Genomic DNA, 144,179 nt, shown 5'->3' with positions numbered 1-144,179 from the left:
GCTGTGAATGCGTGTCCTGGAGAGGTGCGCAAAGCTGGGGCGTTCCTGTCTTAGCCGCGCGTTGCTGTCTAGTCTGCTCGGTTGCTGGAAGGATGTTCGCTGGTCCTTTTTCCGGGTGGAAAAGTTTGTTGATGTTGTTCCTTGGTGAGCTTTGCAGGGGTAAACTGATGTAGCGTTTCGCGTACACCAGTTTCCACTCGCTATAGGCCACAAAGTTACCGCAAGGTAACTAGGTGTGTCCGTAGGCCTGGTAGTGCGCTGTGCAGCATTCAGCCTCTGTCCGAGTCTCGGAGCAGATGAGCTGAAGCAAATGGCCAAAATGGGTGCTTCGAGGAAGGGTGGAAGAAGAGGAGAAAGAGAAAAAGAGAAGGATCCCGAGAACATGTCTTGCTCTTATACGGGAAAGTGTATTGCTCCCACCATTACGGGATTGGCTGAACCAAGCTAGACGTCATGCGGGGTGGACGTCGCGGAATTGTCCTGTGGGATTGTGGGAGTTGTAGTTCCTACACATGGCATGGATAATAAAAGTTATATGTTCACATTCTGCTTATTGTGTTCTTGCAAACAATTATATAAAAAGGTAACATAATTTTGAAACCAATCAAATTGTATGTTATCAATAGGCTTAGGTTGTATTAACACAATGCAGATTTGGCTTGTTATCGATTTCTTGGTCTTTGAATTCTTTATTATCTACCAAATTGTTCGTTTTAGTGTCCATGTGTCCACACTTTCACCAGATATGCGCCTATTGATTCACTCCAGTCTTTATTTTTTATGTCCATTAAAACATAACAAGCACAACATGAACATCAGTGTTACTCTTCAGGGAAGGATTATCTGATTCTGACATACTGTGTGGCTAAAGAGGGTAAATAATCCTTATACAGTGGTGTGAAAAAGTCCTGATTTCTTATTTTTTTTGCATGTTTGTCACACTTAAATGTTTCAGATCATCAAACAAATTTAAATATTAGTCAACACGAGAAAACACAAAATGCAGTTTTTAAATGAAGGTTTTTATTGTTAAGGGAGAAAAAAAATCCAAACCTACATGGCCCTGTGTGAAAAAGTGATTGCCCCCCCTGTTAAAACATAACTTAACTATGGTTTATCAAACCTGAGTTCAATTTCTCTAGCCACACCCAGGCCTGATTACTGCCACACCTGTTCTCAATCAAGAAATCACTTAAATAGGACCTGCCTGACAAAGTGAAGTAGACCAAATAATCCTCAAAAGCTAGACATCATGCCGAGATCTAAAGAAATTCAGGAACAAATGAGAAAGAAAGTAATTGAGATCTATCAGTCTGGAAAAGGTTATAAAGCCATTTCTAAAGCTTTGGGACTCCAGCGAACCACAGTGAGAGCCATTATCCACAAATGGCGAAAACATGGAACAGTGGTAAACCTTCCCAGGAGTGGCCGGCCGACCAAAATTACCCCAAGAGCGCAGCGACAACTCATCCAAGAGGTCACAAAAGCCCCACAACAACATCCAAAGAACTGCAGGCCTCACTTGCCTCAGTTAAGGTCAGTGTTCATGACTCCACCATAAGAAAGAGACTGGGCAAAAATGGCCTACATGGCAGAGTTCCAAGACAAAAACCACTGCTGAGCCAAAAGAACATTAAGGCTCGTCTCAATTTTGCCAGAAAACATCTTGATGATCCCCAAGACTTTTGGGAAAATACTCTGTGGTCTGACGAGACAAAAGTTGAACTTTTTGGAAGGTGTGTGTCCCATTACATCTGGCGTAAAAGTAACACCGCATTTCAGAAAAAGAACATCATACCAACAGTAAAATATGGTGGTGATAGTGTGATGGTCTGGGGCTGTTCTGCTGCTTCAGGACCTGGAAGACTTGCTGTGATAAATGGAACCATGAATTCTGCTGTCTACCAAAAAATCCTGAAGGAGAATGTCCGGCAATCTGTTCGTGACCTCAAGCTGAAACGAACTTGGGTTCTGCAGCAGGACAATGATCCAAAACACACCAGCAAGTCCACCTTTGAATGGCTGAAGAAAAACAAAATGAAGACTTTGGAGTGGCCTAGTCAAAGTCCTGACCTGAATCCTATTGAGATGCTGTGGCATGACCTTTAAAATAAGGTTCATGCTCGAAAACCCTCCAATGTGGCTGAATTACAACAATTCTGCAAAGATGAGTAGGCCAAAATTCCTCCACAGCGCTGTAAGAGACTCATTGCAAGTTATCGCAAACGCTTGATTACAGTTGTTGCTGCTAAGGGTGGCCCAACCAGTTATTAGGTTTAGGGGGCAATCACTTTTTCACACAGGGCCATGTAGGTTTAGATTTTTCTCCCTTAATAAAAACCTTCATTTAAAAACTGCATTTTGTGTTTACTTGTGTTGTCTTTGACTAATATTTAAATTTGTTTGATGATCTGAAACATTTAAGTGACAAACTTGCAAAAAAAATAAGAAATCAGGAAGGGGGCAAACACTTTTTCACACCACTGTATATCTGAAAAAATAAAATGAACAGATTGTAAAAATTCTGGGATTGCAACTGTGGTTAGAATGGTTAGAAACCAGCATACTCATGGGGTCCCCAGGAGTGAGGTTGGGACGCAGATAGCAAGTAACTCTGAGCTGGCTGGAGAAGCACTAATTCTGGCCCAAAGTTACTTGCTACCGGAGCTGCATAAATTGAATGGTCAGACCTGGATATGGGTCACTGCAGGGAGGCCTGGTTGTATTTGATTCAATTATGGCTGAAATTCAGTAAGTGTTGAAACTGGTTGTGGTCCAGATTTGGACCAGTTCTGGTGTATTAGGTTCACTCTTGGCCGGTGTATTAGGTACACATATGCCAATCCTATGGCCTGCAGGTGGCCCTATGGCCTGCAGGTGGCCCAATGGCCTGCAGATCTGGCCACCAGGAGCAGACCACCCCTGTGCCATTATTCCATGTGGCAAGTAGACCGGATGTAATTGGTGTGTGCGGGCCAGACTTGGGCCAGAATAATTTTGGTTAATGCCAATTATGCACTATTCTGTGAAGCAGCTGCTCACAGTCACAGAATGCTTTGGCAGGACAAGCCACCCAATAGCATCCTCTTATTTAGGAATGTATCAGACAAACTTTTGATGGGAATAGATGAGGTACATCTCCCAAAACTGACTCGGGTTGGGTTAGAGTTGTCTGAGACATTTTCTTTTGACTATTTTCTTCTCTCAACCAGTTCTGAATGCAGCCTCAAAATTTGTGATATCCCGTAGCCTGTTTGAATGGTGTTTTATCCTGTCTGGTTTCCTGTGTATCAAGCGACATGTATTGTAAGCATACATTTAGCCATGGGTTCAGTGGCATAACTAAACCCTGTCAGACCCCAGTGGAAATTATACTCAGGGCCCCTCCCCTTCATTAACATTACCCACAAGCACCAGCCATTCAGAACAACAGACAGTAGAGAAAGTACAGGGATAAGCACTAGCCAGTCCTCCTAACAGATAGCAGTAATGTTACTGACAGATAGGAGACAACGTCACAATATCGCATTACTATTTCTGACTAACAATGGCGTAACGGTAAAAAGCAAAAATGCAACTCACTCATGTAAAAGGACGCGCAACTTCTGCTCTGGAAAATCATCCACCAAGCTGTACAGGTCCAAATTCCTGGCTCTGTCATTTTTAAGTGAAAGTATGGATAGCCCACCTAGTCTCTCTTGTCCCATTCTGCTCCTAAGTTTTTAGTTTTGAGAATGAGCATTTGGCTGTGGCAGCAGTCACTAGTATGGTTTAAGGCAGTGCACACATGGCCAAATGTGGATCTACATTTGGTAGTTTTGCTGCCTTTTCTCCACTTGTGCTTATATTAAAGCATTCTCTCAATTTTTTTTCAAGCTATTTTTTGCTGACAAAAGAGCAATCACGATAGATCAAGTCCAGTTCAAAGCAGGCCAATTCTGTGATTTGTGATTGTCAAAAACAAACACGTTCCCACAAACCTTTGCAAAGCACAATTACAAACAGATAAATAAACAGAAGCAACCTTTTTTTTATTTGTCAACTTACAATATTAACAGTCATTTGCCCTACTGCCAAACAAAGATTGTCTCTCGGTTAATCTATACAACTCAGCAGTCTTCTTGTAACCAACGCACAAACTCCAGCAGGGGCCCCTCCCCACCCCGGGCCCCAGGGCAATTGCACCGCCAATCCCGCCCTTAGCTCCGCCCTTGCACGGGTTGTCTTCTGTCCTGTAATTGCAAACATGCCAAGTTCACCGAATTTCAGCTCACTGTATGTGTGGATTTTAGAACATCGGTTTTCCAGTGCCATTTTCTCCTTTGTTCAGGCGCTGCTTTAATGAGTAGCTGGGTTCAAAGAGGACGGGGTAGTTGAGAGAGTAGAGGGAGACAGAGGCCAGTCTGTGGAAATGAGAAGCCAATAAATAGATGATTGGCATCGACTGGGGAATTGTCCTCCTCACTACCCATCCGTTTGCCTTGCTCTCTAAGGCCGATGTACACAGCTTGCCCGTTCTGGAACAATCCGTTTTCCAATTCAGCCCGCCCGATTCGGCATTGGAGGGGAAGGGGACTTATTTCAAAGCACAGACTCTCCAAAGGGTCAAATATCATAATAGAAGACACCAACTCCCCATGGGCTGAATATAGACTTTGGAGGAAGCATGGCTTTTTGCAACTTCTTTTGTATGTAGTAGCAATGTTTCATTATTTCTTTATTGTTGATTGTAGTCTTTCTAAACTATGAAAGATTAGGAATTGCAGCATTTACAGGTAATAAAACACAGGTAATATAGGTAACCCAGTTAAATTATAATTAAATAAAAATGGTTCATTGCTTTTCATAATGATGAAAATGTTTCATGCCTTAGTTAAAACAATACACATATTGGAAGACAATGTAAATCAATATGTTATTTCTCCCTCTGGAGTCAGTTAACATGCTTTTGATAATGGTGTTTTTTGCCACACTGAATCACACTGAATTTTTGCCAGTACTAGTACAGAAAGTACAAGTATTTCAATCCAACCCTGCTTGATCAACTATCTTCCATACAAAATATCTGCTGAAACTTTAATTGTCATATTTTCTTTTCACATGTGAATATTTTAATTCACAAAAGTCCAAAGCAGTTGGCCAGACTAAAGTCTAAAGTCCAAAGCATTAAGCATGTCCAAAGCATCGTGGTTTCACTGGGGCTTAAACCACCAACCTTCTGGGTCCCAGTCATGTACCTTAGCCACTATACACTGCCCTATATTTTCAAAAGGGAGCACATTCTCATAATTCATGTACTGTAATTACAGGAAGAACAGTAATATTTTTTTTCAAGCTGAACTGTGATACCCTGTCCAGTAATATAAGGATTTAATACAGTGTATAATGTACATGTATAAACAGCTTAAACCATCTCAAACTAAAATTACTAAAAAAACATACAACATATACTATAGCATGTACATCAACTTCATGGTTATTATACTGCACCATTAGCCAGCTGCAAACATTTAATAATCCAAAAATAAAACTTGTAAAGTTCATACCATGATACTATGTTGGCATACAGTATGGATATAATATTTTTGCTGGGGTTTCAATCCTTGTAACCTTCAGACTGATGACATTAGGGGTTTATCTGAGAATTTAGTGGAAATGTCATTCATGCAATGTATTGATGAATAAACAGCTTGTGAAATGGAAAAATACATCTATCCTCATTGATAATTCAGAGACAGCTTGAGCTCTGAACAAGCTCAAATTAAGCAGTACCAACTGCTTCTCTAAAAAAAAAAAAATTAATTTCAAGTTCACAAAAAACAGAATTCAAACTTCAAGGATGTTACTAAATATTTGGCATTGGCATAAGCCTTTGGACAGGGATTTTTATTTGCCTGTGCGGACGGGAAAACACAACTTGAATTTATGCATTAGTTCAGGGTCTGTTGATCCACCCCTACCTTCGATTTATATCTTTTACTTTTTCATCATGTCTTACTGCTCTCCCAGGTGTTAAGGCTTTCGTAGTAATGAGTTTCTCAGCATCTTACGGAGCATAATTAGGCGAAAGTGACACAGAATCACTGAGGACTGGTCATCTAGAACAGAATCCTTGATTTTAAAGAGCCGTTACCCGCGAAGCAGTCCAGCTCTGCACTGACAGGATTTTTTTCCACATGTTGACACCAAAGACAGCCAGCGCATTTTGTCTCTTTATTTTTTTCCTAAATTTGCCTATTTATTTTAATTGGCTGACTTCATTTGATTTTTTTATCTGCTTTATTGTTTATGTCAAGAAGTACCAGTTCACATTTTTCATTAGAACTCACTGCATTTTAATGAATCCCTTGTACCTAGTTGACTGTGTTAGAATATGCTAAAAAGAGATTTTTCTTTCCATTTTATCATTTGTCTCTGGGTATTTTATTTTCACAGACAATAAAATATTTGAATCCAAGACTTTAAATACAGTATAGACAAAGATATCATGGTAATTCCAATTATAACAACTGTATTCAAAATGAATGCAGGACAATGGCTGTGTTTGAAACTGTATACTAACATACTACATTTAGTACATTTCAGACTGAATTTCTTTTAAATGTATTACGTGAAGTATGATAATTATTTGCTGAACACAGCAAATGCCTTCAGCCTATTTATTTGGTGAATTTGAAGGGCCATTTGAATGAAACAGGATATAATATAACCTTACTGGCTTTCATATCCCAGGTTATATTAATCATTAATAATTACTGTATGTGCATTTGTCATTTTATAATCCATCTTTTTCATCTTACATCATTCAGCACTGATTAAAATCCACTAATTTGTGTTATCATGCTTGAAGGACTGTGATAAGTCTTTTGAACTTTGATATCTCAGACATCTTCACCCCAATGCGTAAGGGGACGTCAACACCCCTACAGTATGTGCTAGGTGGCAGTTAACGATCACCATGGCATTTCATGCATGGTATGTCGCACTTTTCACACCGCACATGTGTTACATAACCTCAGCCACAGAGGCAAAGGGCACTCAATTCGCTAGTGAACAAAACAGCAAATCTGAGTTATGATGTTGCGGCACAATGATGTGCTTATAAAATGTCCATTCTGACAGAGAGAAACGGATTGTTGATGTGTGCCTTCTGAATCATTCTCTCGGGCGGGAGACTGAGGACGGACAGGCTCCCTGTCTGCTCTATCTGAAGCCACACGGAAAACACAGCTCACCGCTGCCCATCCAAGATTGATGGGTACACAAGGTTCATTGCTTTGTCCTTAGTCACTCCCTTCCTCTCTGACTGTACTGCTCATATTGCAGTACGACCATTTTTGGAACAAATGTGTTTTTAAAAAAAGTTGAATAAACCTGTTGCACACAGTGGCTATTATATATCTCTCTCTCTCTCTCTCTCTCTATATATATATATATATTTATATATATATAATGTTCAACCTATTCATCTTTACTCAACGAGCACTTTATTAGGAACTTTTTAGCTTTATTACACCTACCTATTCATGTGATTATCTAAGCAGCCAATTGTGTGGCAGCAGTGCAGTGCACACAATCATGTAGATACAGGTCAGGAGCTTCAGTTAATGTTCATATCAACTATCAGAATGCGGAAAAAATATGAAATGTTGACTCAGAAACTGCTGATCTCCTGGGATTTTCACACACACTATTCTCCAGAGTTTGCAAAAAATGGTGCAAAAAACAAACCAAAAAAACAATGAGCAGCAGTTCTGCAGACAGAAATGCCTGGGAAACAATTATGTCTGACCATTGAACCTTGAGCAGCGAGAACCTCCTACAGCGAGAAGATCAAAACCGATCAATCTAGCTCCCAACAGAATCCACTGACGGAGATTTCAGCAGAGCCACATTCAAATGCTTTTATCGCTATGGCAATCAGGAGCTTGGACCTCTTATCCAATCAGCACAGCCTGTTAGGATGGCTACTTTAAAGAATATACTTTAAAAGTGACACGTAAAAGTCGACGTGACTAGAGCTGCAGCTGGCCCTTTGTGGGCCCTGCTGTAAAATCCAGCTATGCCAGTTCGACCAACTTGAAAATTGGTCATAACCTGATCTGGCTGGCTATGAGCTGGTCAACCAGCATGGCTAAGCTGGCCATAAGTTGAGTATGAGTTGGCCAACCAATTAGTGCTTGTCTGAACTGGTCAAACCATGTCAAGCTGTGAGCCGGTCTGAACTGGTCAACCACTAAACCAGTATTGAGCTGGGAGCTGGTGTGAAGTACCAGCTGTTTCAAAACCTAGCTTGAGCTGGTTTTTTCAGCAGGAGGGAGCTCAATATGACACCTGGTGCTACAGGCCGTACTGTTCTGCAGTAAATTAGGCCGGTGATTGGCTGTCTGTTCAACTTGAAGGCAGGGTTGTCCACCTACTTTTGCAGCAGCCCCGTTGCTAATGGCATCATTTTATGCCAGAGGCAGCCAATGCTGTTCCTAGACAGCAAGTCCTGGAGGGTCCATTTTTCCACTGGAGCACCCACACACTTTCAACTAATTACTGTTTATTTGACAGGATGTAACTGGCCCTCACAATGCTGAGGTAGCCATTTAAAAACAACTGAAACTTTTCTAAACTAGGGACCTGCAACATCGTGGTCTGGCTCTCTGAACCACTCACTGAAAGGGATTATTACTAGTGTCCGGTTCTGTCCACCTTACCTGCCCCTCTGTAGCAGAATGTCAGAATTCCTCCAAGCAGTCAGTGAAATTAAAATCCCTGGTCGAAGCATTCTCGCCTCTGGGCATACTATACAGAATCTCTCAAAAGGATGGACCAGGGATACCTACTTTCCATGGCCATTTCTTCCCACACAGTTTCTCTGGTATGTCCAGTTCAGTACATGCATTCTAACGAGTGGCTTCAGGGTTGTTTTTTCTCCTTAAACTTTCTGCATTTATATGCTTAGAATCTTATTTCAATATTGAACTGGAAGTAAAGCGGATTTTAATTGTGAAATGCTGTGTGTTGCGAAACAAATCAATTCCAGTTTTTATAAGAAGTGGAAATAACCTCAGTGCAGATGGGATCTGAGGGAACTGATTTTTTCTGGATTCAATTAAAGTTCCTATGTCCACCTACAGGGAGGGGGGGACCAGTAGCTGCTGCTGGCATTTTTAATTACTTTCACTGGGACTATGTTCTGCGTGGGCACATTTTACATACTGTCATAGCCTTGCCCGCATATTACAGTACCAAACCTCCTACTACATTCTTCTTGTTTTCTAAACCTGTTAACCTTTAGACATATTTTTCTTCAAAACCAGGGGCCTGGTAAAATGATAGCAAACCAATGTTTTGAGAAAAAAGTTAAATTAGCATTGAGCTCTTTCGAGAGCTCTTCACATTGTAACAGACCACATTGATAATTAACCTTTGCTCCTTAGTACAGTTCCACAGTTCTTTTGTAAAGCCAAAATAAAAGCTACTTGCTAATGTCCAGGGCACTCACTTTGGGAGGCCCGCAGCCCAGCAGAAATAAAAACAAAAAAACAAAAAACAACGCTCGGTGCAAACACTTTGAAATGTCTCATAAAGGCACGGGTCAAAACTGTGATTGAAGAAAACACAGTTCATCCAAGTCCACTTGGTTCAAGCTCAAGCCATTATTCCCCCAGCAAGTGTCTTGCAATCCCAAGCAGTAGATACATGTTTCTTCCTCTCAGCATGGAGTATCATTCCCCGCAGAGCCTTTTAGCCTCCTTCCTCTTTATTCAAGGCTAATTAAAATAAAAGCGGAATTTACGGGCGGGCTCCTTCCTGTCAGTTTGAGTCTCGGTCCTACGTTGTGAGATCCTCCTCCGGGAATCCCTCGACTCTTAGTCACAGCTCCTTCCCAGGCAGTTTCCTCCTTGGGCGGACCCTCGACAGGCTGCAGTTCTCCCCGAGCAGCTGTGGGGGAGCTGGAGGGGAAGATGAGAGGGAGAGAGGGGGGGTGGCAGTCCTCCTTATGCCCCATCCTTTCTGTCCATTACCACCCCCCTCCCCCCAACTATCAACGCTGTGAGAAAGGATGGAAACAAAGCCATGTGCCATCACTGTGTTGACAGGCTACGCAAACAATTTCCGGGAAGGTGGGAAATGGGAGGGTAGTTTTTTATAGGAATAAGGTGGTATGTTAACATTAGGGTTTGTTGAATTAATAATAGCTTTATTTGTATAGCACCTTTCAAACAGAACGCAGCTGTAGCACAACAGTCGATTCTAGGAGTGTGAGATTCGGTCTGTTGGTGATGGTCTGCCTCCTCAGTCTCCCTCCTGCCATAGTATAGTGACCGGGAAAAGGTCTGTGAGAAACCCTGAGCAATTACATTTATAATTGACAATAATAGACAACAGATACAGGATTATCTTTGAAAAATCTATTTACAATTGAAGAGGGTGTGTCTATTTATCCTTGCGTGGGTGTGTGTTTGTGTGTGTGTGTGCTCTCTCTCCATATCATTGTCCTGATCAAAGATATGATCAATAACCTCATAGACAGTGAATCTGTTGCACGTGTTCGAATAGACAGATGCTGCAGCAGAATGGAATTTGGTTTAAGCCCAGGTGTAGTCACAATAACATCAGTGCAGCTGCTGGGCCTCTAACCCCAACATTGGCCCCTGTTTTGTCTAATCAACTGTGAGTCTTGGATAAAAATCATCTGATAAATAAGTGCTTGTCTGCAAGAAAAAGTTCCCGTGTTGCTGTATATGGGCATAATATTATGAAGAGGAGCAGTTGTGATGACAGAGCAAGGGGTATTCTTTTTGAGAGTGTGTGGGAGAGATAGAGAGTAATAGAGAAATAGAGAAAGAAAGAGAGAGGGTGTGTGTGTCCATATCTGCAAGAGAAATATAGTTCCCGATTGGGAGTACCAGTACATAATGCAAGAAAATAATTAGGAAGGGGAGGAGTGGGGTGTCTTGACCCAGAGATGAATCTTGTTTGAGTCAAATTTGATCCACAGAACTACACCCACCTTTTCAGTGCTGCATGCCAAACTATCAACAACCAATATTCTCTGCTAGGTCAAATTTAAACCGTAACACCACAGAAGTAACCTTTTTTTTTAGACTTTCAGAATTGAATAAGATCAATGGACCATTGTTGTGTTCACATAGCTGTTTTTGAGGATGTCATGAGCCAGATTTGACCCTAACACAATATGGGCCAGATTTGACCCTAACACAATAGAAGGGTTAAGATCAATGGCACAACAAATTCAACAAAGTACTGGGAAATCTTGGCAGAAAATCTGGTTGCCTCTGCTAGGAAGCTGAGTCTTGGTAGTAGGTATATTGTGCAGCAGGACAATGATTCCAAACATACATCAAAATCCACACAGAAATAAAAACGATAACCATGTTCTGGAATGGTCATCTCAGTCTCCAGACTTAAATCCCATGAACAACATGTGGCCTGAACTGATGAGGGGGGTATCCCAAGGATATCAATCTGCATGGAGGAATGGTCAAAAATCCATCCAAATGTGTTCTCTAACCTTATCACAAATTATAGGAAAAGACTCTCTGCACAAAGTATTAAACCAGGGGTGCCAATAATTGTGGAACCTGTTTTTTTGGGGAAAATGTAAGACTTTGGTTGGTTGCATTTAATCATTACTAAAGTGCTCTACTTTATGCATGTTGGAAAATAAAGCTGATGTTAATAACATATAATGTATTAGTTTACAGCACTTTTTGTGCATATTTATCAAATAATTGGGCTCCAATAATTCTGGAGCCCACGGTGAAATCATAATCTCATTTAAAGACTACTTTTTTCTAATATCTTGCTTAAAGATGGGATGTGATTTATTACTCTAGGGTTGTTTGTATTATTAGAAATTATTTTTGTCTCTGTCGGCATCATGGACCAGGAGTTTAGCTTTGCACCGTAGTCACCGTAGCAAACTCACAGCTTGGCAGCAGTTCCTTTTCAGCTGGGAAAGTATTGCTGTTTTTCCATGGCACAATTCGACTGCAAAACCATCTTTTCATTTTTACGGGAGCGTCAGGATCTATAGCTTTTCTTAGTTTCATTTCTTAGTGTAGCGCACTCTGGGGGCTTGTGACTGCGCCACCCCTTACTTAAAGATCAGGAGTAAAGGGGAAACTCCAAACACGGAGAAGACCCAGCACAGTTATTAAATGAATGATAGGACAATAAAACTAAGAATTGCAACTTTATTGGATGATGTCCGGTTGAGCAAGAATAATAATAAAAAGACAATTGAAAGAACAAATAAGGCCTTGTCAGGGTCGATGTCAGCACAAAGGGGGAATTCCCAAATGACAAATGATAATTGCAATGAAAATAAAAAAACATACAAGAATGATACACAGCACACAGCAGCCCTCACTGCAATCACCATAAGCTCAGTAAAGTAAAGAGTTATAAACACAGCACACAATAGGGTTCACTGCAATTAATCCAAAAAAAAAAAGAAAACAGAAAACAGAACAAATATAAAAAGTGTTCAGGTTCTATTTATCAAAAGCCCAAACAATAAAACAATAAAACAAAAGAACATTGGTTAGCATCACTTGTGAGATCAAGGGCAAACATAAGATTGTTATTACTTTTTCTGATAAACCTGAACACACGTTCTGCAGTGTTCTGCCTAAGCAGCCCACTTACCTCATCACTAGCCTACACCGTTGAACCGTAAGCACTGACTTCGCTGGCAAGACCAAACACAGGAATCTCTGTGGATGCCCAATCCCCACAATAAATAAACTTCGGTCTGCTTCTAGTGGTGGATTACCCCTCATGAAACCCGCGACATTCGTATTGATTATTGTGATTAATTAATTAATATTTTTATTATGTAGTAGCAATACGAACAACCAGGAACAACAGTAGTAGTGTAGTAGGAGCAGCATTATCAGTGGTAGTATTGCAGTCATTGAATTAGGCAAAAGCAAGTAAAGATAAATAAGTAAAAATTCATGCATTCCCACACAGTAAATGGCAACATTCAAAGAAACAACAGCAATCATGATATCAGTCTAAAAATTTTATTCCATTTTTCAGGACGTGTCAAAACAAAACTCAAAATTCTAAATCACATGAAAGATATGCAGGTACATCTCAATAATGCTGTAGGCCTCGACTGTGTTTGATTGCTATGAATGTCTAAATAAATGTTTTTATACATTTATTGTGCTACATTTATTGGGCCAACTTGAGCATCAATGACAACCCGGCTTCTCTTCATGCTCACGGTTGCCACTTATGCTATTTCATGTTACATCCCCTATTAAATTCCATACTGTGTCCAGTGGTCATGCCCATCCTTATGATGAGTGTTTGCATTAAGACAAAACTATAGCTCCAGGGCAAAGACTACTTTGGGGTCATAGTCTTGTATTATCTCTAACCCAGGTATGTTTCATACTTACTGTTATCATATGTACTATAGCAATCATTATCCAAGTACACTTTGAATCACTGTATTTATGACTAATCTCAGTATTATTGTCCTCACTTGCATTCATATTTGTGTACTGTTGAATATATGAATGAATTGGAGTCTGTTACATGTTGTAACAGAAAATAATAATTATAACAATGCAAAGGATGATGAGGAGCAATGCGATGACAATGATGAATTAATGTCGAAAGTCATCTCCCAATGTGTGTGTGTGTGTGTGTGTGTGTGTGTGCATGCATATGTGTGTATACGTGCGTGCCTGGTTCACTTGGTCATTTTGTTTTTACACAGGATATCTGCAGTCATTCACCACAGTTAACATTTAATGTTCTTTCTGTTTGCAGCAAGTACAGTAAAGAAGTATAGCACAGTGCAATACATTACATGCTGTTTATGATAGCAAACCCATGATTCTTTGTTCCCTGCTTCTTAGAGCAATTAAAGGTCCGTCTGCAGGGAATGGACCTTGAGGAGATATTGTCATGGTAGACATCCATGTGTATTAGGAGGTCCCAAGTGCAACATTTTAACACAACTCACCATCTGCCTTCCACGGATTATTAATCTGTGACAATAGTTTGGGAGGAAACACAGGAATGTGCACAATTAGCGAGAAAACTGCAAGCACTTTCCAATACAAAAGAAAACACTTGACAAGAAACAGATTAAAAAAAAGATTTGTCTGTGCATGATACATTATTTATATGGTGTACCTAATCATGAGAAAATATAATCTTTTTTTCATTGTTGGAGGCAATAGGGAAAATTACCAGCAGTGCATGTGTTCATTTGTGGTTTTCTTCTCCTGTCAGCTTAAATAAGGTCAAAAGCATTATTTAAAACTGTGCCCAAAATGACATCAACTATGGTCGCACTGGGGATAATGCAATTTTATTATTCATTTATTTTCAAAAACGTGCCTCCACATTGACTCAAGGTTACAAGAATCTGCTGGGCTTTCACCAGCCTAATTAATGTAAAGCCCTGTAAGCACTGGTCAGCTCCAGATTTAGAAGGAGAGCCTACAATATTTCCTAAATGGCATTCAGTTTGAATGTAGTCAGAGGTTACATTGTACCTTGGTATATGCTGAGCCTCACTCTCACTGTTTTTAGGAAAATAGGAAGTGAAGGGTGCAGAGACCATCACTCGAATGGACAATAGCCAATAGCCTTTCAACTAAAATCATGTTTTTTCATGGTTTGACAATTGCAGATGGCATAATTTTCAAAGATAATCACTTCTTTGTATAGCTATTTATCCTCTCTTTTATTTTGGGATGCACCTGTGAACAAAGATGTAATGGCCGGTCTTGGGCCTGGTTGTGCCAACACATTTAAGTGCAAAGGGGCAAATGGACAGAGAGCAAGAACATAAATACAAGTGTGAAACTGATAATAATAAATACATAATGTGTATAAAGTCAGTCATGCTGGTACCTTGTATGTCAAAATAATGAAAATGGAAATATTTATACTTTTGACATACATTGGAACTGTTGTAATTGACTCAGTTGAGCTTTTTGCTAAGAAAATGATTTTCAGAGGATGAAGTTCAGGTCAACCAAAACAACCATTGGATTTTCTCTGAAAAACTGCAAACATTAACTATTGATAAATTCTTTTTTGGGGGTTTTAGTTATACATAGTTTGACAACAACCAATACTTTCCTTTGTTTATTTAATGGAGTATCTTGGTTAAGCTGACAGTGTAGTCGCCTCAAATTAGACATTGAAATATACATTTTAAGAATGTTCTGTTGAGCTGAAAATGTGAAGATAATTTTGAAGAATGTTCAAAGGACATTTAACAGTAATCAAAAGTTTCCTTGCAGCTATTTCAATGAAAAATAGAACAATTATGAAATGTAAGAACATAAAATGTAAATTATTTAATTGGCTACTTTTTAATTACATTGCTTTTTTTTTACATTGTGATTACAGAACATAAAATTAACTGTCTGCTTATTTAAATATCACTGTAACTATGTCAAAATTCTGGAAAGAAGAACTAAACCTGAAACTGTGAATAAACAGTTATGTAAATAATATTGGTATCATAAAATGGGGATCCTGAAATGCTAAACAGCAACGTCAAAAACAGGTTGGTACATTTTGTGACCATTTAATTTGATGCAACGTAAGATCTTGTGTCTTTTAGGAAACTACCTATAGTTTTCTTTGAAGAAATATGAGGAATTCCGGGATTTGTAGCTGGGGAGCACACAGGACAGCTTTCACATCCAATTCGAAAACACCTCCACAAGAGTCAGCCATTTTATTGATCTTGTTTTTTTTTCATATCTTTAGGTTTTCAAACAACCCAGGATGATACGTGAAAATCTATAGCAATAGGAAGGGCTATGAGGTGGTCCCACCCTGAAATCCCCCATGCTTCAAAAAGGAACAGTACACACACTGAAAAATTACAGCTTGATACTGCAAGATGCTTGGGGTTTGGAGATGTGGGGTATTTTGTGTGTAGTGTCACAACAGGGATAAGGATGATGAAAATCATAGAAATATTAACAGGCAGGATGGGCAAATTATAGAGAGCAAAGTCCCTTGTAAAGGTAAAAAGCAGCCACAGCTGACATGACAAAAGTGGACCACTTTAGAAACGCTACGTTAACACAATGCACAATAAATTATCCAAAAATGTGAATGGCAGCCTAAGTAGCAGGCAGGATGGATTAAAAATGGATGATAAAATGTCTGTGGCTAACATTTCAACAGTGGCTCATCAAATGTCCATAATTATGATCAGCAGCTGCCTTACCATTCTCCATAAACGAGGATCAATCAGGCCCACTTAAAAATAAAAAACAGCCATGGATCGACAAGCTTCATGAAAGCATAATTGATACTTAAAGGAATAAAGGCACATTAGTCATCATATTTTAGGCGAGTTGGAACAAGCTGTGAAACATTCAACCTTTCTCGACAATATCTTGAAACATTTCTTAGAAAATGTAACCAAATTATAACAGAATCATTCTGTTAATCCAGCAAAATAGATCAGTGACATTACCAGATTCATGGGATTGGATTTAATCAATTTACATAATCAGTATTAATTCAGATTTTAACATAATTAAGAACAGGGGTGACTTAGTATAATGAGGTATCTTGTATACAGTTTTAAACAATCACCTGAGGCTGGTTTTTCTTTGACAAATGTAATTTCTATTTGTCTGGACACAAACAATATTTCATGGCTTTTAAACACCTGCTGTGAGATAAATCTGTCATTTAATTTGTGTTTGTACCAAGCTGGCTGCATTCCACCCATGTTTGTATTGTGAAAGTGGCACGCATGGCTGGATGAGATGCTTAATTTCAAAAGGCCATAAAACTATTCCAATCACAGTTACCCCCCTCAATCCCCCACTCCACACCACACACAATCACATACATACACATATAGCTACACTGGGTTATTCACATTTTGTTTTATTTCCATTTTTGTGGAATTCATATGTCATATGTCCAATTTAGACTGGACGATTGGCAACTTCCCCATTTGAGTGAAATATCCCCCTGGTAATGAAATTACCAGTAAGCTAGTGTTTGGACTTTTCATTGTTTCATAGCAGCTTGAAAATAGGCCCATTAGCGCTAAGCATTGTGCTTGGTCTTACCAGTCTGTGCCTTTGCTTGATAAATTATGTTCATATGTTTTGTGTATTGATGGACTGGCGACCTGTCCAGGGTGTATTCCTGCCTTTCGCCCAATGTATGCTGGGATAGGCTCCAGCCCCCCTGCGACCCTGTTCAGGATAAGCGGGTTCAGATAATGGATGGATGGATGGATGTTTTGTGTATTTGTGTATCTGTGCCCATAAATCATATATAAAACCTTGGGACTACAATAAACTAAAATAAGTCTTAAAAATCATCAATCAGTTTTAATAAATATTTTTTTTATTTTTACACTTTTCAGGGTTTGTTACGGAAGCTTATTACTGCCAATAAAAGACATTTTTTAAATAAAATATTTTGCTGCTAACCGGGCAGAATTTTTTTCTTTTAGTTTTTTGGACTAAATATTTTGCTGCCAGTGGGGAAAAGAAACAGGAATAATGGTCTCTAAACCTGATCTTTTAGAGCTGCTGGATCATATAGCAATCCTTACTGCTTTATCGTTATGGAATCACTATGAAATTATCAACAGATTAATTTCTGGAGAAACCAGCTACAGGAAAAGAGCAGATTCTTTGGACCAGTACCTTCTAAATGGGACCATGTCAGATTTGACCATTTGTAACAGGTTGATGCCATGCAGTATGTCTCAGATCCTGGAACTGATCCTGGAACGAGGGCTGCCTGTAGCGTAGTGGTTAAGGTAAATGACTGGGACCTGCAAGGTCGGTGGTTCGAATCCCGGTGTAGCCACAATAAGATCCGCACAGCCGTTGGGCCCTTGAGCAAGGCCCTTAACCCTCCATTGCTCCAGGGGAAGATTGTCTCCTGCTAATCAATAGTATGTCACTCTGGATAAGAGTGTCCGCCAAAATGCCAATAATGTAATGTAATGGAAGGAATAAGTAGAAGCAGGTAAAATATCCCAGGATAAAACAGGTAGGAATAGGTAAGAACATAAGCATCCCAGGAACTTTATTTTACAGGAATATAATTATATCTTTGAATAAAAATGATAGATTTGGATGCCATTAGCTATGGGGGCAACATTGGCTCAGGCAGTAAGAGCACTTCAAGATGTAAAACTCCACTCTAACCCAACAAGGGAATTTAGCACGGGCCGAAGGAATCGCGTGCTTGTCCTTCTGGTGTTGCTAGAAGAATATTAGTAGGGTTAAATAATAATGACCGCTATGCGGAGAGTCTAGATCAGCCAATAAATAAACCACATTACAAAGACAATAGTACCACTCTGCCTTTCGCTTTCTACTGGTCCGGGCTGACCAAGAATCTCGACAACAGGGCCAATGCATTCACATCTTGCATTATGTGCACGTCTCACGAGCTGGCTAGATATCTGCAGTCATTTCAGAGGTTGCAGGAATAGCTACTTTTGGTTATGTCTGTTTGCAGCTCAGGGACCCAAGAAACCAACATTAGCTACGACTGTTCTCGACATGAATGAACTACCACACGGAGGCGAGTGATTTACCGACAGAGGTCTACGGGTGCAATACGCCGTGATACATTAAGCGTAAATTTACATCCTCCCTAGACCAACTCGAGGGGGTAACCAAGCATTCCCTGTGTAACAGTGAGTGTTCAGTAAGCGAAACCACACAGATCAAGTTTTAACAATTTATTTTACCAGGCAGGTAACGTACTTAATTACATTCAATTACAAATAAAATATACATAAAAGTATTGCAAAGGAAACCAAATTACGGAGTCTTAAAAGTCATACCTGGTAATAAAGACTACATATGGGGGTCTGGCTACAGACACCCTGTACATAGAAGCTATGTGCATGGTGTGTACAGGAGTCTGATTGCATCCTCCCAGATTGCTTGGTTTGGTCTCCTTAAATCCAAAATCAGGCCTTTGATGTTGACCATTCAAATGGGTCCGCAATGAACCATCTGCCATTTATAACCATTTGAAATTTGGAGTCAGGCCTCCCCAGGCAGATCAGGGGGGGTTGAGGCACATGGCTTTCACTGGGGCAGAACTCCACACAGTTTCCCCTTGGTTCCTGGACGGTCCAAGGTATGCTGTTGCAGAAACTAGACCATTGCACCAATCGCACTGACACAATCAGAATAATACCAAACATGAATATTAACTAAACTTACTTTGCCATAAAACATCCAATGCTTTATGCATAATTTCTGAACTGAGGAATGAGGGAGATGTGAGAGGGAGGGAGTAATGAAGGGGGATCCAAGAGAATAATGTCTGGGCCCAGCAGGTGGTGCTTTCTCAAACCTTCCCATGCCGTAAAGGATGACACACCCTGATAGAAATGTGAGAGGAGGGGGATTTACAGGGGGTTCAGGAAGACAGCTGCTTTGGGAACAATGCAGGAGTTTTTTCCCCACAGGCTCCCGTCCGTATGGGTGCTGAGAAGATGGGGGCTAACAGTGTATGCTCCTGGGGTTAAATTACTTTACAGCCACATATTGCCACTGTATCAGAGGAAGCCAGCAAGCTGTCCAGTGCATTGAGCGACAATACCAGATTTTAATCATTTCTGCCTTACAAAGATATAATGATATTCTGCCTATTCCTATCTGTATTATAAGGGTCTGAGACATATGGTGTCATCCTTTTATAAATGGTAAAATCTGACTCTTACCTGTAGTTTGTATCTTTCATATAGCTCTGTGCACACCCAACATATGAGGGCTTATAGTTAAATATAATGAAGATTAATCCACAGCACTCATCTCTTATTGTTATGGAAGTATTATACATAAGTGTTTCAAATCATTGCGATTGGCTCCAAAATGTAAAAACACTGTTCCAGATTCACATCTCCTTTCCAAAGACCACAATCAACATATAACAATCACTGAGACCTGGAGTGAGATACAGCATCATTAAAGAGTAAAGTAACTATGAAAATGGTCCTTTATAAACATGAACACTGCAAGAGATTGTATGGCTAATGAACTCACTCCTGTGTGACATGCAAAGTACACAAAGGCACACAAGCAAGTGATAGATAGAGCTGGCAACTCTTTTTTTTTTGCTACCTAATGCAAATGAGGAATCACTGAGTGTAGGCTAGAAATTCACACTAGCCTAGCTAACTATCTTTCTCACTAGCTGACATATACACATTAGCTTTGAGGGCGACATCTTCTCAGGCGGTAAGAGCAGTGGACTGGCAGTCGGAGCGTTGCCGGTTCGATCCTGGCCCATGGGTGTGTCGAAGTGTCCCTGAGCAAGACACCCAACCCCCAAATGCTCCTGACGAGCTGGTAGGTACCTTGCATGGCAGCCAATTGCCGTTGGTGTGTGATTGTGTGTATGAGAAGCATTAGTTGTGCAGCGTTGGATAAAGGCGTTATATAAATTCCAACCATTTACACAGGAGTAAACAAATGCACAAATTCACAATAGTCCAGCTAACATCTTTATAATTAGAGCCAAGTTCAAAGCAGAAATAGCTGCTCCATGTTTACAGTTCCCCCAGTTTTTCTTCATGATTTGCTGCCAGGAGGAAAATGTTTTAGTTTTTTTTTTTTCTGAAGGATTTGCTGCCAGGAGGATTTTCTTCTTCTTAATGATTTGCTGCCAGGAGGAAAACATTTTTTATGTTAATGATTTGTTTCCAGGAGGAAAAAAAGGCTATGTTTTTTTTGTGTTACTAATTTTAGAAACGTATTCCTTTCCTAGTCAGCTAATGACAGCATACCAGAAGTTTACCAGAAACAATGACAGTTTGTGCCAAAGTAACGGACCTTGATGCAGAGGACCGGGTTTCAATTTCTGGTCCTGCCAAACTGAGTTTGGCCGGCTCACATGGCGTGGCATAATTGGCTCACTGCTCCGAGGGTGGAGGGAGGGGCCAGGCCACAGAGGGACGGGCTGTAGGTAGTGTATCTCTTGTGTATCTCTAGGTAACACACGGGCAATTGGAATAGCTAGTGCACAATTGGCTACTGAATTGGGAGAAAACTGGAAGAACCTGAAACAAAGGTTTTAAACGAGGCTAAAATTGGTTTCTTATTTGCCACTTATTATTTGTAATTCCCAGTCCACCTTACATTTTTTACACCAATATTGTAACTTCTAATGCGCATTTACAAGGAAAAGTTTTTAAACACAGAAATCATCTGGGAATACACATTACACTATATAAACTATATCATACAATGTAGCCAATATAGCCAGCCTCTATTTTTTGTGCTGGTGACAGCTAGTCACTAGCTAAAGGAAAAGTTTGTAGATAATTGAGAGTCGTCCGTGTGTTGTTCTTATTCAGCTATGAATAAAACATCTTATTTGAATCTTCATGCTAGCTTCAGCTAGCTGTTTATTGTTTAACGTGTTCTCCTCTCTCGTTGTTTTCTGGCTTCCTGCTCATCTTACTATGTGTAACTACCTGCTGCCTCTAACAGGTCTCTAGATGTTATCCTGCCACCTATTGGTCACACCTATGTTAGCACTTATCATTACATCCTCTTTCCAAACAGGTGAGAGTAACATAACTCACAAAACCATATCTCTTAAAACACTTTAACTCTGCAAGAATAAACATTCCTGACTAACATTCGAAATGTCTCAACATAGTGCTCATCTTTCCGGTGGTACCAGGAGTGGGGTTAAAAGACAGAAGCAACACTAGAAGATGGATGCATTAAAACTGCCAGGTCCATTGAAACTGACTGGAAATGTGGATGCAAGTTGGAGGGCTTTCAAACAGAAATTTCTGCTGTATATTGCCGCCGTCGGAGTGGATAGGAGGGCAGATGAGAGAAAAATAGCCATGCTGCTCACCATCGCCGGCCCAGAAGCAATAGAAGTCTTCAACACCTTTGTGTTTGCTGAACCCGACGACAAAGACAAGTTGGATGAGGTCATAAAAAAATTTGATGAGCACTGCCTGTCAAAGAAAAATGACACCTACGAGAGGTACGTCTTTCGTTCGCGTTTACAGCAGCGGGGTGAGTCATTCGATAACTTTCTCACCGACCTCAAGATAAAAGTTCAGTCTTGTAATTTTGGTGATCTCAGAGACTCTATGATAAGAGATCAGATAGTGTTTGGGACTAACGAGAATAAAATCCGGGAGAAATTGTTGAGGGAAACAGACCTCACGTTGGAAAGTGCTACGAAAATATGTCAGGCTAGTGAGCTAGCGCGCCAACATTTAATGACGTTCAATGAGCCTGTTCACGGAGCATCGTGCCAGGAAGGTGAGGCAGTGAACGCCTGGTCAGTGAAAGGAGAACCACGAAGCAAATTTAAAGACAATGATAGCAGGACTAAAACCACTGGTAATGAGGTGTTCACTTGCAATTGATGCGGCGACAAACACAGGCCTAGACAATGTCCTGCTTATGGGAAAACATGTGCTAAATGTAAGGGGCAAAATCATTACGCAAGAATGTGTCGCTCCAAGAAAGGTGTGCGAACAGTGCGGGATTCAGGCCAGACTGTAAACACTGTGAGTGATGACAAATGGATTGCACCACTGGTGGTCAATGGGACAATTGTGACATTTAAAATTGACACAGGGGCTGAAGCTAACTTGATAAATGAAAATGACCTCAAAGCACTTAGTGAGAGGCCTAGAAACGTCACAGAAAAAGTAAAAAAACTGAAGGCGTACAATGGTCAGCCAATAAAAAGCATAGGTAGGTGTAGACTTAAGGTGACTGCGAAGGGCAAACAGCACAACCTGTTGTTTACCATTGTGCCTAATGGACACGACTCACTTCTAGGAGGCGATGCGTCTCAGGACCTAGGACTGGTAAAGAGGATCTATCAGATTAACAGTGACAACATAACAATTGACAAACAAGGCAAAGAACCACAGTGTAACCACAGGTGCGAAGTATTTTAGCAAACTGGACGCTTCACATGGATTTTGGCAGCTGAGGCTGGACCCAGAAAGCAGCAGATACACTACCTTCAACACACCATTTGGGCGTTACTGTTTCTTGAGTCTCCCATTTGGCATCAAATCGGCCCCTGAGATCTTCCACAGGGCGATGGAGTCTATAATTGAGGGCCTGGAAGGCACAAGAGTGTACATAGATGACTTGGTGGTCTGGGGAAATACACGGCAAGTGCATGATGAAAGGCTTGAGAAACTCTTACGGAGAGTCAAAAAGAATGGACTAAAATTAAACAGAGAGAAATGCCTTTTCGGTGTCACAGAAATGACTTTCTTGGGAGACAAGCTCTCAGGAGAGGGGGTGGAACCTGACCAGGCAAAAGTACAGGCCATATTGGACATGCCTCCCCCCACTGACAGAAAAGGAGTCTTGCGAGCCATGGGGATGATCAACTTCCTAGGTAAGTTCATACCTAATCTTACATCCAAGACAGCATGCCTCAGAGAGTTGCTGCAGCACAACACGGTGTTTGAGTGGACTCCTCGACATGACAAAGAATGGAAAAAAATAAAAGAGACTATAACTACTGAGCCAGTCCTCACATTCTTTGATCCCTCAAAACCAACAAAACTCTCCACCGATGCCTCAAAAGATGGCTTGGGAGCTGTGCTGCTCCAAATGAATGTAGACAAATGGCAACCTGTGGCATATGCGTCGAGATCAATGACAGAGACTGAACAACGCTATGCACAAATAGAAAAAGAGACTTTGGGCTTAGTGTTTGGGTGTGGAAAGTTTCACAGTTATGTGTATGGCTTGCCAACCTTTACAGCAGAGACTGACCACAAACCGCTCATATCAATCAGGAAAAAGAACCTCAATGACATGTCCCCCAGAATCCAGTGCATGATGATGGCGTTACAGCGTTATGATTTTGAACTAATCTACACGCCAGGTAAATACATCGTGCTAGCGGACGCTCTATCTCGGGCACCAGCACCGAGCAGGGACACGCGGGTCAGTTCTATAGCCGATGATGTTGAAACACACGTCAACATGCTAACTGCATCGCTCCCTGCCTCGGCTGTCATGTTGCAGCAAATTGTACAGGAGACCGCAAAAGACCCTCTGCTGCAGAAAGTGGCCCACCATATCCACAATGCTTGGTCAAAAGGAGTTTGCACACAGTTCTATCCTGTGCGTGAGGATTTTTGTGTGGCTAATGGCCTGGTGATAAGACAAAATAGAATTGTCATTCCTCAATCCATGCGCCAGGACATGCTTCATCGTATCCATGAGGGACATCTAGGCGTGGAAAAATGTAAGAGGAGAGCAAGAGAGGCAGTTTATTGGCCAGGCATCAACGGGGAGATTGAGGATATGATACAGAAATGTTTAACGTGTTCTCCTCTCTCGTTGTTTTCTGGCTTCCTGCTCATCTTACTATGTGTAACCACCTGCTGCCTCTAACAGGTCTCTAGATGTTATACTGCCACCTATTGGTCACACCTATGTTAGCACTTATCATTACAGTCCGTTTACAAACAACAACTTCAAAACGTCATAGAGTAGCTAAAGTTAGCTAACTAGCAACCTAGCAAAACAATAGTGCTTACAGGTATTAATATCTCAATGTAACTTTACTGTACTTTACAAAACCATTTCACAATTTTGTAATACAAATTGCTTTATTGGCATGACAAAGTCGTGGTCAATAAAAAAAAACCCTTTTAACTTGTATCACATTGATGGTTTTGGGTCTCCTTCAGTTGCAGCGAATTGCAGGTAGCGTATTAATTTAGAACGGCAATAAGGCTTGACCGGGACCAGCTTCCAAATGTTGAACGATTATACAAAAATAATCACCACCCAACATCCAATCAGAATCAAGTATTCACCCAGATCATGGTATAATCATTAACACTTAATAATGACAGTAATTGGTCTAATATCTGTTGTGCTTACCTTTTAATTTGATAAAATACCCCAAGCAGATGAGTGGTTGTGTGTTCTGCAGATACTGTTACTGTGAGATACTGTTCTAGTGCAGTTAACTGAGGGTTTGCTAGTAAGGACAAGGATCAGTCATTTTCTGTAATTTTCCATTCTGATAAAGCAACAAGGATTGCCATATGATCCAGCGGCTCTAAAAGATCAGGTTTAGAGACCACTAATCCTGATATTTTTTTCCACCGTTGGCAAGAAAATATATATTTTTTAATAAATAAATAAATGGAAGCAATAAGCTTCAGTAATTTGTCTGCTATTAATATGTCATATCATCTCAGCAGTTACATTAATTGAAATACTAGATATTAGGCTATTGTGCTCAATATAAAACAGCAAATGGCATTCATTAAGATCTGCAATAAAATTGTGCTTGTATAGTTAATTGGGGGGAATGACCTTTAGTGACTTAATGTGGATTGCTTTTCTATGGATTTGTATTCATGGCCAATTCCTGGCAGGAATATGGTGTATTTTAGAGTAAATATGAGCAAAGACACTCCTAATGAGAAAAGGGTTATTACACTTTATTACAACGACGTACGACTCTAAGTACATGTCCATGGCTGCACAGTACTTATCACTGTCCAACCATGATGTTTCCGAACAATATAAGTGAAAGGAACGTAATTCTAGTTAGGTGCCTGCCAGAATATGGCTACATGCCGAGTGTCATGTTATGGATTGTTTTACAAGTTGAGGAGCACAGCTGAGAGTGAACACCCACCTCTCTCTCTGTCCTGCCATCAGCTCCCAGATAATTTACACTGCGTTGTGCACTCTTTTAGTTCCCTGGTTCATCTCCAGATGAGAATGAAGAATGAATCCCAAATGCATATCCTTCCCAATACTATTCCACCGTATGTTATTTCCTTGTGTGACACCTTTAATCATGTCTCTCAAAATCGTGGGGAGCGAAGTTGTTTTGTTGGGGGTTTTTTTCAGTGTGAGGGGGATTGCATGACCAATTTCCTTTTATTATGAAACCATTTTATCATCATTTTATGGCAGTTTTTCCAAGGAACAACGTGGTTTGTGGTGACTATGTGAGGCTCTAGTTTAAATGTATTTAAATGTATGTCTGTAATTATAAGACAATAAAATAGGCAATAGTAATTGCTATATTTCATGAGATGGCATGAGAAACTAACTGGGTCAGGATTGCAAAAAGAAACCCCACATCTAAAAACTAAAGAGCTGAAAGTTTAATCACTAGTAATATTACTTTATTATTCATTTTGCAGACCAGAGAACTACAAACAATGAGATCAACGTGTGAAATAATTTCAATAGGCTCATGCAGCTACAACCTCCCCTGTGCCTTTTATTAATAGCACAACATGATTAAATGTTTGAGGGAATTTTTTAGGTTTTAGGAAGTCAGGATGAAGTTAGTTTCAGTGGACGTGATAAAGCGGCTTATCAGAATTGCACTGGAGCGGTTCAAAGTCACTGGGAGTCCACTTTGCCTCTAAATCACCTGAGAGCTTGGCCTCAGAGAGAGGGGCACTGAGTCAGCACACGGAGAGAGAGCAAGAGAGCCCCACCTACTGCCGTTTTAAATTTCTACAACGCTCAGCGGATTAGAAACACAGAGGGATGTCTGAACAGGAGGCAGAGCAACTTACACAGAGGTAAAGGGAGGGGGGTATATATATATATATATATATATATATATATATATATATATATATATATATATATATATATATATATATATGTCTCAAATTATTTCTGTATGTCTGTTAGTTTCCAAAGAGCTCCCATTGAAGAGGGATTAAGGTCAAAAGGGAAGGATATTGACTCACGCTGCAGAATGAGCGCTGAAAGTTTCTGGGACTTAATAGACCTGATTTCATTGGTGGCAATCGGCGAGAGGCCTTGTTTCACAGGACTGTCACCAGATTGGTATGTGTACCGCCAGGTGATGGCTCTATGGCTGAATGTTTCAAAATCGCCATTGTCATCACTTCACATCACATCTCCTGGAGTAATATGAGTTCACTGTGATTGTCAGAACAGCTGTATTGCACAACATCCTTGCAAAACCTTGCAAAAGTGAAAGAGTGCCAGCATTATGTCAATCTTCTTGGACAACACAAACTCAGGGTCCATGTAAAAAGCTGTAATCATGCACATGGTGATTAACATAGTGTCAGGGTTGGGAAGGAGTACCGGCTGTGGCCACCAGGGGTGTGCTTTATTACCTTCACCTGGTAGTCATTAGTATCAGCCAGGTACCTACCTCTGGAGAGTATTTAAGCTCTCATTCCCCATCAGTCATTGCTTCGGTGTACACTTACGCTCTGTCACCCAAGCTGGTATAAGCACATGGTAGACTCTGGTAATTGAGTCAGGTATTGTGCTGGGTATTGGTTCTTTCTGAGCCTGGTTCTATTTGCCAAAAGAAAATTATTAATATAGGTAAGGAAGGGGTTCTGCTCGCTGGCAGTGTGCCTTACGCGAACACCTTCCTTGGGATTGAGTTTTTGTTTACTTTTATTTTTCGCCTCGTGTGAGTCCGTGGGTACGGGACGGTGTCCCGGGTATGTACTTTTATAAGTTTTGTAAGTTTTTCCGGAGCTGCGACTCCTGGTGTTTTATTTTCGGTGCCTAGTATTTTACACTAGGTTGTACGTTTATTTTGGGTTTCCCCCCGTTTCGGGGGTTGAGTGCACACATTTATGCACTCTGTTTTTTGTTATTTCTTCGCCCTGGTTTTAATGGGTAGCTTCAATTTTTGAGCCGTTATTTGGGGCTCTTATTTGTGCGGAGCTGTTTCTGATTGTACCCCGGTCTCTGCTATTTCCCCGGGGTCTGGGTGGCGGACACGTTTGTGTGTTCACTCACTTAGGATCACCCTTAGTCGCGCTTGGCTCTCCGCACCTCCCCGTCATACATAGTTGGAAATTGAGGCCCCTCTTCTACATTGAAGGAACTTTCTCCATTTCCCCTTGGAAGTTAACTGAATGTTGTCTTTGCCAGAGATTTCAAATGAAGAAACTAATCATGTAACCATGTAAAGAGTATTCTGCAATGCAAAGGAACATTTATTATATAGATAAATTTGAGGTATAAGAAGTTTGAACGTTTGTCGGTAGGCATGTTTTATAGGTTTTTTATAGCATTTGTCATAACACATATCTGCTCAGGAAGGTGACAGTAAAAAATATGTCTAATAAATCTGTAAATAATTGCGTACACAGTGATGTGCTGAGTTTTTGTCTAGTTTTCCAATTCATGAGTATCATTTTCTTGGAAATTGCAGGAGTGACCAAGATGAGTTTTGAGTTGTGACATTGTGGATTAAGAGTTCAGATCACTAAGTAAGCTGAGCTTTGGGGATAGTGGAATGGTGCAGTCCAGAACTGATGAGATTGTGTGGGTGGCTCTATTTCACAATTGATGAACTGGTGGACAGTGCCATGTGTTATGGCTATAGGTGTCTGTGGTATTGAGGGAGCAGTGAGAGCAGATGTCAGAGGGACTGACACCCATTTTGTGCATTTTACGTTGAGTGAGATGTGCTCTGTGCATTACTTTGTTTTGTATTAATTGTAGATTTGCAGATGTGGTCATTGTAAAAGTGTTGGAGCATATTTGTTCCATACAGATGCTTAGATCTTGTTCCCATGTGTTTTTTGATATGGCAATAATTGAATCTATTGTGGATAAGAGTTTATATAGTTTTGACAATAGCTTTATAGTCCTTTTTTACAATTAAAGGCAGTTGTTGAAGATTGTTAAAGGTTCCGTTTTTGATCTATCAGTAAATTCGAAATTGTCTCGACTGATACCATATCTCTGGGTCAACTCTTAAAAGCTGAGGAGAAATTAATGCACATTATTATCAGAAATGTGATCTAGGTTGGTGATTCCAGGGTGTCATATTGAAGTTTGACATTGCTTTCACTTTCCACCAAGCCATCAGAGTTGTTGAGATGACCAGATTTTTATGACAGGGGTGTTTTTTAATGGTTTTGCTCCGGATGGGTAGGTCATTTATGTTGATGTCTCAGCTTCTGATGTTAAATCTCAAGCCATGGGTTTTGGTGTTGGTCTTTGCTGGTCCATTTTGTCATGTAATTGTAAGGTGGCGAGCGGGGCGGAGAGCCAAGGGCGACCAATGCTAGAACCCTTCTAGACTAGTAGACAGAGGTAGGGGTACACAGCCACAGGAGGACTTCTCCCGGAAAAGAAATAAACCACACAAAACTCATAAAGGGGAAACAGAAATAGCCCAAAAACGGTTATGGGAAACAGAAAACAACCCTTAACAAACAGGGCGAACCAATAACTCAGGATGTGTGCCAATAGCTGGGCACACATGGTCACAGACCAAGAAACAAAAATAAAATGCAACCTGGCGAGAAAAAGACCAGGCACGAAAATAAAAACCTCGAGACGCAGCTCGGGACAAAACGCAAACCAAAATACATGTACCGGGGACACCGTCCCTCTACCGCTGACTCACACGAGTCCAAAGAAAAACAAAACCCTTGAGGAAGGCGACAGCACATAAACACTCTCAGCTGAACGCCTTCCTTACCTTTTCTCATAAATTCTGTTTTTTAGCGAATAACCCACCAGCACCGAACCTGACTCGTATTAGTGCAGAGTCTACCAGGTGCTTTTACCGGCTTCGTGTCAAGGGCGAACGGTTAACACAAAAGCACTGAAAGATAGTACCCGCTGGTCTTAAATACTCTCAGGAAGGTAATTCCCCTGGTGCTAACAAGGAACAGGTCGAACCAATGATCCTTGGCCCTCTCGTGGCAACAGCGGGAATAACCTCCCACCATGACAGGACCGCCCTACTAAGGAGCGGCCCCAGACGCTCCTTCAGCCCCTTGCCTGTGAAACTCACAAATTAATTCGGGATCTAAAATATATATATATAATACCAAAGCCCTACCAGTCTATGAGGTATTGTCTCCCTCTGCCCACGCGGCGTTCCGCCAGGATGCGACGTACGGTGTAGACCGGACCCCGTCAACCAATCGCGGAGATGGTGTAGGGACCTCCGCAGGTGCCAGTATGCTCGTCGACACAGGCTTGAGACGGGAGACGTGGAATGTTGGGTGGATGCTCATAGAGCGGGGCAGCTGGAGGGGCACCGTGAAGGGGTTGATCTTCCGAATGATTTTAAAGGGTCCCACGTAACGAGGGGCGAGCTTACGCGAACTCGACCCTCAATGGCAGGTCCCGCGTGGACAGCCATACCCGCTGCCCCACCCTATAGCAGGGCGCTGACCGGCGACGCCTATCGGCCAGCCTTTTCTGGTTAGCCATAGCCTTTAACGGAGTCACTCGCACCTTCCTCCACGTGGCCCGACACCGCCGAACAAAGGCCTCGGCAGAGGGCACCTCGCCCCTTTCTTCTAGCTCCGGGAACAGTGGCGGGGGGTAGCCAAACTGTACCTCGAACGGCGAGAGGCCTGTGGATGCGTTCTGTAAAGTATTGTGGGCGTACTCCGCCCACGTGAGCTGACGGCTCCATGACGTGGGGTTGTCCATGGCCAGACACCTGAGCGTGTTCTCGAGCGTTTGGTTTGTACGCTCTGTCTGCCTGTTAGTCTCTGGGTGGAAACCAGATGACAGGCTCACTGAAGCGCCCAACAGGGAACAGAACGCCCGCCAGAACCGGGAAGCGAACTGGGGTCCGCAATCAGACACCACATCCTGAGGCAGACCGTGAAGCCTGAACACGTGGTCTACCACCAATCTTGCGGTCTCCACTGCTGATGGCAATCTAGGCAGTGCCACAAAATGAGCCGCCTTGGAAAAACGGTCCACCACCACTAGAATGGCCGTTTTACCCTCCGATGGTGGCAGACCCGTGATGAAGTCTAGCGTGACGTGACTCCAGGGGCGCTTAGGAATGGGTAACGGGCGTAGCTGCCCCGATGGTGGTTGGTGAGAGCCCTTGCTGCGTGCACACACTGGACACGCGGCCACGAAACCACGGACATCCTTTTCCATCCCGGGCCACCAGAACCGTTGGGACACCAAATCTTTGGTGCGGTGGACCCCGGGATGCCCCGCCAGCCGTGAGGCATGTCCCCACTGAAGCACTTGGGACCGGACACCAGCCAGCACAAAGAGGCAATTAGGTGGACCCCCCCCCTGGATCCGGCTGTTGGAGCAGTGCTCTCCGCACTGCCGACTCCACCTCCCAAACAATAGGTGCCACAATTTTAACCCCCGACAGAATGGGTTCAGGCTCGTGCTCCCTGTCCGTCCTATCAAAAACCCGTGAAAGCGCGTCTGGCTTGATGTTCTTGGATCCGGGGCGGTACGTTACTGTAAAGCAAAACCGCGCAAAAAACAGTGCCCAGCGGGCCTGGCGCGAGTTGCGGGTTTTAGCGGATTGAATATACTCTAAGTTCTTATGATCCGTCCACACCGTGAACGGATGCTCCGCCCCCTCCAGCCAGTGCCGCCATTCCTCCAAGGCTAGTTTGACTGCTAGCAGCTCCCTGTCTCCCACATCATAGTTTCTCTCGGCTTGGGACAACGACCGCGAGAAAAACGGGGGTGCACCTTTTGGTCTTGAGGAGAGCGTTGAGATAAAGTAGCCCCTACCCCCAGCTCGGAGGCGTCAACCTCTACAATAAATGGTAGAGACGGGTTCGGGGTTATCAGAATCGGTTCCGAACAGAACCTCTTCTTTAGCTCAACGAACGCTGCTTCTGCACAAGCTGTCCATACAAAACGCGCCTGGGCATTCTTTTTAGTGAGCGCATTGATGGGTGCAACTACTGTGCTGAAATTACGGATAAACCGACGATAAAAATTGGCGAAGCCTAGGAATCTCTGCACTTGCTTGACCGATTCCGGAGTAGGCCAGTTCTTAACGGCAGAGATTTTAGTTGGGTCCATTTCCGTTTTACCTGCAGATACGATGAACCCGAGAAATGACACTGAATTGGCGTGAAACACGCACTTCTCAGGCTTAACAAAAAGGCGAGTCTCCAAAAGACGCGACAACACTAGTTTCACGTGACGAATGTGCTCAGAGATAGTGGCGGAGAAGATCAGGATATCGTCCAGGTAGACGAATACAAACCTCTCCAACATCTCCCTGAGCACATCGTTGACTAATGCCTGAAACACCGCGGGAGCGTTGGTCAGGCTGAATGGCATGACTAGATACTCATAATGGCCAGAGTGCGTGTTAAATGCGGTTTTCCATTCGTCGCCCTCCCTTATGCGTACCAAATTGTAGGCATTACGGAGATCTAGCTTCGTGAATACCGACGCCGTCTGCAGGCGCTCGAACGCAGAGTTCATAAGTGGCAATGGATATCTGTTTCTAACCGTGATAGAATTTAATCCCCGGTAATCAATGCATGGCCTGAGACTTCCGTCTTTCTTTTTAACAAAAAAATAAAAAATAAAACTTGCTCCAGCCGGAGACGAAGACGGTCTGATAAAACCATTGGCTAAGGCGTCGCTGATATATTCTTTCATTGCCTTGCTCTCGGGCACTGACAGAGAATAAAGTGCGCCCCGGGGTGGAAGTGTACCTGGGTGTAAATCGATCGCACAATCATAGGGTCGATGCGGAGGTAGCGTGGTCGCGCACTGCTTGCAGAACACCTCTGCCAACTCGCCATATACCCTAGGAACGTTTATAGGTATCGAAAATTCAATCGCCCCTACTATCTGCTCTTCACCCCCACTCCCTGTGGTCATAAAAAGGCTCTCGGTGTCCCAATCCGAGCCCCCGCTGCCCTCCCTCTCGTCAATAGGACGATTCCAGTCATACACAGAGTCCCACTCTAGACTCCCCTCCTGCTCCTCCTCCTCTGGCGTCCTGACACTGGAATCAAGGGGCTCCCGAACCTCCTCTTCGTCCAATTCAGAGCCTATGTCAGTTTCAAAAGGAGGCATCGCGGAGTTGTGTGATCGGAGTGTGCAGCACATTGCGGACCCCACCAGGACACCGGGTTGCTCCGGTTACCCCAGTTTATTTGTGGCTGATGTTTAACTAACTAAATATATACACTCCCGGTGCCCCTGAAATGGGATACGCATAACCACTCGCTCAGTCTTATGACGTACCACCCCGGACCCCAGTGGGCGGCCGTCAAGCACCGTAATGGCCTGAGGCTGCGGAATCGACCGAACCGGCAGATGGTTTCGCTCAGCCCACTGACGGTCAATAAAGTTGTCCACCGCCCCAGAGTCGATAAAAGCGTCTGTCCTAACTGTGGCCCCCTTCCACGTCAATTCAACAGAAAGTACTATGCGAAAGCTAATACCTGCACTCGGTCCCACTAGTGAGTCTCGCTCCACTAGTGGGACTGCTCTTTTGCTTTCCGGTCGGGGCAGTTTCTTATTTAGTGCCCTGGCCGCTTACAAAAGAAGCACAGCCATTCTCTCCCGGGTTGCCCTCTAGGGCGCACTAGAGTGGTAGTATCTAACTGCATAGGTTAATCCTTGCTATGTACCCCCCGTCTCCCCCCAGTCTCTGTACCCTGACCTGGGGAGGGCGGAACCGGCCAATTAAAACCACCTATCCTGCCGGCTCTCTCTCGCTCACGTTCCCGAACCCAGTTGTCGATGCGAATAGCCGTAGATATAAGCAAACCCAAATTCCCCGGTGGCTCCACTGTGGCCAGCGTGTCCCCGACAGGGTCTGACAACGCGCATGTAAATAATGTCATGAGTGGTTCGTCAGCCCACCCAGTCTCCCCTGCCAGAGCCTGAAATGCCACTGAGAACTCGGCCACACTCTGATCTCCCTGCCTCATCCACGTCAAGCGGGCCGCCGCCTCTTTGCCCGTGACGCTGTGGTCAAATACCCGTGTCATCTCCTGCATAAGGAGCTGGGAGTTGCTCATTAACGGGGATTGTGCGGATCCGCCCAGGCCAGCGCGGGCCCGGTCAATAGGGATAAAATAAATGCTGTGCGTGAATCTTCCGTTGAGAACCGTGAGGGTTGGGCTTTAAAAAAAATTAGGCATTGGGAAAGAAACCCCCTACATTTATCCGCCTCTCCATCATACCGTAGCGGCAACTGTAATTTGGGTTCCCTTATTAGTTGTGTAGTGGGCTGGAAAGCGGACCCCGTAGGTGGGGAAGAAGGGAGTGGTTGGGGGTTGTCGGGGGTTGGCGCCTGTGCCTGCGCTGAGCGGAACTCGCTAGCCAGTTGCCGAAAACTATCGGCGAGCCCCATCAGCACATCTTGCTGCCCACCTAGCCTGGCCAGGATTTCATCCTGATGCTGAAATACCACTGTTTGCTGCTCTACTCTAGCAGCCTGCTGTGCGTGTAGCGCCTGTAGCGCCAGTTCCTGCCTTGCTAAAGCAGCCTGTTGAGCAGCTATTACTGCTTCGAGCGAGGAACTTCCTATCTCGACCCCTGAACCGGTCGCTGGTCTCTCCATGGTGGCTTTTGTGTTCTGTAAGGTGGCGAGCGGGGCGGAGAGCCAAGGGCGACCAATGCTAGAACCCTTCTAGACTAGTAGACAGAGGTAGGGGTACACAGCCACAGGAGGACTTCTCCCGGAAAAGAAATAAACCACACAAAACTCATAAAGGGGAAACAGAAATAGCCCAAAAACGGTTATGGGAAACAGAAAACAACCCTTAAACAGGGCGAACCAATAACTCAGGATGTGTGCCAATAGCTGGGCACAAATGGTCACAGACCAAGAAACAAAAATAAAATGCAACCTGGCGAGAAAAAGACCAGGCACGAAAATAAAAACCTCGAGACGCAGCTCGGGACAAAACGCAAACCAAAATACATGTACCGGGGACACCGTCCCTCTACCGCTGACTCACACGAGTCTAAAGAAAAACAAAACCCTTGAGGAAGGCGACAGCACATAAACACTCTCAGCTGAACGCCTTCCTTACCTTTTCTCATAAATTCTGTTTTTTAGCGAATAACCCACCAGCACCGAACCTGACTCGTATTAGTGCAGAGTCTACCAGGTGCTTTTACCGGCTTAGTGTCAAGGGCGAACGGTTAACACAAAAGCACTGAAAGATAGTACCCGCTGGTCTTAAATACTCTCAGGAAGGTAATTCCCCTGGTGCTAACAAGGAACAGGTGGAACCAATGATCCTTGGCCCTCTCGTGGCAACAGCAGGAATAACCTCCCACCATGACAGTAATGTAGGTGGTTTTCTAAATAATAATATAGAAAATTATGGGCTTCTATACCTCTTCTATAGATTTTTCTTTTTGTATGTTGCTCAGTTTTATCCGGAGTGGTTTATTGTTCCAGGAGAATTTTGATGTTTGAATGTAGGATAGAAAACCAATTTGTGTTGGGTTGGACAGGAGTCATTGCAAATAGATAATTCATTTTGGGAAGGATATTCATTTTTACTGTGGAGATTTGACCCATGAGGGAAAGGGGAAGGCTATTCTAGCAGTTAAGGTCACCTTCTATTGTTTTTAATAAGGGAATGAAATTGAGCTGGAATAACGCTGACAGCTTGGAAGAGATGCAAATCCTGAGATATCTGATATTGCCGATGGAGAGGGGTAGTGAGGTTTGGTTCAGGACTGCAGCATTCCACTTAGTTTTGTACAATTGATGGAGTAGACTGATATGTCCAAGAATTAATGAATGAGTTTGAAAACTTATAGTAGTGATTTTGATTGGTTTTGTGTATATAGCAATATGTCATCTGCATAAAGGCTTATTTTTTATTTTAATGTTGGGTTGAGATTCCTGTCATTTTATTGTATGCCAGTAGCTAGAGGCTCTATAAAAATTGCAAAGAGAGAAGGAAAGAGTGGGCATCCTTGTCTGGTTGAGAAGTGATACTGTTAGACTGCGGCCATGGGTGTTTTGTAGAGTGTATTTATCTGGTGAATGGTAGATTTATCCAGTGATTCTACAAAGCCAAATTTTTTGTGAATCACAAAGTGATTGTAGTGTATTTTCTTGTTAAACAATATTCATCAGATTGAACCGGCAGCATGTGTTGTTGCATGATTGTCTACCTTTTATGAAGCCAGTTTGGTCTGGGTGGATTAGTGCTTGAATGATGCCTTCAGTTCTGATAGATAATGCTTTACTGATGATATTTAAATCTGTGTTAATGAGCAATATGGGATGATAACTACAGCTGAGGGTATGGTCTTTGTTGGGTTTATATAGTATGGCCATATGGGGTGGTGTATATGAGGGTTTTGATCTCTTGAATCATACTGATAAAAAGGATTTGGATTATGTCTAGTGGATTTGGATGTCTTTCAGGTGTGTGTAGTTGGGTATAGAAAGTCTGAAATGGGGAATATAAGATGCTAGTTACCCGGTGGATCTTTGATGACTGGGATATTTGTATTTGCTTCTTTTAGGTTGATCAGCGAAGAATTTACTTGATTTATTTATTAAGTTGAAGTTATGTTTATTGATTGTGTCTTCAAGAAGAAATTTTGATCTCTGATCTCATTGTCAATTTGGTTGGAAGGGTTATAGAGTATAGATGTATTAAATGCCTTATTTTTTGTTCCAGTTTCTGTTCAACTGCTTCTTCTTTTTTCTTATTTTGTGTTGAAAATGAAACTGTTTTGCCTCTCAGTACTGCTTTTGCTGTTTGTTTGAGTATGGGTGATATGTCTGGGGAGTAATTTTCTCTAGAAAGGATCCCCACTCTCTCTTGAAATAAGATTCAAAGTTTGAGTCTTTTAGCAAGGATGTATTAAAGCGCCATCTGGAGGTTGTTTTTTTTTTTTAAAGTACCGGTTATGTTTGAACATAGGTTGAAATTTACCCCACAGAGAACCCAGAGCACATGTCTCTCTACATCTCTCTCCACTGAACTTGGCACTCTTTGTCTGGAGAGGCTATGAGTCATTTCAGCCAAAGGTGCAAACTAAAAAAAGGAAACGCTTTCTGAAGCATTGCCTGGCGTTTCAGGCAAAAGAGCTTTGGATGCAGGACTTCAATAGAATTGAATCCAAGCTCTCCGACATGCTTGGAGAGACATTTTCATCGGGAGGAAAGGGTCCTGCAGGGATCTCACTTCAGACCAACCCCAGCACTCATAAATGTTTCTGCAGCAATGAATGTCATTATCAGTGCCACTGCCAGGTCTGTCCCTACCCAGCTGGGCTTGTTCAAGCTAAAATGGCCCCCTTCCATCTCTTCACAGCTCCTAAATTCCCAACCGCTTGATCTTGCATATCACACAACTGCAAGTTGTACATCAACTCCATCTTCATGCTGAACGTACACTCACCAAGCATTTTATTAGGTATTAATTAGACTTATTTTTGAGACTTGGCCTATCCACATAGAGTTATGATGCGTTGTGTGTTCAGAGATGCTCTTCTGCATACCACTGTTGTAATGTGTGATTATTTGCGTTACTGTCACCTTCCTGTCGGCTTTGACCAGTCTGGCCATTCTCCTCTGACGTCTCTCATTAACAGGGCGTTTCTGTCTGCAGAACTGCTGCTCACTGGATTTTTTCGTTTTTTTTGCACCATTCTTTACTCTAGAGACTACTATGTGCGAAATCCCTTGATCAGCAGTTTCTGAGATACTCAAATCACCCTGTCTGCCACCAACAATCATTCCACAGTCAAGTCACTTGGATCACATTTTTCCCCTTTCTGATGGTTCATGTGAACATTAACTGAAGCTCCTGACCCGTATCTACATGATTGTATGCATTGCACTGTTGCCACAAGATTGGCTGATTAGATAATCGCATGAATAAGTGGAATAAAGTAAAAATGTTCCTAATAAAGTGCTTGGTGTGTGCATGTGCAAACCAAGCGTGCTGTGCGAATGAAATTGGGCAACAATCGATACCCTGTCCACTTATTTCAATCAAACAGGAACCAGAGACTGGCTTCTAATGAAGAGGAATTAATTTGGTGGGGGAGTACTTGGAAAGAGGAATCATGTACAGTGTCACAGTAAGCAATGAAGTCCTTTTCATGCATGGGGTAACTGACTGTATTTGATCCTTGTATCAAAAGCCAAATCCATCCTCTATATATAAACACAGTAGATGAACCAAGAGAGGTGAATATGTGGGTGTGTGTGCGTGTGTGTGCGCGTGCGTGTGTGCTTGCATGCGTGCGTGTGTGTGTGTAAAATAAATATATGATTTTCTTCCATATAAAGTACAGTCTAACTCACCCAAAGTCAAAATCATTGGCATGCAGTGCACAGCATGCTCACTTAAGCAATACCGGGTACGAGAATTCAATTTATGCACCTTTTCATATTGTTTTTGCGTATTTGTGTGTTTCCTCACCATTACCTCAGGGATGGAGCTTTACATTCCAGCATTATGGGTGAGTGTCTGTATGAAAGAAGCTGCTCACCTCTGGGCTGGAGAAATGATTGCAGTAGAGTAATGACTGTGTTACCACTTGCCTGCTAATATGGCTCGACTACCTGAATCGTCAAAAAGGTACATTTGTAATGTGCTGTCAATGGAGTGGCCACAGACTAATGATGTACTGAAGGACACTTTTAAAATGCAGCCGGAGAAGGTGAAAAACAAGGGCTTTTTGGGCACTAAGCAGAAAATGGTGGTTCGGTAGAGCCGTAATATAGGAATTATCATCGAGGAACCTAAGGTGTAATGAGCTTAGAGAACGGACTTACGGTATGTTTTGTGAAGTGGATTATTCAGTCGTTCCGTAGGTATTTGGACAGTGATTCAATTTTAAAGGGCTTTAATTCCCACGCTGTATGGATCAAATTAAATATCAAATTAAAATGCAGACTGCCAGCTTTAATTTGAGGGTATGCACATCTATATCGAGGAATTACTGTGCAGAAATGACTGTCCTTTAAAATTATGTCACTGTTCAAATACTTACGGACCTCACTGCATGTAATATATTAGAGCATTTGATTTATGCTGTAATATATTAGGCACAAGTGCAAGGGTAGAGGCATTCAAACGGGTAATTGGGACGAAGCTTTGATTCTGGAAACAGCACATTGGAAGCATCGTTCTCAGTCATCAAGTTAATGTTTCATACAAATTATACAGCACAAGTGAACATATTACAGTCCATATTTGAACAAGAGGAAACACTCAACTATTGCAGCTCTTTGGCTGAAAATACTCTGCTGCGATGGCTGTTTACCTGTTGCCTTTATTGTCCAAATTGATCTTGTTATTCTTAGCTCTGCAGTGACTGCCAGTGGGTCACAATCTTTGTCTCCTTTGAGTCTGTGTTTGAATCTATTCAGTCGACTGAAGTCGGTATTAAATTAATTCAACACCCCAGTTAATGCCCCATCATTGGGCTCTCAGCATGAGTGCATTGACAAATCTCTCACTCTCTGTCTCTCTTTCTCTCTCTGTCTCTCTTTCTCCCTCTGTCTGTCTCTGTCTCTCTCTCTTTCTCTCTATGTGTTTTTAGAGCGCTTTTTTTTGCGTGACTCTTTTTAATGAGACTGGTTCTTCCTCCTCAGGAGCCAACATGGAGCAGTGGCCAGAGACCTCCGGTCCCTTAACAAAAACCTCCCTAATCACCATGGATCCCTCTTCTGTTCAACAGAAGCCCCCAGCCTGATCTCTCGGGGTGGAGATCCTTAGGAGATGACGGTCCCCATTAGGAGACACAGCGAGGAGAGTCAAGAGTGAATTCGACAGGGGCTCGTTACCCTCGTTACCATGATCAAATAAATCACCTTCTCCTGCATTTGCAGACAACAGGGAGCGCTGGCCAGGCAACTTATCAGCAGAGAGAGAGAAGCAGCCAATCAATTTGGGCTTCTCAGCAGCATCATCGGAGGCCATGTTGGAGATGGCAATGATAAAAAATAAAAAGAAACACTATAATCGTTCACAAAGGTGTTAAAGGCCATTGCTCCTTTGGAATTTACTGCCACTGTGATCACACAGATTGGGAATTGTGTGCTTTTAGACTGACCAAGCATTGTTAATGTACAAACAGTGCAGTCTTAGGGCTTGTATCCTTTCATATTATTTTGTTATAATCAATTAGCATTATACTCGGTTTTCCTGACAGCTTTGCAGATAGTTCTAAGATAAGCTTTAAGTTTTTCAGACCCATGTGATAGCATAGTTTTTTTATTACACTAGTGCATGTAAAGTTTAACATACATAAACACAAATTAAAATGGTGTGTTGTCGAAGGGAATAATACAAATATATGATGTTCCTTTACTAACCAAAGGATTCAAAATCAACATGAAAGCATCTGATAGAACCCTTTAAGTGCAAGCCCTGAAAATACTTAAACCTCTCGCTCACACCGAGTTCAAAGCAGGAATTGGCAGCTAGGAACCACCTTGTGAGTGAGACGCATCGAACCGGATGACAAAAATCGGGAGCGGAAAACAAATCGCATCGCAAGAGACCGAAAGGCTGTGACAGACGGCTGGAGCGTTTGAAGAGCGCGATGCCCACGGTAAGCAGCAGGTGAACCAGGTAGGTTCACCACAGGCAGCCCGCGGGTGAAATGCGATCCACCATGTTGCGTCTGAAATGCAGGCAAAGAGGACCTGTTGCCACTTTTCTTCCACAGTAACCCACAGAGAGAGAAGAGACACATGCGTTGGCAGCAGAAATCCCCCAATCCCCCCGCTCCATTTTATCTCACATCCCCATCCCCCCAGCCCCCGATACTGTGTCACATGCGAACATCAGAGGAAACAAAAAATGCGAATGCACCTGCTAATTGCAAATGCCATCCCAGAGGTGCGATCCACAATGCAAATGTTTGCAAATCAGTTAAACTTTTTTTTCTTCCCCTCAGTCAGCTGTGTGCCAGGAGCATCCGCTAACAGAGACAAACAGCTTGGGGAAGTATTTTGATTGATCTGCTAAGTAGTTAGCATGATTTGCCATGAGCATTTGCCTACATTAGCTGAATGCGGTATTCGTATCAACTGCATTTTTAAACTAATATCCAGGAGACACAAGCACTGAAATATGAGAAAAATATTTGTTTAGCTCTCTATAGATTCCACATCCCTCCTAATCGTACTGTCATACCCACCTCTTTTGTAGTATTTTCTGCCTCATCAGAATGCCCCCAAAAACAAAAATAAATGTCATTTTTATGTACAGTACATGAATTGATTGATGTTTGTGAACGATGCTTTCAGAGTGAATTTAGCTGTGGGAGGAAGCTTTGGGTCTGGCAACAACATTCTCAGTCATCAATTTAATGTTTCGTACTATTAAATTATACAGCACAAGCTTTCATATTACATATTTGAACAAGAGTAATCGCTCAACTGGTTGCTTCTGCGGTTTACCTGTTGCCTTGAGCCCAAATTGATCTTGTTATTCTTAGCTTTGCAGTCACTGATTAGCCAGTGGGTCAAAATCTTTGTCTCCTTTGAGTCTGGGTTTGAATCTATTCAGTCGACTGCAGTCCATGGTAAATTAATTCAGCATCCCAGTTAATGCCCCATCATTGAGCTCACGGCATGAGTGCATTAAGAAATCTCTCTCTGTATCTCTCTCTCTCTCTGTATCTCTCTCTCTCTCTCTCTCTCTCTCTCTCTTTCTGTCCCCCCTTTCTCGCTCGCTCTCTGTGTGTTTGTGTGTGTGTGTTTGTTTGCACAGTGCTTTTGTACACTGTTTTTTTCATGGCATTACAAACTGCTATTCCCAAATGGAGCCCCCACATCACAGCTCTGTTCCAGACGAGACCACACAGCATGACGACTGCAATGATTCATCACTGCTGTGGACTGGTGCTTTTCCAACGGTCGCAAGGAAGCATATGTTCCTGCAGACACAGGCAAGAATACAGATTATGAAGAAAACACTTTCCAGTATGCCTGAGCACATCTTTTGTCAGTTCTTTTCATACCTTGAGCAGAGAGTAATATACCAAAGTAGCGATAAGCAACACATAGGCATGACTGGTCACTCAAAAAACAGCTATTTTCCCAGGCTTTCATACCTTGCAGGTTCTAATTATGTAATTCCTTATTGTAGCTAGTCATCGGATCAATCACACTATCCTTGTCTTATTAGCCATTTGCAGCTTTGCCAAAATTGCAGCTTTATTGTGTAGAATATCAGTCTGGTCTAACATCTGAAAGGTGCCGTTCTGGGAGCGATGGTAAGGTAATCTTGTTAATTCTGAATGTGAGGGCTGTGCACAGCTGACCTGGGACCAAAAAAAAAAAAGATGGGATGCTAACAATGCTGAATGCTAACAGAGACGTTAAGAAATAAGTTGTATGGGAGTGAAATGTATGATATCAGAGCTGAATGACCAGCGGATATTTCGCTTCATGCTCCGTGGATGTGTGCTTTGGGCAGTGGGGCTCCTCTGATAGGGACGGAGAAATGTGCAGAGAGCGAGTCCGTGATCTAGAAGTAGGTCAGCGCGTAGCGGGGCGTCGGGACTCCAGAGGACAGTCCAGGTGGATCGCAACCTGGCTCCAGATGTTTGAGCCCTGGATCGTGCTGATGAAACTGAACCTCCCCGAGCGCCTGGCTCGCTTCCAGAACGCCCCGAAATCAACACATCACAGCTAACAATGAGGACTCCCAGCGCGTGGCACACAGCAACGAGCTGGCAGCCTTCCTGGCTCTGGAGTGGCGCCTGCTGAATGGGCACACATCCTTGCAAATTCATGTACTATACACAGGTCCCTGTTTTGTTTTGGTCCTCACTAGGCCCCAAATCCCAGTATACACACACACACACACATACACATTCTATTATTGTATTATATACAAGTTCTTTGGTTCTTGTTTTGTCATTTTTCCAACACCCACACAGACACAGTCTTCTAGACACAAGATGTAAGATAAGATATAGTTTATTGAACCCTGTGTCCTCTGCATTTGACCCATTCTAGTTACTTAGGAGCAGTGGGCAGCAACTATGTAGCGCCCGGGGACTAACTCCAGTTCTGAGCCCAGCCTTGGTCAAGGGCAATGGCAGGAGGACATCTAACCTGACACAGATGTCTTTGAGCGTGGGAGGAAACTGGAGTACCCGGAGGAAAACCACGCGAATGCAGGGAGAACATTTTCTCCACGCAGAGAGGATCTGGCCAGCCAGGAATCAAACCCTTTTGAACCATGCCATGTGCTATTGTACATATTGTATTATGTACTGGATTTGCTTGGCCTTTATCTAGTACTTCATCAATAAAATTTTAATTACTCTGCCGTTTTATGAAACTTAAATATCAAAGGTTTTTCTGGGTAATTAATTTGTGTGAGATTTCTTCCAGAGGTGTCTCATTACATTACTTGTACTCTGACATATACACTCAGTGAGCACTTCATTAGGTATTTATTAGACATATTTTTTCGACATTATCATAGTCGTCTGCTGCTATAGCCTATCCACTTAGAGGTTTGACGTGTTGTGTGTTCAGAGATGCTCTTCTGCATACCACTGTTGTAATGTGTTATTTGCATTACTGTCACTTTCCTGTCAGCTTTGACCAATATGGCCATTCTCCTTGAACCTAGCAGTGCTGCTCACTGGCTGTTTTTTGTTTCTTACACCATTCTCTGCAAACTCTAAAGACTGTTATGCATGAAAATTCCAGGAGATCAGCTGTTTCTGGGATACTCAAAGCCCCCTGTCTGGCAACAACAATCATTCCATGGTCAAAGTCACTTAGATCACATTTTTCTCCTTTCTGACGGTTGATGTGACCATTAACTGAAGCTCCTGACCCATATCTGCATGACTGTATGCATTGCACTGCTGCCACACAATTAGCTGATTAGATAATCGTATGAATAAGTAGGTGTACAGGTGTTCCTAATAAATTGCTCATTGAGTGTATAGTGCAGGGCATTAATGACCGCGGCATTTTAGTCAGGCTATCCCAGGTTAAGGTGTCTTGCTTAAAAGTATTTACCAGTAGTACGCCTGCTGAGATTTGACCAGGAGCCTGTCCAAGCTCAGTCCGAGGCGGAGGTTTGTTTTAAACAGCCGGCGCCTTCCTCGGGCAGAGCTAGGAAGCAGAGTCTCTCAAGCACTGCAGGACTCCGGCAAGCTCTCCCCAGCATAGGAGTCACCTTCACCACGTAATCGCAGTCGGCAGGTGGTCACTGTCATCAACAGAGATAGCCCTCTTTTCTTAGACTTTGGCTCTGACCCCTCACAAAGGCACGGAGAAACATTTTGTTTCAGCAACTGTTTCTGCTTCCCTCTCCGGTGCTCTACTTCACCCCTACCTCTCTCACTCTCTCTCTCTCTCTCTCTCTCTCTCTCTCTCTCTCTAATTCCGTTCCCTCAACAGCCTTCACTCTTTTTTAGTATTTTTTCTGTATTTATCACCTTTCTGTCACTTTAGCCCTGCCTCTCTTGTCTGCCACCTTGACTTTGAACTGAGAAATGTGGAGAAAATGTAATGAACACAAGAGCATAGGGAATGGCATGTAATGTGGAACAGCAGGTAATATATCTAATGTAAATACTGTCATGGAGAGTGATTTTTCTGCCTATTATAGTTTAGGAAGGAGCGTGAACTTCAGGAAATCAAAAGTGTAATACTGACCTCTTGTGGCGATAATGCACCATTGTACAAATGACTGCCAAATTGATGTGGTAAATAACAGTAAGGGCAGGCACTTGGGTTATTGCAGCAGTAATGAAACAGGAGATAAAAACAGTCACATCAGAGAATAATGAGAGTTGTGATCCAGAATGTCCTACAACGCAAATTATTGGTATAAATAGTTTAATATCACAATCAGCCGCAGTCTAAATTTGCAATACATTGGACGGTACATTGAACATTACATAAACGTTACTTGAGCAAAGGGTTAATCTAATTTTAATGTTAGTCGGTAACAAATGTCTGCTGCCTCACTGTCATAAGCAGTCCCAGAGAATGCTGGAGTCGGAGATTTGCACATAAATGAATGGAGTGATTGACAGTCAGATAATCTACATGTGGGCCGCATAGCCTATTACAACTGCTGTCTAGTGTTTCCTCACTTGAAACACCAGTGCGCAGATATATTGCTTTCATGTGGAAATGGTAGCTGTCAGAGTCATTTATCTTTCCACCACTGCCTTAACTATCAGTCATACCCTCTGTCTTGACATTGAACACTTACTGCCCTGAAGCAGAAAAGAATGTGTGCTGTTTTGTCGACGCAATTACGCACAGAATACAGAAAGCAACTACTCGAAGACTTAAATGCAACTTTCCTGTGTAGATCAGATCCTGACTACAGTCAAAATACAGTAGACAATGCTATAACTCAGGGGCGCCAAAGCATGTACAATGGAGAACTGAGAGTATGTAGGGTTTTTGTTCCAACCTATCGCTACACCAGCTGATTTCGCACACACCGTCAACTATCGAGGGGGGAACTAATTAGTGAAATTAGCTGGTGTGTTGATAGGTTGGAACGGGAACCTGCATATTCCCGACCCTCCATGACACAGGATTGGGCACCCCTGCTACACTAAAGCTAATCGCGATCAGCAACTGTTTTAACTGAACTGCATGTACACCTGCCATCAGCAGATTCTGCCTTTCTCTGTGAAGTCAAATAGGAGCTTAGAATAAGGGGCAATCTGGGTTTCCTGACTCCAATTGTTCTGCATTATTATCAACTATGCGGTTTTTACATAAGGAATAAGAAAATTAGCTGACTTTTTCATTATTTTCACATTTTCGCTGCACAACTTTGATGCCATTGCCTTTTTTTATATTCTTATACCGAAAGATGTCTTGATGAATGGAGTGCATTGGCAGGTTGCCAGATTTTGGTTGAGAGCATTGTGCATCTCATCTGGACAAAGTTAATCACAGACAGTTTACATTTGGACAGATAGCAATAGAGGTCAAACTACACAATGAGGCTTACAGTCCATTTAAAAGCATATTTATCAATGTTTGTAAATGATCGGACATATTGCTAATTACCCAAAATGTTCAAAACAGAATGCCCATACTTACAAAACTTTCAACTGTGCTTACAGTATATAAATGGGTCCCTTTGCTTTGTGTATCCATCCCACTGATTATCTGCCATCCTCGAAAATAAAAGTTAAAACAAGGTTTATTTTAATATAGAAACAGATATGCTAATGTATACTTCTTTACAATTTATTTATTAAATGTTATATTATTCTATCTGTTAGTGATCCAGTTATAGGCTTGGTTAAGTGAACGTATGAATTGTGACCAGTTGAAAGAAGCAAATTGGCACTGTCATGTTATTTGACTTAAGACGATTGATAAGTGTGAGAATGGTGAATATGAGATTGTAAATGAAGGATAAAAAACATTGAAGAGAAAAATATGGGATCAGGACATGGTAGTGTAATAACTCTGTCTTGGTGTATCTAGCATAGAAGCTGTCACTATTTGAGAGCATACAGCAAGTTGAGACAGCCACTCATTTCTAGCACTGGAAACCAATCTAGAAACTTCTATGTTCTAATTGAGGATGTAATGTCCCAAGGGTATAGATTCACAAAAGTGTATGAAATTTATCTCATTTTAATTGGACATTTTGACAGCTCCTGAAACTATATAAAGGAGATTCATTCTCTGCAGTGGCTGTTTTATGAGTCAGTAACTGAAAATGAAAGAGCTTCTGCTCTTACCAAATAGCGCTTCATGTATTGTTTGGTGGACATTGTATATTGCCCCTACTCAAGTATGCATTAATTCATGCATTAATTTGACTTTATTTGCCAATACACTGAAATACACAGAAAATGTATTCACACCCTTGATAGCAAAGAAGGCTGCATAAAATAAAGAATAATTAATGCATTAATTTGACTTTATTTGCCAATACACTGAAATACACTGAAATACACAGAAAATGTATTCACACCCTTGATAGCAAAGAAGGCTACATATTGGGGAATAATTTTTCTTTTTTTTCCCCATAAAATGTTGCAGGGATTATACTACTGAGTGTTGTACTACAGTGTTTTATGAGATTAGTAAACATATTTGGGGGAGGGGATGTAGAACAAAAGAAAATTGTCCATATTTTCATAATTTAATATAGTTAATCTTTGTCAACAGTATGAATGACGTTGGTGGGCTCTCTATATATTGTATCTTTCAATAATGTACTGAGATCCTACACTTTATTACAGAATGGTCTCAACAACAACAAACTCACAGATTGGTATTGGTGTTTAGCCCACTAATGTAGAAAGCAACCTCATGGCTTTACAACATCTCTGCCCAAGACAGAGCAATTTCATTCCATTTAGTTTGTGACAGAGTATTTCAATTTTCACTGTGACAAAAAGCTGTTTAGATTTATTGTGAATGCAATGAGTTATTATATTGCACAAAGGAAAGGAAAACACCCTTTCTATAAGTTTTTTGTTTAGTTTTTTTCCTTGTGAATCAATCATACCGTGGCTGTAAGGTACAAATCTGAACAAAAGCTAAATAAATGTGCACTGGGGGTAAAATTGCACTGGAATATTTTTAAACTACTGTAGGCCTATAGCTATTTGGTGCCCAACATGGTGTTTAGTATATCCAATTCCCATCCCAATTTGGAATGGCTAAATAAAAATAGGGTGAATGAAAAATTGCAAGATATTAAAAAAACATCAGTATACAGTAGCCTATATAACACTGTTTCATAAACCCATACTATATGCTGCTCATGTCTGACCTGAAATTCTCAAAGTGACTGTTTACTCATTATTCATAGGGATCATACGGACCTTGCAGGCACCACATGTGCAAAATTTGTCAGCCTTGCAAGTACATTTGTTTCAGTGTTTCAGCCAATTCTGCCCAGTGTGAATTCATGTGGAAACAACCTGTAGGTGCCTGGGAAGACACTTGCCTCACCACATAACTTCACTAGCACCACCCACCTGTGGGCCACTCAGGCTGAAGACTAAGGGAGTTTACATTAAAGGATGTTTCAGACTACCTCTGTGTCTCAGGAACCACCAAACATTTTCTGGTTCTAGAAAGTTGTGTGTATTGAGCCCCTGTTATTGTATAAAACAGCAAAAAGTAATTTCATGCAATCATGAAAAATCCCAGGAGTTCATTCGTTCAACAATGTCGTATTTAACATTGACAATATGTTATCCGATAGATACGATATTTTCGAATTAGAACGAAAATTCTGTCCTGAATTGGTCTTAGATATGCTCTGAGTTCTTACCTGAGAAGACTAGGCTATGGTCGTAACGTTGTCTGTCACAGCATAACAAATAAATCACAGCTAGAAGCTAATAAGTAGTTCTTATTCTTTGGTCTATGCTCTGTGTAACATATACAGTATATGATTGGTGTGTTGTTATGCTGCCTGCTATAAAATCATTCTCAACTGCCTTAATGTAGGATGTAACCTGGCTGCCAGGGTCTGCCAAACACAGCAGTTGCTTATTACCAAGGCAGTTGTGTGTACAGGGCTGTTGGTGTGTGTTTTAGACCATCATAAAGGCCATCATCAGCCTACATAATACACTACTCTGGTCCAAAAGTACAACAAATTAATGCTGGTCTGGATAATGTTCTCTTTCTTATCTGTCTTTATTCTTCTATAAACATAAAACTGTTGTTATGTTTAAAAAAAACAAAAAACATTGGTAAGTTCAAATGGGCTAGATGCCTAGACTGAAGACTGAAGACTGAAGCAGAAGAGAAAAAGTGGCAGCCACAAATAAGTTCAGTCTATGCATTTCTCTGCAGAACATGTTTATTAATCCATGCCTGGGAAGTTAAATAAAAGTGCAACCTGATAACTGAACCAGTGATCCGAAAGCTGTGAGTCTATCATCGGTGTAGGTCCAATTGTTGACTATGAGCATCCCTGATGGTGAGCCAATGTAGTCTCGCCTCCAACATATTACATACTACTGGCAATAAAGTCATTTTAATCAGTCATTCAACAGGCCAAATCGCTTCACCAACTATTTCAACTCCCTTTACTGACAAACAGTTATATAGTGCTCATGAGATATCATACAATCACATCACAGTCAGTCATCAACTATTAATTCAGATTAAGTTGATAACAGAAACATTTAATGAATATCCAAAATTCATATTCATATATTTTGTATAACAGTCATGGTAAATACATTAATAGCTGCACATTTATGAGCATATACTTAATCTGGAAAATTCTTAAGATGTACAGAAGGAGTGAGAAAATATTATGCTGTATACACTGAGCCTATATAACATACACAATCCCTATCCACTGCTAACCACAATTGCGCAGTGTTTCCAGACAAAATACAACAGAAAAATCATTAACCGTTTCAAAGAGTGTGCAAATAAATCATCTATAAATAATGAGTAAGAATGAATCAAATTAGACTTTTTAAGTCAGTAGGGAAATTAGCCTGTTTTTCCCACATAAATGAAAAATGTCTTCAATTATATAATTTTCATCCATATACACAGTTTTCATTTTCCATTGCATTTTCATAAATGTTAATCTAAGAATTTGCACAAATTAAAATGTCATACCTTATTTGAAACATTTACCTTCTGTGTCATTTCCTATGAGAGGGTAATATCACATGTTTGACATTTCTATTGACATTTACGAACATTTTTCTTCATGAACACATGGGTTCAACTTACCAAAGTTTTAATGAAATAAATAACTTAAAACAGAAAAATGTACATTTCCTAAGTGAACATTTTCTTCTGTTTTTCAGCAATCTCCATGGGTGACATCTCTTCTTTCCAGTCCTTTCCCTGGTAGAGCGGCTGTTTTACATGACGCCAGGTCACCAAGGCAACTCGCACGAGGAACAGCGTGCAAGCCACTGCCAGCAGCAGCGCTGAGAAAAACAACACAGCGGTCAGCACAACAGGCCTTGACTCAACATAGCGAGCTACACCTACTCTATGCCATTCATAAATCAATTATTTTTTCGCAAATAATTTACCAATGAGAATTCCGTTCCGACTCGGCGCGGCGCTATCGAAATTCTTGGTCATATTTCCTGCCAGAGCCATAATCACCACTGGATAGATGGTAAGGATGTAGCGAACATGTTTCTCCAGAACAAAGTTTTCCAGAACAAACCTGAGAACACAATTCATTTATTTCCTATTGGAACATTTTTTGGAACATTTTTTAAAATAACACAAAATACCTATCCCCTAATTATACACATATTGACACATTCACGCACACACACACACACACACACACTTTTAATACTCTAACCACTTTTCTGCTGCTCTTACCAAGTGATGACTTCTGTCAGCAGGATGGCAAGGCACACTGTGCCTCCGTCTGATTTGGACACACCCGCTTCATAGGTCAACACGATGTTGAAGTTGATCAATGTGGCTATCGTGGTCCATGTAGTGTACACGCATATACCATTCTGTACCTGTACATTGCAGTACAGACATCAAAGGATAAGCCATTTTCCTTTCCCAGAAACTTTAATCAATACAACAATTGTATTGTCTCTGGGACTGCAACAGTCATTGGAAAGCTGCAGCATGTAGGCCCTCTGAACACTGATGGGTTTAAATCATTCAGTATTTTTCAGACTACCGCTGCCTTGGTTCATCTCAATGTTCAATGAGCTGAAGGTGCCCCGCTCTGACAGTAAAAATGTCTCTCTACAGAATGGCACTAGCTATCCTGCTGGGTTGTCTGCAAGGTGTAAAACAGTCCCTACATGCAGGTGCCTCAGGGGAACACAGGTGCGGAAGCTATAGTGGTGTCCTTTCTTAGGGTATGGGACTCGCAGTGATAAATCAAGAGGCAGAACTACTGATTCCAAAAAGACTTTAAAAAAATGTTATAAAATCTATTTAAAAAAAATAATATCAAAGAACATTTTCCAGAAGAACTCAGACATGTGGGCATGCTGTATTCATGAGTAAATATTTATTTCAGTTGAGTGTGAAATAATGTAATTTTAAGCTTTATATACTCACTGAGCACTATATTGTGTACACCAGCTTGTTAATGCAAATATTTAGTCAGCCAATCATGTTGTAGCAACTAAGTGCATAAAAGCATGCAGGCATGGTCAAGAGGTTCAGCTGTTTTTCAGACCAAATGTCAGAAGGTGGAAGACAAATTATCTAAGTTTGACCGTGGAATGATTATTGGTGCCAGACAGGGCACCACAACTGAAGAGTGTGGCAGTAATCTTACTGGCAAAGTACACTTCATGACATGACAAGTTAAAAAGTTAAAAAGCAGATGTGCATAATCTCACCAGTACACGGAGGCACCACAGGTCCGCTCTGTGATATTTGTTAAGCCAGGCTCCATATGCATGAAGGCCATGACAGGAGAAGAACACCATCAGGTAGTTTGTAAATGCAACCAACGCCAGCACAATTAATCCAGGTATCATCAGTCTTTGAGAGTGAAGGAAGAAAATAGTTATCTTCTGCCATCATGTAATGGAACAATGTCAATATAATATGTTGAATAAAGTGCAAGCTTCACATTCTGTATACTCCCCTTGTCCTAAGCCTTCACTAAACCTCTAGAATCATTTAGGGTTTTTTTTCTGCTGTTAAACATAGTGGCGGAGTTTCAGACCCATAAGGCAACTTCTTGTCTCCAAACTATGACCTATGTAAACAGTGTATAATATTATAATAATATTAATAATTTTATCTGTCAACGTTTAAAAGATGTGAGTTTTTAAATGCTTCTTTCCCTGAAATATTCAGTGTTGCATCTGAGCTCAACCAGCTTGGATGACTCACTCTCTGTCCCACAGGATGAGCCAGATGATGTTTAAAGACATGTTTACGATCCAGGATACAAAGAACCCATAGGGCAGGACAGCAGGAGAACAGTACATCCACCCATAAGCATTCCTGGAACATTAGCAAATCGGAATGTTAAAGTGAAACCTGATCCATACAATGAAACAAAAAATAAAATAACAAATATATTAGCAAAGGCCCAAAGCCCAAAACACAACATTCATTACCTTGTTATTTGTGTCATTTCACTGAGTCAGATGAGAGTTTATCTATACATACCACATACCTTCTGCAAAGAGCAGTGAAGATGTAGATGAGCATGGCGGTTAGAAAGGCGTAAATGATACCCCAGATCGAGAATGTCCAGCCTGAAGGGGTGATTTCTGTGTCATATAGGTCTGACACATTTTTTGTGGTTTGAATAAACGGGCCTAGGGAAAATTCAAACAGGCCGGTTATCTTCAGGACAAACATGACAGTGTTCCTTCCAAAAAATTGTGAACACACAGGGTAACTTGATGTTAAAAAGGCTAATTCGTTAATAGATTCGGACTGCAACTAATTGAATAATTCACTGTCTTTAGCCTTTCCAAACAAAACACAAACACTCAGCATAGCACAAAAAGTAAATCCATTAGTAAAAACGGTGATAGGTGTTTGTTCCCTGTTTAGAGCAGAATTATAAATTGCTTGACAACATGTTTTCTGTGGAGAAAATTTTAAATCACCAGTTACATATAGTAAAAGCAATTGTATTTAGGTGACTAGTAAACTTACCAATCCCAGGTCCCGCCATTGCGTTGAATGCCAGTACAATAATATAAACCATTAGTGAAAGTACTAGCAGAACCACCCTTGCAGGATTGTGATCCCCCATGGTAACAATCTGTAAAAATACAGGGTCTCTGAGCCAGGAATGAAGATGGACTGAGCCTTGAGTCACCTGAGACAGGTAGACCCACAGGGTGTGTTAAGTAAGGTAAGGGCTAAATGCGCAGGTGCAATGTGGTAATGTTTAATGGAGGGACATACACTGTGACACATGGGCTCTCACACGTGCTTCTCAAATATGTGCACAATGTAATTCCTGTGCACACATTATCTAACATCCACACATTCAGTCCACCCATAGAAACAAACACAAACACACTTTTTTCTGCATAAACAGACACTCTCTCTCTCTCTAAGTTTAAGAAAATTACACTAATTCATATCTATGCAACGTGTTTGTATGTACTTTTGTGTTTATGCTCACCACACAATGTCTGCTTTCAGGCTGATGGTCAGTTTTACTTTTAAATAGTGTCTGTGTTTTTGACCCTATGCTATTAAACCTCATGCTGGACATCATACTGCAACACAACCAAATAGCTTGACTACATTATCAAAATGTCAAAGAAAAGTTCCAATGCACATAAAGTGCCTATTGAAATCCTGGTTTACAATTTTCTATGTTGTGTGTTTTAGTCATCTAGAAGGACTGTGAACTGAAACAGAAACAGACCAAATGCTACACGGACTATGCCAGTTTGTATTCTGTTTTGAATCACTCAATGACAATTTCAATGGCAAGCAGATAACCTACTGTAAATATTCTGAACCCAATAATGTGAAAATATAGGATGGCTTACCGTTTTCCAGCCAGTCTGGCTAGAGAGAGCTCAGTTGGGCATGCAAGGTGAACTCAGGTGTTTCTCCACGAGGAGGGGCTTCTAGACAGATTGTATATTATTCAAATTTTATTCTGTCTTTGTAAGGGGATGCCACTTTTCATAACAGGAGTATTCCAGTTTTATGGTCACACGTGTATAGTACTATCACAAACAAAACTAGAAATGGCTGATTGAGATCCTTCAAAAGCTGCTGGTAATGCATTTTTTCACACACATCACATACCTTATAGCCATTATATTTTAAATGGAAGGGACCAAGTAGGCGGCTGTAAATGAGACCACTATGTGAACACTGTAGCCTACTGTAAATGGACAGAATGATGCGAATGATGCTTAATGTGAAGCTTATGCTTTCTTTTGCAGCTCTATCAGGGTGGAAAATGATTTTAAAATGTCATGGCACTCTTGACATGAAATACTTTTGAGTTAAATATTATTTTTCTACAATGACAAACATATTGAATCCCTTTCAGGTACTTTTTTATCTTTTACACTGTTGATAACAGAACAGATTAGTTGAATTTGGAGTGCACTACACATGAATTATCATTTCATAACAAGAATTATCATTTCATAACATTATTGAATAATGCCTGGCTTGTATAATACTGCTGTCCATCACGTGACCATTTCAATGATTAACCATGTGATTTGTGTGGTCGAGATTACAGAGCGTGAACTCTCCGCGATGGCCGTTCATTTTGTCAGCAAAGGTTACACAAAAAAGGGAGCGAATGCTTGAATTAATAGCATGGAACTTCAGAATCGCACATGTCCTGTTCAGCATTGCCTCTCCTTCATTCATTGTCTGCCGCGCTATTCTGTGCTCTCTTTTCATTCTTATCTTTCAAGTGCCCCTTACAAGGAGTAAGGGGTTGCATTGTTACCATTTATATTTGATAGAGAAATAATTAATAATGCTATTTGCATGGCCAACAAATAGAAGCTTAAATGAAAAGTGTTGGGATAAAAAATAGTATTTAAGCAGTAGGCTACTTTATCTTTACAGATGCTCTTAAAGGGTACAAGTGCTCAATGGAAAAATGACAAAAAAAGTGACATTATCTTAATTGGTGCATGAAATAACAAAGCAAAGACTTTTCTTTCAGAAAAGATATATCTTTCCAGCACCTCTTTATTTTAATGTAGGAAATGCACTATCTTTGGATATTTTGACATGTTTTATAACATTTTTACCATTGCTTTACATAATTTACAGATCAGCACACACACACACACACATACACACACACACACACACACACGTGGTATGTGTCAGTACCTTCTGTTTTTTTCAGACTTAGAGTAATTGCCTATCTAGATCTTGGTCTTGATAAGCCTATGCCTATGGAAAATGAATGGAAGGCAATTACGGTAAGGGCACCGTACATTAACTCTAATGCAGATTAACTTGTGAACTCACTTGCAGTTTTCCTGTCTATCTTTCATTTATGTGTATGGCTATCACACTGCTCTCTCTAGGTCAGGGACAGAAACAACTCCAGGCCACAATCAGTTGTTGATCAGGTAGTATCTCAAAGACCTCCTGGACTTTAGTCTACATTCATAACATTTTACAATCTTGCTTTAGGATGCAAGCCCCTTGCTTTAGGATGCAAACTTGTTTGTCCTATCCACTAATGTTTTTGCTGCTTTCTATACACTTGGTTAAAGGTGCTTTTCATTTAGAAAACATATTTACTGTAGCTCTATATATTAAATTAGGCAATGCAATATCATTGGATATTTAGACAATGTTTATACATTACATAATGTTTATACAGGTTTGTGTACCTCTGTCTGTTGCTTCAAATCTGCACAAACTTGTGTGGTCTGCATCTGACTCCTGTAAGATATTGCATCAAGCAGACCATCTAAAATGTATAATAATGCATTGCCAGACCTCCAATTCTCTTATAAATATCAAAGTGTCGTGCTTCATCAGCCATTTTCCAGCTGAAAGGGTCAGGGTAATATGATTGCCTACAGGACTTTGGATAATAATGTATTTTATTATTATTATTATTAATATTATTATTATTATTATTATTATTATTATTATTATTATTATCATTGAGCATTAAGAACAATGCTACTGTAGGTATTTTCTTAGCCATTGGATTACTGTCAGTTGGTTTCACTGGCCAATGTAGACTAGACTTTTTTGTTCGGTGGTTATTCAGTTTCTAATGTATGACTGAAGCTTTTGAGATGTCTGTCAATATGTGCTTTCAGTGAGGAGATACTGTATGTAATTCATTTAGATTTTCAAAAAGAAATGTATCCAGAGTTGATATATTCACATTAGTCTGCTTTGCCATTCTATCAGAAAAAAACCTAGGATTAGAAATGTTCAGATATTACAGTTGGTAATTTGATACAGTTGACCACCACTTCCTGATGAACCCTCTGCACCTTGAAGGTTGCACGGGGGCACATATCCATGACCTTATTATGTTGTTGCATAGTGTTCAGTCCTTGGTCCTCTTCTTTCTCTTTACTAAGTCACTTGCTTCCATTAGCTCCCATTCCTACACTGTTGATAAACAACTTTTTTTCTCCTTTGTCATATTAATTCTGTTTCGCATGGTATGATGGCTCTTCAATATCAATACAATACAATATAAAACTGAATTCATGAAAATGTTAATGGATATTGAGTCTTTTTTTCTCACACTGTATAGCATATATTTATCACTTTGGAAATGTGTACATTGTATAATGTTTTTTTAATATATATTCACTTTCTTTAGACAAGACATCTTGAGTTGGACGGCAAAAGCATCACCTGATGTGTCTCAGATGCTGATGTGTGTCACCTCCTGCTCTCCCACCACCCTACTACTTGTGCCCTGGACCCCATCCCCTCAAACCTCTTTCAGGCAATCACGCCTGACATCCTCCTGTTTGTCACCTCCCTTGTTAACTCCTCTCTGTCCTCTGGCTGCTTACCCTCATCATTCTAGAGGGCCTACATCACCCCACTCCTAAAGAAACCCACTCTAGACCCCTCCTGCATTCAAAACTACCGTCCGGTATCTCTCCTTCCTTTTCTATCTAAATTCATTGAACGAGCTGCCTCCAACCAACTCTCTTCCTTCCTCTCACAGAATAACCTGCTGGACCCCCTTCAGACCTGGCCACTCGACGGAGCCTGCACACCTCTCCGTCAATGAGTCCCTTCAGGCTGCACGAGCAACCTCCCTCTCCTCTGTCCTGATCCTTCTTGACCTCTCTGCGGCGTTCGACACGGTCAACCACTCCATCCTCTTAGCCTCCCTGGCATCTACAGGAATCTGTGGCACAGCCTTAGAGTCAATTAAATCTTATCTCTCTGGCCGGTCCTCCCAGGTGTCCTGGGCTGGAAGAGTGTCAACCCCTCGCCCCCTTGTTACAGGAGTCCCCCCAGGGCTCAGTCCTCGGACCCCTCCTCTTCTCCATTTACACAAGATCCCTTGGCCCTGTTTTCTCTGCTCATGGCATCTCGCATCATTGTTATGCCGATGACACCCAACTCTTTCTCTCCTTTCCCCCATCAGACACACAGGTCTCAACCCGTATCTCCGCCTGCCTGAGAGACATCCAGAGCTGGATGGGCAACCACCATCTAAAGCTCAACCCAGGTAAGACGGAGGTAATCTTCATCCCTGCTCTAACCTCTCCCTTCTCCGATTTTTCCATCTCACTAGGGGATACCACAGTGACCTCATCCCCTAGTGCAAGAAAACTTGGAGTGGTGATGGACAACAGACTGTCCTTCTCCGAAAACATCGCTACGGTGACCCGGGCGTGCAGGTTCTTCCTGTACAACATCCGGAGAATCCGACCCTTTCTCACCACCTACTCCACTCAGCTCCTTGTCCAAGCAATGGTCCTGTCCCGCCTGGACTATTGTAATTCTCTGCTGGCTGGCCTTCCAGCATCTGCCATCAGACCCCTACAACTGATCCAGAATGCTGCAGCCCGTCTGGTATTCAATGTTGCCAGACATTCACATGTCACCCCCCTACTCAGCAACCTCCACTGGCTGCCTGTTATGGCTCGCATCAAATTTAAAACTTTGGTGCTCGCGTACCAGGCAGATAAGGGATCAGCCCCTGTATATATTCAATCACTCATCAAGACCTATACACCAGCAAGACCCCTCCGTTCTGCCACTTTGTGCCGTCTGGTGCCTCCCCCTCGCCACACCTGCACTTCCCGCTCACAACTGCTGTCTGTCCTGGTCCCACGGTGGTGGAATGACCTCCTGGTGGATGTCAGAACGGCAGAGTCTCTGACCTCTTTCAAGCGCAAACTGAAGACTCATCTCTTCAGGCTACACCTCTCCCTCCCTAACTCACCACCATGATTAGCCTTATATATGCCATAGACTGTAATGGCACTTATATAGTTGTATAGATGTTGTTTTTTTTGTATTAGTTATCGTATTGTTGTACTCGGGGTATTCTAGCTGCCAACTGTGGTATGCTAGTTTGGAAGTTGATGTATTCTTCAAGGGTTCCGATTATATCTGTATGGTTACACTAGGACTCGGAACTGTACTGTCCTCTCAGGTCCTCTCTGTGCGGAGTTTGCATGTTCTCCCCGTGTCTGCGTGGGTTTCCTCCGGGTACTCCGGTTTCCTCCCACAGTCCAAAGACATGCAGGTTAGGCCGATTGGAGAGTCTAAATTGCCCGTAGGCATGAGTGTGTGAGTGAATGGTGCGTGTGCCCTGCGATGGACTGGCGACCTGTCCAGGGTGTATTCCTGCCTTTCGCCCAATGTACGCTGGGATAGGCTCCAGCCCCCCTGCAACCCTGATCAGGATAAGTGGGTTCAGATAATGGATGGATTGATGTTACAAGCACACGTTAGCTGTATAGTGGCATTTATTTTATTTTTGCAATACTTAGTGTTGGTTTGTCTTGTTAATTCTATAATTGATTTTAAATGGGTCTTCTGTGCCTTCTTGAAGATACTCTTGAAGTCACTATGGATAAGTGTATCTGCTAAGTGATTGTACTGCAATGCACTGTAATGTAATGCTCTTTTTATTTAATAACACTAAATTGACAGTACCCGGGGTTTGTTTGTTGTCAAAATATTTTATTCATGACTAGATATCAAGATACGCTGCGAGACAAAATGCAAAATGTTTATGTACAGCCTTATTTAAGAAAAAATAAATTTTAATGATAATGTATCACCTTATTTTCAGAAACTGATAAAATGTAATGTGCGAGTAAGCATCAGCATATGCGATCCATTTGATTATGGATTTTGATTATGGATATGGATTTTTCTTTTGCTATATAAAACATTCTCCAAGGGTCTAATGTAACTATACTGTAACTTAAATTCATCTTTTACTTCTCTACAATTAACCCTGGGGAGATTCTGAAATACATTGCAATATTTCCATTAAAATGCTGCAGTGATTTAACTTGTCGAATTAGTCTTCCCTTATAGTGCACATACCAGCATGTAAACCAGGCGTTCCTGAATTACCATTTCACATGACCTGAGAAACATGAGAATAGACCATTTTGGAATGGAGTCAAGGGTAACGGTTTTCATTTGCCCCAATGCAGAATTAGACCAACTATTTAGCATATAATATAAATGCTAATGTAACCACTTTTTCAAAGTTAACAATGTTTTCAGCTTCTCAAACTTTGGAACAGACATTCTAATAGAATAAAATCACCACTATTAAGTACAATCTTAAAAAAATTGTCAAGTTGTACTATGCACATAGTCATAGAGTTAGTCACAGTTCAATCAGTTCAAACTGCGTATCCACACACAACATCCCTAACAAATCACAAGCAGCAGGGATATTGGTTATACTGTAGATACATTTCAGAAGAACATGCCATTCATTCAGAAACCAAATTATAAACTTAATGTATACTTAATGAATATAATGTAATGCACAAAAACATTTCTATGATCATTTCTTGGTCCAGTTAAAGACTGAATTTCACACACAAAAGGAAGCAAACGCACAGAACAACCTGCTCACGACATCTTGTCTGAGAGTAAGACTAAGCTCACGGGTGAAAATGCACAGCAATCTTATTTACACAATCCCAGCAGTGAACTACAAGGAAGTCGCTTTGCGGAGGACTGGTTCTTCTTCTACCGGGATGGGAGAGAACCCTGGGTCCTACTTGACTCTGGGTTTGAAGTTGAGGGCTCTACTGTTAATGCAGAACCGCTGGCCTGTGGGGTCTGGGCCATCTTCAAAAACATGTCCAAGGTGGGCATCACACTGCAAAAAAACAGAAATTAAGTCAAACAGGAACAGATAGTGCTCTACCCTGCTGAAAAAAAAACAGCTCAAGCTAGGTTTTGAATAGGCTGGTAGGTGGTTGACCAGTTCAGAACAGCACCCAGCTTGACATGGTTTAGCTGGTTGACCAGTTCAGACCAGCTCCCAGCTTGACATGGATTGAGTTTTCACTGCATTCTCAGTGCAAAGCAAAAACTTTGATATTATGATACTGCACAGTGTAATCCGATTTACTGTGTATCTGTGAGGTAGGCTAGCTAGGTAGATTTCTAAATTAGCATGCTCCCAGTTACTGGGCAAATTAATTAACCTTAATTTAGCTGCAAACATTATGGTCACAGAATCTTACATATCAATTTTCTCTTAAGGTTTAATATGATATTGTATTGCCGAATTATCAAATTAGTCCATGACAAAAGTAATATTGAACTGGTAAAAAATAGCTATGACATATGCTTATTTGAGGGAAGCCTTTTCCTCATGTTTCGATACAGAAATGAATGGAATAACTTCCCGTTGTGAACTTATCCTATTGGTCCTATTGCTCACATGTTTGCAAATGGCTTCTGTCCCAGTACTGCCCAGTGAGTTGTCAGGGCGACGCAGAATGTTGGAGTGGCTCTCGTCTCCCTCCCATGCTCCATGTGCCTCCTTAAAGGACGGCCATCCAGTACCAGAGTCGTACTTGGCTTCCGAGCTACATGAGAAGACAACAAAGCTTTCTTGGTTTTTACTATAGAAAATGAATAAACTATGAGAGTTAATAATCATAAGAAGACTGGAGATAACAAATATCTAAATATTATTTATCTGTTTATAATCTGAATAATAAACATATGTTCAGATTAATAAAATTACAAATCCGAATCTAAGCTCAAGAAATCATTGGGAAAGCAACATATAGGCCATTACAGCAGCACAGCAAAAGCTAGAGCTGTGTGACAGAGGGGAAATTAATGGGAAGTAAATGCAGCACCAAATAAGACAAAATAAAAGTCTTGGTCGGCTTCATTAAAAACCGTTATACCAAGTGCTTGTAAAACTTAAATGTACCACCAGGGGGCAACAATCAAATGTCATTCACTTGACCTACATCAGCGACTACAAATATTGCATTATGTTTGCGAGTGGGGAAAGCATTCTCTGAGCTGTTGTTAATGTAAACATTTTGTTCAATTTGATATCATAAATGTGATGATGAGTCAAGGTTTTGAATATTGCCGCATATGACCTTTTAACCATCTGATATTCAAACTGTTCATGGACTTCCATTTGAAGTAGGAATGGTAATGGTAAATGGTAAATAATGATATAGTGCTTTTATGCAAAGCACTTTACAATTAATACCTCTCATTCACCCATTCACACACATACACCAAAAGTGATAGGCTGCCATGCAAGGTACCAACCAGCTTGTCAGGAGGAAATGGGGTTAGGCGTCTTGCTCAAAGACACTTCAACACACACAAGGTGTGTCAAACCAGCAACCTTTGGACAGCCAGACTGCCGCTCTTACCTCCTAAGCTGATGTTGCCCTCTCAGGAAAGATTATAAAGTTGTCTAATTCTGCTGAGTCCACTCAAATTCATAACATTTGAATTAACCTTGCCGAGAAGTTGTAGTGTTCCCTTGGTTTTGTTAAACAAGGAAAAGATTTGTATATGAATGAAATGACATCATCATGACTTAAATGTACCAACTCAAAAGCCTTTATGCAAATAAATCAATTCACAAGCAACTCACAATCAAATATTTGTATATGACTGTATGGTTTGGTAGCACCACTGAGTTGTTTGCAACCAATTACTTAAGTGTAGACATTTCTGACAACAGATGTGAAGGGTTGTATATAAAATTGGCTGTGAGTACTAAAAGAGCGCTCTGTTTTCTGAGAGTCATTTAGCTTGTAGTGACTGTCAAATTTAGCCTGCATGAATCATAAATACCATCCTTGCAGTCAAACCTTAAGAGCTACTTACTGAAGAGTGTAAGTGGCACACCTAATTTGTGCTTGTGTGAATGAGTAAAATGCACACCGTTGTGGGCTATTCAAAGGCTCGGTGTTCATGTTTATTGACAGTGTAGTCTGTAAGAATTTGGACAGTGGAACAAATTCTGTTCTTTTGGCTCTGTACTCCACCACAATGGAGGCAAAAGTGAGGGCTGTCACCATTCATTTGAGGGCATTTACATTTATATCAGGTTCTCCACGTCGGAATTACATCCCCTTTTATAAATAGTCCCCCCATTTTAGGGGACCAAAAGTACAGTCTGAATAGTCACATGTATTCAATTGCTTCCTTAGTGCTGGTATAAGAAAGCTTTCAGTATCTAGTTTTCATTGGCTTTTGATTGCCTTGCCTTCAAATGGTGTTTGTCAACATGATGACCAGCATGAGTTGTACCAATGAAAGTCAAGGAAGCCATTATGAAATAAGAAAAAAAGTCAGAGACAGAGGCCAAACAATAGGCTTACAAAAAAAGGTTTGGAACATCATGAATGTAATTGTAATTCCAACACAGATCATGCAATATGAATGTAAACATTTATTTGGTCCTCTGTAGATATGAGGGAGCTTACCTGAAGAGTGGTGTGTCACAGCAGATGCAGTGGTACATTCCAACCTCATTATGGTTCAGGTAGATCCCACTAAAGGGCTAAACAGATTGGACACAGACATATTTACAGAATGTTATTAACCAATTAAGTATCTTTTCTTGACCCAAGTTTGAAAATGGCATACCCAAAATAAAATGGTCACTATTCTTGACCCCTTGAGCAAAGTTACAGAAGCCCAAACACGGTGAAAAAGGAAGCTTTTATTCTCACTGAAAAGATTTTCTGCTTTTGAATGGATACATATTATTGTGGCTGCAGTTAGAGACACAGTAGAGCCACAGCCACAACACAGAGTGAGATGAAATAACCCACTGAATATGTGGTATTTTGTGGAACTGTTAAATGCTTATTCTATTTCAAACATAATATTATATTTAGTATGACCCTGGAAATAATGTTCAGAATTCAATTTTGAACACATCCAGCAAAACAGTGTGAGTGTGTTCCCCCGCTAAATCAGCAAATTTCAACAGGAAACAATGAATATGGTAAGAAACCATGGTTTGTTTACTCACCTCCTCTGTACCTTTCTCTCTGGTAACCACATATTGCTCTGGAGTTAGCTTCTTCTTCCAGTCAGTGGATATACCCGTCTCATCATAACGTGTCAATGATCTCAGTGCTGGATAGACAATTAGGCGTGAGCAACATGGACTAAAAATGATCTTAAGACAACATTTCTCAGCCCTTTGGATTACACATTATAGGCCTGAATGTTTGTTCACTACTTTAAAGTCTTTTATTTCTGTACCATAACATAATATTGGACGAAACTTAACAGTTCCCTTGCTTATTATAAATGAGTTAAAAGTGCTATAAGTGCTAAATGCCACTGTGAAACACCATAATAAAACGATGTATTGAACACAGCAGCAACTTTGTTGATTTTAACCCACTACCTACTGCCATTCGCATATGTCCTATATTCTCACCCAGTCACGGCCCATGCCACATAATGCTCATGAGTCATGACGGCACTGAAATGAATGCAGGCCTTGCCAATGATCTATATTTCACCCCTAGTGATTGCACATGCCAAATAAAGCTCATGAGTGCACTTGAATCAATGCAGAAGCAGAGGATGGATGTGCGGATGCAGATTATTGCCATTCAATAGATCCTCTACATAAATTCACTCGTAATTTGTTTGGGCATGACAACATGGTGTCACACAGTGTTTCACAGAGTAACGTGCACACCTCCACCAATAAATATACATGAAAAATAGCATCAACATGTGCACTAAAAGATTTTTTTAATAAATAAATGAACTTCCTGAAATTATTTTTTGGGAAGAAATAATTGCAGTTGAAACGTAAAATGAGAAACCCTTCCAATTACAAACAGCAAACATATTCACCTATTCCCTATGCATTGGTGTGGAAATCGATGTAACAGTGTGGGTGGTTCATTCCTCCCCTGTCCCACTGACTCCAAAGAAGCTGAGATGTCGGCTAATTGTTTTTTATTTTAAAGTGCGTATGATCTGGCACAGGAATACAAATGAAAATATTAAAACGCAAACCAACTAGAAAATTGGTATGCTATATTAACTTACATTGCCCGCGAGTAATACATATTAGGCCCTAGTATTCTATTTTTGGAAAATCAAACTGCCTGGAAAATAAGACGGATGTGCACTTTTTATGGTGGCAATTTCCTGTGAATGAAACTCAGACAATTGCAGCGATCACTTGGACTGGTGGATATTTAAATCAAATATAGCCTACGCCAGTTCTTTTTTAAATGCACTTTGAGTGGAAAATGTGCAAGGATTTAAAGTCTGCGTAGCCTCACACATGAATCGCATACTGCTATCATCGATTACTCAGTTTAGATTTATTTTCACAGCATCACAAATAATCACAAACGCATGAAGCAGAATGCCATCGAGAGGTCAAACGGAACCAGGACATACGGTCCAAATATAAGCACTTACCTGAACTTGTACAAATTGGACGATTCACTCTCGAACACCGTAATGGCAGTACAGGTTTAGCAGCGGCTTCTTTCAAAATAAGAAAAGAAGATCTTAAGAGAATACGAGACATGTTCCCCTTACTGAATCCACACAGTAAGCTCGCTTACGGTCACGCTGCCAATAGACGAATGCAGCACACTAACCGCCTACTGAACTTATTTGAACGGATGCATATGAGAGATACTTTACAAAAGCCGGTGACGCCCCCTCGCAGTGCTGGCATGGAGGCCATACCCAATTTCACGGTCATGGCAAATTAATCAGAAACCTCAATAAAAATTCCTTTGTTAAGTAAGATGTTAATTATACAGAAACCTATTTAATACAATTTAACATTATCGCAATATTTTTAAGTAAACGTTCCTCATTGACGCTAAATACTACTACTACTACTAATAGTAATAATAATAGTTGCTGTTGTCATTATTATTATTAATAATAATAACAACAATCATAATAATATTCTTAAACAAGTACAATCCCATTCACTTGTTTGTAATATAACGGCATGAGTCTTTAGTTTTCCCCTAAATTAAATGTCAAATATAATCAGTGTTATGAAACACCAACAAGAAAACAAGTGATCCTCACGGTTCAGTTAAATGTGTTAAATAGCATTTTAGTTTTTTAGAAATATTCTACATTAAGGGTGGATATTGTACATATTGTAAATATAGTGTTTGAGAAATTTACCTATACATGTCATTGGTTGATTGAGATAAAATAATCCATGTACATATTTAGTATATCGAGCTCTACAGACCTTTGAACATGCAGTACAAATAAAGATACAAGATAAATAGAGATCCACCTTGTCCTGACCTCATTGATTTTGCATAGCAGTGAATGTGTTTTTTCCCTGGTCTGTGACGAGTGTGGTATTTGGACCTGTTTTAGCCAAATATTGTACAATGGTCATTCAAGAAAAATAAACACAGTAGATGTTCCAAATAAATCTTGTGTGGTGAATGCACCTCTCAAACCCTGCTAAATGAACCACTCGAAACCGAATGCAAGGCAATTGTGATTTAGCCAGATCATTCAGCTTGCTTTTCCATGCATTGTTGCAGACTCCACAGCCAATGCTATACTGTATACAAGATAACATATAGCCTGTATATACCATATTAACTTTTTTCATTCATATTTTAAATGATGTGCAGAAACAATGAAAGTTGAGATTCATAAATAGCTAAATATTTTCTAATCCATTTGGGCTTTTATTTCAGCAGGAACATGAACATAAAACAATAAAAATCAGTGCACTACAAACATTAAATCGCACACAATATTCATGAACTTAATAAATATTTATCACAATACATAATTAACAATATATGTTAATCATTAACAAAATGTAAATGTTTCTGTGTAAAACAAATGCTTTACACAGGATAGCTGTAGGCTATGGGGATTAATAATGAATAGTCGTCACAAGAAAAAAAGTCAATCACACCCAGGTGACTGAGTTGTTGAGATCTTGTTGACACTTACACCCAAACAAAAACGCAGATGGACCGCAAAGCAGTTGGGGAGGGAGATGGGTTTTAAGGAAGGTCGGAGTGGCCAAGCCTAACGGTTTTATTTTCTGAAACACTGTGGACACAGACTCATAGATCCGCTTCAGTCAAGTTTAAGCCTGTTCGCCTCCAACTGTAGCATATTGACAAAATCTTGCTTCCCCACCGGGAATAAAGTCCTTCACTCCTTACGTAATTGTTGAATTTTCGTCCAACACATTCATTTGCACTGCATTTTCAGTAGCAGTACTGCTTCAAAATGTGAAGTGTGTAGCATTAGCACAATAGCGCAAAGTCCAGCTAGCATCATTCTGTTCCCAGTCATAGGCCAGGGCATTACTCCACGATTTCATTTGCTTTCAAATGGTCTGGTACTGAATGGCTGCAGGTGAGTCGCTTCTCAGAAGGTTCCCCGGAGTGTGCAGGAGGTCGACGACGTAGGTCCGAGGTTGCGGATAGCGTCCCGGGGCCTTCAGGGGGCTCTCCATGAGCCGGACTTCGTTCCAAGCGCGGTTGTAGTCTCCGCGGACCAGGCTGCAGCTGACCCCGATCCTATCTGCCAGAGCCTAAGAAAAGGGTGTGTGAGGGGGGGTAAGGATAGATGACACACTGGCCTCGCTTACAGCTGGGTCTCCACCCTGTGGCCGGAGAGGGACCAATCATGCGTGCGATGGTGCCACATGTTCATTAATTAATGAGGCAATTACAGGTCCACCTGCCCAGAGAAGGAGAATGTCCCTGCTGTCAGGGGAAATGACCTCGTAACCCAGCAGGTTTTACACTGAGCGTGTGGAGAAGCAAGTGCAAACATCCCCACATTAATCTGATGTATCTAACAGGAGCATTGCATCCAAGGAGAAACAAATAGTTTTTGCTGTACATCTGTGGAAACATACCACAACCTTTCCTGCCATATTGCTTTATTATAGTTGGGTTGTTGTAATGTTAAACATGTAGTGGCCTACATTCACATATTTTAAAGAGACAAAATTTACATTTTATTTATTTATTTATTTATTAGTTTGCGAACCCCTGCCCTAATGGTGCTCCTGTGGGTTGCGTGGGAAGAGGCTACCTTGAACAGAAGGGCCCTGTGGTAGAAGGTGCCCTTCCTGATCTTGCCGATGGGGATGACGTTAGACTGGAGCTCCAGCTTCAGCTCGCTGAGGTGCAGCTCCCACAGGAAGTGATGCAGCTTCTCCCGGTCCACAGCCCCGCCCATGGAGTCACTCACCAGCCTAAGAACCACCGACACAGTCAAAGATCCAGCATCTGTGTGATGTCTTCATTTGTTCCATGTTTCTTCCATTTTTACATAAAACGCCTAGTCTTTTGTTTCATTAAACAAATAACAGAGTGAATGCACCAGAGATATGAATAACCAAGGTTTTATATTCACCTAAGGGTTCATACTTTTAACACTTTCAAAACTGGATTCATTGCATGTTCTATAATAATGCCTGTTTATAAATCCAAGGATTTCAGTCATCTTCTGTCAGTTGAGAAAGGCATGCACTGATCAATATTCTGTACAACAGTTCTTGTGAGTGCTTTCTTAGAGTGCTTAATATTTTCTCATCATGTGCAGTTATAGCAAGCTAAGCCTTCGCCCATTCATCTGCATTCAAATGGCAGCTCATGCTGTTCAATCCTTCACGGATCCCCTAAAGGGACATCAAAAGAAATGAAATTGTGAACACAAATTACTAAATCGTGCGCAAGACCTTAGTAATTCCTGCACGCAATTGACTTTTCCTATGTCCCTTTAGGGGCTCTGTACTCTTTCAAACACACTGTAATCAATTTTCTTTGCAGCCAGGCCTCTCTGAACAGGAAAAAATGCATACATGTACAATGAGTACATCGGGTTGTTAAGACATATTACACATTAATCAGTCCCAACAGCCCCAAAATAATCTTCACTAATGTGGAGTATTGGGTTCTCGAGCCATTTGGTAAGGGTGCTTGCTGTGAGAGGGTAGGCTTGCCTCCATAGCATACTGTAGACATTACAAGCTATGCCATGGGCTATGACTGTAATAGAAATGACCAGGAGTCCAAAGCAGGAAGATAAAACATCATCTCACCAGTAGAGGTGGAAAGTTCAGAGGTCAGAAAGTAGAAGTCCTGCCATGTGTTTCTTCCACCAATGAAGTTGATTTCACCGATTAGTTCTACCCCCTGGGTGAAGAATTGTGCTAATAAGCAAATCCAGGTGTGACTGGAACAATATACTGGGGAGGACTTTTACTTTCTAACCTGGTTCTGACTCCCCACCAGGAAGTGTCATGTCACTGCTGTCTTATCTCCTTCCAACAAGGCCCCAACAGGGCACACGTTCTGATTGAGACACGTCTCTCCTCGGTTGAGCTCTAGCTCTCTCCTGTAGTACTGTTAGATCTGCAGGCACTGGAGGAGTACCCCAACTGCTGCACTTCTTCCATGGCTATATACACTCAGTGAGCACTTTACTCAGTGAGGTATTTATTAGACTTCTACTGCTGTCTGCTTAGTTATGATGCATTGTGTGTTGAGTGAGTGTACGTTGAAAAAAATTAAATAACACAAAATTAAAAATTAAATTAAATGCTTGCACTCATACTAATAATGAGTATAACTCGAATAAAGTACTCATGTTTTCTTAATTGGTGTAGACCAGAGTACCCTCAAATCCAAATCCAGGTTCTCTTTTCTTTCAGGTAATTAGTGCTACTAATTGGCCAGACCGTTTTCACACCTGACTCCCAGGTAAAGGGAGGGTGGAAAAGCAGTAGTTCTCAGCCCTTGAGGGCCGTGATTTGCCAATCCCTGATGTAAACCAGTGGAGGAGACTTTGCCCTACGGCAGTAGTCTTCATTCCTGGTCCCGGAGAGTCTCCTGGCCCAGTGAGCTGCGGGGTGTGCAGGTTTTTGTTTTTGCTTTAATAGCAGCAACCAATTCAGACCCAAGAAACTAGGCAAGGTGAGTGAAATCAACTGCCTTCATTTATAAATTAAGTGCTGAGTAACAACAAAAACGAGCACAACCTGTGGCTCTCCAGGACCAGGAGTGAGGACCACTGCGCTATGGAGTGCAGGGGACTCACTGGGCCAGGACGATGCACTGTTCCCTCTCATCCCGGAGAGGCAGGACGGTCTTGGCCGCCTCTGTGACCAGGTCTTGAAACTCTACGTCGTACGGCGGGGCCCAGGGCTTTTCCACTGCCGCCTCCACCGCCCTACTTTCCTCCTCATCCTTCTGCTTCTCGTCCTCCTTCCTTCTGCTCTTAGCCCTACTGTTACACGCAGGACGGGAGGGATACACAAGTCAGATGAACAGCTGACACAGAACTGTTGCATAAACTCCATACATCCAAAACTTTTGTAAAGCCTGTTTTAAATCAAACAGTCGACCTGAGATTTAACATGGTCAGTTTTTGAAGCGCTAGCTGGGGAGAGCAGACATTCTAAAAGTGGACGGCACACACAGCCAAGACTTTCTTAAAAATCATTTCTAAAACCGTCTCGTCTCAAGTCAGCGGTTTGATGTAGACTGGAAATAAGTTTGACACTAACCTTTGTAATTATAATGAGTTATTTAGCTGATGCTTTTATCAAAATGACTTACATTAGACTAAGCAGGGGACAATCCCCCCCAGAGCAATGAGGGGTTAAGGGCCTTGCCCAACAGCTGTGGGTACAGTCATGTAACTTAGCTGCCCTACTAACTATGTATCTTTATACACTTCACGGTACAGCATTCAAGCCATCAACATCACACGGGTGGCTAGTAATCATTTGTTTTTTAGTTATTTTGCGGCAAAACAATTAGGCTACAAGATGATCATATCAAACTTTAATTGATCCCCAATGACAAAATGTCCCCCACTTAATTGAGCTGACACACGACGTACAGAACTAATTAAAAAGAAAAATAAGAAAAAGAAAAGTAGATCCCAGGTGTAGAATCCAGCTATGACCACCTTGAAATGACCAACTACCAGCTGTTTCAAAACATAGCTTGAGCTGTTTTTTTTCAGCAGGGATAAAAACAGTGCAAACCCACAGTTGTAGCAGAACATGCCGATGGCCCTGTTTACGTCCCTCACCAAAGGGTTTTACTGCTGCTCTTGCTCAGGACGGATGAGGACCGGGTCGGGACCAGGCTATCCTGCTGCTTGTCTTCCGGCAAATCTACAGATACCCTGGAACAAACAAGGGCTTTGTACTGCAAATATACACCAAGGACATGCATGTATTTACACACACATGCACACACACACAGCCAGGCACACATACACAAATTGCACACTAATTGATACAGATGACAATGCAACAATACACGCACATAGCCATGCATGTATTTACACACACATGCACAGACAAACACACACACAGCCATGCACACATTCAAAAACACATATGCAAACACAGACAACAATACAACAACACACACAAAGCCACACATGGAACACTAAATATGCACACAGACACACAGAAGCTCTAACATTTGTGCGTTATCCCCAGTTGGAGACAGAAGGTTTTAGCTCATCCTCAGATCAGTGTATACAAGCTATGGCATCCAGCCCCAGCACTGTGATCAGGCTTACGTTCTGGCATACAGCGATTCTCCACAGAGCTCTGCTGCAGCACGGCTCTGCACGCTACACAAATGCGTAAATGTGAACCCCAGACTGGGAAGGAACAGCTCAGGCCAACCAGAGGCCAACCAGCAGAGGGGCAAAACAAAGCAGGGGGTAATTGCATTTGAACACAAGTGGCCTTTATGCTGGCTTGGCTGCAGCACCGAAGAGCTACTTGAGATGCTGCACCTACACAACAGAACTAGCAAGGGGTGTTATTGTTCTTATCGCAATTGAGCCATTCTCATAATTCTGGACTTAAAACATGGTTTTAGACAAAGTATTAAGTGTACTGAAACATAAAGATGTGAGGTGCTAGATGCAGACCTAAAAGTAATAACGTGTACGCTGCTGGAATTACGTAAGAGAGGTAGCAACAGTTCTTTTTAATATTCAAGAGGTAATGCGCCAGTGCAAGGCTTAATCAAGCAGAAACACCAGGGGCTTAAAAACCCATTCTGTTGCCCTTTATTTCACAAAGACTTGGTTCCTTTCTACATTTATTTCCACAAAATTAGTCAACGTTAAAGAGGTTGATTTCACAGAAGACATTAAAACCCAACTTATGCAATTCGCTATCCAAAAACAATTCACTGGCAAACACAAACACACTACTGCTGTTTCAACAACATTGTTTGAGTACTTTTTAGGCAATTCACGGCACAGTAAAAGTTATGTCATGTCTACGGCTGGACAATTATGTGCAAGTGCATTGTCTCACCAAATCTGTGTCTATTACTTTTTAATTAAGAAATTATAGTGTGATGTATGATATATTCCAGATAACTTGGTGGAGGAAAAGTTCAGAAAGTCAACTTTAACACGGATGTTAGGCATATGGCACTCTAATCAATAGCAACTTACATTCTTTGTACACACAAATTTAGGTTACAAAGGGTACAAGGGCAGTGCTCCACTTGTGAATCAGACCTATAACTTTATAGTTGCAAACACTGTTCCTGAACAATTATACTACACTGACACCAAGTTCTTTATTTTAGCTGTTAATGCCAGAAAAGACATCTAAACTTACTACAGTCTATTTATTTCCTGTTAGACAGCCTGGAAGGGGACATATGTATGTAGCTACAAGCCCAGGACCATACTTACAGCTGCTCAGGTTTTCCATTAACTGCAATGACAGGGCGATGCTGGTTGACTTCCTGCTTAGACAGCTCTTCCAGCGTGAGGACCCGTTGACCCGCGTGTGCCTGTGTAAAAACACGGAAAGAAAGAGGGCAATGTGCAGGGCTAGGGTGTGTCCTCACTATCAGGGGAGGCGCCGTTGCACAGAAGTCACAGCAATAAGTGAACGACCTTGTCCAATAACAATAAGCACACATCCAAAGTCTTTACCGCAGGCGCTAGGCTAAAAAGAAGAACGCAAATCTAGAAAGTAATACCCGTACCTATTTATGCACGCTGCTATTAATGCTAATGCTATATCTATTAACGTGACTGATGACAACTAAACTTGTAGAAACGTTGTCTTGCTCGCTTTAATAAATATATTACCAGGAAGAATTAATAGCACTGTGCGGGTATTACTTTCTAGCTTGAACTACCTTGCCCGGGTCATAAAATCCATCCACTGTGATGTTGGTGGAGGACAGGTAGCCGGCCAGGCTGTACTTCACAGAGAGGTTGCTGTCGAGCAGCCTCTGAAGGGCCGCTTCACTGAATTTGCTCTGGCGGTTGGGAGAGGAGTTGACCTCCTGTAGGATTTCCAGGGCTCTGAAAGATAGCATGACCCATGTAATTAATCTGTTACTGTTTAGCAATTCATTCACATTAATTATATTGCAGGTCTTCACTCGCTGCGGATCAGAGTTCAAAATGCTCTACCCAGTTTGAAACGAGTGCCTGACAATTATTTATGAAAAACTAATGCCATCTAGTGGCGCTTATGAAGATTCTCATCTTATTAGTGATCTCTTTACATATAATCTCTTCAATTACTGTATTAAAGCCAGAGAGTATCACTGGGGTCTCCTACAGACATTGGATTTATATCAGCTCTTTCAATAATGCAAGAATAAGTATAAAAATATTACAATTCGGGTCTCACCCCAGCTTGCACATCTCGATGGCAGTAGGCTCATCACTGGCACAGACTCGTACAGCCCAGCATGCATTTGAACGGACCTCTGCATTATTTGAGTTCAGCAGCTTGATTAGGGGAGCCAGGCCACCAGCATCTCTCAGCTGTAGGGCAGAGAGTGCATCATTACTGTCAACAGAATTCCTCTTCACTTGAGCAACAGGTAAAATATCACAACTAAACATTAACGATGCTGTGATTCCAGGTGAATGTTTTTTGCTACTTCTTGAAAAGACTGTTCAAGAAGATCTATGGCTCTATACTGATATTTTAAAATAACTCTAAACTGTATTTTGTATTTTAAAACTGAAATTTCATAAATTTCATATTTACATAGGAGTTACTTGAGTAATATGAATTACACTTTCTTTTTTTTTCTGGAGTGTACTGAGCAAAACAGCAATAAATTGGTGCAACTGGTATACAGCCAGCTGTGTACTTATATAGACATGACAAAAAGGAGTGAAACAATTGTCATTAACAAGAAATACAACAGTTGTTGTATACATTGTATTTCTTAAAGTAAGAGTTATGATTAGCTCAATACAAAAAAGAAACAATCCCTTCAGCATAAATCCCAACCTCTCCATTATTGACACCGGGTTCAAAGGACCTATTCAATATTAAGTCACCGTTAGCTCATTAACGGTACACCTAAGAGACGCTATGAGTCGGTGAGCAGGTTACTCACATCAGCCCTGCCTTCTGCGTCACAGACGAGAGCCGCAACAGCCAGGGTGGTGCTGGCGGCCACACGGGTGTTAGCTGCCCGCAGGGGCTCAACCAGAGCCCGAATGGCACCGTGGGCCAGGGCGCTGCAGCGCAGGGCCTCCTGGGCGGCCATGTTGGTGAGAACAGCCGCTGCGTGCGCCACGGCCCCCTGGCACCGGTCCTGCAGCAGCTGCACAAGAAACTTATCCCCCTCCGCTTCATACACGGCACTGCCGGGAATGTTTAACTGCGTTAACGCCATTCATTTCAAATGACACCCCAGTGTTATTAAGAGATTTGGTCATCCGCATAAAAAGTACTAAATTGGACAAGTACAGGTTCCGCAAAATGCTATGACACATATTGCGCTCAAGTATTGTAGTTCAATAATCATTTAAGCATTTTACTCATAACCTCTTCTCTTTATTGAATGTGTTTGCTCATCATCAAATACATTAAGAAAAGCTCCAAAACATTTTTACAAATGCAGCTATGTTGCACTAAGCTAAACTAACTACCAGTCAGCAAGCATTAGCTTTTCAGGCGGCATTTGGCTCCCAAAAATTTCTGTCCAGTGCCCATATTACAGCTTGTGATTTTGTTTCAGTAGCTCCAAATTTTGCTCTCTAGCACTCCTGCACAGGCCTCTTGTTCTTTGTGAGGTCTGTAAAAGACTAGTCCCTCCCATGATTACAAATCCCTTTTAATACTTGTAGGATATATTTTTCCCCTTGTATTACACACTGCACAAGGCACACAGATCACAATAACATACAAGCGTAAATGTACTGTTGATTTACTCTGTTGTTATTACAATCGCACTTCAGGGCCTAATGTCGGCACCACAGGGGGTCCTTCCTGTCACACTGACTCACTCTTCTCAACAACCTTTGGAAATGTGCCAAAGTCACAGCGTGGGCTGTTTAATTTCCTTCTGCAACCCATCGCAGCTTAACAGATGACCAATTTAGCGAAACAACAAGTAGCACCAAGTTCTGGAGCGCTCCATGGGGGACGTGTGAAAGAGCCCCAAATCCCTTAAGTACAAATTTATCCTCTTCGGTCACAAAAAGTTACAATTAAATTACTTCTCACGTCCTTCATGAACACAAATACGCTGCAGAAGGCACCGAAGTTGCTCTTTTAATGGTCCTTGCAAGAACGATTACAGACTGTGATGTGTGTGTCCAAACAAAAAGACTTAAGAGTTAACAAAATAGCTTGTAAATTTAAGAAAAAGCTATCTAGCACACAGTGGCAATGTAACGTGCATGGCTATTGTCAAACACACGCATCACCACACACAAGGTCAGGGCTGCGGTGCACTCTCTCTGATGTTTTTATACCACGCTGCAACAGTATGTGAAGATGGATACTGTAAAGTGAAGGAGATACAGTCAGGAGTACAGAGAGATCCCATGACATAATGGCAGATATTGACATATTTTTATATATAAGTGTTGCAGTGAAAATATTTTCCAAAGATTTTTGGATTCAAAACATATTTTTCAAACAAGTATTTGATATAATTTATTTATATTGAACATCTTAGAGTGCAGGTTTCAGCATTGTAGGATAAACCTAGGGTTCTTGATATTAAGACCAGAGATGTATTGTAATAATGTATTGCTGCCTCTTGGGAGGACATGACTAAGATGGGGTCACTCACTAGGCATTGAGCTGGTTGCTGCTAGTGAGGCTGGTCAAGGCCAGGGCGGCAGCCTCCCTGACCTCTGCAGACTCGCTGCTCAGTAGTAGGACAATGGGTCGGATTCCCTCTGAAACACACAGGCCTTCTGTCTCACCAGGCTGCTTTTTACATGTATAATGTCATTTGTCATTTGTTATTAACCAAAGCAAACTACAGTTGATTAGACAAAGTTGGTGGGCTTGAACCACCAACCTTCCAGGTCCCAGGCATGGGCCTTAGCCATGAAATGACAGGCTGCCCCCATGTCTTGCAGTTACATGTACACCTGGTCAAAAGGCTTTTACAATTAATATCTAAGTGAACAGAAGTGAACCTGATCTCTGAATGGTACAACGGCAAACATGACACATTTCTTCACATTTTAAAGCAAGGTTACTTCTTATTTACATTTTTTACAGATTCAAAATAATTTAAAAAATAAAAAGGATTTGTGCAAAAGTTTGAGAACCCTGTCAATTAGTACTCTATAGACTGGTGTGCATGAAAATCCCAGGAGATCACAGCAGTTAGATACCACCCTGTCTGGCATCAACAATCATCCCACGGTCAAAGTGCATCACATTTTCTCCATTCTGATGGTTGATGTGAAGATTACTTCAAGCTCCTGACCCATATCTGAATGATTTTATGCATTACACTGCTGCCACACGATTGGCTGATTAGATAATCACATGAATAAATCCTAAAAATGACATTCCGTTATAAAAAAACCTCAAAAAAACTAAAATATTTTTGAGCTTAATTGGAACAATCGGTTGAAGGTCTCACCCAGATGCCTGAAGGTGTCCCTACAGGCCAGGTTTTCACTCATTGCCGCTACTGTCCGACAGGTGGCAGTACGGACACCATCGTGATCCACAGCCAGCATGCTAACCAGGGCCTTCTCCACATTGTGCTCATGCAGAATCCTCTTGTTTTCACCTGCTCCACATCCACCCACACAGGAAATGATTGAATGCACATAATACGGAAATATTACACACTAACAATTTCTGAAAATTGAAGTGCAAGCTTTCATGCACATACATACACATTATACACTTTATCCTGAAGCACACACACAGTATACTAAAACACAGTCATACAAGTCACGCTATCACACACATTCTCTCAGTCAAGTACATGTTTGTTTTCCCTTGTCAGAAATACACTTTCTTATGTTCACTCTTATTTCCTTCATTCTTTCTTTCATACGCAGGTATATACGCACACTCTCTCTCACACACACACACATACACACACACACACGCGGATTGATGATGAGGTCTCGTACTGTTCTGAGCCGCTCTTGAGATGGCTGTGGCTGCATTCATCTGCACTTCAGGCGAGACAGGCTTGACTATAACCTGCAGGAGCTTCTCCAGTCCTCCAGTCTCCTGGATGAGGCCCATAGCCTCACTGTCCTGCAGACAGTTAGAGATCACCTGCAGGGCCTCCATGTGCAGGTCACTGAGCTCCTGTATGAAACATCAACTGATTAACACTCAGTTTCACACATAATTACACTGTCGGTTTTATACATATAATATACACTGACCGAGGACTTTATTATGTGTGTATCAGACATATTATTTAGACTTCTACTGCTGTAGCCTATCCACTTAAGAGTTATGATGCACTGTGTGTTCAGAGATGCTCTTCTGCATACCACTGCTGTGATGTGTTGTTACTGTGGTTGTGTAAAGGCCCGGACACACCAAACCAACGGTCGGCCGTCGGACGTCGGTGGCGCCCTGTCAGCCGAGTCTTTCCGGTGTGTCCCGCACACCGACACTCCGTCTGCGTGTTTTGGAGGGCTCCGACGCCGATTCCACATGTTGAATCGGCGTCGGAGCCCCCAGAGCCGTCGATGAGAGAGCTCTCTGATTGGCTGTCCAGCTAGCGAATCAGTGCACGAGAAGAGAAACGGAAGCGACGAAAGCAAGCCATTCCAAAGTTACTATCACTACCAGACATAATTTTCGATTAGTATTACTACATAGCGAGAGAACAAGGAAATTGCCGCAAACTGTTGTTGTGAGCGAGACAATGGCTGCTTCTAGGTCCAACGCAATGCAAACGCATTCCCCGGTCTTCCGGTTTCCATTTTTTGAAAGACAAATACAGACTACCGCCACCTGCTGGTGTGGAGAGTTATTACCTCTCACGCAGGCGCAGAACGTACGCGCAACTCAGCCGTCGGCGCACCGTCGTTGCGGTGTGTTCGGCACAGCCAACATTAACGACGCGTACCGATGAGAGGCGATCTTTGTCGGCACTCCGCGGCCGACCGTCGGTTTGGTGTGTCCGGGCCTTTACTGTCACCTTCCTGTCAGCTTTGACCGTTCTCCTCTGACGACTCTCATTAGCAAGGTGTTTCTGTCTGCAGAACTGCTGCTCACTGGATTTCTTTTGTTTTTTTGCACCATTATTTGCAAACTCTAGAGACTAGTTTGAAAATCCCAGGAGATCAGTTTGGATAAGTAAGTGTAATAAAGTAAAAATGTGCCTAATAAAGTGCTCGGAAAGTGTATTGTAATATATGTTTACCTCATTGGCCAGGAGCTCCAGCAGCCTATCCAAGCCCTGCTCTTCCCGAAACGCTGCGCGGGTGGCCGTATCCGTGGTGATGCTCTCCAGTGTGCGGAGAGCCAGCTGCTGAATGATCGGGAACTCCGAGTTCAGCAGCTCCAGCAGAGGAGGAATCCCATTCAGCTCCCGCACCGCCATCCGGCTAGGAAAGTCCTGCACACACACTCAAGCAGTCATTTTTAGGGAACGCCCCTTTAAGGGTTTGGGTTTGGTCAGTATATGCAATTATGAGCCATCTATGAGGATCTTGCTATATTCAGTGACATTGTTGTCGTGAGGTCAGAGTTCAGTGCTTTGAACGAGAGTGTAACATTAGCTACCTCTGCTTTTTATGTCTCTGTCCTAGAAAGTATCACCACAGTGCTTATGTTCATAGGCCATATTGCCATGGGGCCGAGTTTATATGATTCATGTGAATAGTAGATTAGTATGCTGGAGTATTCAACTGCGTGGAACCCTTTAATTCTGCTCACCACGGCTGCAATCATTAAAATGGTTGCCAATCTTTTCACCAAATGACTTTCCAGGACTTTCAAGGACATTTTCCAGGACTTACTGTACAGACACGAAACATAGACAAAGGCAGCCCAAAGCTAGACAATGCAATGTACAACCCAGCAAAACGTTGTGGCGCTGTGTGATGTCAGTGGCTAACAAAAATGAAATAAGCTGAGAAGAAATACAGAACAAATATGAGAAAATATGCAATCAAAATACTGTTGAATCGCTGATACTGTAGCCTAGCCTACAACTATCTAGGTCCGCACAATTATTTCCAGGACGTTTTTTATTTATTATAATTTTCTCATTTTTCATTTTTCATGACGCACTGTGACTGTTACACTACTGTCACAGTTACCAGCGCACCACATACACTGACTGATACAGAATGCGCAGTGACTGCTGTTGTACACACACAGGCACAATGCAAACTGAACCTATCACTAACAATGACATTGGCACATTTCATACTTTCTGATTCTCTAAATGTCCTGTCACAGAAAATGTCGAAAACATAGAGGAAGAGGCCATTGAGACCTCTCAGATTACAAAAAGGTCAGCTGGAATCTAGCAAACACAAATGACTAATAAAAAAAGTGAAAACTGTCTAGGATTTAAGGACTTTGTCTTAGGTTGTTTTGTTGTCGCTCAGGTCCTCTCCTTAGAGCAGAGCTTTTAAACTGTTAAAGACAAAAATAAATCTGACAGGCGAACCTGGACAAGATTGTAGATACACTCCACCGAATTCTTCTTGACGTCTGGGTCCGGGCTGGTCAGGAGCTTGATCAAAGGGTCCAGTCCATCGCTTTCAAAGATCTTGACCTTGCAGGTGAACTCGACGGACAAGGACACCAGGCAAAGGGTGGCAAATTCATGGACCACAACATCCTCTGACAGCAAGAGACAAGTCAAATATGTTGAGAAATAAGTCAAACTATAAGACCAGACACAGGACTTGTAAGTATTTTGTTGATGGCCACTTATGCCCAATTTGGATCCCTAAAGACTATGGAGGTGATTGAAATGGGCAATTCCACAGTATAGCATAAAAAGTTTATTAAAAGTATGGAACATTTAATGAACCAGCCAACTGCAGTGAAGTGTCCCCATATTATTAAAATGACAAATATACTCAATCAGAGTAACATCTCAATGAGATTTTATTTATCACAGTATGTTTTACAGGATTTCTTCAATTCAGTGGAATGAAGTCTTTGAAGCACTCAGTGAAAAAGCTTTTACGGAATTAACTGTCTTGAAAAAATCTATGGTACATTTACCATAACTGCTTCAACTTTACACGATGCACATTTAAAACTTCAACATTGGGCCTCATGCAGTTTTTGTAGAGTTGACCCAATCAGGTGTCGACATTGTTCCACGATGAACTATGTCCCAAATGTGACATGGCAAGCTCGTACAAGCTCATCGTACGTAAAAAAGTAAGAGAAAATTATGATAAGAATAGGCCCATTGATTCCTGCCTAAAACTTAATTAAACTGATTGATTGCACTCCAAAACCTATTTCTTAAAGGACAAAGGGGTCTCTAGATGTAAGAAACTAAATTAAACAGCCACCCAAGCACCTGCCATGTAGTTTGTAGCAAAGGGCAATTTTTTATGTAATTTGAGCTCAGCTCACTTAACTCGTTTGCACTGGCTCTGTAGGGTTGCTTACTGGTAATAGCCTGATTCAGCTAATCATTTGGTTGAACTGGTTTAGCTTCCCTGGGCAGTTCGAAGAGTGAACAGCCTGAACTCCAGCTAAAATGTAGCCCACAAGACAAGACAAGAGTTGTGTAGTCCAGCCTTATGAGTCAAAATGAACTTTATAGCTATGGCAATTCTAAAGACAACTTACCTTCGGGTGATAGTTTTGCAATAATTGATGGAAAGATGCCCAGTTTTACCAAAAGCCTTTTTACATCACCTGTCAAAAAGACAGCAACAATTAAATTGAATGAAAACCTTTTTTCTCTTCTGCATTTAATTACTAAGAGAGGATGAACACAGTCCTTACTGTTGGCAGCCATGACTCCTAGGGCCATGAAGGCGTTTCTACGTACAAGCTGGTCCTGGTGTGATATTAGTTGGGAAAGTGGCTCCACTGCTCCCAGTCCCACCAGAGTGCTCTTATTCTCATCACCTGCAGGGGGCAGAAGAGAGACAGGTGATTTACATATACACAAACACCAAAGGTATATTTGATAAACATTGTAGTCATTAATGCCCAATGTGTAACTTAATTTTACTCCTCTTTAGTCCCAAATGAAGTAACCTATATTGATTAAGGATCAGTTTTTGAATGGAGGTATTTACTAATCTTTGACATGACACCTCACTGTGATATATCACTAGCATTGTTTTCGCCGTTTCCTTTCATGCATGTATTTTGACAATCAAAGAAATATGTTTTTAATGTGGTCAAGATTGTTCATTCTAATGAGGTCAAAGAAAATGGTACAGTACAGTTTAAATAACAATGGAAAATATTGCTACAGTATAGTTACTGCCTTATAACCTGTATACTGCAAATGCTGGAATTGGGCTACTGTCCTATAAACTCAGACCCAACACTTATACAGGTTATAAGGCAGTATCCATGTAGCATAATTTTCAATTTGTTGCTATTGCTTTGATTGACTGTAAACTGTATCATTGTAATGTTCAGACATTTAATTTGCACAAACAGCACCTACTGTGCAGTTTCATGTGCACAGGTGCAGTTTGTACAGTAGGTGAATTGAATGAAACTTTAATTGTTGTAAGTGCTGCTATTAGAAGTGACTGTTCCAAATGGTTCCCTCACAAACAGATTTATGTTTTACCCTTTTCTGCATATTTGTAAATGGCTTCACAGGCTTTGGCCAAGATGTCCTCCTCAGGAGAGCTAAGCATAAGCACAACAGTGGCTGGCTTCTTGCTCTCAATGGGAAGAGGATCAAACTAGGAAGAAAGAAACAAGACTAAATGTGACTTATGGATAAGAACCATATGCAAACATGGACTAATAATACTGTTTATTTATTTAATATGAGTGTATTCTGCACTACATAGATGGCAAGGACTGATGGTTTAACTCCCTAAATTATGCTATTAATTTTCTATTAACTAATAAATTGATAAAACATAATAGCATGTTCTGTTGAAAAGTGGCCTGCCCTTTCCAATTTTAGGATGTGTAAAACAAGCCAACTGATAGACCTACTATAAAGTGCAAACTGCTGTCCAATAACAATTCACTTAAATGTGATGTTACCATTGTACCCATTTGGCCAATGAAAAGCAACTATTTAAATATAGAAGCATTAATTAAAATAGTCTGAAGCCTATATAATGTGTATGTGCACAGCCCTGGTATCTTGCACCAAAGAATCACTGTTAAATGTATCTCCTGCCAGTAAAGTAGAGTAGAGTACATTTTTTATAGTATATATGTTCTTGTATATATGTACTTGCTCGTCTACATTGTAAACAGTGTTCCTGTACATTTACTGGCAGGATAATCTTTTTTAAAGTGATGCTTCTCTTAGACTCTTGTTCAAGCATATTTTACCACATCTTTAACGGGTGTCTCGGTTTCTTTTTTCACTTTCTTCCCCATCCTGAAAAAAATAATATTATACTTTCATTTTTACTACAATTAGTGATAAGTCTATGTCAGGCAGATACACCATAGAATAGAGAGCAAAAGCCGGAATTACTTTTTAGTAATTTAGTAAAACTGACAATGCAACCTATCGCTTTAATTCAACAGTGGAAAAACATGACTGCAGTACTGCGCAGTTTATTACCCGGCGTAATTGAATGCCAGGTCCAAAACATAGCCCAAACAATGCAGAAAGCGAGTGGGATTTCCTTTCCTCAACCAGCTTGCGTCTGAACAGCGATTTTTGATTTGACTGGAAGCGAAACAGCGACTTGAGACCAAAGCACGTCATATGTAGCTTAAACTGAGAAGTATTACCAATCAATCATAATTCTTACTTTGTTTATTTCACCTCGACAGGCAGTCAGTATGGACCGTTTTCTCCGTGTGCTGTGGGTAGATCGTAATTGCCTTTGTTGACATTGGTTGCCAAGACAGCACTGCCACGTTTATGGGTCGGCTACTTGCCTACATGGGCTCGAAACTGGTCCTGAGTCAGCTGGATTCAAAGAACAGGCAACCGAAAACTGTTGCTAGAAATTGACCGCACAAATTATTTCACAATTTAAATTAGTTTCCGCGATGTGTTCATGTCCAGATTGAGTATATTTTTTGTTAGCCTTATTCAGAGGCTTTTCTTACAATATAAGTATATGACAGATGCCTGTGCTTGAGAGTGAACAGAGCAATATGACTAATCCAATAAAAATGTGACTAGAATGGATTGCTATTGTGTAGCTGATTGAATCTGGGTAAACCAGCTAAACAACTGTGTATAGGCTGCTGTGTGGAGCAACGTTATGACTACTAATCATAGTGGGTCAAGGACACCTTGGCAGAAGGCAGTGCATTTAAATACAGATTGTCTCCCTGGCACAATGACTTGGGCTGTGACGAGGTTAATGCTTACATAGCTTTGTTCATCAACTCTTCCATCTAAATTTCAGGAATTGAATATCATAGGACTGTATGAGCTGTTCCTCCGGTCAAGTACCAGTTATTTGTGCGTATATGGCTAATAGCTGCCTATTCATGATAGCTTTAAATTATACGGGGAACATTTAGGTAGCTCAGCCAACGTTCATCAGAGCCAGCATGGTGACTGCATGGCCTTCAGAGGGAAGAAAAAATCCTTATTTGTCAGAGCATTTCTGATATACGATACTTGGAAAATGCCTCCTTTAATTTTAGGACTTTGGGGCCACTGATAACCAGTCCAGATGTGCATCTAACAGATGGTGGTATTACAAGCCGTGAACTTTTGCATACCTTGTCCAATTTAGACAAGACCTGTAAGCATTTGTAAACTTTGCATAGCACAATCCTCAGCAGAGATCTGAACGTGATATGAAAGTATGAAATCAGCAATGTCTACACCAGCAGAATGTTCTACTTTGCTTTTCATTTGATTGCTTTTAATTTGATGGAAGTCTCTGCAACAACATATGTTCTTCCATCACGTTAAAAATGACCTGGCTGACGTACTCTAGCCTATGTTAAAAATCCAGTACAATTCAATAACACAGTTCAATAACACATGCCCACTATGGACATACACAATTTAATGCACTTTGGAGTCTTCCGGTATATATTCATTTTGTGCTGAATACCCAAATACTTTTTTGGGGAATTATAAATATTAAATAATGCATTATGTGACTTTAATATACATTCATATTGTGACATTCAAAGCTCCCTTTTACAAGGAGCAAGTGCACATACACAAACACATATTTATGCATTCATATCAACATCTTTTCCAATGTGACTTTGTACACACCATGTGGTCTGATTCAGTGGTCAGCATGACAGGAACTGCTGAATGACTAAATTATTATCACTTACACTACATGTACTCAGAACTGAACTGAGAGATCAGACGTGTGTTCCTGTTAACTTCCAGCATCAGAAATGACCTGTCTTAACAACATCAGAAAATAAGATCTTTCAGGTGGTGATGTCACTTGCATATACATTCTTTGTGTTTATCAGTTCTCATCTTGGTCAATGTACAGGCACAGCAATTGTCAGTGTCATTTATGCAGTGCAAGCCACAGGCAAGCAACCACAGACTTGTTCACCACAAATTTCAACCTAGATCCAGATTAACCACTTCCCCAACCATCTATTAGATGACAGGACTGTTGTTATACAGTACATTTAATAATACAAAGAAAAGTGTATAACCATAAATAAATAATAAATAAAACAAGGTATTCACTTGGGAAAGATTAAAAAAACAATAGTTAGTGGAGTAACCCTGATTATCCTTAAAAGTATTTGGTTGTCGCAATTATTTTCCAGAGCTGTACTTCCAGTACCTGACAAGGGAACAAAATTATTAAAATCACAAGCTACTGTATTCAATCTGAATTGGGTACAATTGTCTATTGAATTCTTGCTTGGACACTGACAGGATGCCCAGAAAGCAAGAGAAGAAACAAATTTAATTGGTTTATGTAAATGTCAGATACTACATAGGGATTACATGTAATATAATGTATGTACACCAGCTTGTAAATGCAAATATAATAAATATTTATCAGATAAATAAATATTATCAGCCAATCGTGTCGTAGCAACTAAATGCATACAAGCATGCAGACATGGTCAAGAGGTTTAGATGCTCTGCAAATTCAGCACTGTAGTCTTCAAATTATTTATCTCGATTTCTGTTTGAGATTGGATTTTACCATCCCACAGTTATATTGTTTTTATGTTGTTCTTATGAGGAAGCAGCAATTGTGTCTTATGTAGTTTTTACTTTGCTGTTCCCTTAAGAGGGGTGTTAAATAGTAAATAGGCCTGAAGGACTCCTGGCATGTACTGTAGAATGACTCATACTAAAACAAAACGGACTTCAGCTGCTTCTGCAGTTTGTGGTTCCCTTCACTCAGTGGTGGAAATGGAAAGTTTTCACTCCAGGAACTGTCTCTGGGAAAGAAAAATAACGTGAATATCATGAAATACGGCAAAAGGTGATATACGCTTGATTGGGCATTCAAAAGCACATATAGTTCAATGGGGTATGGGGAACTTTGATATCGAGTGGAGGCAGAAGATAAATTGTTAATGACAAACCATTGGCCCATATGAACAGCTTTACAATGGTCCAACAATTCAGCCCAATCCTTTGGGGATGGGTTTCTGATTATTTGCCTGAGCCTTTGCAATGTACTGTATTATGTAAATATAAAATGGAATCGTCAAATTATGGTAAAACAATCAAACACATGTTTAAAATTGTTATTTAATTTATTTAAAAGAAAAAGTTCAGGCCTATGTCATTATTGATTCGCGCTACACCCCGACACACCCACCAAACGGGAGCAAACTTCCCTCAAAGTCTGTTGCAAAACGTTGCTCCGCAGAACTGGCTGCAATCAAGCCTGGCTGAATCAGCTTAATCTAATTATCAATTAAATTAGGTTCATTGGTTAATTGAGTAACTAAGGGGGCAACAGTTTTTGTGAAATAAATTTAAAAATCTTTTATGTGGCTACTCCCCTTATGTTCCCCTTTGTATGATATTACCCTTTGTTTAAAGATTCTGAAACCATTCAGTATGTCAAATATGCAATAATAGGGGAAATCAGGAAGGGGGCAAAGTCAGCAAGATGCAAATCTGTTTGGACACTGCAGGACTTTCATCACTGGACACCTAGCTCATGAATCACTTTTATTATAAAATTGAACACATTTTTGGGTTTACTTCCCTACTGTTTGTTGCAAATTGTATTAGGTATAGGCTATAGTAGTGTTGTTGTAGCCTAGTAGCCCACTAGTAGTAGTGGAACAAAAAGGAATAGGCCTATATTCCATATTATTTCACACTTAAAACGTTCATTTAAGGCCATTTGTATCCGAGTTGAACAGCCCTACCGAGTCGAGGTTTTATGGGAATTATTTAATGTCAAACAGGGTGACAATCTGGCTGCATGTCGGAACGCTGTATGGCCTCTACCTTCCTCAAGCTGTCAGTCAGTAGAGTAGCACTCAGCCGGAAGCAGTGTGGGACGGAGCTGCAGATTTGAAAACGTTCATATTGCAAGATTAGGTTTCACAGAGCGTATCACTGATACTTTAGCGTTTTTATGCGTTTACTTGTGTTGTCATCCATCGAGGAATGGAAAAAAATTGTGAACGACAAGAAGGAACCTCGTTCATTTTGCTCACTAGCAAGTCGAGTATTGTAGCTAACGTTAGCTAGCTAACCAGCTAACGTTAGCTAGTGAGAACGTGCATGTTCAAGTGGACCTAACTAGTATTGCGGACTACCTGTCGTTAGTGTGCTGATATTTCTTCTATATTTGTTGTTTTTATAAAAATCCATTGAACTCAATGCTCTTGGAAGACCCATGCCTTGTCCGTAGAGCGCTAGCTAGCTAACGGTAACAGGGGTTCGAGGCTCAGGAAGGAAGGGGTGACTGATGTTTGGGGGAAGTGCTGCTGTTTTAACCATCTTGATAGCTAGCCAGCTAACCAACAAGCGCTCTACCATTATCAGAAGACACGAAGTTTTGTTGCATTTAAAAAAAAATAACTCAGGTAGCTAACGCTACTGTATGACACGTTATCGCCCGTGGAGAAGAAAAATAAGTAACGTTACGTCTGGTCATAATTTTTTCTGCGCCTCAATTTTTGAGAGACGCGCTGGAATTTGCAACAACGGGAACAGTCCGTTTTTTGACAAATTGATTTATATTAAACATGGCTACGGCTAGCAGCATTGCCGCATCCATTGCGAGTAAAACGAAGACGAAGAAGAAACACTTCGTGGCTCAGAAAGTGAAGCTGTTCCGTGCCAGTGACCCTCTGCTCAGCGTCCTAATGTGGGGAGTCAACCACTCGGTGAGTATTCTAAAAAAATTTCAGCCAGCTAAACCATTTCAACCAGCTAACCTTAGTAGCTACATTATTATTTGCGATCCTCCAAAATGCAAATGTTAACAGCGGAAGATTAGTATAACTTGTGATACAGCTTTAGTTACAGTGGTTGTCGCGTACGATGATACCATGTTCATCAATGTCCATTGATGGCATCATCATCGTTAGTTAGGCTGCCTTTCTCCTCGGCGCAGATTTCCCCGCAGTAGCTAGCTATGACAATTTAGACTGAGAGGGGCGATTCCTGGAAAGCTTGATAAATAGGGAAATGAATAAAGTGATCAGGTAAGGAAATGTAACACTGGGTGCATCTAGCTTGCTAGTAAGTACGGTAAATCTGTTCTCGCAATAATACTAACCATTTAAGGTGTAAATTATTGAAAGCAATGGAATTCTGTAACACTGGCTTAGAATTTAGTAAAAACATCCCAAGATGCAAGGTGTTCATGCTGTAGAGCGATGTCAGCTAGATAGAATATTGTCAGAACGCGACAATGTTAAGATCATAATGTATTTTAGCCTTTTGACTTCAAATGTTATAGAAATCTGCGATATAAAATGCTTTTCAGTCCTGCAGATATGTAACGCTTGCCTCTTTTCAAGCGGTTTTGCATGCCATTTTTTAAAGGTAGATTGGATGGGCCAGGCACCAAAAATGGTTATAAGATATTATGGGCGATATTTGCCTTCTAATTTCCTACAAGTGTCTGTCCAACGTTTTATTCAGGCTGATGCAGCCCAATTATTCTACAAAAGAAATTAAATGCTCAACTGAATTTTAAGTATATGGATGCTGAGAAATGAGAAATGCTAGAGTCAGCCTACCACGTGTACTGGCTTTGTAGCTTCATCACCAAGATTGTGACAAGACGCCATAAATTTTAAATGCTGCCTGCTATTGTCAGCAAACTCGTACATTCCGACACCTCTCAGCAAGCAAAATATATGTAGACTGCCTCTTATAGGCCCTCATCTTTGCTTTACTCAAGCTGATGAAAATTGCTTTTTAAGTAGAGCTGCAGTAACACCTCTGTCAGGCCTTAAAGCAACTTGAAGTGTCGGGAAGGACATTATCCTCTGCCATGTACACACTGAGCTCCATAGTATTAGAAACCAGCATTGGCCAATGAGCCGCACGAGAAAATATGATTTTAAGGTCTAGTGTCACCTATCTTCCTAAATTGCCAGCCTTGCAGATTGAAATACTGACATAATATTGATATTGACATTTCACTCACAGAGGTGTTGAGCCCGCAGCTATGAATGAGCTTTCTAACGCAGGCACCTAACTGATGTGAGTCCAGATTTTCATTATAGACCCAGGTCATTCCTTCCTTGCACTTTTAAGTCATATATAAAAACAACCAAGCAGAAATAATCTTACTTGCTGAATGATTTGAGCTGAGTGATGTCAAATCTGTTAAACTATGTTAGTGAAGTTAAATTATTGCAGTTTGTAGAAAGCTGCTTGGATGCACCCAACAATAGGCCACCAGCTCAATCCCTCCATCTGGTTTCTCATTGGATATGCCCATTTATTTAATAGTGGTAAACACACACAGGGCAAATGCCTGCTTGAAAATTGCTGCATCAATCGCTCATTTAGGCAATATTTTGCATGTAAAGTGTGGCATAATGTTAGACATTTTTAACAGCAATATTTTAGAATTGTTACCATTCAGTAACAATGAAATAGAAATGCGTAATTTGTGACTGGCAGATTCTGCTGGTCAAACAAAAAATAAAAAAAGTTTTAGAAAGGTCTGTTAAACTATAATGTGATGTATGGTCAGTAACACCCTTTTCATTGCCTGCCTAAAAACACTGCAGCCAAAATACAGCAGCTAAAGTGCTAGCTTTTAACCTAGATAACACAAATGGATTTTTAGCATTGACTGTGTGGTGTTGGGAGCCCATCCAGGGTCCCATAGCGCTCTCATTTTAGGAGCTTTTGTTCCTGAAAATTGATCTGTGCTAACTCAACTGGAAATATAATTTTGGGGTACATTTACTAACTGGGATAAATGACAAAATTTTTCAACTTAGGTGCACATGTACTGCTTGGAAAAGTTGTTAGCATAGAGCCCTATGTGATGAAAGTTCATAGTTTTCTCTCACTCTGCATGAAGGTCTTTGGCCGCTTGAATGCACTGAGGATTTGATAATGCGATAGGTCCCCATTGTACACCAGCATAACGCTCACATTATACATTGCTTCACTTCAATTTTGCATTTTATTTTCTCAGCTTGAAATAAAAGTCAAATGTCATTTACGTAATGGGTGAAAAATACATGCTTTTTTTGGCAGCGAGTTTAAGTATTTTGTTCTCTCTTTGATTTCTTTCTTTCGATGTTTACCTCTGATGGTGATCCTTTCCTGTAGAGGTTATTTAGTTTATTGCTCTAAAATGCGTCTTGGAGGTGTCAAACTTGCCAGCACTTTCTCCCCGAGGATAGGAGTGGCCTTGGCCGTCTTGTCATTTCCGCCCTTCGTTCCGAGGAGAAGAGCTGGTTAGGGAACAGGATGGAATGAGGCCAGAGTTCCCCCCTCTTTCAGCAAAAGAGAGCTGAAGGCCGTCGAACGGGACTCTCACTCGCTGATTTCTTCTAGGGAAATATCAGTAAATGTGATAATCCAGACCATATTCTGCTCATGAAGACGGTGTACACAAGGCTAATTGCTTTTTGTTTGAAGGGCTTAATTGGCCCAGTGGGGAATTGGGAGTCCCTGAGAGTCATTCTGTAACCTTGTTCAAGCTTAATTTAAGAATGCCAAACAAAGTGTTTGAAAGCTAACAGGAGGTGGGCTACAGAAAGCGGTGATTTTAACCTTGGTGTCTGTTGCTGAGTCAGTTTCTCTGTAGGAGATGGGTCTAATGCGTCCTTGCACTTGCACAGTCTTTGACGTTCTTTGTGCTCTCAAGGTGGACATTATTTCGCTAGCTGCAATAAGTACACATTTGGGAAGCGTAGTGCCTGTAATCAATTGGAGAAACGGTAAAGTCCACTTACTGATGCAGGATATACTGCTCAAGGTCAGTGGCAAATCACTGCAGCCCTACCTTTTCAAACTGCTCAGGTTTCAAAAGGTAGTTAAATCCAGGATTAGTCAGATTTTCTCACATCTAGTTACTCACATTTGTACATGTCCATCATTGCTGGGGGGGGGGGGCTGTCATGGGACCAATGGAAGAAAGTAGGCAGGTGTCGGATGAACAGCTGACCGCGTTCACCAAGTCCTCGCTCAAGGACACTCCTCTAAAGTCTTAAGACCAAACGGGGCTCAGTTACAGCAGTCCCTTTGTCCTTGAAACGTGCCCCCGTTCGTGTTGCTCGTCCCACCCACCCTCAGTTTTAAGATGGTCTCCTCCGATGTGGAGATGTGTGCCGGAGTAATGCTACACACGACGGGAGTGAGTCATTCTCATTCCCGTCCCGCAGCAGCTGCCGTAGAGGAGAGCGCCCCGCTGACAGGCCAGCCCAACCCACCGCGTCATGTGTGCCTAAGGCCTCTGCGTATATCACCGGACTATTCTTTCAGAGCATGCTCAGATGGGAACGACTCTTCCCCACACACGCTTTAACCAAATTTCAACAGATTAAACGAGATGTAACCAGTTGAACCTTATGCACAAATGTAGCCTAAGTAACGGGGGAGGATTTCAAGCAAGTTTCAGCTGATTAAACAAGATGTAACCAGCTGAACGTCAAGCAGAAATGTATGCGTCGCTTGCCCCACGTGACAGACGCACTTGGAATCGGAGAGGCGGTTTACACAAGCTGTGACGTCCTAGAGCCACTCACGGGTCCAGGCGACGGGAGGCTTTCCATTCCCGCTGTATTTATTTCCTGTAACAGATGATTGCTGTAGAAACCCTGTTGTATTTATTTTTGGTGGTTTTGCCAGCGTGTGTCAGCAGGCCTTGGGTTTCCTGTTGTGTGCGTGTGCGGCGCATGTGATAGGCTATCGGCCTGGCCGCATGCGAGTGAATCATCTCGCGCTGCAAAGCCTGGTTCTGCTGAGCCTTCCTTTTGTGCAAACGGCACTGCTTAATAAATGACAGCGCATTTGACACAGCAACCGTAACGCTCCCTTACCTTTCATGCCCTTCCTCGCAGTCGCCCTGCGGGACGGTTAACGTCCGCGTGTCGACGGATGTGGAGGATGCACTTTGTGGCTGTTGGGGAAATCGAGCACAGCTTATGTTCGTGGTCACAGGGGCATGGCCTTCCGTACTGCTAGGGGTTGTGACTTGAGGGGATTTATCTGGGCAAAGTTTCCTCTGTCCCAAACGTTTGCCCAAGAGAGGGAAATGACCACGGAACCAAAATCGTAAAAGACAGAATACCTTTCATGGTTCACAATTTTGGATGCTAACAGTGCAGGAAAAAAATCAGCATGGGCAGTTAAGGGCAAAGGGCTCATCATCGGCAAACTTGATCCATTACAATGAACAATGAATGTGTCTTCTGTTAGGCTGGCTAGTTGTAAATCCAGTTTTGCTTGACTGATGATGGACTGATCACCCTCTTGGCCGACTCTTTATCGGCTTCATTTCACTGTAATTTATTGTGGCAGTCGGCAATCTTCGCCTTCAGGCATTTATTTTTTCTAAAGGGAACTGAAAGCAAATTCCATGAATTTTGCTGTAATTGTCTGTCATGTTTATTAAGTCAAATTAATGTTATTTGGAAAACATCATGTTTTCAGAAATTGGTATTAAAGCATTATGCATATGGTGCAGTACGTCACTACATTATAAAGGTAAATGATAAATAAATACTTGTGATGCCCAACACATCCCCATTTTATGTTTTAGCCTGGGAAAGAAGTCCCTTAAGTTGAATCTTTATTTCTGTATTTATATTTTGCCCTGGAAAACATCTGATATAAGGTGGCAGTGTCTTATTTCTTTTTCAGATATCTGTGAATGTGTAGTATGAATGAGTACAAATCCTTTTGTTGCAGAATAATGTGGTATTTCATAACATTGCTCTTGGCACAACAATGTTCTGGCCTAGAAAACTCTATAATAATTTAAACTACCTACCATTACAACATTAGTTGTAAGTAGCTATATACCATTCTGTAAAATAAGTGTTTACTGACACTCAATTACAAAATTGCCTTTGATTAGTAAGAAGTAGCTAAAGATCTCTCACACCTAGCAGTGTTTTAGCTATTGCTAATTGATTTTAAAACTACACACAATTCCTGTGTGTATTTTATGTGGAGTGACCCTGGTTTCAGTTCTTGGCATGCTCTCCCCATTGTCTGCCACATCTGTAGATGATTCAGGCTTTTCCTTTGCGTAATCAAAGCGTGGGATATACGATCATTCAAATCCCTCCCAGCTGGGCAGAATATCAATGCAAAAACTGACCTGAAATTCCTTTAGCTTTTCAAAGAACAATGTGTAATGTATTCTCAAAGCCATATTTCATAATGTGTACATGGTCAAGATTAGTACGGCAGGTTAGCATTAAGGGCATTGGGTAGTAAGGTTTGACAGACAGCAGTAGCTTAGCTTCTGTAGGAGTAAGGTGTGTCTTCAGTAGATTACTGTACATTTTTGTATTTGCGTCTGAGAACCCCTCCCATGCACCATCTCGCTTCAGTCAGTCACGCTCGATCAGGAAACTGATTACATTTGCCAGGTTGTGCTCGCACCTAATAATTAACACCTCACTCTATCCATCTGTTCAGTGGTACGCTTTTCGCAGTCATGGGCAAGTAAATAATTTTGCACCACGTCTATTGTCCGTGGGAGGAAAAGGCATTGAGTTGCAGGAAAATTGACTCATCAGAATTCCGGATACAGAACCTGGATGTTCGCAGAAGGCCTTACAAAAAAGGCAAAATGTCATTTAGCTGGCAGAAATGAATTCTGCTGGCAGGAAATTGCCAAGCTGTCACGGTTTTCTGTGTCCAGCACTTTTTCTTGGATCGCCCCTGAGTCCCATCATTGACTGGGCACATTTTAAGTGTTATTGGAAGGAAGTGTGCAAATTTAACTTTGCCTTTGCCTGCCCTCTCTGCTGGCTGGAAAAACAGCCCAGCACTTTGATAAGAGCGTGTTGAAGCTTTGCGTACTGGGTCGTGGGCGCTCTCTGCATGAGGTCTTCCTGCTGGGGTATCCCCTCAGATCTATCTACCCCCTGGGGATATATCACAATGCTCATGTCCCATCAGTTACTGTGGCAGCATGGAGCAGTAACCACTAAACCAAGGTAATTTCTATGTACATGCAGCAATAGTGAGCCTTCCATGATGATTCTATATTTCAAAATCCATAGAAAGGCTTCCAGCTCTTTTTTCTCAACATATAGGCTAGGCTATTGCCGCAATTGCAACAGAGACTTCTATTCACATTTGGTCTCTGTTGCCAAACTCTTAAGTTGCATAGCATACCTCTGCCGGCCTTGACATCCTTATCTTGGCAGACTTACAGCACTTTACTATTTTACCTCTGACATATGCTGTAAAACACTTCATTATTGATTAATAACTTGCGCCTCAAACATCATATGAAACACAGCGAGCCCTGTAAGCATTTTGAGAAGGGAAAGAGCAGTCTAATAATCAGGGTTGGAGCAGTCAGGGCCGGGGAACAAGTAGCTGAAGCTGCCATTCGGCCCGGGAGGTTATTGCAGGCTTGCTGTGGATGTCACCTCCACCGGCTGTGAAGATGGAAGTCGGGGAGAGTCGCAGGAGGCAGGGAAGGCAGGGGAATGCACTGCCTGCAATACAGATCCCGACTTGTCTTTGATGAGATGACCTCATCGATTGCAAAGTGTCTGAGAATGCTCCCTGGAACACGGGCAAGTTACAGTCTTACAATCCCCTCTGGCAGTAGCATTTGTACTAATGGTTTTGGTCAAATTCGCAATGATCGCTTCTTTTGTAATGTAGGGTGGGTCTCATGATTACCGGCAACATAGTCGAGGTAGTGGCCCCTGGGCATGTAGGCATATGCAGTGTTGTCCACTGCCAATATGTCTGTTATTTGCGATTGGCTGTTAGCTGTTTGGATTTCTAGTTTGAACATTCAACTCATACCAACATTTGTTTCATTACATTACTGTACTTTGTGTTTATTTTCAAGGAACTGTTTCCTTTAAAATTGCCATTAATGAAATTGTCATTAATCTAGTCATGTTTTTGGCGATAAATATTACACTATTTCATTGTTAGCAACTCTTGGTCAAACACTTTGTTTTTCATTAATTTGTTGCTTGTTATATCACACTTTAAGTTTGAGCAAAATAGCACTCCGTTTAGATAATATGAAATGTGTTTTATGTATGAAGCTTGTTTGTATCCGATCATTTGCATTGGGTCATATTACAGCATTGTCATTAACATTGTGGCAGAACATACTTGTAGTGATCTTTTTGGAGTTCCATCGCAGAGCTCGTACCAGAGTGGGCATTGTTTAATCCATGACGTCCACAGAGCTCAGAATCACTCCTCAGCAATGAGTGGACGTGGCCAAGGCACCGCAGGACATTGTGGAAATAACAGCTCATGAGCAGTACCCTCTTCACAGAGCCAAAACATTAGACTCAACTTCCTTGGCACTGCTGTCTCTCTGACGTAGGCTTGTCTAGGGAAATTTCAAAAGCGCTGGAGCTGCAGACCGTCAGTGCACTGCAACAAGTCTTTGGGGGATCTCCTTTTCTCTTACAGTCCCCACCCTTCAGTCTTCTTTATAGATGGGTTTTCCGCCTTTTAAACCTTTCTTTCCTAAGCCCAGTATGAAGTGGCTCCACCCACTTTGGTTGAGAAAATTGCTGAAGTTTATTTAATTTAGTATGGTTTTAATAGGGGCTTAAAACAATGGAATTGATTGGTTGAAAATATGTAAGGTCAAGAGTGCCATATGGCATTCCTGGCACTGAAAGGGTTAATGGACCTGGTTCTGGTACATTTGTTGTACTGGTGAGGACCAGAAAGTGCCAAGCAGTGTGATGGAGATCAAGGCCGTCTGGGCAGTCATGTCGATGGCTAAACATGGGGCTGATGTGGAAAACTTCACTGATTATAGTCATGGAATAGAGTGTGCTTTTTTGTGTGTAGGCCCTGTTTGGAAATAAAGGACACATCCCAGAATCGGTGGACGGCACAAAGCACTCATGTCACTGCAGTCCAGAATCACACAGGCGGCGTTTCACTCCGTACAGCAGTCTCAGTTTCACCAAGTGGATACCTCTTCCCTCAGTTCAAACGAGGTGGTAGAGCTGTATTCAGATCACTCCGCTGTTCCTGTGGTGTATTCTGTCTCCCTATTGGAGTTTCTTGTCATGCGGCTTTCTGATTTTATGGCATTGTCCATCTCTGAAGATCAGGAGTGCTAGTTGAAAGATTGTATGCAGTTTTTCTCTTTAGCGACCGACCCTGTGGTTTGAAACATTCATCTGTTCTTGTGATAAACTGCGCTATAATATGTCAAGAAATACCAACTATGATCAAGCACAGGTGGATAAGGCAGCAACTGGTTTGACATATTTGTACCCTGATAGAGCCTGCCCATCTAGGCCTATTCTGTTTTAGTTCAGGCCATTGTCTCCCTTTATAGTATTTATAGCATTCAGCTGCAGCATTACACAGCTGTGTTATTAGTGGTAGTTTGAGGTATCGGCTCTCTGTGTTGTGGTTATTTATGATAGGTTTTCATTAGAATCATATGTAAGCTTCGACAGGGAGAACGCCCTTTTCGAAATCGGTACAGGCCAAGCTGCTAAGATAAGGTCATAGCGGTTGCGAAAATGTCCCTTGTACTGTGTTTCCCCTTTTTACTACCAGCCCTCATTCTATAGCATACAGCTAGGGAAAATGATAATGTCTTCTAACCATTGTGATGCCTTCCTGTGAAATTGTACTTGTATTTTGGTGCATCCCTGCTCCTGTGTTGTGTTGCCAGACATGTTTTATCGCCTGTTCTTTCTGCTGTCCTCACAAACCTGGACCTGCTCAAAGCATTTTTCTCTGCAATGGGATGTTGATGTCAATGTCAACCAGCCTGCCTGCTGGTAAAGCATTAATGTGTTCCCAGCCAGCTGTAGCTTGATCGAGCTTGGCCAAGACTGTTAACCAAACCCCGATTGGGAACCCCCACTCCCCGAATACAGGTAATTACCCTGCCTGTTTGCTGGCTTTTCGTGGTACTGTGTGGCTAAACCACACATCTCCTCACATTAACAGGTTTTATTTATTGGCTCTGAGACCCCCTGCATCAGTGAAAATGAATGACTAGGAACAGATAGTGAAATAATTTTTCATAATTGGAGCCGAGTGAGACTTGGCATCGTAAAAATAGGCAATGAAGTGTTATCAGGTTGAAGGTGGTGTTCCAAGTAACTTGGAGCACGACTTGCTGTGTTTGCAGGGAAAGAACTCGGTCCACTCTGTGCAAAGCATAATGGAATCCAGGCTAATTGTTTTTATTGTTGCGTAACTATCTTGAAATGCATCTCATTCTCATTTTGTGATGTGAAGGGTGTGGCGTTGTTCTACTGTGCAGTTTTTGTTAGACAAAATATGACTTAAGACTTTAATTTTAAAAAGACGCTCTATATTTACATTCATTTATATTTAAATATCCATGTGCAATATTTATGAAATATTTCACTAATGTTTTTGTTTTTGTTTTGTTCAATGGTAAATATTCAATTATGCCGCAGTGACACTATTCTTATATTACAGATTCTAAAGAGTGTATTGGGAATCTTCAAATGTTGGAAGGTTCACAGAAATGTTATTGATGCTTCTTATATTAAGGATTTTTGTATTTAATGCATTTTTATTAGTTCAGGTCTCTAGACTAACTTTTTTCAACTTTTTGCAGTTGGTTAAGCTTCTTCCTTTTAACCCCATTGAAATTTTCTCTTTTTTTTTTGGCTGCCATAAAAATGTCATAGCAAACAGGAAGCATATGAGAGTTGGACAACCACAGAAACTAAAAACATGCTATTAATTGCATGCTTTGTTTATTTAGCAGAATACTACTTATAAATGTTAAATACTTTAATATTTTAATGAATTAACTCAAAAGCATAAAGATGCTATTACACAAACAGTTGTATGCACAAAGTTGGGCACCACTGGTCAAAAAGCCTTTAACAATTAATATTGAGGTGAACAGAAGCAAACCTGAACTATAAATATTAAACATGCAACCTTTCTGCAAATTTTAAATTTTAAAGCAACATTATTTTGACTGTTTATAAATGACAAAATGGAAAAGGGCCTTGTGCAGAAGTTTGGGATTATTTTTTGTTACATCATTACTAAGGCCCAGACCCAGGCGATTTACTTGTTAGGGCTTCAATGACTCAGGTGAATATAATTCCAGGGCTGAACCTTTTATTCTGTAATAACTCCTTAGCTTCTAAAGAATCCAACTGCAGTGGCTGCTCTGTTTGGTGTTAACAACCTTGGGTTCCTCTAAACGGCTGTCCAAGGATTTCAGAATGAAGATGGTTCATTTCCACCAAGAAGGCTACAAAAAAGTATCTCAAAGTTTCAAACTGCCTATTTCCACGGACAGAAACATTATTAGAGAATGGAGGATAAATGGAACAGTTGAAATCAAGGCAAGGTCTGGAAGACTAAGACAAGGTTCACATTGAATGGCTCGAGACCTGGTGAAATGCTCAGAAGAACCCACACATTACTGAAAAGGAGCTGCAAAAACGAGGAGCAGACACAGGTCTAGCTGTTCACAGGACAACAATACAACATACTTTAAACAACAAAGACCTGCATGGCAGAGTTGCCAGAAAGAAGCCTTTCCTGCGACCTCAACACAAAATTAAGTATTGAGGGTATTCCAGAAAGACAGTGATCCCAAGTATACCTCAAAGTCAACCAGGTACCTCCAGGAAAGACGGGTGAAGGTTTTGGAATGGCCACCACAGTCTCCAGACTTGAATATTATTGAAAATCTTTGGAGAGACATGCCATACATGTGAGGCCCAAGAATATTTCTGAGCTACAGATGTTCTACCAGGAAGAATGGGGAAAATTTCCAAAAAGGATTGAAAGACTTTGCTGGCTACAGGAAGCGTTTACAAGCTCTTATAGTTACAAAGGTTAGGAGGAGTTACAAAGTACTAACTGACAGGGCTCCCAAACTTTTGCACCGGGCCTTATCCCTTTTTTTTATTGTTTTGAAACTGTAAAAGAATTAAAATAAAAAGTAATCTTGTGTTAAAATTCGAAGAAATGTGTCATGTAAACCATTTAGAGGTCAGGTTTGCTTCTGTTCACTTTGATATTAATTGTAAAAGGCTTTTTATACAGGGGTGCCCACATTTGTTCACACTACTGTAGGCTACTACAATGTTATTTTCACATTCTGGTTTTATTTTTTTATTTTTTTAATAAATTTTTGCCTATTCCTCTATTCATCGTTATGACTTTGTGTGGATTCTGTTTTGGTTACAGATAGAACACAGTACGGCTATTAAATAAGCTGATTCCGTACCATACAGATTAATATATTGCGATTTAATTAATGATATATGGTAATGGTCTATCAAATATCAAATGTGTTGCTCAGTTTAAAAACTTGATTAATTCATCAATTTATTAAACTGTGAGGGAATTATTTTTGTAGCAAACGGTCGTACATCACATGTGGTAGTGAAGTGAGGTTTAGAAATGTGCATTATCATGTCGGGAATTTGTGAACTGTAGTGAATTGAGGAACTGAAAACTGCACATAGTTTGCAGGCGGAATTAGCGATATAGTGCATATAATATGAAAATGTGGTTTACTTTTTTGGTCGCACACATCCATCCATCCATTTTCACCCGCTTATCCAGAGTTGGGTCGCGGTGGCAGTAGGCTCAGCTGGGTATTCCAGGCGTCCCTCTCACCTGCAATGCATTCCAGCTCCTCCTGGGGGATCCCGACACGTTCCCAGGCCAGGAGAGATATATAATCTCTCCAGCGGGTTCTGGGTCTACCTCGGGGTCTCCGCCCAGTTGGACGTGCCCGGAAAACCTCCAAAGAGAGGTGCACGGGAAGCATCCTGATCAGATGTCCGAACCACATCAATTGGCTCCTTTCGACGCGAAGGAGCCGTGGCTCTACTCCGAGCTCCCTCCGGATGTCCGAGCTCCTCACCCTATCTCTAAGGCTGAGCCTGGCCACCTTACGAAGGAAGCTCATTTCAGCCACTTGTATCTGCGATCTCGTTCTTTCGGTCACTACCCAAAGCTTGTGACCATAGGTGAGGGTTGGGACGTAGATCGACCGGTAAATTGAGAGCTTCGCCTTCCGGCTCAGCTCGCTCTTCACCACGACGGTCCGGCGCAACACCCGCATTACTGCTGACGCTGCACCAATCTGCCTGTCGATCTCACGCTCCCTTCTACCAGCACTCGTGAACAAGCCCCCGAGATACTTCAACTTCACTTGGGCCAATGGCTCGTTCCCAACCCGGAGGGAGCAATCCACCATTTTCCGGCAGAGAAGCATGGCCTCGGACTTGGAGGTGCTGATTCTCATCTCGGCTGCAAACCGCTCCAGTGCGTGCTGAAGGTCACGGTCTGATGAAGCCAGCAGAACCACATCGTCTGCAAAAAGCAGAGAGACAGTTCTGAGGTCACCAAACCGGACACTCTCCTCACCTCGGCTGCGCCTTGAGATCCTGTCCATGAATATCACAAACGGGACAGGTGACAAGGGGCAACCTTGGCAGAGTCCCACTCCCACTGGAAACGTGCTTGACTTTGTGCTGAGGATGCGGACACAGCTCTCACTTTGGTTATAAAGTGACCAGATGGCTCGTAACAACGGCCCTGGTACCCTATACTCCCGCAGTACCCGCCACAGGGTTCCCCGGGGGACACAGTCGAAAGCCTTCTCCAAGTCCACAAAGCTCATGACCCCGCCAGCAACCCTGGCAAGGTAAAGAGCTGGTCCACTGTTCCACGACCAGGATGGAAGCCACATTGCTCCTCCTGAATCCAAGGTTCGACCGTCGGTCTGAGCCTCCTTTCCAGCACCCTAGAGTAAACTTTTCCGGGGAGGCTGAGGAATGTGATACCCCAATAATTGGAGCACACCCTCCGGTCCCACTTCTTGAAAATGGGGACCTCCACCCTGGTCTGCCACTCTGCAGGTACTGTCCCCGACCTCCACGCGACACTGAAGAGGCTTGTTAGCCAAGACAGCCCAACAATGTACAGAGCCTTCAGCATCGTTTGCCAGGACTTCCTCGAGGCCAACTGAAAGTCCTTCTCCATAGCCTCCCCGAACTCCTCCCATACCCGGGTTTTTGCTTCAGCGACTGGCAAAGCCGCAGCCCTTCTGGCCACCCGGTACCTGTCTTCTGCTTCAGGGGACCCCCGGGCCAGCCAAGCCCGAAAGGCCTCCTTCTGTTTGACGGCCTCCCTGGTGATCAGTTGACAACTCTGCTCCTCTCTTCACCCGAGTGTCCAAGACATATAGCCGCAGGTCTGATGATACGACCACAAAGTCGATCATCGATCTTTGACTTAAGGTGCTCTGGTACCAAGTACACTTATGAGATACCCTATGCTCGAACATGGTGTTCATTATGGACAATCCATGACCAGCACAGAAGTCCAATAACAATACACCGCTAGGGTTAAGATCAGGAAGGCCATTCCTCCCAATCACCCCCTTCCAGGTTTCTCTGTCGTTGCCCACGTGAGCGTTGAAGTTGCCCAGCAGAACTATGGAGTCTCCAGTGACTCCAAGAAGGCCGGACACAGTCGCACACATGTGACCTTTAAAAGAAAAATCTTGCACAGCCAAGAAAAGTGGTCAATGTCTGGAGCCCTGCAGTCATCCAAAACACTAGGTGGGGAGAGTCGGTAATACTAATGGGGTATTTGGTCTAGAGTAATGAGAACCTCTATGCTCCAAGACTACGTGCTTGTTTCTGTATGCATATCATTTTTCACAGGTAATTAACATAATTTTGATATTGAGCATTATAAAAAAATTTATATTTATGCACTAATTCAGAGTTGGAGATTAATTGCTCCCCTACTTAAGGATCTGAACAGCGTGGCAACCAATTTTTTTTTTTTTTGGGGCTTATTAGATCAGTTGGATATCTAATATCATATGTAGGCAAATTAAATAGGATTATGTAGGCCCGGTTGGTTTTCTGAGGGGCAGAATTAAATTATGGCAAATATGAATTCTCCAGAGGGCTATTTAAATTTCTTTCTTTTTTTCCTTCAAATTTTCAATTAACTGGTTCTGACACTCATGCTCTTAAGATGATGGCACTGCTTTTAACATATGTTATTTCCTTGCTCCAAACTAGGCTATGACTGATTTCAGTGTATACCACAGTTATAAGATGTCACTGTTCTGAAACCAATCAATTTTCTCCTCATACCTTTCCGAACAGTACAGTTGGTGATGGGAAACAGCAGTTGGCCCATCAGAAATGCTCCTTTATTAAGTGAGCTCTAAAAAGTTGCAAAACAGTTCTACGAAATGGTTGCGTATTGCGTTTCGGTGGAATGGGAGGAGTAAGGAAACTCAAGACAAAGATAAAAGCCAGATAATCCAGGCCACTCCATTTTTAATGTTGTAAAGTAAAAGCCTTTATTTAATCTGGCATAATTTAAGAGACTACTGACGCATTTCATCAGCTTGCCTTCGTCACTAAAGGCCTAAATCTTGCCAATCTCTCATTTAGGCTGGAAGTACTGAGATTTGCCATGACAAACCGTGTGCATTTGACAAACCATAAACTGCTTAAACCAACAGAAATACTGCTGTTTTAGATTCTGTGTTCATGCTAATCAATTTTAGCATGGAGCCCGTGGTGTTCTTGCAAGCTCCAAGTTGCTTTAGATGCCTTTGAAAATTAATTTCTTTGAAGATTTGAGATTCAGTGACATTTGTGCTAAAAGTAGAGTTGTTTTGATTAATTTTGGGGGAATTTATACTGTTAAAAATATTTTTCATAAATCGCTTGTATGTCTCGCTTTGTACCCATTGTTAGGGATAAAACCATGGGTTCTAAGAAATGTCAAAAAACATGACTGGTTTAAGACAATGTGAACACATTTATTTGTATGCAACCTACTGGGTACCCATTAAACCTAGTTTGGACTTCACATATGTTGAAAATTCCAGGAAAGCACATAGCACATTCATGTTCACAAGAGGAAGAAAACTATTGGTGACCCCATGACCTCTCCTCGAGCGTCACCATCAGGCCAAAGGTTCAATTTGTGACCGCCATATGTTGAAAAGTCGGATTGCCATGAAATTTGGTGTGCACATTCGTCTTCTGAAGAGGACGAAACCTCTTGATTTTGGTGCCTCCATATCCTTTTCTCTAACCCCACCATCAGGCCAAATATACAGTATCTTGAAAAATAATGATTGGATTGCCAAGACAATTTCTCTACGCATGCATGTGAGGGGAGATTGTTGTGCCTTGGTGGAGGTCTGTACTCCACCGATTGCTTTCTTTCCAGTTGTCCAGTTTATTGTATGTTCACTTGCTTGTGATGTTGAAAGTCATTATAGCTGCATTGGTCCTGATCTTCGCTCTTTACTCTTTCACTGTGTACCAGTCTACTTGAAGCTTGACACAGGATGCCCTGATCTTTGCTACCCCACTCACAAAGCTTCCTCATAGTCGACCACCCTGCATCCACCTCACTCTCACGCTGTCCCTTTATTTCTGAGACTACAGTCAAATTAATACCTAATCATCATTCAAGGCAACAAACTGACTTTATCTCCATTTGCCACAGTCCCATTGCGAATTGCACGTCTGCATTCAATGCTGGGGTATCGAGGTGGGAGTGTATGTTTAGGAATTTCCCATCCCCACTTGCACCCTCTTTTGGTTTCTCTTTTGTCTCTTACTCCATCCTGCCCTCTTTTCCTCTGACTCATATAAGCATACGATTACATAATGGCCTAAATATAGCCCGGAGCCAGCAGTGAGAAAGTGGCAGCGGTTAAACAGACATAATATGTCAATGAACCAGCTCCTCCTCCGAGTCTAGCAAGGCACTCAGGCCGGAGCAAGGTGTCCAGGCGAAACGTCAATCACGACTCCCGGCAATTTGTTCTGCTGAATCTAGTGGAATCTATCTTAGCCCTCTGCCCTCTCTTTCTCTTATCCTCCCTCCCTACCTCCCTCTCTTTCCCCCTCCCTCTCACTCTACCTGCCTCTCTGGGCCTGACTGATCGATGCAGGTTACCATGGGTTCTGCTTACTAGCCTCCAAAGCACACCATAATAAAACCCTGTTAATTAAGGCAGAGGACTTAAAGCAGTAATTATGGAATGGAACCCCGTGCCAGTGCATCGACAGCTGCTTGAATGGGCAACAGAGTAATCACACCAGCGACATGTCATTCAGTTTATCCGCTAATTGGAATAATTGGAAATTGCAGGGAGCAGAAAGGCGGAGGGGTGTTATTTAGATGTGCCTTTGAGTCTGTAGTAAATGCAGGCCTCCTTAAATGTTCTTGCACTGTAAACGGCAAAGCAGGTTCCGCAGAGTGCTTCTTGCTGACTTCACTGAAGTGAGGTTTTTCCACTTTTCGGGACAAAGTGTCCAGGATAAACTGCTTCTCTGAGTGACAAGAACGCTAATGGTTTTTTGCACCTGGTTGCTGCTGTGTCGGCCAACACCAGTGGGGCTCTAGCCGTCATTTTGCTGAACCTCACCTTTCCAACAAGGTGGAACAGCAGGGCTCGATGCTAACATTTTTCCCCAAGCTGAAGAATGTAGGAGCACACTAATGCATTAAATGTTAGCAATTAGTGAATGTGCTTCAAGATGATCTTTTCGAGTCGGCACACCGAAGCAAATGCTCCTGAAATGGAAATGCTGTAATTCCCCCGGACGGCATGGTTTCCAGGCTGAGCCGAAGCTCCCCTCTTGCCCAGCGCAGCAAAGAAACATATTAAATGTTGTTAAACTCTTGGCTCACGGTTTATCGCCAGTCGTGGCGCAATCCCACCTTGCAAGAGCAGGGACACCAAATGACGAGCTGGAGGGGAGGCCCTGCTATCAACAAGCCCATCCGGTAAAGTGAAGAACAGGAACACGTCTGAATGATGTGTGCATGGTTTAACTGCCCATAAATTCCTTTGCGGGTGTCAAGGCGGGCAGAGTGGTGTAGGTGTAGTTGTGCAGTCTGTCGTCACCCTCCGTATTTACGTTGCCACCGGAGTACAGCTTGCATCGCCTGCCAATTTATGGAGTAGCTTCATTTGCACATAATTCAAAACCTTGCAAAACCTTGAATATCAATGGTTTCACAGCTGCGATTGGTATACTCTCCACCACTTCTAGGGATTGCTAACCCATAAGTATTCTTCACTAAGGCGACAGATTGCAATTTGCTTGTGGCCTTTGTATTCAAAAATATAAAATGAAGGCAGGTCATTTAAAATGTGACTCTGCTAGGCTAATTGAATGAAGGATCGATCCTTTCCTCCAATTGATGCTAGCTTTTGTGTGGAAGTGGTTAGGATACGACTTCTCTTCAGTTGCTGCTAGCTCACCTGAAAATAGTCACAAAATGCATCCAGTAATTCATATTTTGAAAACTTTGACTAAATTTCAGTTTGGATGTGTGGTCTTGTTCACCAGGACTGGGTACAGTGACACATTGCCATCCATCTGCCCTCACAGAGTGGCAGTCCAGATCTGGTGACACTCAATCATACAGAGGAGTGGAGTGATAAAAGTGGCGAAATGGCATGATGAGTGCTAGTTTTCAGTTGATGGGCACAAACACTTCAGAGTTGTTGTTTTATTTTACTTTTTTAGTTTTTTTAAGCTAAGCCCAGAGGACGAGTTTTGTTCATTCTCCCGTGTACTTTCTCAAGGTTTATGTTTCGAACACATTCCTTTGCCAGGTTCACGCCTTTTGTGCTATAGTTAGTGAATCAGTTTTTAAGTGAGACATTATGGTTTTCTTAATTGGACAGCCCTACACTGTGGTGCTCTTGAGGATGAAAATGGTAAGCATTTTCATAAGTGCATCTGAGGTTTTTGAGAGAGCCTGTTTTTAAAATGTCCTCTTAAAGGTACAATAGGTAAGATTTTTGTGTTAAAACATTGTTACAAGACCTTTGTAAATCCCTTCCTATCATTGAAAAAGGCTCACTGACATGTTGACTCACCTTCTGCCTGTGTCTATAGTCCTTCAATTCGAGCTTCCAAATATGCGGTTGACGGGCCGGCACTCTGTACCAAAACATTGTGTAGCTGTACAATAATTCAAGCTCATTGGTTGAAAATTGCCACAACCAAGGGCGTTTCAATGTCAGCGCGTTCACAGAGAAGGGGTAGGATAAACAGTGTTGTGGTTTGAGCGTGTTTGTTCCTCTTTTGACCGTTAGAAGTCCGAAATTACCTAAAGCAGACTCCCTGTTCCTAGTTTCACATCTTCTCTTTTCCTTGCTCTACAGACAGGAACCCACTCAAACATAGATTGTCTGAGTTTGTTCTGAGACTTTGTCCTTTTGACTACTGTCAACATAAAACATGAAATGTGTTTTTGGAGAATGATGCAATTGTGGTGCAGAAGGTGCCTCCTCTTCAGATGGGGTGGACATTGCAAAACCTTCACAAATGGTAGTAGTGGCAACGTGGGCACATATCTTTCACACCCTCATGCAAATACTAGCAAGTACCAGTATCCTCAGACTATCACAGGAGAAGAATGCCGAGGGGAATTTTTACAGTGTTAGCTTTTATGAGGGTGCTCCCAAATGGTGACTGTCTCACTAAGCACAACTTGACACTTGGAAGTAGGCCAAAATGATTTGGGGCATCTTTTCACTCCCATAATATGACCAATTATTTTCTAAAACAATTTAAGATTTGCAGCATGCTCAAAGGATGCATTTCCAAATTTTCTGAGTTCACGCTTAAGGTTAACTGTGGTTAATAATTTTGGGAGCATATTACCCCCCTTGCATTTCATAGCCTGATTATCAGCTATCATTAATAGTAATTTACAATGATGCTGCTGTTACAAGCCAGTGTGGACTGTATATATGCAGAATGATTTTGTAGCACATTGAAGTCATGGTTTAGTCATAGGCGCTTTGCAGAGGGAAGTATTTGAAACGCTGTAAAATTAAACGTTTTTAATTTCTCATTTACTGACTGCCTACTATTGTATGACACCGATGCTAAGCTCAGTTAAACACTTTCATTCAGATTAATCAGAGAGAAATCCTGGATTTCCAGCACTATTTGTCAGTAAGCATACGAGATTGGGGATTAATATTAACTAATTCATTCAATACAATTTTGTTTTCAGAGCTTCACTTTCTGCTGTAAATGGTTTCAGAGCTGTCGGAATCGCACATTGAATTCATTAGTGATTTCCTAGCGATCAAGCGCATTTTACTGGGCAGTAGTTCAGTGACTGCATGGAATCAAGTGCAGTGGAAGTTCATTTGTGTTTGATCACAAGTGAGCAACTTGCCCCAGCTAGACTTCCTTTCCGCAGTGAGGATGAGGGCTGTTTTTCAGCTGCCATGGAAGTGTACAGGAAATGGCGGTATGTAACAAGATGAGATGAACACAATTCTAAGATAGTCATGTGGTTCCTATGAAATTAAAGATAGAAGCCCTGTTTTAGCCTTGCTAATAACATTGAGACAAGAGATACTCAGAAAGATATTACTGGCTTAATTTCCTGTACATAAAAGGGAAATTATTTTGCAATAACCTTTACTCTGAATTTGGAATCAAATCACATGTCAGTCAAAATAGAAATAGTCACATTAAAAGAGGAATTGTAAAAGTTACGGAAGAGAGACGAATTCGGTCACTCAGAGAAGTCAGAGAATGGTCTTAATGGTCCTGAACTCCATTGAATAATTAAATTGAAAAGATAAGATAACATAGCGCAAACTGGCTTTTGAGACTCTTAAAATCAGATTATTTTATCTTTATTGAAGGGCATTCAAATGATTAATTTCTAAATTCACTTCTGATGAATGGCTCTGGCCTGTAGTTGGCTTAGTGAGTGCCATCTGGAATCTTTAACTGTGCATATAAATAGTTGATACGTTATCAGAAAATAAATGTAATTACCACCAGAGCTATCATTTGAAGTTCACTACCCAGCTTCTCTGGTTGTTATTCCATAGCATCTCATCCCGTTTAGCCCCTATTTATGAGAACATGGACACTTTACAATGCTTCTGGCAACAAGATTATATACTTTTTTTTTAATATTGTCATCATCGAGGTGTTTGGCTCTTCAGGCTCATTAATCTCATCCTGTTGTCCTAATCACATTGTCTTGACAGTGTTTGCACCATTTGAAAATTAAAAGAATGAAAGTGTCCAGCTGTAAAACTTTCCAGCTACCTTAAATGCAACTTTCAATTCAAGCCAGCCCCACATCTTGCTACCTTTTTGATTTATGCTATGAGGCATCGTTTCTCTTCTGAGTTATTGGCGTTTCTCCAATCTTTAGAGGTAAAGGGCGTGACCGTGCAGCTCGACCACCGGGTGCTCGTAATGAGGGGACCACAAGGCGACCAGAGCTGGCAGACCAGAGGGGTCTTGCTTGGATATAGGATGTATAGTGGGGCAGTTCCCTTAGCAGCCTGGAATGCTAACACTAGCGCCTCGAAGCGGATGCGTGCAGTAATAGGCAGTATAAGAGGGTGGTGAAAAGTGGGGCGACATGAGCCGACCTTGGCTGACTGGTCAGGCAAGCAGCAGTGGTCTGGACCTCCTGCCGGGGTTCGATGGCACAAGGGAGTCCGAAAGGCCGCTCACTGGAGACGACAGACAGGCTCCAATAGTGAGTGCTCATGGGTGTCCCTGTTCTCCATTTGGAAAGCAGTTTAGGAGGATTTAGTCAATGGGCAGACTGACTACGTCGGGAGGGAAATGGACATGCATAGTTCGGAGCAGGGTGTGGCTAGCTTGGACACAGTATTCTTTCCCTGTTGGTAGTTCTGAGGGCGTTGTTTTAGGGACGCTGTTGTTGAAGGGCGCAGATTGGCCGGAGCGCGCTGCCCTCCGCTGTAGCAGCTGCAGCGGCGCAGCTTGTGTTGCAGTCCCGCTGGGCCGGCGTCTCCGCTCTGACATCACCAGCAGCCAGCAGCCACACTGCAGAGAGGGAAGAGGGGGATCCAAGACTCATGAGTCACCATCTGTGTGTGTGTGTCTTAGGGGATTTAGGGGCGTGTACACTTTTTAGTGGCTATTTTCTCTCTTGCTTCGCCTGCACACTCGCATTCACTTGCATTGTCTATTCATTCCTGTGTGTGTGTTCCTACACAACCGTGTGCTAGCGCCTCTCTTGCATTTCTCCGGCAGGGGCCAAACTCTAAAGTAGACGCGTGCGTGCGTGCGTGCGTGCGTGCGTGCGTGCGTGCGTGCGTGCGTGCGTGCGTGCGTGCGGTGCGTGCGTGCGTGGGCGTCTGCCGCAGTGCTCTCTGCAGATAAAAGCGCTGTGTCCTTCGGGTCGTAAACCCTCGTGATTTAGTGCCGCCGCGCATGGGTCTGCCAGGCCCGCAGAGCCACCGAGCCCCTCTTCCACAGAGCCCTGCTACAGTGCACTGCCTCAGAGAGAGGAAGCTCAGCTACACAACTGCACCGGAGCCGTGCAGTTTACACTGGCCTTAAACACATAGCAATGTCACTGTTGTGTGTGTGTGTATGTGGTCTACATTACATTTTGTTGTATGTGAAGGCTGTATGTAATACTGTACTGAGTACAGAGTAGAGTGTGTCTGCTTTATTACATTTTTAACAAGTTAATATAGTCCGATGGTAATATATTGCGGATTAACACAATTCTGTTTTATTATTGTGACTAATTGCAAAATTAATTTACTCTGCTGGCATTATTTTTGCAAATGAAAACACTATCATTTTACAGGTGATTTTTATTGTGAGTATTTTATTGTGTCAGTGAAATTCCACAGCACCCTCGGGCTGGACCCTATTTTAACACAGGAGTTAATCGACCAAGCCGTATGTTTTCGGTACCTTGGCTTTGTCAGTGAAAGTATAGGAGGGATGCTGTCCCTGACCCAGCTCTAACACAAGACCGCATTAGTATTCAATAGCTTCGGAGCAATCCCGGGACTCGCAGCTCATCAGAAACCTGCAGAATTTATCATCGTCCTAAACGTGCTACCGCTACTGTGACCAAATCATTCTGTTTGCACATAGACATGATTGATATTTCCGCCAGATTAAATTCCACTGCGATGGGTGGAAATCGTTCGTGATGGACAGGTTTAGTGCTGATTTTAGATCAATACGGCAAATAAAAAATGATATGCAGTATATCTATTTTTTCATTTGCTTAAGCTTTGCGGGATAGAAATTTCACAATTTAACCTGGGCCAATGTATTAACAGATCAGATTCAATTCTCTTGTTGGTGCCTTTATATAATATTTCTGTGATGGTAGCTTGTTTTTTATGTTTTCAGCAAATGTGTTCTCAAGGGGTGAGAAAATCCATATTTTGTGACCTTCCTCAGTGAAGATTAAATCGATCCCGTTTTCACCGCAACAGGTTAATTTCAAATTATTCATCACCTGCACTGTAGTGCAAGGACAACAGGGAACAGTGGACTTTGAATACTAATACAACTAGAGGTTTTCAAGTTTAATAATGAGTAAATTAGAGTTTATTATTCTCTTCAATCTTCAGCACAGTCATTCAACAGCAAAATTGGACTCCAGTGACTGCATAGATGCATTCGCACAGGATTTGTATTTATTTGAAAAAATGGCAGTAGGTCTAGTTATTATTTGAGTGATTGATGAGTGTTTACATGGCTTTGGTGTGTAATTACACTGGGGGCTCACTGATCAGATGATTCATATTCTTTCAAGTCTCGATGTGGAACAGGAAACAACCGACTTTCTTGGTACAGTCTAGCTCTGTGGTGAAGTGACCAAAACGGCCAACGCCTTCACTGGTTAACATAAAAATGGAGTGATCCTGCATTATAGAATTAGAATGTTATTTATTCAATTTAAATTTAAATGTAAACCGGTTAAGGTGTTGGCCGTTTAGGTCAGGTGTTTTTAAAACTGTTGTGTATTTCGATTGGAGTTGTGGGTAGCCTACAGCAGTGGGGTCGTAGAATTGCAGAGTAGCCAAATTAACATGACACCACTGACTGGAAAATACAACAGGCTAGGCTATGGCAAGCACTTTGAAGAGGATAATCTGTAGAAATAGTTTAAAATAATTTAAAATATGTTGCATCAAATTTAGGTTCTACAAGTATGTGATATAATTCGCAACAGATTAGTACAACAGTTCTCTCGATGAAGGAAAACGATAGCAATCCTCTAAATGCAAGTTAAAAGCGATTCAACCAGAAAGGAGCATATTGCACTGCACGTCACTTGTATGATTACTAAGGACATGTTGCCTCTACTTTTTTTGATTCCATAGAATTTTTAGAGTCAGAATATACCAGCATGCAAGATCATTTCAGCCAAGTTGAGAAGGAACAGACTACAACGAAGATATAGTTGGGAAGATAAAATTCGAAATTGCTGTTTGTTGCTTTTCCCACTGACGGCTGACCTCCCTTACATCAGCGACATAGGCTACTTAACTGTTGATGGATGGGAAATAAAAAACGCTGTGCTGCAAGCTCACAGCACAGATGAGAGGCACATAGCCTGAAAACACCAGTGCTGATCTTAGATTTGATTAGAATCAGAAACATATTTTTATTACCTATGAAACGAAAAACAGCATGAGATGGGTTTTAAGGGAAACGCGACAATGAGAAATTACACTTCAAGTGTTTGACAAGTTGAGTTCAACGAGTGGTATTGCCAGCTTTCTGGACACAAATAAGGGACCTCGCCATTAAAACAATCCCAAACAAATACATTTTTGCGACTGTGTGGCTGGGAGTTGAATACCTAAATCAATTGTGAGTTAGTGTCCTTGACCAATAGTAGACTAGCTATAAACGTGGAAAAACTGGTTGCTTGTTACTTTTCCATGCAACCAAGCAACCAGTTTTCTTAAAACTAGCCAAAAAGCGCAAACCTGCGAAAATGGCAATCCCAACAATTTATCAATATAGTCTTGCATAATACCTCAAAAAAGTCTGGAAACTGCAAAAGCCCAGCAGCAGAGTAGGAGACACCAATACATTACGTGTTACCTCTTATCTCAACCGAGCAGTGTCCTACATTGTGCAAGCTGGTCCCATTTTTATGCCAGTAAACTGTTTGAGGCGGTCGACACCTTGCCCACACAGTGTCACGCGCTGCTGCCATTGGTGTGACTGCGAAGGCCTCAGCAGGGAAGAGAGGATGAAGGGTGAAGTGCTTTGTGGACTGTCCAAACTGCATAACGGAGAAATCGTCAGAGCAGAAAGTGCATAGTCCCTGAAATGTTCAGCATACGGGGGGAACATAAAGTACAAGGAATTCATGTTCTTCTCAATGTTTGTGTGTAATATTTAATTTGTTCCCCAGCTGTTCAGGTGCTTGCTGCCCATTATCAACATCCTGTAATAGTTCTTCTGCCCTCTCGTGGATTACCTCCTCCACCTACCTAATGAGCACTTTGGGAAAAGCGTTCTTCCCTGGGGAAAGTACCTGGAGCTAATTTACGTCAAGAAAGAAAGTAGATGAGTAGGAGCAGATTGGACAAAGTGGGCCATTTGCCTCATTTCTCTTTTTTTGGTTCGCTGGGGGTGGGGATTCTTTTAGGATTACACCGTATTTACTGCAGTGTATTTACAATTGCGCTGCTGTGATAAAGGGATGGGAAATGAACCTGTCAAACAACTGGCCGTTTGTGTCTGGCAGAAATTGGAACGGTTGAATAGAACCACTCTCTTAGCGCGAGGGGCAAACGAACGCCACGTCTGCAGCTAATGATAACTCCTGCTGCAGAGGTTAATTAAGGTTTTCAGAAGGCCTGACAAAGGCCGCTATAGATCTTTCTTCAAGGATTATGTGAGCTCTCGGAGTGCATATTCGCCCGGAGCGTAGCTGGAGACGGGAAGAGACTCAATGTATGGATAGCTGTCTGAAAGAAACCAATTACGCAGGCCTGCCTTGGCGGTCCTTAAGCCTGGGCTGCCGCAGTACTGCCTGATGAGTATCAGAGGTCAAGCTTTTCAGACTGGAGTAGGAAACACCAAGCTGTCACTTATGCATGGCCAGGACATGTTGGTTTTCCTGAATGGCTTCGCTAGAGACTGAAACCTCAGTTACAAATGTCTTTCTATAACTGCTGGTACTAAAGCCAAGATTAAACTTTAATTTACTGCTGTAAACATTCTGTAACAAATTGTTGTGTACCAGATAATGTCTGTGTTATAGCTCACTATGGGCATGAAGGTTTTAGCCTAAATGAGAAACTCTGAGACATGTTGTCTGTCTTGATTGAAATTGTTTTTGCGGTGGCAGCAAGTCAGAGAACAGCTTAGTTCAGAGGTTTTATATGTGACTTAAAAAAAAAATGAGGATTAGTTATTTTAACATGATGGTATTAAATAAGAAACCAGTGATGATCACTACTTACATTCCCACGACAACTAACTAACTTTCCCAGTATTTCTTTGAAATGAGTGTTTCTGTGTTATGCTCAGTCTCTATGATCTGTTATTTTGACTGCTTTAAAATTATCAACTGCCTTGATTTCCTTGGATACTAATCTGTTTTTTTGTACTACTGAAGCATGCTGTTTACTAATCAAACTAATTAGCCTAGGTCCTCCTGATGAAAACAAATGAACATTTTTCACACCTGAGCTTTAGGCTAATGCGATAATAGCAAATAATTATATTAGCACCACTACAAGCAATTTGAAAGGTGTAATGGATAATAAAGTCAGATGAATATGTAGCTGTGCCATGTTATTTATGTTCATGACAAGGTAAAGGTCTCTGAGAGGCAGACCGTGTTGAAAGCAACCATACGTGCGTGAGCAGTGTTTACTCTTGTCTGCGGACAGAAGCCGCGTATTTCAGAATTGTCGAAGGCTTAGTCAGTTACCACCACAGATGTGCGAAAGCCCGCCATTAGTTTACACTTTAATGTCTTTTCCTCATCATTCTCGACGACAGCCGCTGTGAAGATTTGCCGAGGCAATATCCTTGGTGGAGAACAGCGACAGGAAGCTGTATGTTTAAATGTCAAGAAGATAATGAATCCTCACTCAAGCGTCTCATTCGGTTTTAAGAGGGAAACCGGCTTTAATTCCCCACTTGCACTGCACAGAGAGGTGTATTCATCTGAAAGGTCGTTTTTTGCAAAGCAGAAATGAGCATAAACGGATGGGATCCACAGGAAGGGGCGCACAAATGGAACTAGTCACGAGCACGTTGCCAAATGCGTCCGTGGGACACAAGAGCCGTGATTGAAAGGAGAGTGTGAGAGAGCTGCCGGAGAGGTAGCAGAAATAAAGGGTGACGGAAAAATGGGGGGCACCGCCCAAATGGATTGAGGATTAAGTCGAAATCCCAGGTCACCTGCCGTTTAAACACTGAGTCTGCATGGGATCTGCATGGAGTAAGGATTAGATGCTCTGAGCCTTTACGGAAGTAGTTGTGTATCATTAAGGGGAGCGTTACTTCCAAAACTCAAGTCAGGCTCAGTGTTAGGCACTGTGCCATGTTGGCTGCTCCTGCCGCTCTTAGAGGTCATGGCACGACCGGTCGATTCTTCATCCCCCCCCCCCCCCCCCCCAAAAAAAAGAAGCCGCACTAACCTCAGACGTTTGTTCTCCATTACCTGCGATGCCGCTCGCTGCCTAATGGAGTGAGCCGTCAGCTGAGTGCCGCAGAGCGAGGCACAGCCAGACCCGTTCTGACCTTCAGTCTCAGTCTCACGGCCAGTCTCAGAGCATTTACACACAGACCCTACTGAGAGTTTACACACAGACCCTGCTGAGAGTTTACAAACAGACCCTGCTGAGAGTTTACACACAGACCCTGCTGAGAGTTTACACACAGACCCTGCTGAGAGTTTACACACAGACCCTGCTGAGAGTTTACACACAGACCCTGCTGAGAGTTTACACACAGACCCTGCTGAGAGTTTACACACTGATCCTGCTGAGAGTTTACACACAGACCCTGCTGAAAACTGGACTTTATGCTTCAGAACCGTACTGTGGAACCTTACTTTACTGCCACTTGTGTGCTTTTTCAAATATACATGCATACGTACATACATATGTGTGTGTGTGTGTGTGTGTGTGTGTGTGTGTGTGTGTGTGTGAGCAAGAAAGAGGGGGCGAGAGAACGTGTGCATGTGCGTATGTGCTCATGCAGAGATTTAACAGCCTGGATTACCTCAAGGATCCAGAAGATGTGTGTTATCCATACAGGATACATCTCCATTTTTATTGATGCCCTTCAAGAGAAGTCAAATGGCAGGAATCAAATGCCTGTTTTCCTTTTCCCCTCTTCTCTGCTTTGAAACATTTTGTTTAGGTCTACAATTGATGTTTTTAATAAGATATCTTAAAATATAATGGTCAGTGATTCTTCCATTGATCTGTCCTATTTATAATTAATGAGGTTCAGGGGTCCTCGTAGAAAGCAAAGGCGGACTCGGGACACCTCAGCGCAGTCAAACAAAATGTGCATGGGGCGTGGACCACGCCTAAGATGGCAGCTGGAATCCATCTTGCAGATTTCAACCACCGCATTTATCATCCGTCTCTTTTTCCACTACATAAACACCGAGTGCGTAATTACAGCTGCGCAATGCAATCCATTTTTTTCAGCTGCCCGTTTCAGAAGTCTACCCTTCTGCAGAGCTCGGTCCAGTGTAGGACTGAGCGGTTATTTTCATCATCCATCACGCAGGGTTCAGTGGCCGTCCCATTCCCCGGGAAGAAGTGTGTGTATTTCAGTTTCACGTGCAAGGATGTTGATACTAGGAGCTGCCATGCTGTTTATTAGTGTGGTTTGGGTATGGGAGATGTTCTGCCCTGTACCACATGCCTGTTTGCCATTAAAGGGCAATGATACGTATGGAGGTAACATTTCCACTGTGTCCTGACTGGGGGCCTTTGCATTGCTGTGGATGCTTATACTTATAGTACACCTTGCTGTGCCACATATTATTCAATTACCAACAAGCTAAAAATTCTGTGCACCCATGTCAGTTATAGATATGTTGGTCTTTGTGATACTGGCGAGGGAAAACATTTGTTAAAATGACAATTTCATATCGTGTTGCTGCCAAACATGTCTTATATGGTGATGGTAGTAGTGGTGACTGTCAAGTATTTGAGTCTCCGGCTGGTGAGAAAAGCTCTATATAAATGCAAGGAATTATTATTAGTTTTATCTGCTACACCCAATAGAATAAATAAATAATTCCTGCAACTCTTGGCTAGGATGGTTCAGTCTTCTGACTGTAAATCCCTTATTCATACATTTAGCAAACAAAAAGATTGCATTAGGGAAATCCATTCTGACCTATTGGTCCTCCATTTCCTTACAGCAACTTTTTAATTAAAATGTTTGGCTGAGTATTCTGCTTGCATTGTATTTGGAACACTTTAACATCAATCTTATTTCTGTTGTACGTTAGCCTGCTGCAACCTGCACTTTTTGCTTTGGATTGTGAAAGGCCTGCACTGTTTTTGCTTTAGATTGTGAAACTGTGGAACATGATTAGTATGACTATCAAGAAGGAACTGAACATTTTTCGATTAACCAATCTGAATGTAAATTTTCATTGTACTGACCATCTTTGTGAGTCCTGAAATACACTTTCACCTGATGGTTTATTCAATCTGGGCTTAAAGACAAAGCTTGGTTGTAAGAACTTCCCACACTCATTTATTTATCTTGCCTAATGGCCATACTGTAGTCAGCAACTGTTACCTGCTAACTGCAAACCATCATTTTCTGACAGCTTTAGCCGGGACTGATTGCTAGCAAACCAGCTTGGTAGTCATATAAATGTAGTAAAAAAATTTATTTAAAGTAATTCCATTGGATGTATAGGTGCTGGTGCCCTGAGGAATATCACTGCCTGACATCCCAAAATGCATCACTTGCACAGTCACTAATGTTCCCAGCATGTCAAGAGTAGTCAGAGATCCATCTCTGGTTGCACCAGACTAGGGATTTTCAGTATTTCCATCATTCATTTTCATCGTTTCATTTTTCATCTGCTGACATTTAATTGAACAGCGAGATTTTTTTGTTGCCTTCTTCTTGGTGGAAATGAACCTTCTTCATTGTGAAATCCTTGGAGAACTGTTTCGAGGAACCCATGGTTGTTAACACCAAACAGAACAGCCACTGCGGTTGGATACTTTAGAAGGCATGGAGTTACTTCAGAATATAAAGTTCAGCCCTGGAATTATACTCACCTGCCTCATTGAAGCCCTAATGAGTATATCACCTGGGTCTGGGCCTTTTTAAAAAGTAACAAAGAATAATCCAAAAGGGTTCCTAAACTTTTGCACAGGGCCCTTTTCCTTTTTAATAGTTTATAAACAGTAACATTTATATTTAATATTTTATTTTATTAAAATAAAAAAAGCAATCTTGCTTTAAAATTAGCAGACAGGTCTAATGTTTAACTCCTTTTAGAGTTCAGGTTTGCTTTCGGTCACATACAGATGAATTGTAACAGACATTTAAACCAGGGGTGCCCAAATTTCTGCTCCCCATTGTAGCTGCAGTAAATCAAGTCTTTTGTTGCAATTTGAGCTGGTGGCCTGTTATCTTTACTGCCTTGTACAGAATCATACAAAGATAATAAGTGAAGTATATGTTTACATTCTGTCCTATTCTTAGTGCCATTATATGTAGGCCTATTTCTGCACTCTATGATTTAAAGAGCCTTTAGTAGGCTATGCGTTTTGGCTTTGTGCTTGTAGATGTGTTGTATCTGCCAAACAGTATTTTTATGTATTATAAACTGAGCAAAGGTTTACCAATGTATCCCACAGATTGAAAAGCACCAAGCAGCAATAATAATATAATTTCACCCAGCTATAATTACATAATATGTCAAATATAGGGCAGCTCTTTGACATTAAATTCACAATTAGGCTTACTCGTGTTGTAAGTAACGGGCTGTGATTGAAACCATGGCTTTTATACAGTTGATGTAATGGAGTGTACGCTTTCATCTGATAAATTACATAAACGGAGCGTGAAATTTAAATGAAAAAAAAAAAAAACACTGACCTGATTAGCCTGCCTCACATGAATTACAAGTACCGTGCAAATAGAGAGTGCTGTCTCTGGGAGTACCCTGGCCTTACCAGGAAACATCTGGCACCAGAGCGATGTCGTTTTCATAATTGATTGGACAGTTTCAATAACGGCTTTGTACTGCACTCCGACCATCCTGTTTGGAGCAAATTTTTGGAAGGGGCTGTTATGTTTTACTAAATTGTTTTGCTTTTATGCAAGATGCACCAGTGTGAGAAAATATCCCTTTTGATTTGTGTGTGGCCTCAAATCCACAGAAGAGCATATGACCTTTCAGTAACCTTTGGAAAAAATACACAGGCCACGTGGAAACAATGGGAATGTTGCGGAATTAGCGCTAACGGTGCTTAGTGATATTGTTTGCATCTCTCGGTAATGGAAGTCCTGCTCTTTTTACCCACAGATTAATGAGCTCAGCCATGTTCAGATCCCAATCATGTTGATGCCTGATGACTTCAAGGCCTACTCCAAGATCAAGGTCGACAACCACCTCTTCAATAAGTGAGTGCCTCAGAAATGCTCTTCAATGCGGCGTGTTTACTCGCTAGCCTGTGAAAATGTGCAGATATTGGAGTGGATAGATTCAGTTTATACTGAATTAATGAGATAAAGTTGCGACTTGACTGAAACACTAGGATGCCTTCCAGAACCACAAAATGAATGTTGAAATCTCTGGTTTAGTTATTAACATTGCTGCTGGCCATTTAAACTGTTGCTAATCTAGTCATAAATTAATATTTCAACTGATAACCCCACTAAAATTATTTTTTTTAATTGTCCATTTTTTAAACATTGTTTTTATCAGAGTATCGGAGTCATCTTTATACTGTACATATAATGACCATAAGCTTGTTTCTTGAGTTTACCATACTTTTTTTTTTTGTTTCATACAGGAATTCAGTTTAGGACTATGATTCCCCAAAACTTTCTGATTATATAGAGACATTGGCTGGGATTCAATCAGAATTTGTCCATGACTGATGCAAATGGAAGAGTCGGTTTTTCTTCACAAACTCCCTTTGTTAGTGAGATTTATTTAGTGATTTTGCTGAACACGCCAAAGCATGTTTGTGAAGGGGAAAAAAATGCAGCTTTGAATTTGTCAATGAAACTCAAATTTAGACCAATGTTTCATGCCTAAATGTATTATCAGAAGAAAGCTTGGATTTTAAAAAAGTGCGGATGTTTTTCTGTGATTCTATAATCTATTGCATGTGTTGGGGGAAAAAAAACATAGCATTTTTGCCTACTCATTTCAATATCGATTTTGCTTGTTTTATAGGGAAAACATGCCAAGCCATTTTAAGTTCAAGGAATATTGTCCTCTTGTCTTCCGCAATTTAAGAGAGAGGTTCACCATTGATGATCAAGACTTCCAGGTATGTGAACTTTGCCACACTTTCTTAGTCAAAAACATCTTTCCTGTCTCAAAGAAAAAATATTTTGCCTGTTAACTGTTCAGGGCTGTATTTCATTGCGGTCAGTCATGGAGATCATGGAGTTATGGACGAGTCAGCCTGTTTAAGATCAGCTAATGGTAATTTTAAGTTTTAATGGGAATGGTTTTTCTGCTCTGTGGCCCAAAGAATCCACTCCACCATAAAATATGTTATCATAACTTAATAAAGGGAATGATAGACCTTTTATATTTAAAAAAAGGAAGGGCCTATCTGCGAATAGAAGAAAACCCACAAAGACTAGTGGGTGGTTTTGACTTGTTGCTAAGCTGTAATAGAACCCTAAATTATGGCCAAGTTTGTTGCGATTGATGTCCAGCATGGTGATTTGTATGGTGCTTGCTCTGAATATCTTCAGTGCCTTTCTGTTATTGTGATGGAGAGGTTTCACCATTAAGCCATTATTTATGCTTGTCTTCTCTCTGTCTCAGAGCCAAGTCCTCATTGAAAGGAAGAATGATGGCTTGAGGTAGACGTAGAGTTCCGGGAAAATGTCCCTTTTTGAGTAATTTTGAGTAATTTTGAGAACATTTTTGGAATTTTGAGGAAATTGGGAACTTATACTATACCGTTAACAATATTTTTCATAAATTGTTTGTATGTCTTTGGTTTGTGATGGAAACAGGGGCACATAGCTACTGTGTCATTGTCTCAACATTCAGAATAGACCAAAGGTTTTCTGGAAAGTTGAACACTTGAGTGGACCAATATAGATGCGTCTATTGCAGAGGCTCCTTTCTGTGGTTTCCCTGTGCAAGAGCTGTTGACTACAACTCTGTGTTCTATAGCTAACATCCACTGCCGGACTCAAACTTTCGAACCTCTGTACACGCTTTTCTTTTGAGAAGGCGGTCATGGTGAAGAAAGCGCTACATTAGCGGTTCTTATCTGACCGATGTTGACCCTGTCTGCGGCATTTAAACAGCAACATTTAGAAGTGACGACGAGCGAGCTGTGTAATACGGTCCGCGTTCGACACATGTGCTCCGCCTGATACTCACTCTAAGCAGGGTAAAGCAGGTCGTAATTGCTCTCTTGAAAGGCAAGGTGCAGGACATGATTAATGAGAAAAAATGCTCTCAGTCGACGTTCAGTCTGTTGTCATTATGGGCGCCATTACGGCACATAATGACAGCAATTTTGCGCACCAAAATGGAATGATTTTGTCTGAGTTTCCTTGAGTCGCATCTAATGTTTTTAAGCCTGTCTGCTCCACATCGAATGACTGGATTCAGAATGTAAGCACTTGCAGCTTTTCAGTGTTTGTCGGGAAGACTAGTTGGTCAGCATGATTGGGAGATGGCTTAACACTACTATTGTAAAGTGATTGGAAAAACCCTCCTGAGAACATGCTATGAGCCCGTGGGCTACGGGGCCAAGCATCTCTCAACTCTCCATCTTGGCATAGGCTGCAATTTAAGTCAGATTCCCCACGTTTTTTCCTCCAGCTCAGAGTTCCATAACCACCAGCTGTTTCACAGGGATTAAGCTACAGCCGTTGCTGTGGGCACTGAGGTAGGCAGGCTGGCAAAGAGAGCCCCCACCGTGCAGAGATGTCTTCACTCGCCGAAACCGCAGGGACGCGATGGGGACCATTCAAAGAACGGGCCACGCGAGACAGCCTCACGCTGCCCTCAGCATTTTGTGTTGGATTCCTCTCATTCTTGTATTCTTGTTCGATTCTTTGGCATGGCAAGGAACTTGTAAACGCTTGCATCGGCAATGACTGTCGAACATAAATCACTGTCCAAGAGCGTTTAGCCCCTCGGCAGAGAACGAGGAAAAAACTTCTTTTTTTTTTTTTTCCATAACATCGGGGTGAGAACTTCAGTTTTTCTCTCACAACAGACACTGCCATTTGCCATCAGCAACAGGAGAGGAGGGCCACATCTGTGAGAAATTTACACACTCGTAATAAGCACCCGTTACGAGAATGCGGTTAAATTAAAAACTCCTGCACTGGCGAGATATTCAGCGAAACCCTGCGACTCTGCGGCAGGGTTCACTTCCCATTCTCGTCCGGCGGATTAAGACCGATGCGCCTGTAATGAGGTAAACCGCGGCTAAGCGATGCGTACAGGCCGAAGCGTGCGGGGGATTAGCCGCTAAGCTAAGACTCGGAAATCAGAAAATAAGGGTGAAAGCTTCACACTGGCCCCGCGTCGGGCAGAGAGCGTAACGGGCAGGGAGCCTCTCTGTGTCGGATTTCCCCTGAACGTACAGCTCAGGCTAGTGGGTTAGGCCCAGACGGATCGACAGAGGCGGCCTCAAGCAACGCATCGACAGCAGCCTCGCAGGCAGACCGCAAGGGCACTTATTTGACATTCGCACCTGCCAAAAATGTGAAATGTGAAGACGCATCACCGGTGAATGGCCTCTCATTCGATCGGTCATGCGTCACATCCTCTGTGGATCTTTGTTAGGCGAAGGCAGTTGTCACGCACAGGCCGCAAAGCGCGAATTGAGACATAACGCGGAGCCAAAACAAAGAGCCACTCTTGGGAGGTGGTAATTTTCAGTTCCGCCGAGCACAGCTGTTAACCCAAGTGATTGCACGGAAAAAGGAACATTGAAAGCCCACACAGCTAGAATATTAATGATGAATAATGCTCTCGATTTTCTGTTCGTTCTTATCGCGCCTCTAATGGGACAAATGGGAGGGCGGTTCCTCGCCCCGGTGTGAAAATGACTCTAAATGAGTCAAAATGCGCCACGTTCTGTTCTTCGGCCCCCCCGGCCGAGGAACAGATAATCAAATGTCACGCTTGGATAAAATCACACTGATGGCCTGGATAAAACGTGAAGGGGTGAAGATGGATTTTGATTCCGTTCGGTTCAGCTGCGCTGCCCTTTAATCAGAAGCGGGAATGTCGGTTTGGCCGGACCAGCCCTGCAGCTCCTGGAAATGTAGCAGTGGGAGTCGGAGCGGTTTGGGAACCTCTAGAGTCAGTATTCCCAAAGCGCCAGACCGAGGGCCAACCGGAGCCGGCCTCCCGTCTGCCTGCCAAAGGCCTTCTCGTATTTCTTCTTATTTACTCTTTCTGCTTTCAGATAGAACTGTTTATTTTGTTTGTAAGCATTTTTAGGTGCAAGATATTTATGAATTGGTGTTCAGATTACTTACAAATATCTCACATTAGCCAGACATTATTTTGGATACAGTCAACAGCTGAGAGCGTTTTTGTTATCAGATTTCCTTAAGGGCAGATTGTAAGCCTGCCGGCTGGTCCTCATTCTCTCTGGTGGTGCATGGTGGTCCTGTGCCCTGTTAAATGACTTAATTCAGGTGGTTTGACCTTCTTGACCATAATCTGTGCACGCCTGTACGCATTCACAACACACCGACAAACTCAAACGCATGCAGACCCACGCACGCAGACGCCATTTAGACTCGCACACTGACACACGCACACCAACAGACCAACGGACAGACCGAATCAGACACACACACACAGACACACACACACACACACACAGGCAGCAACACGCTCGTTTCAGACAAGGACAGCACCGCCTTGGCCCACAGAGCAGCAGAAGGCACTGAATAATTTATTGGAGATTGGTTTTGCCCACGTTGCCTTTCCTTTGCAAGGCTGTCAGCAACGGCTGCATCAGGAACACAAGGCCCTGCGTTTGTCATCGCCGCAAGAGAGCATCCGGGCCGAGTTAATGGCATAGAGCCCCCCCGTGTCCCACAATGCACCCCCTGGGTCAGGAGGGTCACCCCCTGAGGAGGTTGGGGGTCAGTGCATCATTGTTTATTCAGCTCTGTTTCTGCAGATAGTCCGCTCATCAGTGGAGGATCACTGCAGGGAGACCAGTGTGTAGCATACACAAACACACAGGCACATGCACAACATGCACAGTCACACACATACTGTATACACATACACCATGTGAACCTGACCTACTTAAAGGTCAGCTATTTGTGTCAATAAGCTTCACAGATCCAGGTGTCATTAATAACTTTAACTATAAATTTAAACTTAGGTCTTCGTTAAAACTTACTGCAAATTACTGATTTACATTTGATTATTCAAAGTGATTTCTGTTAAAAAAAAAAAAAAAAAAAGAATATAAATGCAAATGAATGCACACTTGAGTTTGAACTGATGAACTGAGAGTTGTTTAAATTACTTTGGTAGTTCTCAGAGGCGCTTTGCCAAATTCAGCAGGAACGTTTCCCAGACATTCTCCTCAGCTTATATCTCCTGACACCAAGCCACGAGAGGGTTTTTTTTTCTTTATGTTAACAGGCTCTGGTTTTCGGCCTAATAGACAGTGTTTTCTCCAATGTTTTGATTTGCAAATTAGGAGAAGTGATGGCTGCAACCCCCCCCCCCCACCCTACATTGCAATTTCTCAAGTGACGTTCTCAGCGTGACGTTCTCAGCCTCTCGTTTCGATGGACGAGGTTCGCTGCGGACGCCTGAGCCCCACTCCACGCCCCTGTCTGAGAGGAGCTTCATTACACCTCTGATCGTCTTCATGTATATTCAGCAGCGGGACGGCGCAGGAATGCCAAGGAGTCCTGGAAGTGGTGTCGAATGGGAACCGGGCCTTCTCTCAGCCCCGCACTCCTGTCAGCGTTGGCCAGGGATTGGTTTTGGGACAGCCTAGCGGCTAATGTGCTTAACTGGGACCGGGAAGGTTGTTGGTTCAAGCACCAATGAGATCGAAGCAGCTGTCGGGCCTTCGAGCCAAGCCTTTAAACCCCTCCAGGGGGGATTGGCCCCTGCTTAGTCTGATCTACTGTAAGTTGCTTTGGTTAAAACGGTCAGCTATAATAACTGTAATGACCAGGCTCTTCCTGGCCCGCTGTTGGTGGGCACCCACTGTTCCCGTCGGTCCTGTTCTCTGGTACTTTAGCTTAGCTAGCTAGTTGGCTCAGGCTGCCTAGTTATAGGGTGTAATTGTAAATAAATGGTTTTCAAATCGTCATTCTTCAACATTCCTCCTCAATGGCGTGGCGTGGAGTCCTACAGCAACTCCATAGACACTCGTCATGTCCTGCAGCACATGATATAAAGAAGACATAGTATCTGCTGCTCCTAAGCTATAGCAGCAGGAGATCACATACGTGGTATTACAAGTATTTTGTGGCTCTGCACTAAGAGCACAGACTTGTAAAGTCTGAGTAAATGCACTTGTGGGATCCTGAACCAGGAGTAACCGTTTGAAAGCCCCATCAGCGCAAAACTTTGAATCTTGGCCCGTTTCCCAGAATCCTTCGGGCCTCGCTACGCATCGCCGTCCCCGACTGCAGGGAAGGTGTGTTGGAAGCTATGAAAAATGCAGACTCTGCCTTCTGGTTCTCTTGGTTGGCTCTGTTGCACCAGCCAAGATTAATCGAGCAGAGAAAAGTATATGGATCGAAAACGATTACATATTTGACCCAGCTGGGATCTGGTGCGTTTCGATTTAGCGATTTTACTGTGAATGTGTGCCTTGGCACAATATAGCAGGATTATGTGATGTGAAGCATAATTGCTTAAAGCCTGGTTCGGTTTATTCTGGTGGTTCTGGTGTATGATAATGCCACTGTATAATAGATACAAATGGGGGAAACGATTTGTACGTAATTTTCTTTGGCTGGAAAAATAAATAACAGCAACAGTAACAATAACAGCAGATGCCTATTTTATGCATTTACTATCATTTTATCTAGAAATGGACAACCTGAATACACACAGACACAGGCATATAGGTCTTGCATTCAAATGCTAATCTAGTTGTGTGGTTTTTGTAAAGGATTGTGTGTATTCTGCTGGATTATACTTCTTATAGCCAAAGCACATATAACAGGGAAGAGTTTGCCAATCCCACCAGCTGTGTTCTGAAGACTTATGTGGAGGTTCACATGTTAACTGATGAATATGTTGAAAAGTATTTAGAACTGTTACAATGTGTTTTAATAGTGAATTGAAATGTGATTTATGTGAACTTGTAAATGGTAAATGGTTGGCATTTATATAGCGCCTTTATCCAAAGCGCTGTACAATTGATGCTTCTCTCGTCAGGGGCATTTGGGGGTTAGGTGTCTTGCTCAGGGACACTTCGACACAGCCCGGGCGGGGTATCGAACCGGCAACCCTCCGACTGCCAGACGACTGCTCCTACTGCCTGAGCCATGTCGCCCCACTTGTGTTTGGTGTTCTTTAATTTTTACACCTGCAGTCCAGGAGGTTTGTAGCACCGCTACCTGGGAGGCATGGTTGACATGGTAGTTCAGAGGTGGCCGACCCAGGTCCTGGAGAGCTGCTGGTTTTTGTTGTGACTGGGCCCTTAATTGGTCAATTAAAGCAGTCATTTACACCGTTAACTCACCTCACCTGGTTTCTTTGGTCTGTAGTGGTTGTTGTATTTATCCCCCGACTTAATTGACACAAAATCGTTGTCTCTCCATCCACCTCAGCTGATGAGTGTCTGGCACAAAATGGCTGCCAGGCATCACCCGGTTGGGTGATAAACATTGGTAGTGGTCGAAGTGAGTTTGGTTCAGCAACTGGCTTAGCCTCGCCAGGTAATGATGCGGGTTAAGCCGGAAATTCCATCAGCCTCATCGCCCTCTGTCTGCCACCCTCTTTTCTCAGACGACGACATGGGCAGTATATGATTGATGGTGCGTCTGCAGTGTGGAAAATAGAATTGCTGGAGTTGCGTCTCCTGATGTCGGCAGGTGGGGTTGCTCGCAGGAGATCAACAAATTGGGTTGAATTTGGGGTTGGGAAAAATCAGGGATAAAATGGAGCGATATATGAATGTAAGGTATAAAGAATAATAAGGTGAAACCAAAACTAGACGTTTGTGAGCCTCCCCAGGTTCTGGGTGATGGGACCTCTCTGAGCTCTCAACTCATAGACCTGAGGATGGGACCGGGGTTCTGTAAACCCCCACGTCTTCTAGTGGCTCACACTATGACTGTCTCATGTCATCGACAACACCGTTTTGGAAAGTGCCCCATCTCTCCCTGCAGAACTCCCTGACCCGGAGCGCCCCCGTCACCAGTGACGCCCAAGGCCGCAGCGGGGCGCGCTTCCACATGTCCTACGACAAGAGGTACGTCATCAAGACCATCACCAGCGAGGACGTGGCTGAGATGCACAACATCCTCAAGAAGTACCACCAGGTACGCTACCCGCTCCCCTGATTGCCTCTGTCAACAATGTTCAGATACAACCTTCAATCTATCTGCTGCAGACCTTGGTTGAATGTGTCATTATTTTGGATTCATATTTCTACATTTTCCTGAGCTTGTCTGGTCTATTGGAACCTATGAAATACTCTCACATAGTGCAAACTCCACCTTCTGGTCCTCTTGGTTGGCTTAATTTCACCAGGCAAGAACAATCGAGCAGAGGAAAGTATTGTATTTCACCCCTGCCTGATTCCATTTTGGGATTTTACTGTGAGATTTGCCTTTGCACAATGCAGCAGGATTATGTGTTATGGAGCACCATTGCTTAAAGCCTGGTTTGGTTTATTCTGGTGGTTCTACTGCAGTTCTAGTACCAAGTGTTTGGAATTCAATGGCACCATGAAGTCAACAAAGTACCAGGAAATGTTGGCAGAAAATCTAGTTCCCTCCGCTAGGACGCTGATTTTCCAACAGGGCAATGACTCATATGAATGAAGCATATATATTAAAATCCACACAGGAATGGTGAAATAAAAACAACAACCATGTTCTGCGATGGCCATCTCAGTCTTGAGACTTAAATCCCATGGAAAACATGCGGTTTGAACTGTAGAGGGTTGTATCCCAAGGATGTCCATTATTCTGAAAAGTTCTGCATGGAGGAATATTAAAAAAAAATATTTCTAAAGGTGTTCTCTAACCTTATCACAAATTATAGGAAAGGGCTCATGACTGTCATCTTTGCCAGGGGCGTTTGCACAAAGTAACCAGGGGTGCCAATGATGGAAATACATTTTTTATTTGAAAAAAGACTTGATTCCATTGTATCTTTTTTTTGGTTTGTTTGTTTACAGCACTTTTTGTGCATGTTGATCAAGGGTGCCATTAATTCTGTAGCCCACTGTAGCTACTCATTTCATCTGTGCCAGTGTGGAGTCTTCATTGCAAGCACACACGGACACACACACACACGGACACAAATGTATACCCCACCTTGTGTTTTCCCTCGCAGTTCATTGTGGAGTGTCACGGCAACACACTGCTTCCCCAGTTCCTGGGCATGTACCGCCTCACGGTGGACGGAGATGAGACCTACATGATTGTCACTCGCAACGTCTTCAGCCACCGGCTCTCCGTCTACAAGAAGTACGACCTTAAGGTAATTGAGAGCACCCGCCAGTCATACTAATTATGCAGCACAGAATTTGAGTGGTCAGAACATCATGCCAAAGTTAGACGGTCTAGCAATTTAACGTCTGTCTGTTTTTGGATTTCAGGGCTCCACAGTTGCCAGAGAGGCGAGCGACAAGGAGAAGGTAAATCTTCCAGAAAGATCTCTGTATTTTAGAACGGCCCAAATCCATGATCAGGATAGGCGGTTCAGATGTATTGTCTTATTGAGCTAAGGTTTCTAGTGACCATCTATCAAGCCATGTGGAAGAAGAAATTCTTCTGTGTTCAGTCCTGACATTCAGAACAACTGGGGTTGGTGATCTACAACCGCAACAGAAAAGGTTACCAGCTCTGGCCTTTATCAACTTCCATAATGGCAAAATGAAAATGTCAGAAACTAAAAAGAATCCATACTCCATTCCTCTTTCAGTTTCCATGTTCAGCCTTTGGTTTGCCGTCACACATCTGTTCTCTCTTTTGTTCGATCCCGACTTGTGGCTGATATGTGGAAGCTTGAATCGCCATCCTCTGCAGATGAAGTACATCCTGCCTGCCTCGTGTTTGTGTTTGTGTTCGTAGTGTTCGTGGTGTGGGTGTGCGTGCTGTGGGATGTGTGTTTGTGGCAGTGTGGCATTGCATGCAGTCTCTTGTCCACAAGTAAAGAATCTAGGGGGTAGAAAGCAATGACTTCAGTGTGAATATTACGTTTACATGTACCCTTTTTTCATCTTCTGGAACAACAGGGGGAAAATGACCTGGGAAAAACGTTTGAGACTTGTCAGCGAGTACTAATAATAATTTGTTATTTAGCTGTTGATTTTCTCCAAAGCAACATATAGTTGATTAGTGTAAGCAGGGGAAAATCCGCCCTGGAGCAATATGGGGTTAAGGGCCCAACAGCTGCACGGATCTTAACCTGGCTACACCGTTGCTTGAATCACCAACCTTCTGGGTCCCAGTCATAGATGTTAGCCACTAGGTACCTGAGTCGAGCTGGGTCTTCTTAAGTCACCACAAACTCTCTCTATGGATATGTCTTTCACATATTGCTGCTCTTGCAGCTAACCATATTGTTATCCTACTGGGTTTTGTGCCCATGCAAGTCTTCTTCTTCAAATCAAGTGAACTATGGCCCCCATAAGCCAAGCTTTAGGAGACCGAGATAGAATACCACTGTATTACAGGGTCATGCAGCTTGCTTTTCTGACCAGATGCAGGGATCTGCAGTCATTAAATTAATGTGGACCAAAGTTCCCAGGTCACCTGACCTGAAAAGCCTGATCTTTATTTATTTTTATTTTTTCATTTTCCACCGCGGCCTAGAGGACCTTAATCCTTTTAGCTGCGTAGACGACAGCCAGCAGGTCATTTGATTTGAGCCTCCCGCAACAATAACCGGAATGATTGCCGCGGTGGATCAGGCGGGCGAAAACCACGGGACGTAAATGGAAACGGCATTTAATTAGATAACATGAGTGAGCAGGTGCGGAGATTTTCCTTCACGGGCCGGTGGTTCGTGTGTGAAAGCGAGTCCTGAACGATGAACTGCACGGAGAACAGCTGACTTCAGCACGTTGTCTGGAGTCTGTATATGATCCCATTGAGTCTCTGTCCTTAAGACCCGGCCCACTATAATGGCCAAAAGTGACTACTGAAAAACTTTCTCAAAGGAATCTTATTTTATTGACTGTGGTTTTAAGATATTGAGCTTCATAGATAGCAAAAGTAATGGGCTCCAAGCAGATATAATCTTTTAAATTTAGCGTTTATTTGTGACACTCTCAAATCAGTTATAACCTTATAATTCTAAGTTCTCGTTATGGTTTGGGAGAAGACGATTTTAGCATGCACTCACTGTGAAATGGCCTTAGTCTCATTCTCTGACATACAATTAGCAGTGACCAAGTCACTTAGTTACTTAGAGAGACTATTGCTTTGAATTGTAATTCAAATGGAGTTGGTGATCAGGACCAAACAGCATAAGTTGAAATCCACCATACATTACCGGGAACCCTCGAGCTAAGATGTTGTATCTGCACAACCGCATAACCTCACCCCACACACCCGACACACACGTGTACACATACCACGCGCCCACCGTCACACATTCGCACAAATTCCACACCGACTGGCACACAAACACACGCACACACGCACACACGCACACACACACACGCGCACACGCACACATACCACACACGCTGATGCACACACACACATTCGCATACCTACGTATTTGTCTCTACACTTGCACAATTGCCCACACCCATCTTTGAGCAACAGGTTGTAATTGAGGAAACCTGCCACTGAAAGTCCATAAATAACCCCAGCAGCAGAAAAAGGCTCACGGGTTGATGAGGAGGATTAGCCAAAACAATGAAATGTGTGTGGCTGACGGACAAAGAGCCTCGCCTTGCTAACGCAGTTTTACCTCCTTTCATTACCAAGGACTCTGCCAGCCGCTCTATTCTGAATGTAGCTTTAGATAATAATTACTTAATTATCAAGCACCGCACAGGATAATTATATAAAGAGCTCTCTCTACATACAGTACTTTGACTTTAATTGATTTAAGTGAGCAAAACATGCAATTATTCTCAACTGTCAAGTCGCATCAGCCAAGCTTGTTTCACTGTGGCAGTAGTATTTAAAAAACCCCTTGTTGCATTGACTAAATGCTGGGGCGAAACACTGCGATTTGAGGGTGGAAATGTTCCCCCATAGTCAGATCTGGACTGCATAGATGGTAAAATATATATATGGGCAGTTTCAGTGACTCATTGACTTTCCCTGGGCTTGCAAAAAGCACTTTTGAAGCCACGGAAGTAGTTTTTGTGCCATATTTTGCGAATTGCTGAGGGGAAAAGGGGGAGGAACCGTATATGGTCTGGGCCGGGTTCGGGTCATCCTCAACATGCATTCATTTATGCTCTGAATTTTGTTGATCGCTATGAATTTCCAAGCGACCGGTGTGGGCACTGGACGCCCTGGGAGCTAATAAATGATTGCACCCCTATGCAGCCACTAGAGAGCAACATCTCTCAACAAGACCAGGAAGTGAGCTTCGAAAACGAAGCTCTGTCTTGGCCCCTTAGCGAACTGGCACTTTGTTTATTGTAAATGTTGAGTGAGGTTCTCATTTCTATACAGCGTACAGCAGCTCTTCATAAAAGGCCCAGACATCCACTGGTCGTTGTGAAGTATGGGTGGATCATATCGTATTTTAGGCAAATGATAAAAGAACGTGTTCCTCCCTGCTGTTGTCTCTGACAGTTGACTCTTTCCTTGGAGAAGGAAAGGGTTTCGCAGTTACACTGTATGTTCTGCTTTCGTTCGTGACTGTACTGTATGTATAAGCATGAGGTGGACACGCCCACCTTTGTTCACTTAAGGGTTTCATTGCAGGAGTCCTCCACAACAGTCGCATTAGCACTGATTATTACCCGATTAAGATGACTGATTTTGTTGAATATAAAACCACGTTTGGGTGAACAGAGGTGCAGTGTACACAGTGGGTTTACATACATACGTACATACTCTGACATGCCTGCGCATTTTCAATTTGAACCGTTTTCTGTGCAAAATGTTTGCATGAGGTTTTACATCCATTTTGAAATATATATCTTCTACGCAGTTCTATATATACACCCGAGCGTACTGCATCGCTTTTGTACAAGCTGTATATATTGGTCGTAAGATATATATCGAGCGTTCGAAGCCTCTTCAAAGTAATTGAAGTCAACTCAATTACCCGGGCTGTTTTTATTTTTTATTATTATAGTTTTGTTATTTGTTTTTTCGTTCATCTTTTCTCATCACAAATCCTGCCAGCTGGTTGTCCATCACGGTCACTTCCACAGACGGCTAGGCTTGCGGCAGCGCCACCTCACCCTGTCTTGCGGCCACGCCCGAAGCGTGCGTGCATGATGTCACGGGCTGCTGCCTCCTGCAGGTCAAGTGAGGCCATGACCTTTGCCCTCCAGGGCAGTGCTGCCTGTCCATGGACTTTCACCGTGTGTTACTCACAATATGTAAACTATACAAGAATTCAAGTGTATGATTACTGTCTTGAGTTTAGATGTATACTTTTTTTTTTCTCATTATAAACCTCTTTTATGGGTATTAGGAAGGGCCGGTGTTCTCTGGAATTTATTACCTAAGCGGAAACTAATTAGCTAAACTCATAGGCACTACATGACAACATAAAAATTATTTTGTGCCCGTGATTGATGACCATCCGTAAGGCTGCTCTGGTTTTGCCATGTGCTTACATGAATGGTCTTTTAAAATAAAAACTACTGATAAAAATGCATAAATGTCTATAAAAAAAATGAATAACTTTGTATCTGATTGATCACTCCCAAGGACAGTTGAAGTATAAATATATCCACGCGTTTCTGCGCTAAATGTTCATCACCTGATCAAACGCTTAAATTTTTCATGCGTTGTCTTATGCTAAAATTTAATCCAGCAGTTAAGCAGACTGGAAATGTGTTTTAGGTCTGTTCTGGTGATTTGTCTCTGAGCACTTCAGTGAAAAAAAGCACCATGTGTGGTTCTATGAGGAAAGCGGGGGAAAAAATGTGGTTAGAGATGCAAAACTTTTATAAAACATGGCGCATGGGCCCTTCGTTTGGTGTCCCCGTTAAGTTTTGTTTAATTTTCTTAGTAATAAAGTGCATTACAATTAAAAATAGACACATACCAAACATAGCAAACGCAGAGTTGATTTTTAGATTTTAGATTTTTTTTTTTTATCCTCAGTCAACAGCACATGGTGCCCTTCTAATGTAAAATACAATGATCTACAGAAGATTGAGAGCACAACGCTTGGAAGTAAGCACAAGCGAACGTCAGCGGTACCCTGTATGCAAAAGGTCCGTGTGACTTCCAGAAAACACTGGCCTGGTTAGTATGAGATGATGCAGCTGTGGATGAATGAGCCTGAACACCCTGCCTCTCCTTCCCTGTTGTAGCAGCCCCGCCCACCCGAGGAGGCCACGCCCCCCAAATCGCGCATGCACCAAAAGCTGCAAACGATAAGGATCGCCACGCGTTTTTACTGCGCCATCAAAAACGTAAGAGGCATGCAGAGGAGGGGGGAGTGAACCGAGAAACGCCGACCCAAGCCCGCCTCTTCATTCACCGTAGCCTTCTCCGTTCAGCGGTGGTTCAGCTGTGGTTCTCTTGGGTTTAATTTAGGATCTCCTGTTCAAAGTTGTTCAATATTGGACCACTCTGTAAGACAAAGTTGTTCTTAATGTGACTTGTACTTTTGCCTCTGTACGGTATAATGGATTTGTCTTCGACCCAAAACTTATTTTTTTTAATGGAAATTTTGTCAGGAATGCACAATATTCAAAAAGCCAGCCAGCTTTTACCGTCTACTGCAACATGTAACAATCTTGATTTAAATCAGAACTTTGCTATAATCTTAGCTTTTAACTTCAAACTTTTACTCTAAGAACTAAAACTTAAATCAGTGGGGACAGTCTGGATTTTTCCCATTGTTTTGTCACCGACCCTACATTTGTTGATTAAATTGACATCAGTACAAGTCGTGCTGTGTGAATGAAAATAAGCCCAGCATGTTCTCAAGTTGACTAATAACAGCAGCCATTTAAGCCTGCAATTAACCAGTGCTTTCATCTTGTAGGTACATAAGGGTGCATTATATTGGGATGCAAGGAGGCAGGATTGTTGTTTGGGAGGATACTGCATTTCAGGGTGTTGTCTTGAACGTTGTTCAAGGAGCCGATGGTATTACCCAGTGGATGATTCTCAATTTCAAGGTAGACGGTGCAGAACTACTAACATCCCACATTTCCGAAGGACATCTTAACCTACTGAATAGACTAGTTCCTGCTGTAATATTGTGACTAGATACAGTAACCACTTAATTCTGCACATTTTTGTAGACTGAAAATGCTGAATTGAAAGAGCTCTTGTTCATTTGGGCTTCTGGCATGAATATCATAAGCATTATACATTTTTGAGTTTTGATTTGAATGGGGAAAACTGATGGACATTTTTTGAACTGAGAAACCCAATTTGTTTGTCTGGCAGAAACCTGACCGCTGTACAGGGCGCTGTACCATCACATTACACTCTGATGGTTTCACCAGTGCAGTTCACTTCCAATTACCATCTCTCTGTCCTGAGGTGTGGAGACAGGCTCTTTACCTCCGCACAATTCTTACCGAATGCGCTGTCCTCTCACAAAACCTGGGCGAAAACCGCCTTTTTTTTTTTGTCTGACACCACAATTTCGCCCAGCAGGGTGGAGCCCTGCGTCCTTTGATGAGCCAGGTTCTGCATCGATCTGCTAAGCTTAGCCGTCTCAAGACGCTTTCAACTACAAAGGGCCTTTTTCGACGAACGTCAATTCAGCTGAGGTGTAGTTAAGAACATACATAAAAGCTTCTCGGAGACTAGCTCATTATAAAATCTGTCAGATGAGACCTTTTTCATCTGACATCACTTTTATTTTTTGCTGTGTATTTGTTACTTGGGATAATTGTCCAAAGTCCAGCAGCCTTCTTAACACAATGAGGTATATTAGTTCTAACTCTTTTGGCCATTTTGACCGGCGATCCACCTTTCTAGAAATGTGAAAAATCTCTCAGCGTTGTGCATGCCTATGAATGTGTCAAGCATTAATGCCATGATTCATGCAGCAGTGTGGAGCTATGGCCAGCTTGCCTGGTCACTGGTGGATATCATAGGTAGTATACAGACATTGGGGTTACAGTAGAGCCCTACACATGCCTCTACAATGCCTCTATCCATGTATAATAATGGAATTGGCAATGGATTGACAAAGAATTCACACAGTGGCCGTGGTTCATAAAGAATCCAAATGTACAGGTGTACACTGTTACTTCAGTTTATTGTCTCTGGTCTTCAAGACTTACAGTCTCCAGGTGACCTCTGTAGCCATTTAGCTTGTCCTACCAAAAGATTGGATGGTGTACTACCAAAACAGATAGGATGTAGCTCACTTGCAATCTTGAGTTGAGGTTATACTGCGGTCTTAAGACAGCAGTTTTGCTATCATTATCGTTCATGCTTAGTATGGACATTTCTGCTTGGACAGTCATTTTAACTGATTTATTTTTCCCTCAGTGATTGAATTGGTATGAGCCTCTCTTCCTTTCCCCCCCTATTTCCTAATGAGGATTCCAGATATGGGGTCTGCTGCCTGTCCTCAGACTTCAGCTGAGATTTCTATAGTGCTTCACCATCGCTGTCCAAGTACAAAATGGTGGGATTGTCTCAGGAAATTGTTTTTACAAAAGGAAATTGAGGCAGGGACTGAGGAGAGGTAAGTTTAATTAATCTGGGATTGCAGAGAACATTAACAGTAACATAAAGTATTTTAAGTATTCATTAATTAGTTTTAAAAAAGCAGTATTCAATATCCTAATTGAATGCCGCTTGGTTTTCGTTTAATTTTGGAACAGAAAAAGGCTTCTGCGCATCAACTTGTTTATTCATTTAATGTGCTGCAGTGTCCAGCTGCTGAACCCACAGAACTGACCTGTCGTGTCCTCTCTGAGTCAGTGTGGCTTCTGGTGCGTGCGTGCGTGTGCCTAAGTGCGTGTGCGTGTATTTGTGTATCGTTTGAGTATGTGTGTGCGTGTGTGTTGGTGTATCCTCTGTGTGTGTGTGTGTGTGTGTGTGTGTGTGTGTGTGTGTGTATGTATATGTATGTGTGTGTGTGTCTCTTTTCTGTCTCTCTCTGACTGCATGTGCGTCCGTGTGTGCGTCTCCTGTGTTTGTGTGTGTGTGCACTCTGCTGGGTTATACTGCAGCTTGTGGTTGGTGTCGTGCCGTGCCTTGCCGTGCCGTCACTGAGTCAGTGCATGCTCTTGCAGAATCCACAGCGAGCGCCTCACCTTCCAGAGGTCATAATGGCTGCTTCTCCTCTCTTATGTCACGTAGCCCCCAATGACAGAACCAGACATAATGCGGGCGGAGAAATTCTCTCGTAGGCCACCAGCGCCCTCTGTGGTCACATAAGTTACTGTGAGGGAATTATGCTTATGCAGCTTGGTAACTGCAAACAGTGTAAATTACAGAGAATCTCATGCTTCAGTGTTATGTCGTGGAACACGACATCCTGCACAACGCATCTTCACACAGAGTAGCATAATGTGTAATCTGTGAGAAATTATTTGCTCTCATCGTAAGATTTGTATTTAGATTGTTGACTCTTTCAAGGGATCTGCCATTGTTAGAGGAGCACAATTAGAACTGGCAGCTTCATCTGCTGCGACACACGTTCACCTTTCCTTGGGCTTACTATCTCAATGTCATCAGGCCAAGGAGCTGCCCACGTACAAGGACAACGACTTCATCAACGACGGCCAGAAGATCTACATCGACGAGAACAACAAGAAGATGTTCCTGGAGAAACTGAGGAAGGACGTGGAGGTGAGAGGATGAGAAGTCTGGGGGTGTGCTGTCTGACAGCTGTGAACACACACATTACCTGACCACGCTGGAGCTAGAGTGTATTGCTTACTGGCTTTTAACAATATAACATGTAGTGGAGACGATGAGCCAAAACATTATGACCTCTCGCGGACAAAGTGAATTGCGTTGATTATCTCATGACAGCAGCGCATGTCAAGGTCTGGGATCTATTAGACGGTAAGCGAACAGTTTGCACTCGTAGGTTATGTGTTGGATATGGGAGAAACAGGCAGACGTAAGGACCTGAGCGACCAAATTGTTATGGCTATATGACTAGGTCGGAGCCTCTCCGAAACTGCAAGGCTTATGGGGTGCTCCCGGTCAGTAGTGAGTGCCTACCAGCGCTGGGGGGGGAAACCACAAGCTAGCATCTGGGTGTTGGGCACCCAAGGCTCGATGAGCGAGGGCAACAATGCTTATCCCATCTGGTCTGAACTGTGGAACATTCTATCAATTTGTGAAAATAAATCCGTATGTGCCCAGTTTGGTGAGTACGCTCCAGCATTGCTTCATCAATCGCATCAGGCCAGGTCAATCGAGGACAGAACTGTATTTGAATCCGAAACAGTTACGCATTTGACCCAGGTCCGGTATGCTCACAACCAGAGAAATATAACCCGACTGGTTCCTGTAGTTCCAGGTGCGTTCCTTGTCAACTGGGCTGCTGCCTTTGGTAACCCGTCTCTGGCAGAAACGCTGGTCTGATTCCTGACTCCCTTCTCCTCCCCCGCAGTTCCTGGCCCAGCTGAAGCTGATGGACTACAGCCTGCTGGTGGGCATCCACGACGTGGAGCGGGCGGAGCAGGAGGAGGTGGAGAGCGAGGACAACGAGGGCGAGGAGGAGGGCGAGAGTGACGGGGGCGCCGTGGGCACCCCGCCCGACAGCCCCAGCAACACGCTGGACAGCACCAAGCCTTTCGGCCCCGGGGAGTTCGACCCCACCATCGACGTCTACGCCATTAAGAGCCACGACGGTGAGCGGGGGGGGGGGGGGGGGGGGTCTCCAGAAGAGCTGGACCGTATGCCGCAGCGATAATTATCAAGTGCAGTAACTATCGTCACCACCATGTGGTGCATTTGGGGCAGCTTGATGGTGGTTCAAGCCCTGGTGTAGCCACGGTAAGGTCTGTACAGCTGTTGGGCCTCTGAGCAAAGGCCCTTAACCCCCCATTGATCCCCAGGTGCCGGTGGCCACGGGGTTCAATAAAGTACATCTCCTATCTTTGTTTCCTTCAAGTTCTAGGCATGCAATTAAAGCAAACAGGATGCACCTGACCACAATTTAGCGTGCCACAGCAGTCTGTCTGAATACTTATTGAAATGAAAGAATTCAGTTTTAGATTTTTTATTAATTTGCAAACATTTCTAAAAACATGTTTTCACTTTGGGTTATTGAGTGTAGATTGATGGGCAAAAATGGCAATATTATCCATTGTATAAATGTATGTATAGGATTACATCTAGAACACAGTAATGTGGGCAAAAAGCGAAGGGGTCTGAGTACTTCCTGAAGCCTCTGCACAAACAAATGCAAACCATTTCAGACACATGAGTCACCGAGTCTGCTGGATAAACCTGATGAGAGCGGAAGATGAAAATGAGATTATACATTCAGAGATTATTCTGACTCCGTGACAGAGTTCATCATTCTTCTGTTATTACATAACATTGATAATGACTCACCGCTGCCTCCCAATTACTGTATAACAGACAGTGAAAATGTGCTCGCCGGCAATTACAATGGAGCGCGTGTCGCTGTTCAGTGGTGCTTCTGCTTGCCTTGTCTGAGGCGGATGGTCACAGTAATGCCTCATGGCGTTCCTCTTGTCAAAAGGTGCGCCGAGAAAAGAGGTGTACTTCATGGCTATCATCGACATCCTGACGCATTACGATGCGAAGAAGAAGGCGGCCCACGCAGCCAAGACTGTGAAGCACGGGGTGAGTATGTGGGACCAAAGCCGGGGCGGCCTGTAGCCTCGCGGCTGAGGTACATGACTGGGACCCAGAAGGTTGGTGGTTCAACCATCGGTGTAGTCACGATGAGATCCGCACAGCTGTTGGGCCCTCGAACATGGTCCTTAACCCCACACAGCTCCAGTGGGGATTGTCCCCTGCTTAGTCTAATCAACTGTAAGTCACTTTGGATAAAAGCGTCAGATAAATAACATTCTTATTGTTATAATTGAAGCCTTTTTGGACCAAAGCCGCACAGCAGTGGGAACAGCCGAGACGGAAATGCTAAACGCTCCTCCTCTTTGTCGTTGCAGGCCGGGGCAGAGATCTCCACGGTGAACCCGGAGCAGTACTCCAAGAGGTTCTACGATTTTATCACCACCATCCTGTCGTAGCCTGGGCGGCGGCCTGGAGGAGCGGAGGGCGGGGCCTCTGCGCGGGGTCGAACCCCGAGGTGGGGGGAGGGGGGGGGGGGTGGGCGGGGTTAGAGACGGCCCCCGGTCAAAGGGTCGCGATGCGCACGATGCACCAGCGGGGACCATCTCAGCAGCTACAGCCTCCATTTTGTTTACATTGAATTTACTTTTTTGTCCGTTTGTTTTCGCGGGACCAGACGAGCGGTAACGGAGAAAAAAACGCAGAAATAATGATCAATTGTGGGAATTTGGTTTTTATTTTCTTGTCGTCGTCGTCGTCGTCGTCGTCGTTGTTGTTGTTGCTGTTGCCTAGTATATCCTCCTCCCGACATCCTTTCACTTCATCTTTGTTTGTTTTATTCGCCATTTTAATTAGAAACGATGAGCGGAATGGTGGTTGGGGGAGTGTGCCCGGATCGTGGGGGTCGGTTAAAGGACTAAAGACAGCGGTGGTTGCCCCCCCCACAAAATGGACGTGTTACTTTTTTCAGTTGAGTTCTAGCGGACGCTTGTGGAACCTGGCCGTTCGAACAGGAGAGGCGGAGCCAGTCGCTGGGGGAGGGTCAGGGACTGAACCCTCAGCCACGTCGGACCACGAGCGGAAACAGTGCGTCTGCTGAGTGGTTGGGGCCCCGGCAAGCTTTTTTTGTGGCCCCTCTCCTGAACACCAGCTCGACCGTCTTGGTCAAGGAGACCAGCAGCAGCAGTGCTGTGCTGCACAGTATCATCGCTTATTCATCTTCTGCACTCCGTCTCTGTCCATGGACAAGCACAATGTAATACCTTCTCTCTCGTCTGTAAGCTTTCATTTCCTGGGCCAAAATATTCTTGGCTCCAGAGGAAACAAGAACTGGGTTGCGTTCAACTGGGGCTGTGCTCGGAATCATTTCCCCTTAGTATTGTGTTATTAAATAAACCATTAACCCTAGAGTTATGGTTGGGCGTATGCTGTTTTGATATTTATCATAATCTTTGAGTGTAGTAATGAACATCGCCACCATGTGGCGTCTTGGCTTTCATTCAGCCTTTTTTCTTTTTTTTTTCTTTCATTGTATCTGATGCTGCGGTAAACGATGAACCTCAGAGACAACATGAAGTAGGAAAAGAAATCAACTCTGATATCTATTGGATGTTGATGAGACAGCCAATACGCAGCAAGGCCTTGCAGCTCCCGTGTGATTGCAAAAGCACATCTTATGAACACATGAAGCTGTAAGAGCTTGCTGCTGATTTGCTGTCTTATCAATATCCAGTAAATATCAGTGGTTGGTTTTTTTTTCTCCCCGTAAATGGTTCATGTTGCCTCTGACGTTCTGATTTTTACTACAGCATCAAGTATAATAAGAGAAAAAACATCAAAAGAAAGGCAATACACACGTATGGCGGCGGCGATCTGTACTGATCTAAAAATATTTTTGATGATTATTGAACGAGTATATTGCCCAACCTAGAGTCCTCTGTAAAAGATCTGAGATGCCTCTACATGACTTTGTCTGATGACAGCAAAGAATTCACAACATTCATGTTTGTATGTGGCTTATAAGTAAAATGGTGAGCTTCTGAATAGATTGGCTCCGTTGTGAAGTCACTGAGACGAACATGGAGAGTACTGCATCTCCTTGCCTGTCTCCAGGTAAACTGATGAGATTTGGTTGATTGAACTTCATTTCCCATCAGCACACATTTGTGGTGTAGCACTTCAACAGGCCTTGCCATGCATTAAACAGCACAGCACAGCATGGCTTTCTGTTGGCCACAGCCGTCTGTTATTCTGTTACAGGAGCCACTCCTAGCACATGAACCCTGGTTGACCTCTCATTCTTCTTGCATATGTTGTTCTGTTGTCTTTTAATGTACCTGGGAGAGGGATGGAGTGTTAAGAGAAACGTTCATTGCAGGGTCATGGGTCTTACATCCTTATTTCACTTTCTGGTTGCGTAGGGCTCTCGGAATTCTGTCAGTTTCTCAGCCTTGTGCTAGAAAATATGGAACAGACTCAAAAAAGTTGTTAAAAGACAAAAATATTGTATATTTTGCACATGATAAAATGCACCAAAATGTTTATGCATATGATTCTGGTGGTTATTGTGGTTTAGGTGGTCTTTACAAGGGAAAAGCAATACCTGTACCAAGTGAAATAATATGATGTAAGGTATCGTTTTTTAGGCAACAGGTAACATGAAAAGAATTTAACGTTATCTTTTTTGCCTAGTTTTTTTTTTTTTTTTTTTTTACCCATGCAAAAAGCTTCCATATGGTATTTTTGTTCGTTTAGAGTATATATACAAATATTTTTTACATTACATTTTAATCAAATCATTTTGCAGGCATTTTAAAGTACCACCCATTGAGTGAAAGTGTTAGATAAATGAAGGACGTTGGTTTTGTTGAATTTGTACCGAGCTTAAGTACTGTAAAAGAAAAAGAAGCATGTTGCCTAAAATATGGGGTTTGTGATTATTTGCTTGTTTGTTTGGTTCCAGAAACCATTAGTATTATATATTGATACATGTTTCTCCAGAGTATAGTTTCCAAAATAATCCTAACATGCTTTATACTGTTTTCAATGTATACACTGTGCAAGAGGTGTGCCTTTTTACTCAAAATTATTTAATTTTGTACTTAAATTTTTTTTTTTTAACAAGCGTTAAAAGGTTATTTTCTAAAAGTGTAGAGGTCAAAATGGATCCAGTGTTTCAATTGAACCACTTCTGTGTAAGCGTATGAAATATGTATTCGTGATTCAGCTCAATAAGATTATTATTGACATTTAAGAATAAAATGAAAAGCCATCTTATGTTTGAGAGGTGACTTTTGACTGTGTTGAGCCTCTGCTCCAGTGGGGTAGGAGTGCGTATTGTGAACTTGTTGGTATAGTGCGGTGTAAGGTGTGACTGTGTTTACTGTAAATGTATCCCTGTCTACTCATTGATGTTGTCTGCAATATCAAAGTGTTACCCCCCCCCCCCCCCCTCCGTGTTACTGTTTACCAGTCACTTATTGTCAAAGGGTCTCAAATGTCGGTCAGTGTTGGGCCTTCTCTAGTCTCACATGTTACTGGAAGACCTGGGAGGACAGAACTCTGTATCCGTCAGATGCGTTCTCTGAAATCGCGGTTTAAGCTTGATTTTGCTGGACTTGCCGTTCACTTTCAGCAATAGATGGGTTGCGAGTGAATGAGCCCGTAAAACAACACAGCAGGCCTGATAAATCTGACAATCCCGAGGGCAAAGTGACCTCAGTATGGTTGGGCTTGGTTGTGTCACAGCTGTGTTCGTTTCAAATGCCATATGTAGCGGCAATGCCATATTATTACGGAAGTTTTTTGACAAGACGCAATGATATTCAGATTCTAGCATCTATGCAGCCTTCGTCTCGAGTGCATATGTGACTGGTTCTGACATTTTGTTTATTAAGTTTGTTAGGAGTGTGTCATGAACGGTTTAATTCAGCACTGGGATTTGACTGTGAAATTACCAGTCGCAGAGACAAATCATTGCTGACATATGACATTTGTGAGAATTTTCACTTATAATATGACCCAACCAAAATAAACCATAATAATTTCAGATTTGTCAAATTGGTTTTATGTATTCGTAACAACTTATGACCTATGCATGTTGCGAATGTGGTTTGTTCCATTTGCCCCAGATAAAAGAAAGCTGTGTGTTGGTGAGCAGGCACTTATGAATTTTCAAATCCTTTCCAAAATTATTTGCAGTTTCTGTACTCTTCTTTAAGCCTTCTTTGTAGGCCTTCATATATATTTTTTGTTTGTTTGTTTGTCAAAAGCAATTGTTCCCTTTCAGTTTAAATTTGGTCGTAACATCCACATAAATTGTAAAATTATAACAGAGGATTGCAAATGTGCGTATTTTGAGCATCATGATCAAAAACTAAATATTTTAGTTTTTTATTTCCTAACCATTTATAACAGTAACCTTTATGATAAAATGTTTTCATTAAAAATTACAGTGTGGCTGGTATGTTTTAAGTGCTTTTGAAAACTAGTCATAATTATGATAATATCAATATTAATGCTCATGGGTCTTTGTCTGCAAGTCATTATTGTGAGTACACTCTTATGGGTGAGGCTGCCTCATGTTGTATGCTGTAATACCAATATTATACACTCCATCCCATAAGCAATGCTCAATGAAATAAAGCACTTTGTCTGCTTGGTCTGGTCTTTACCCCACTGTTTTCTGTCCGTGCGTATCCTGTTTCACACACCAGTGTCGCGCACTTTGTGACGTATATTGCTCCCGTCATTAGACATTGAATACGGTTGCCAGCCAGCTTGCACCCTCTGCTCTTGAGACTCCTTGAGGAAAATGGAGCACTGGGTCCAATTATTCTGGCTCTAAATGTTAGAACCGTAGACTCCCAATGCACTTGTTTGTTCGAAGATGCGATCTTACCCGGGCTCCTCGATAGGATGCCAATGTTTTCTTTTACATTAGTTATGTTATCCATCCTTCATGAGCATTACATGCTTACTGTCATTTGTATAGTGTGCCAATTTCCTTGGCAAACGAGCTGTTGGAGGTTGTCATGGAGGAGAGTGATTATTAACCTTATGAAGTTTAGAATTGAGTCATGTTTCCCCTGCGGAAAAAGCACTCATTCAAATCTTGGAAAAGTTCAGCTGTAATGGTTTAAATAGAAAATTTTAATATGATTATAGAAACTGATATGTAAAATATAGTTCTCAACTATAAATCTTCTGACAATTAACAACTGTTGGCTCATTCAACCATCCCGTGTGCCTTCTGAAGGAAAACCACGGGGATGGTGTTGCATTTATTGGTCATTAAAGGCCATCTCCTCAGCTTTGTTATTGGTTCCCTACGGGAATAGACACTTGCAGCAAAGCCTCGCTTTATGCAACCTTGAATTGGCATAACCAGATTTACATAGTGCTCCTATCTATACAAAAAGGAAAATATATCTTCCCCTAGTGCAACTACGCTATCTACCAATACTGTTTTACTAAACATTGGGTCACAGACTGTAAAAATTGTCTGTATACATTGTAGGCATGCTTCAGTATATATTTATGTGTTCCTTATCTTCGTGTTATTATAAGGACGGTGTCGTTTCAAGTACGCTAACGTAAACTCGGTGTTCAGAACAAAACACGGGGAAGCGGCCGATTCCAACAGAAGTTAAATTCCGTTCAATGGTAGGCTAGTTTGTCTCCTGAGGAATGTGGTTTATGTTTATGGTTGCTTATTGACTATCTGAGACACAAAATCACTTTGATGTGAATTGGGGCAATAATAAAAGAGAAAACGACAAATAATTGCACAACCTCTCTGCGTTCGGGAGACAGTATTACTTCATGATGGTGCAAACACCACCGTGTAAGCCCGTCCGGTTCGTAGTCTCTCGTTGGCAACAGCTTCCCCACCACACCGTCACAGTGGACCACTATGACCATGTCACTTAAATGGATCGCGTACATGACATGAAAATATTGGCCTACTTTATACACACACACACACACACACAAAACAAATCTGATCCAAGTTTTTATTTCATTTTTTTATTCTGTTTCTTTTGCACTGTTCGAACATGGTGAGTTAACTTGATGTTCGGAACACTGAGTTTACGTTGCATGCCGCAGCATTTGAGACTGGGAGTAGCTGGTCCAACGTGATTACGTGTTACTGAAAACCCGCTGGACTTCGGGCACCGTCGTTACCGTGGCAGTATAAATGCCATCCAGCTAGAGACGTGCAGGTGAGGACATTTCATTAAGGACCCGATGGGCAGCAAAACGCATTACCTCATTTAACCAAGGAACTTTGGATAATGTTTTACAGTAGCCTACACATGACTTCTGGATGGATTTTCAAAAAAGCGGTTTGCGACCATGGGATCTTACCCTGCCTTTGTCCAATTAATTTGGCCTAGGCTATTATTAGATATAGGCTAATTAAGCTCGGCATTCGACTGTCCAATTCAAAATACCGTGCTCAAATTAGTATGATAATTTATTAGCATGTAGCCTACTTTATCCTACATAGAAAAGAGTCAATAGGCCTATTTGTAGCCTATGACTAAGCTTTCTAAAAAGTATCCTTAAATCTAAGTTGGCTTACTTTACGTTAGGCAATAACCTTTCTAACAGCCTGTAGGCCTAAGATTGTAATAAGCTATGAAAATATGAGGCTTAATTAGATTAGCTATCAATTAAAGTTTAACCAAGCAAATATTTAGCCTAATAAAAATGTACTTTGCAATCAATATAAAAAAAACTTTTTTATAGGTAAAACGCGTTTTTATAGGTAGCCTACTTTTTGTGGATCTTGGCTCTAATAAGATGGCTTAAGCTTGCATTTTGACTACACATACTAAACCACGATTAAATCACCCTATGCTACTGAGATTTATTCTTTTTCCACAAAATGTGGGATGCATTGATTTCAGCTATGTCCGCAGTTGGCAGAAATAACAAAATGCCAGAAGACTGACCGAAAAAAATAGGTTATTGTATGAGGTAGGATCCAGATCTTCAATATGGGGATACAAACGGAAGACACGTTTCCCTTTCCTGATGAGAAGTTTAGGCTAGATATTGGGCATATCATCTGATGCTACAACGGTGGAGTGGCTACACGGTTGAAACTGGCATTTTTGGTCGATTCTGTGCTTTCCAGGCTGCCAACGACGAAGTCTGCAAAATTGATGGTATGTAGCCGGCAGGGGGCAACAAAGAACGATCTGTAAATCGCTCAACAAAGACAATGGGACGTCGTGAGGAAATAAACCCGAGGTAGGCAATCAGTTGAATGAATTAGAAAAATACGCACACAAGGCTGATTAACTGTGTTATTCAGTGAAATGTACTTAAAATACATTAACGTCGTTTTTTTAGTGGGGGGGCATTCACAACTAAAAAAGCCTCAATATACCATAAAAATAAAACA

General features: G+C 42.1%; 4 protein-coding genes across 6 annotated transcripts; 1 reads left to right on the top strand and 3 right to left on the bottom strand.

The window, feature by feature from the left end:
* Window positions 1–42,268: 42,268 nt before the first annotated feature.
* Window positions 42,269–56,225, bottom strand: LOC133126646 (uncharacterized). The gene is made up of 10 exons (XM_061238987.1): window positions 56,220–56,225; window positions 52,372–52,480; window positions 51,881–52,025; window positions 51,592–51,705; window positions 51,090–51,234; window positions 50,095–50,243; window positions 49,791–49,930; window positions 49,538–49,682; window positions 42,862–42,893; window positions 42,269–42,399 (listed from the first exon to the last, which is right to left on the bottom strand). The coding sequence occupies exons 1-10, from the start codon at window positions 56,223–56,225 to the stop codon at window positions 42,269–42,271; spliced, it is 1,116 nt and encodes a 371-aa protein (XP_061094971.1).
* Window positions 56,226–58,335: 2,110 nt separating this feature from the next.
* msrb2 (methionine sulfoxide reductase B2) lies at window positions 58,336–64,287 on the bottom strand. Its single transcript, XM_061240362.1, has 5 exons — window positions 64,105–64,287; window positions 62,681–62,787; window positions 62,127–62,203; window positions 60,095–60,242; window positions 58,336–59,524 (listed from the first exon to the last, which is right to left on the bottom strand). Exons 1-5 carry the CDS (start codon window positions 64,214–64,216, stop codon window positions 59,420–59,422), a joined length of 549 nt encoding a protein of 182 aa, XP_061096346.1. The 5' UTR covers window positions 64,217–64,287; the 3' UTR covers window positions 58,336–59,419.
* A 1,100-nt stretch (window positions 64,288–65,387) lies between these two features.
* Window positions 65,388–88,877, bottom strand: armc3 (armadillo repeat containing 3). 2 transcript variants are annotated; one of them, XM_061240461.1, is made up of 19 exons: window positions 88,778–88,877; window positions 81,871–81,922; window positions 81,440–81,488; window positions 80,712–80,829; window positions 79,904–80,029; window positions 79,745–79,813; window positions 78,597–78,772; window positions 77,340–77,534; window positions 76,084–76,267; window positions 75,579–75,731; window positions 74,769–74,877; window positions 73,080–73,329; window positions 72,356–72,492; window positions 71,853–72,021; window positions 71,398–71,498; window positions 69,754–69,849; window positions 68,752–68,940; window positions 66,742–66,904; window positions 65,388–66,232 (listed from the first exon to the last, which is right to left on the bottom strand). In XM_061240461.1, exons 3-19 carry the CDS (start codon window positions 81,485–81,487, stop codon window positions 66,026–66,028), a joined length of 2,490 nt encoding a protein of 829 aa, XP_061096445.1. In that variant the 5' UTR covers window position 81,488; window positions 81,871–81,922; window positions 88,778–88,877; the 3' UTR covers window positions 65,388–66,025. The 2 variants fall into 2 exon arrangements, with proteins under 2 accessions (XP_061096445.1, XP_061096444.1); XM_061240460.1 differs by lacking the exon at window positions 88,778–88,877 and having other exon boundaries at window positions 81,871–82,001.
* Window positions 85,528–137,268, top strand: pip4k2aa (phosphatidylinositol-5-phosphate 4-kinase, type II, alpha a). 2 transcript variants are annotated; one of them, XM_061240462.1, is made up of 11 exons: window positions 85,528–86,383; window positions 117,033–117,130; window positions 117,912–118,008; window positions 125,063–125,215; window positions 126,237–126,383; window positions 126,502–126,540; window positions 131,374–131,475; window positions 134,720–134,833; window positions 135,609–135,849; window positions 136,710–136,813; window positions 137,143–137,268. In XM_061240462.1, exons 1-11 carry the CDS (start codon window positions 86,243–86,245, stop codon window positions 137,221–137,223), a joined length of 1,317 nt encoding a protein of 438 aa, XP_061096446.1. In that variant the 5' UTR covers window positions 85,528–86,242; the 3' UTR covers window positions 137,224–137,268. The 2 variants fall into 2 exon arrangements, with proteins under 2 accessions (XP_061096446.1, XP_061096447.1); XM_061240463.1 differs by lacking the exon at window positions 131,374–131,475.
* Window positions 137,269–144,179: the final 6,911 nt, after the last annotated feature.

The sequence above is a fragment of the Conger conger genome, chromosome 4, assembly GCF_963514075.1.
Source record: "Conger conger chromosome 4, fConCon1.1, whole genome shotgun sequence".
Lineage (NCBI taxonomy): Eukaryota > Metazoa > Chordata > Actinopteri > Anguilliformes > Congridae > Conger > Conger conger.
The sequence above is the reverse complement of the archived record's forward strand: the minus strand, read 5'-3'. Positions and strand labels throughout refer to the sequence as shown.

Excerpts from the sequence above, each read along its gene's own strand:
- LOC133126646 (XM_061238987.1), bottom strand. Across the intron at positions 49,931-50,094 it reads CTGACAGAAGTCATCACTTG|GTTTGTTCTGGAAAACTTTG; the intron begins GTAAGAGCAGCA and ends TTGTGTTCTCAG. Across the intron at positions 42,400-42,861 it reads CTCAAAGACATCTGTGTCAG|CGAGCCAGGCGCTCGGGGAG; the intron begins GTTAGATGTCCT and ends GCGTTCTGGAAG.
- msrb2 (XM_061240362.1), bottom strand. The coding sequence starts at position 64,216 with ATGTCTCGTATTCTCTTAAGATCTTCTTTTCTTATTTTGAAAGAAGCC. Across the intron at positions 62,204-62,680 it reads GAGAGAAAGGTACAGAGGAG|CCCTTTAGTGGGATCTACCT; the intron begins GTGAGTAAACAA and ends CAATCTGTTTAG. Across the intron at positions 60,243-62,126 it reads TGTGACACACCACTCTTCAG|CTCGGAAGCCAAGTACGACT; the intron begins GTAAGCTCCCTC and ends CTTCTCATGTAG.
- armc3 (XM_061240461.1), bottom strand. The coding sequence starts at position 81,487 with ATGGGGAAGAAAGTGAAAAAAGAAACCGAGACACCCGTTAAAGATGTG. Across the intron at positions 73,330-74,768 it reads AGCAACCAGCTCAATGCCTA|TGCCGTGTATGAAGCGGAGG; the intron begins GTGAGTGACCCC and ends CATTCCCGGCAG. Across the intron at positions 72,493-73,079 it reads ACGCAGAAGGCAGGGCTGAT|CTGAGAGATGCTGGTGGCCT; the intron begins GTGAGTAACCTG and ends TCTGCCCTACAG.
- pip4k2aa (XM_061240462.1), top strand. The coding sequence starts at position 86,243 with ATGGCTACGGCTAGCAGCATTGCCGCATCCATTGCGAGTAAAACGAAG. Across the intron at positions 135,850-136,709 it reads CGCCATTAAGAGCCACGACG|GTGCGCCGAGAAAAGAGGTG; the intron begins GTGAGCGGGGGG and ends TCTTGTCAAAAG. Across the intron at positions 136,814-137,142 it reads CCAAGACTGTGAAGCACGGG|GCCGGGGCAGAGATCTCCAC; the intron begins GTGAGTATGTGG and ends TTGTCGTTGCAG.